The sequence below is a fragment of the Glossina fuscipes genome, unplaced genomic scaffold (genome assembly GCF_014805625.2).
Source record: "Glossina fuscipes isolate IAEA_lab_2018 unplaced genomic scaffold, Yale_Gfus_2 2, whole genome shotgun sequence".
NCBI classification, from domain to species: domain Eukaryota; kingdom Metazoa; phylum Arthropoda; class Insecta; order Diptera; family Glossinidae; genus Glossina; species Glossina fuscipes.
This window is the reverse complement of record NW_023998416.1, coordinates 19,792,145-19,933,445: the sequence shown is the minus strand read 5'-3', so window position 1 is coordinate 19,933,445 and position 141,301 is coordinate 19,792,145. Positions and strand designations below refer to the sequence as shown.

Here is a 141,301-nt window from a genome sequence, read left to right as displayed (position 1 = left end):
TAAAATTTCAGCTGCTTAACCATATTGTGGCCTTTTAAAACCTACCTTACACTCTCAATGCTAAGCAAAATAGAACATAAACCATTTCTTAAGCTTGTCTATGGAATCTTTCCTATGCGTCAATCAAGTCTCTTAAAGATGGAGCTTCAATTCTCAATCTCATATTATTATTCTTCGACGCTACCAACCGAAGGATAAGTAAAATTCTGAAATAATTAAAATTCGTTTCTTCTTTTAAACCCTATCTGCACACTTAAATTAAGAATCTATGCAGGAAATAGAAGTCTTGCGCAGCCAGATAATACCGGGTTAAACAACCATCGTTATACCGGCTGGAAATCTCAAACTGATTTATACCTGCTCGTAGCGTAAAGCGAACGAACATATAACATTTTTTATATAAACTGAACCTTGTATTCAGTAAAGTCCTTTGTGAATGGTAGACAGGCCGACCGAAAAAGTCTCCGCACTGAATTTTCATATGGTTCTGGAAAATCTGTTGCGTTAAGTTTTAAATCAACATCAGCTTGATATTGCTTGTTCTTGATTGTTGCTCCTTTCAGTTGACTAATCGGAATCGTTTTTGAACTAAGTTTTCATAAGGCACTTCTTTTTCTTCATTTCAAATTTTTATACGTAGTTTTAGATCAATACTTGCTCTATATATTGTGAACAAATGTTTTTACGAACTGTAAACAATGAGGGATAGATAGATCACTTTTTAAACTATATATCTTTCAAAGAAAACATGTACAAAGACGGACATACGAGCAAAAGGACATGGTTAAATCAAAGTCGAGTCCAATGCTGATCGAGAAGAAAAAAACTGGCCAAACACACAGCAGAACAGGGCTAAATTCACTCAGAATGTCATATTTATCGAGAATGTATGTTCTTTATAGTGATCGCGACATCTCCCAAAGCAGCCCACAGATTGACGAATGGACAGATAAAATCATATGGCTGAGCCGAATAAAAATTTCACGTTGATAAAAATAGATGTGCTTTACAGCAGCAATGGTTTTTTAAGAACTTGCATCAGCAATCTAGACGGACAGACAGGAGGACATGATTGAATCAAATCAGAATCCCATCTAAAGCGACAAGAAATATCCCGCATGACGTTTTTAGATAGATTTTTATACTACATAGATGAGTATATAAACTCCGGGCGAACGCGATAACATTTCCAAGCAGAGGTGTAAATAATATTTTTTCAAAAGATTCGTACATGTTCAAAACGAATATTCTCGTTCACTTTTTTCTTCTTGAGTTGCGTCTAATCATAACTCTCTAGTAAGATGTAAAAATATGCCTTTCGTATTTCTTTCCCTTCTCTCTCTCTCTCTCGTAAAAAAGTTAAGTACATAAAATATTGTACTTAAACCGGAAGCTACATAAGATATTATGGATATAAAAGACAACAATCTGTATTCTTGTTATGACACCCGTCACCGAAAGATGAGGGATACATCCATTTTGTCAAAACGTTTGCAACGGCCAAAAGAAGGCTTCGGACAACCTACAAAGTACATACATTCTTGATCGGCATCAAATTCTGAATCGATTTAAAGATGTCCGTCTGTCCGAATAAGCCTTTCCGCAGCTATTGACTTCAAACTCGGCAGAAATATTGGAAGTTCTTTCACGCAGGTTAGTATTGAAGGTGGGCCAAATCGTTCCAACGACACGCTTTCAGTACCAGGTAAACTGAGAACGCTTTTGTTTTTCAAAAGAAATAATAAATTTGGTTTTTGCTGCTACTCATAAACTGCAGTAGATAAACGGCAAAATTGGCATCGGCCTACCCGATGTTATAGTGTGCCATGATTTCATTATTTTTCCAATACTACGCACAAGCAAACTTCCTAAACCCCATAAAGTATAAAAGTTTTTGACAAATTTCACATTTGAAATGCGCCAAAGCACGTCCGTCCATGCAGTAGTCCGCATCTGTGTAAACATTCTCCCGTTCGCTAAAATAAAGATATCGCCTAAAATATTGCAAAAGAATTTGAAAATGACCCAAACTCTTTGCAGGACACGCCTATATAAATGGTGAATACTTTCGCTTTCCCTCTCTCTTGCTCGTTGCTCTACAACTACAACAGATATACGATATAAATTTCCCCACAAATTATTCTACAAAATAGGACGAGAGTGATGGGTATAAAAAATTCGGTCACAGCCGAATACGATTTTGTTACTTGTTGTTCTTTCAATTTTATATCAGCTTTAGTATGCCGACGGAATAGTTAACAGAAAACGTTTCGATATCACTGTTGTCAAGTCCCGCAAACCACGCAGAAAAAAATATCTTGTGTGTGTGATGTTGCCCAGTAGAGGGCTACATTTCTGAAAATTTCATTTTTTATCACTATCCTCGTTACACTTTGAACATGGAACGAAAGCAGTCTATTTGCGCAAAGTCGAAACGGCAACCTAAACCTTATGCGTCGTCAAGGGCGATCCATGCCGTAAACAAAATTCTAAATCAGAAATGTTTACAATCGAATATCTGTCAAAGCTATCACTTAGCATACATCATTCAATTAACTGTTTCGAGTTACATATATATATATATAACTTTTTCAGGATGTTTTTCATTTTAATTTTACTTAGTTTTTGCTGTGCATTTATGCATAGACTCAACAAATACACAAAAAAAAAGTATATTTCTCGTAAGCGAAAGACCATTTAACACATAGGGTCAATTGATACTTTCAATTATAATAGTAATTAAAAAAAAAAATACAAAAACAAAACATTCACAAATATAAATTTTTATGATTGAAAGGATCCGCATTAGCGGATTTAAAAAGTATTGTTATTCTTTTAAGTTGTGAAAGCTAAATTACAACAGATGAACGAAACCCATCTACGTTTGACTCGATCAAGCCATCCAAAGTGCAATCAAAATTTACTTAGGAGGTGCTTGGCTTTCAATATCACCTACTTACTACTATGTTCATACTTATCAACTGGGCAAATACGCCGAGATAGCTCAACATTCCATTGTATATTAAGTTTCTTGAAATGAAGTTATTAGGTAAAGAAAAAATTTCATGGCGTTTTTTCACTGAAATTCAGATGCATTTGCCCACATTTTAAATAAACTCTACCCTAACAAATATGTGGCATTACCATATTTGGCAAACAATTACGTCGGAAATTTCGGGGCGAAAAACTGAACCAAGAGATAAACTTGAAACCTTAAAGAAACCTTCTTCGGCGAAGAAAAAACCAAATAGTGATCAGATGGGCCAAGGTAGCCGGCAATGCATTACAACTTTCTCCCGCTTTTTGTCGAGTCATTAAACGTCTGTGTGATCTGCCATTCCTGGATCGTTCCTGCAATTTTGAATGCTTTGCTTCGATTAAGAGCTTCAGTCGCATCAGCTGTTAGCAGTGAAGAGTCGTTATAATCGCTTGGCCAGTCAACTTTCCGTCCCCCCGAAGGTAAAGTAGCATCATAAGGGGCGTTAGTTCGGGCTATGTCACCGGTTGTGCAGTTTCTTCTACGTTTTTTGGCTCATTACTGTTGCTCTGTACAATAGGTCCATTGCTTTTCGTAGATAGAAATTCGGTCCATAAAATCATCCAGTGCTATTAATAAGCGAACTGCCCGTTGAGCATAAAAATACTTGCACTAAGATCAGATTCCAAAAATTATTCTGCTTCGATCGACGTAATAAATGGTGAGTCTATCTTAAATCGTTCTGGGCGTTACATATGTTCCCAGAGATTCGTCGTACACACAAGCGGCGTAGGATACAAAAACATTTTCGTCTGTTGAATGAATGGGGAAAATTTGAATGGGATGGGAGCGTACTTGAACTCGTTACCATATAAGCATTCTTATAAAAAATAAGTCTTCACAGGGCGACGGAGGTCTAGTTTTTGGAATTTTATGATAGAACAAAAAAAAAAAAAGAGATAAATAAGTTGCTTGAGAGGAAAACTCATTTCACAGGTTGGGCCCTCTTCCAATATAAGACATCTTGCGGAGAGTAAGCCCTTACATGATAATTTTTGGCATTTCATGACGAAGCTTGCTGAAGACTTGTATCGAATGAGATGGGAAAGGGTATTCGATTCTGGATTTTTCTCCAAGTTTCCTCGTGTTTATCAACTGAAAATAATAGACTCGGCAAATTTAAGAAAACGCTTACAAGTGACTACCATCTGTTACGGGTCACTTGTAATTATTCGTATTAACGATTTATATGATTGTGTTGATGATATTTCATGTTTATTATGATTTTGAATTTAAAGTATAGCATACAAGTAGCATGACACATGATTCGACTTAAGCCACTGCCATATAATATATTGTTTTTCTTTTCTTTTTTTTTTTTAGTATTTATTTATTTAATGTAAGAAATTTCAGTTTAAGCGAAAACTTTTTGCATATGAAGCGTTTATTTTGCAAGTAGAGCAAATGCCACTTTTGAAAACTTGATAGAATCGCTTTTCGATCGACAGGTAAATAATATTATATCAAATAATTCGAAATCAGAATAAAGAATGCAATGAAAGAAGAAAACATTATTCCATCTATCCGTCTATTCCTAACGGAAGGTTCAGTGTGACCGTATCTGATTGCACACATTTTTATATATATGCGTTTATTTACCGCTATTCTATATTGGTTACGGCTCTCAAGAATCAAAATTTTAATCAGGCGAGGCTAGATTTGTAATCCCAAACTTAATACGGATATGCACTCTTCATAAGATGTCCCCCATATTTCCTGAGCACTGAAAGTAAAATGGAAAAATTATATCTTAATGACTCGTTTTACTTGTATACAACTCTTACATAAGCTTACATGCAAAAGTAATATGAGAAATATTTGCAAATAATTACACCCTGAAATACTAATAATAAACGGTATGTTAGGAATGTACGAACGTATGCAATATCGCAAGTGACTCCAGATAGACCCATAACTTAAACACTCTCTGCTACGCATTATTGTGCCTAACCTACAGCTGGCACTTTACGACGTGTTTACATTGGTGTGTTTCGATGCAACATCGTATGCTTTTCGAAATGAATTCTATTTTATTAAGTGCTTAACACATTAACTAAACGCTTTAGTGCATTTAATGCTCGACCTTGCCCAACTGTACCTAGTTTCTTTAAACGGCTAATGCTTAAGAAATTTAGCGCGCAAATGTAGATATATAACCTCTTTAAAACGTCTACGTTTTCATTTTAATTAAAGAGAACATAAACACACAATAAGAGCTTTGAAGCGAATTGTACTTGTTATTAATGTTTGACTTGTAGGGCGTTTATGAAGCACTTTTAAAAAACGCATAAGAATCGGATAAAAGCTTTGAGGCACATATTATCTACTTATCATCCAAAGTTGTTTTACGCATTACGCACTTCGTGTCCATTACTCGTTAAAGGTGCAAGAAACCATAACATCGCTTATGATAATCAATTCAATGCCAATACTTGCTGCAGATCATGACTTGTTGTTGATAGTTGAAATTTTCAAATCTGTAGACATTTCCACAATAACTCATCAACGCCCATGCGTGTCGTATCTTCATCCAAAATTCATTCAATTCTTTTATCGTAATTGATGTGAATGCTGGAGAAAATCGGTAAAGACATAACAATCATCCTTTGTTATACGAAGAGAAGAGTGTTTGGCCATATTAGAAAAACAAGTATATATATATACGTAGGAAAATCAGTCATAACGGACATCAAGTTTCCTCACAATTATTGTATATTTGTGGGGTCTTTGAAAATATAAAAAAAAGAAAAATCCGCCTTATCGACAGACGGACAAATGCATAAAGTGAATATACTTATTAAAAATGTATAAACTATTGCGAGTCCTTAGAGTCCTTTTTAACTTTTGATTAGAAGATAACACTATTGTTGCTTGGTCTTAGCTTCTTTCTACCTGTGGGCATTTATTATTATTAATAATAATGATTATTATTAAGAATAAAGTCTAAAATCACAAGCATCTAAGGCTGTCGGCTTTATTGATAACTCTGCCGCACTTGAGATTTGAACCCACGACAATTGAGTTGTTAGTCGATACTCTTTGCCTACTCGCCCACTCAGGTGGACATGTGGACATTTAAGTTGAAATTTTGTTAGCAAAACAATATCAACGAAAACTAGTATCTCTCCATTTGACACTGTAAACATATTGCCTAATAATAATTAATAATATCGAATAACCGGTTTTTTAATGAAATATACAAGCAACGGATATCTAAATGCAGTCGGTTCTCCTTTATTTATGAAAGCAATTACATTGTAATGAAATAATTGTTTGCCTATTGCTCTATCATCTATCATCTAATATTCTAGTCCGATTATTTATTTGTTTATGTATCTTCCAACTGCAATAGAAGGATTGTACGACCAAAAAGTTCTTACATTACATGAATTCTTGTTCATACACATGCATAATAACAAAAGAACTTATGCTTAAAACTAAATACTGAGAGAAATTATTAAATTCATTAAAAAATTAAAAAGAATGCAATAAAAAACAACAACAACAACAACAACAAATGTAGAGAAAAACAAAATATATAAACAAATAAGTAAAAAATTAAAAAATTAAGCTAAATATAAGGATTATACATAGAAACAAGTAAGAAAATTACATTCGGTCATGACCGAATCTTTTATACCCATCATCATCGACCAAAGAACAAAGAAAATAACTACATTTTCATACTCTAGAATGTTGAGTGGGCGTGGCTGATTTTTTCTATTTTCAGTATAAAAGTGGTAATATATATAATATACGTTTGGGATTTTATGAGTAACAAGCCAAAAACACGGAAAGCAAAAATGCTTTGTATAGACATGTATGCGTCATAGTCATTTTCACAGTCTTTTGCAAATTTATAGGCGATATCATCATTCTTGCGAACGGGAGAATGTTTACCACATGCTATATATATTCAGAATTTGATGTTGATCAAGAATATATATACTTTCGGGGATGTTTGAAACTATCTTCTATGATGAGTATAAAAGTAACTTTAATGACAATAATATAACCAATGAAATGTGTATATGGATAATAAAAAGTAATTAATATATCTGAGAAGAAGAAACAAAATATACATTTGTAATAGGTTGACGGTAAAGTTCTGTCGTATTTTACTATCTGCGGGTTAATTTTACTTCTCAAGCGATGGCAACCAGATCGAATGCTTAATATGGGTTCTTATTATTTAGCGAACCTCTCGCATGCAATATAAGAATGCTATTTTTAATACCTTTCACCATTTACTTACAAAGTAAATGAAGAATGCATAAAGTGGAGTGGATAAAGAGCATTTAAGACATTAAATTTGGTATGAGTTCCAAAAAGGAAGCAACGCACAAGTAGTTGGTTGTAAAAACTTAAGTAACACTTTGGAGGATGAGGTTCGGACTTGCCAAAGACCCTACTGCCGCAATGTGAGCCGTTTTAATTCGTCGAATCACATGCGTAGGTATGCCGTTCACCATAACAAATCTTGGAGAGAAGATCGTATCGTATCATATCGTATTAATAGAATCATAGGATTTATGAGAAGTTTTATTATGTATTATATATATATAATTGTGGGTATATATAATTTGTGCGTCACATCGCACAATAGTTGAAGTGATACATGGCGCCCAGTTAACTTGGACGGCGTATTAAACATCTTCCCTTATTAATTTGACAATAAATACCATATTCAGTAGGTCACGTCGTTTCTCCAGAGAGGGAAGATCAATGAATTTTACTCATGTGGGGGTAAAATTAACTGCCCATCCATTTTAGACCGCTCAACGGAAAAAGCAAGAACGTACGTTGAAGGGATTAAAGAAGATTAGCCCGTAAGCAGGAACTTTACGTTTCATATATCTTTACGCGCGAGAAGATCAGAGAAATGAAAAGAATAAAAAGCTTCTTCTAAACGTATCAGTTATGAGAAATTGTGCAAATTTGATGCCCTATCTTCCTCACGACAACACTTCTTCAAAATTCTTCGTACCGTTAAGTGGGATTGACTCTTATACTCTCAATGTTTATGCCTCCCTCCGCATTCATATTACGTATTAGTTCAGAAGGAAAAGTAACGATTCCAGAGCTTGACGTTTTCTTGCCTGGTTATTCAAAGCTGTTTTTATATATATAATAAGTAACTCTCACTACTCACGCTGATTAATACCCTATATACTTTAAGGAGTCTTTCGGCTCACACCGCTACAAGGCATTCATTCACACAAGAATTATTCCAAGCCCAGCTTTTATTTTCGGGATAAAGAGAAAACAAAATCTGGTCCGTTCACCTGAAGACAATTTACACAGCTCTCACCTACTTGGGAACTCCTTCTTCTAAACTTTATTAATTTCAAAAACAAATTTCAATACTTAGCGAAACCTTTAACGCGCACTTCTCAAATGCAACTAATTTGATATTTGAAAGATTTCTGTCATTTAAAATAATTTTAAACATAATTAATAATCCACGCCATGCACGGGTTTCTCATAACAGTCAAAAGTCTTAAAGTCAGTTTAACTTATATTGCTGAACTCTCTATATGATTGACGACTATCTTTATAATTAAAATGAATTTTTATTTTTCGTTTTTTTTTTTTTTTTTTTTTTATTTTATTAGTCAATTAATCATACCATTTTTTTTTTGCATTTTTTTTTTTTTGCAAAATCAAAAGATCAAAAATGAAGGCGTTCCAATTTAACTTAGCGTACAAATGTCCGTTACATTACTGCGGTAATGTGGTGAATGATAAAAAAGTAAGCAAACAAAAGACTCAAGAGCGATAGGCTCCGACGGGTCTGTGAATGTCGTCAGTGCTTTCTCAGTAAAAAACCACAGTCATAGTCGACTTCTTGAATCATACATTCGGGCTGATCTAATGGGATGTGATGGAATAATGTCTTTCGCAAAGAGGCTGTTGCGTCCACTTTACCTGATGTTTAGAAAACACATTGGAAAGAACGTTTGCAACCTAAGGAAAGCTTTCAGCTCTACATTCGGGTAAAGTTGGAGTAATTTTTCAAGAATCAAACTCGTGTTCATGTGAAAAAGATTTGCGCGCCTTCTCTGCAACTTAGTTGTGAAGAAGCAATTATTCGATAAGGTTTAGTTTTCTCCACCAGACAGGCGAGTAAAGCCATCCAACTTTGCGTTCGCATCTTACTCGTCTGCCATGTTTTCGTGAAAGGGACAAATCACAAGTTATTTTCACCTTATGATCACAACTGAATCTTTTTGTTACGGCCTTTTTATGTCGACCTGTTACTTAGATATTTAGACTAAAATATTCTTGCGGGCATATCGTACCTATGGTCAAACGTAATCAGTGTCCATCAGATTTATTTAAAATTGTACATGATGGGCGGACGAACGGACGGACGTAGAAATTGGCGAAGTTAGGTCCATTCAAAAATTTTTACGTAATCAGTATAAGTTTATTTAACGCTGTTTGTTGGGTAAAAAGAATAATAATCAAATTCCAATATTTGAAGGTGAAACTGCTTTACGACGAGATCAAAGCAACAATCTTCGATCTGTTAGACTTTGCGACAGATGTACTGTTCACTCTAATTGATGCAATTACTTTCCTATGACGAATAGGTTTTTGATTACAAGCGGTAGACGAAACTTGCTAACTTTTTATAGCTGGAAAGATCGACGCAATGATTATATACCAGAATAATTTAACTACTTAACTGTGTCGATCCCTTTAGCTCGCTGGAGCTTTATACTTGTACATTCCTTACACACTATATATGTGTGAAATCAAATTAGGTTGTAATGAAATGACTTGACAAAATGACAGAAATATTTTCTAAAATATGCTATAATGGCAAACACACACTCATAATGGTAAATTTTCATGAGGAAATCAGACATGGATATATGGACGGATCATAGCGTGTATAATTCGCTCAAAGATGTATGGCAAGATGTATGGATTCAATTGGAAGCCCTTCCCTCGTATACTCCTTACGAGCAGTATATGTGTAAGATGAAGCCCTCTCCTAGGTATTTTCACCGTTTACGTATGAAACGCAACCTTTTAAGAAACTTAAGATAAATGACGTAGGAAATCTTGAATACCAAGCAACGTGAATTAATTCGCGATTTTTAAACTAAATCCAATTTGAAATTAATCCCACAATTTTTTCAAATTTTAAAAATTTCCTAAATGGACAAGGAGAGACAACTGGACGGACAACGCACTACATATCACAAGCAAATCACAAAAGCATCTGTAAAATATGTCATCTCTCGCCTTAATCGTCGGCATGCGAACGGTTGAGAAATCTCTCATCTGAAAGATTAATTTCCTGATAGTTCAACTGATAATTTGAAAGAATTAATGAATTACATTTTCTGTTGATTGATTAATTACTTACATCTTTGATATGATGCGCTAGTTAGTCTCTGTATAATTTTTCTTTTATTATTTATATTTTTTTATTTTTTCCATTTAAGAAAGGTTTTGAAATTCCAATGCAATAAATTTTAATTTACTTGTATTACGTATTAACTAAAAGATATTTCTTTTTTGTTTTGTTTTTTTTTTTCCTTTTCTTACACTTTAGTAATTCTCATGCATTTATTCGATTTTATTTCAAGTGGTTTTACACACTATTTTCAAATTGTAACTTTTATCTATTTCCCGGCTTTGTTTCAAACCCAACGCTAAATCGTATCAATCAATCAATCAAACAAAAGAATAACAGCAAGCACCTTAAGAGAAACTTGTTGACTATCTAACGGCATTTCTAAGCGTATAGGACATTAAACCGTTTTGTCGAGCAGCTTAAAAACGACTGTTCTCACAATTCCAAATGAACGAATCGAAGAAGAAGTCACCAATTTTTAGAGTAATGCAGCAAAAAATAAATAACAATAAACAAATCGCTTACTTTACGTACATAAGTGTAAGTAAAATAAAATGATATGAGTTTCTTTTTTTTCGAGAGTTTAATGTAAAGTAGAGAAAAAAAATCCATCATGTAAATCATACATGATACACTTAGACGACAAACGCCAACTAATACTAAGTGATCTCATCTAATTAGTAAATTGCAAGTAATGAGAGCAAAGAACCAAAAAAATAAAATTGAGAACAAGTATCCCATAGAACACACATTCACGCCTCTAAGTATAATAACTAAGAGAATATAAAATTACTAAATTATTTGATTATTAATTAAGAGCAAGAATTTTGAATTATATGAGCACACGAACACCACCAGCAACGAGTGATAGTTCTGATAGTTCTGTTGCGTTGAGAATATTATAAAATATTTCTTCAGTTTTTGTTTATTTAATAAAAACACCCAGAAAAAATTCCGTAGGCAATCATTTTTTAAGCTACAGAGAGAATTGCGAGGGCCGTACATTAAGAACTTACTCGAGTAAGTAAGAAGTTCTGTTGACTTTCTTGTAGCTTGACTTTCTTATTTATGTTAAGGGCAAGAATCCATCCGAGAGATATCAGCTTTTGTGTTTTTTATTTGATTCTAAAAACTAATAAAGAAATAACCAAATTTTACTTATTCACTTATCTTATTTTGGAAATGGGATGAGTCCTCCGTCTATTAGATGAATTCTTGCTTGCAAAGTAATGCTGTAAGGAAAAAAAAAGTTAATTAAAAAGCCACTGTTGGCTTTCACTTCAAGCGTTTGCCGTAAAAATGGGAAAGTTTCCTCCGAACTACGGATGGTGTATCTATTCAGTTGTTGAAATATATTATATCAATATTAGATATGGCGTAGCTTTGATATGCGCTTAAGTGAAATGCAAGAGCTCTAAACTAGAGCAAAACAAGCAAGACGGGAAAATGCAAATAGGGAAAAGGGAAACGAAGAGCCTCAACATTCTCTACAGACCTTGAGTGACCGATTATCAACAGATCGCGAATAATTAAGTTAAGCAATTTATAGCCCCGTATTGTCGTATTTTTTAAGGCATCTCTGTTTTTACGCGTTTTACTCAGAAGTAAAAAAATTCACCCGGAATTCACTCAAGTCCGCTATTATTCGATGCTATTCTCCCATTTAGAATACTGTCACTTAACTTAAAAAGGCGATAGCCATTATCGTAAAGAGTTACACACACCTCGGTGTACAATATATTTTTACTGCGAGCACTTACTATAATTTTAAAAAGGCCCTCGTATAAACTAAAAAATATAAAATAAGTATAAGGTATTTGTAAATTACAGAGGCATACGTACGTTCGTACACAGGCATTTTCTTTTATTACTACAGAACCAAATTTAAATCACTGATTGACATACATATTTCGTAATTTGATTCTTAGCAAGGGGAGCAAGGGGGCAACGCGTAAACTTATCAATGTAGATAACTTTTAAAAATCTTTTCTTCTCTAAACTATGCGTATGTTCTTACAATGAAACCTATGTAAATGTACAATGTGTAAAATTTCCAGTGCAATTCATCGCCTAACTGAGTCTTAATCATATCTTATCGCTATTGCGTGTCAATGTTTTTGGGTTCTTAATTAGATTATTTTGGATTATTTCGGTATAAACCGAAAAACGCAACTTCACTTTCTCTTACAATATATATTTCGTAATATATTTTAAGGAGTTCATCAACTAATTCAATTAAAAAATTTCCCTGTTTTTGTTTTTGCTCTTTATATAAGTATATGGACATTACATATTTGTTTTTATAATTTTCAATATAATCTCTTCATTAATTATGAAATTGTTATGCTTCTTATTATACTATAGATTTTATGAGCAATAAATGAATCAATTAAACAAAGTATTGTGGCTTCCGCATAGTTATGCCATGGTCAGCTAATGCTGGCGTCAAATCCTCGATAGCCAAGGTGTATTTCCGGTCTTTATTAGCTTTTTTATCCTAGAAAAAATCAAAAGTAATTATTATAAACAATTTAAAAAAATAAGTCGAGTTTTAACGCTCATAAAAAAAATGGTTTTCTCAAAAAACTAGATGAAATTGTTCCAAAACTCATGGTGCTGTTAAAGTAGTTATTGTACTTTTTGCATGGATCAACCCAAACGTTATTACAAAAAAAAAAACTGCATAGATGCCTAAAGTTATCTTTGTCTAATAGCAACTTGATTGTATTAAAAAAAATAGTAGGAAAATGCAAAAGATGCTTAAATGTGAGTAGCTGTACACTAAACTAAACTGTTGAACGTTTAATATCTTACCTTATTTGAGCCATGACTCCCAGAATGTTGACTTATGTTGCGGGTCTTGCAGTGCTGTAGCGCATCATTTGCAATATCCGAAATAAATTTCTGAGCCGTTACAGATATAATACGAACAATGCGGGGATCTACTTCTTCAAATCCTGCCATGTTTAAATAACGGGATGTTAAAGCATCTGGGATCGTCGGAGAATAATCTTCGAGATGTTCCAGCAAATCACCGAGAGAATCGCCTGAAGGCGGCGGCTCTAAGTCTGGACAATTCGGCGAGGGTATATTTTCTTCATTACTTACAACCATAATTTAACTACGTTTGCCACAATATTATTTATATTAAAAAATGTTACAGTTCAAGCAAATATTGTTTTATTCTTTTCTTCTTCTTCTTGAAAGATATTCAACGAAAAAGAGGTGATTAGCTGGCTCATATTAAAAAAGCTCAATGCGAACAAGAAGTAGTTTGGGTAAAGCTTAATACAGTGAAAACACAATTAACGCATGCAAAATATTTCTTATCTACGAATTTTACTCCAGCAATGCAATGCAAGCTATGTGTTCAACTATATACAAACAGATACATCAAGACATAAATACATAAATACATGCATTCATTCATGGAATTAGATATTAATTGTGTATTAAATAGAAAAAAACAGAAAATCTTAATACTTAGGAACATTTCCCTCGAGTGTATTACTTACATGTCGTTATTTCTTGGCAGCTGGTTCATAAAAGAAGAAGAGGAGCTGGGAATTAAGAGTTTTTATTATTAGTATTGTAATAAAAATAAATAATAATAATAAATTATAATTGTTAATATAAAAACGATTAGATAATTGGAAAAACATGATCGGAACAAATTTTGGTATCTACCGCCCGAATACAACCAATACAACAAGTCAACAAAGTCAACAAACTCAACAACAAGAGGTAAACTATTAGCAAATAATTAGTCGCAATTTTCTTTTTCTTATAAACGCCTATTTAAAGACCACCCAGTTAAGCGATTTCATCTTACAATTAGAGGATTATATACCAACCGTTCCAGATGCCGTCACAGCGTTTTATTTGAACTCAGCTGGCTTCGAATCTAGTGATCCTCGAATTGTTAGATTGATATCGGTGGCTACGCAAAAGTTTATTTCCGATGTGGCGAACGATGCTTTACAAAATTGCAAAACTAGGACTAGCAATCAGAACGGTCCTATTAAGGTTGCATAAAAAATCTGACGTAATCAAAAATTGAAATTGACAAATACATGCATTTCAGGGACCCAAAATGAACAAGGAACGGAAATATACGATGACTATGGAAGATTTAGCCCCAGCTTTAGCCGATTATGGAGTAACAGTACGCAAAGCTCAATATTTTCCCTGAACTGTATATTTTTATTTTGTATATTCAAACTTCTCGAGATTAAATTCTATTTAAGAACTTAACGTCATAATTGGAGTTTATTTATTAATAGTAATACAAAAATTCTCTAGTTACTAGTTACTGGCAGATGAAAAAACGTTTAAGAGAACGCTTTGTACCTCCTGATACATGAAAAGCTAAAATAGCGGATGCTACAGTCAAACAGTAGTTGATAATTAATGACGCGCTGTATAACTCCTGAGCATTTAGCAGAGTGGTTAGGGAGACAACCATATGCGTAATGATTACATAGGCTATGTGCATGTAGTTATTCGTGTCGAATGCGTTATAAAATATTACACTCCAAAAAGTGTGCAACAAACATATAGAGAGTGCCTGTGCAGAGGAGACTAAAAAAAACACTTCAGATCCGCCTTTTAAGCCAAGTGTTGCTGGACCCCACTAAAAGTCAAGAAAATAAGGAATTATTACAAAAACAATTCTATCGTCTAATCCACTCACCATATCTGCCAAAACATTAACCAAAGCAAACATTGCTGATATAATACCAAAACCGAAGCCGCTAACATAAGCCAATATGTGCTTGTTTTCAATGACGCGTGTATCTTCAGCGACCACCTGCAATCCTTGCTCAGTACGTCTTAAAATTCGATAAATAATATAACGAAAACCTTCTTGGAATAACACTGAGAAAACAACACCAAACGCTAAAAATTTCCTTAAAGGCACTATTGCGTACCATACGATTGATGAAGCAAGCAACGAAACCAGCCAAAAGAAAGCAGCAACTATCAAGATTATAATGCGAATAGGATCATTAGCGATTGTAAAAATGAATAATGCCAAGGGAGGACCAAATGCGATCATAGAACAGCCAAAAAATTCTGGCATAGTCATCGTGGTAACAGGCTAAACTCGCTTCTGAATAGCTTATATTTTCTTCTTTTTTTTTTTGGTTGTTAAGTTAAGATTAAAGTTTTATAATAATAAAATAAACTTGTTTTTGCTCTTATACGAATAACATTTCTAACATATAAAAAAAACAAACACCCACCGAATCAGCTGATTGCACAACATATGATTTGTTAGTTTAGGGAATACGTAAATTCAAAGAAACAATTGTCAAAAGTAAATGTAGGGTTTTGAGATCACTACATCACTGCAACAATTCGCATGAAAAAATCAAAAAAACCAAAAGACCGACTGTTTGGAAGAAATAGAAAATTTTTGTAAAAATTTCAATAAATTGTCATAGAATCTGCTAAAAAGTAGTCATCATGCTCCAATGTGAAACTATAAAAGAGGACGAACTTCCCTCAAATACATTAGAGCATTTCGTCGAATTGGAGCAAGTATTGCAAATGATTGACTCGATTCCCACATATTTTACCGCTAATGAAGCCACTGATGCCCCAAAATTTGAAAAGGATTTCGAAAAGTATACCGAAGTTTTATCACGGTAAGTGGAGAAATGAAATGGAATCGTATTTTATTCTCTATGTTTGCATGTTGGCGCAGGTATCAAGAGCAGCCTCATTTATTAGACCCACATATGGAGAAATTGCTAGGGCGTTTGCTAAACAAAATCCGTGACCGATCCCAAACAGAAGCAGTAATGCACGCAGCTTTTAAATATTTATATATAATATGCAAAGTACGAACTTACAAAATATTGGTTAAGTTTTTACCCCACGAGTTAAACGATCTTGACTTTGCTTTGGACACGTTGGAACAACAAGATCCTATTGCTTTTAAAAACTGGGAAACACGTTACGTATTACTGCTATGGTTGTCCATTTTGGTATTGAATCCTTTTCATATGTCTCGCCTAGATGCCTACACTACTCAAAATAATGGCGAAGGTAATGCACAATTCATTGCGAACAGCAAAGGGCAGCAAAAAACAAAAATGGAACGCATTTACGATTTGTGTAAAACATTTACATCCTCAAATGATACATGCAGTAACATATCAGCATTCCTTGCTGCCAAATTTTTTGTAAGAGTTGATATTAAAGATTTATATTTAGAAAGTTTCTTGGATTGGGTAATCAGTCAACATCAGGCTAATACGGTGGATTGCAAATTTGGACAGTTACAGGCGGTGGCAGCAATTTTAAAACATGGCAAACGTGAGGATTTACTTCCCTATGCCGACAAACTTCTGCAGTGGATTATAAACTGTCAATACAAAGATGGTTCAGATTTTCTCAAGTACAAAAGTTATATGAAAATTGTGCAACGTATAGGATTGGTATATTTAAAACCACGCGTAGCTAACTGGCGGTATAAGCGCGGCACACGTTCATTAGCCATGAATCTCAATCAGGTAGAATCTTCTATCGGTCAAAACACAATAGGAGATTCTCAGGATATCATCGAGGAGCATAGCTCTGAAGAAGAAATTTTAGTTCCTGATGCCATAGAAGAAGTTGTTGAAGAATTACTTCAGGGTCTGCGCAGTGGAGGAAGTGAAATACGTTGGTCGGCTGCCAAAGGCCTGGGCCGTGTGGCTAATCGGCTTTCCAAAGAGCTAGCTGATGACATTATTGGTTCTGTTATAGATATTTTAAGTCCATTGGAACCACATGAAGCCTGGCATGGAGCCTGTTTGGCTTTAGCCGAATTGGCGAAACGTGGCCTTTTGTTGCCTTATCGTTTGCAAGAGCTCGTTCCGTTACTAATGAAAGCTTTGTTCTATGATGAGATGAAAGGTCATATGTCAGTCGGACAACACATACGAGATGCAGCTTGTTATATGTGCTGGGCCTTCGCCAGAGCCTACAATTCTGATGATTTGCAACCTTTTGTTAGTCAAATTTCAGCTGGGCTCCTAATTGTAGCTGTATTTGATCGTGAAATCAATTGTCGGAGGGCAGCTTCGGCTGCTTTTCAAGAAAGTGTGGGCCGTTTGGGCAACTTTCCATACGGTATTGAAATATCCACTACTACTGACTTCTATTCAGTAGGTTGGCGCCAAAATTCTTTTCTAAACATTAGCGATTTTATAGCGCAATTCGAAGAATACCGCAAACCTTTAATAGATCATTTAGTGGAACGAAAAATAAATCATTGGGATATTATTATAAGAGAACTATCAGCGAAGGCTTTGCATAGGCTTACACACCATGCTCCAGAATACATGGCCACCGTAGTTATGGATCAACTGTTTTCAAAAACTGATTCTATTGATATTAACACACGTCATGGTAGCGTTTTGGCATTGGGAGAAATCATCTTAGTATTAAGTAAAATGGATGCTGAAAAATTATCAAAAGAGGGAGCGAGTAACGCGTACTTGTCGAATCAAGCAATAACTAATCTAAACGAACTTATTTTGAAGTTCCTACAAAGGGATCTCTTTCGCGGCATGAGCGGTGAACTGATGAAGCAATGTTGCACAGACTTCATTAAAAACTGCAGCCTGGCCAATATTGAAGTTACCACGGAGTGCTTGGGTAAGTTCCATAGTATGTACCTATCGAATATTTTATTAATCGTATTCGTACCGCAGATTCATGGCAGATGGTAATAGATAAGTGTCTTATAAATAAGACAGCTCCGACTCGAGAATCAGCTACAGAGGCGTTTGCTCAGCTATGCAGAGCGTTCTATGACACACCACAAAGGGCGGAAACAAACGATGAGATAATTAAATTCTATTTGAAGGGAGTAGAAAATACATTAGAGGAACATATACGAATGGGTTATACAGGTGCTTTAGGGGCGTTGCCATATTTTATGATTTCTCCTCACATCGATGCATTAGTAGACAGCCTAACGCAACACGCCTTAACTCCACTCCAAATTATAATTGAAGGCGGACAATTTAGAAAAGAATTCGAAATGACGCATAATTCTACGCAAAATTGGAGCGAAGCACGCCGTGATAGCGTTAAAGCGTTAAGTAAACTAGTGGAGACTGTGGGTTTTAATAAAGACTCCAAAGGTAAAAACGTTGCGCGACATCCTAATAACCATTATAAATTTATGGTACAATTTTCTTTATAGTAAGCTTTGCCAATACTAGATATTTTAACAAGGTGTTGGATTGCTTTCTAAAAGCATTGGGTGAATATACCTTAGATAATCGCGGAGATATTGGCGCTTGGGTCAGAGAAGCGGCAATGAATGGTATTTGAAAAATCTATTAGCTTTAATTTAATTTTAATTTAATTTCTTTCCTTAAGCCATTTATCAGTTGTTAAAGCAATGTCCCATGGAATTACTGCGAGCTGATTATGTACATGAGGTTGTAGTGAGTTTGATGCAACAGGCCGTGGAGAAAATTGATCGCACGCGTGGTTTGGCGGGACGCATACTTTGTCAGTTGATTCATTTGCAGCCAGAAATACCGCATATACGTCACCATCAACGGTTGAAAGAAACGTTTCCCGACGATGCGAATACAGTTTTGTGGTTGTTCGCGGATCACACATTTCCCATGTTTTGCTCCCTTTTGGATCTTACCGATTATTCGCAACGCCTTTTATTGGGCTTAAGTGCCAGTATAGGTCAACTAACGGAATCTTTAATTAAATATTCTTCGGCTGCCTTCTTTCAATTTCTTCGCCATAACCCTAATGAAATACCGCGTCTTTGTCATGAGATGATCGAAAATTTTGAGAAAAACTTACTCAACGAAAGGGTAACATATCCTATGTTAAACTTTTTCGACACTGTTATAAGCTCAGGTGATTTGAAAATCTAACCCTAATATGATATTCTATTTGATAAACGTTTCATATACGTTTTGTAGGTACCATTAACTCGGCATTGCTTGATGAGTCCTCAACATTCGCCGACGATTTATATCGTTTACTCAACTTAGAAATTAAAGGCTTTAAAAAGCTTTATAAGATTGTTTCCAGTATTAATGTTTTTTGTCAGTTGGTTCAAGTGCCTCATCTATGTAAGAAAGTGCTCTCAAAATTGTCGGTATTCCTCGGTTTAACTCACGTGCACATACGTAAGACAACGGCTACCAAGTTATATGAAGCATTAGCTTTGCATGGGGAAGTCTGTAACATACCTGAAGAAAATATGGAAGCGGTATTGAATTTGTTGTCAGAAACCGACTGGGGTTTACCGCTATTGGAGGTGAGGCCGATACGTAATGAATTGTGCAAATTAATGGATATTAAGCCACCCCAGTCAGCAGCATTAAGTCCGCGTCTTACCCATTAGAAATCATTTCACAGATTTTATGATTTTTCTGTTGGAATAAACCTTGCATTTTCTACTTCGCAGAAATTTGCACATTCCATACAATTTGTTACTTTTGGTGGCTCTACAAATACAACATGATCAATACATTCAATAAAAATGGATGTTTGCAAATTTGCTTTTGTTCAGACAATAAACATACAAGTATTTTTTTCCTTCAAAATGAGGAATTTGACAGCAACAAAACAATGCGCGTCTAATGTATTCATGTTTCATTATTCGAAAATAATTTTAAATTGATAACTACTCGGAATTTAAAAGTCTTCTGGTTTCTTTTCTTTCTCTTTTATTAATTTACAATTAATGTAATTTTTTGACGTAAAACTACTACCACTAAATATGTCCGATTATGTTGTTTACTTTCTTTTTTTTTTTTTTTTTTGATGTGACATAATTTGTTTTACTAATTTTTTTAGAAGCTTTTTATCGACTTATTTAAGACATTCTTTTTAAAATGTGTTAACGATGAATATAGGGGAAGTTAAGAGATAGCAGAGGATGAAAAAGATGTACATATATATGCATATATATATGTATATATATATATGTACATATCAATGAAATAAAATTTACATAAATACACTTAAAATTAGCGTTTGTTTTTATAAATTAAGAGTAATCAATAAAGGTAATAATTATTGTAATAAAAATTAAAGTGCCTGCGGATAAAAATACACATCATGGGCAGTCATAATTATTTTCATGTAGCGTAATAATTAATTTAATAGTTCAGCATAAAAGAAGATAAGATTTTAACGGAATAAGCGAGTAAATGTTTTCAAGGCCACGGTCACGGATTTCGGAGCAGTAGCTCTATAATTTTAAAAAATTAAGATATTGCATTTGTTTTCCCGTTTTGTAATGGACTGTCAATGCACTTACCTCATGACCGTATTGCAAAATTCATCTAATTGCAGCTGGGTGGCGGTTACGTAGCCTCCTGAATTTTTCCTTGGCAAAGCATCCAGAGCCGTCTTAAGATATGATTCCATCTGTTCGCTGGTCACAACAGCCTTGAGTTCTGTCAAAACTTCTGCTACATCAGGCAACATATACGAGTGCAAACAAAATACTGAGGCGTGTACAAGATTCATAACTAGGGCTTCTCCATTTTGTTGAGCGATTTCCGCCACCAATGGCTTGCATTCTGACAAGCGATAATTATTACTGCGTCCCCATTTTAGAAGATTGCAAAAAAATTTCATGACCGAAGAATTCGCTTCACGATGATCTAAAGTGCAGGCAAGCAATGCGCATTGAAATATGGGCGTAACCAGTGCACTTTGTAGGAAGGGTAACGGACAACAATCTATGAAACGCGAACACAAGCGAAAAAAGTCGTCCACAGTGTCTGGATTGTTTTTTAAACCATTCTCTACTTGCAACATTTTAAACGTGGGCTCAATAAACGCCTTTAGCATTGCCAAGAGCCCGTTTATGCATTCGTCAACTTTGGCAAATTCATCTACAAATACTGAGCCCAAATACAGAAAGCAACTATGATGATGTAAAGTGTACAAGCAAACCATTTGGTTAATTAAAGGCTCTACCAACAATGACGCTTGTTTTCGTACCATACGCACACTGTAGCGTATTAGGCGGCAAGTGCGCTCCATCACTCTTACGTCCGTTTGATATTTATCCATTATTTGGGAAATCAAAGGCCAAGCCTCATTCAGAATCTGTAAGGTGGGATGCATTTCGTCGGTGCTGACATCAGGATTAGTATGGCGTATAACAGCACAGGCTCTATCCACCCAATAAGCGGGATCTGTCCGCTCACCCTTGCAAACTACAGCGACAGGCCCACTTTTCACTAGCTCCGCTAAAGGTTCTAATTGAAATCTTATTATCTCGCGCATAGCCGTATCTAATTGATTTCTAGGCAGACGCGATAATATGAGCGAAATGCCTTTCAATAATCCTATCGCCAAGTCATTGTTGATTTCGAAACTATCTAAACTTCCAGCTATGTTCACCAGTCCAAAAATGTGACACGTCATTTTTTGCCGGCAGGACGAACAAATTGAGGTCAAAGCAATGGCGGCAGCGGCAGCCAAACCATTTTTCTGCTGCAAGGAGCACAATAAAAAATCTAGTACGGCTTGCAGCGTCTCCGGATGATTTTCAATCCAATCGCATAATTCGCCAAGCAACATAATCGAAGTATAGCGCACGGCTATATGAGTCTTATCTGTAAGATTAAGTATAGCTTCCACAACTTTGGGAATAATTTCGTTTTCATCTCTGAAAAAAAAAATAAAAAAAAGGATAGATGAATCAAAAAACCTGACTTACGAGAATTATAAAGAAAATGTTTAATATTTACGGTATAATATTTTTGGCTACATTTTGCATGATAAACAATGCCGATTCTGTTGACTCCCACGTGGTCCCTGGCGACTGCAATAGCAAAAACATTTGTTTAAAACACGCTCCCGAACCCACAATAAATGCAACATCCTTTATTAGATCGGAAACCTTTCGACGAAAGTCCTGCAAAATGCAAATAGATCAAATTTCCTTCCAACACTTTTGCGAAAAAGGAATTGCAACAACTCACACTAAAACTATCGTTTTCATCTAGTAGACCTTCCTGATCGGACTCCATTTGCGCTAAACGATATAAAGCACCCAATAAACGCTCTATATGAGGCTTAAAATGCGCTGTTAGTGTATCATTATTCCGTTGAAATAACTCCTCGCTAAGACTGTACCATAAGTTGAACGTTATCTCAGCCACCTCATAATCGAAATGCCCTACACAAATTAACACTAAATCCAGACCTTTTATTGAATAATGCGGCATATCATCACTTTGAAGCATTTCGAAGAAGAACGCTTCGCACAGTACAGTAAATATACGGCAATAATTCATCGTCTTATCTATGTCCTCGGTACCCACACTAGTATGATAGGCTGGCTCCAGCATGCAAATGCAATTGAATATTTGCAATTTAAACTGAGGATCTAAGCTTGTGCTGAGCAAGGCGCACATACATTCGGTAGCGGTATCGTGTAATTTGCGCGAAGTGCTTTCCATGCTTAGCAATTTGAAGACTTGTTGCGTTAGCGGATTTTGTGCTGATTGCTGCAGACGTATGGCGTGTATAGCCACCCAGGTACTGTAGCAACGTAGGGTCGCATTTAATATTTTCTCTTGATTAGTTTCGCTTACATGCATGCACATGCAAAGATATTCCATTACTTTTGGAGCGGCTGCTTCCAACTGCAAATGTACCTCTTCACGTCGGTTCGCTCCCAAACGCAAATACCGCGAATCCATTTCTTCCGGTATTAATGTAAGAATTTCTAAAAGCGGCCACATCGACTGCGGCTGCGGTGATAACATATCTAGTAAATCTAAAATGGGCTGCTTCCACGACGCCATCAATAAAGATAAATCAGCCAAAGCCAAGCATAATTGTGTTACTATTATATTGTCGGTGTCAATGGTTATTTGTCCTATATGAGTTATCAAAGAGTCACGTAACGATTCATGCGAGGAGGGCGGCAATTCATTAAATGAATTTTGAATTTTATTACGCATTGTCTGAGCAGCGAAATAACATGAATGCAAGTCCCGTTTTTGTTGCAGCAGTTCATCGGCTATAGTCCATGAGTAAATCTAAAAAGAGACGAATTAATTCTTCCTGATAGAAAGACACTGCAAAACCTTACAGATTTCTGAAATTCTTCTAGCCATTTACTAGCTTTTTCCTTTTCTCTGGGATTGGTATTGTGAAAAAGCGTACATATCCCTTGATATACCAAATCAGTGGTTGGTGCCACTTCCATCATCATTTGATTTATTAAACAAATCCACTCTTGGTCAAATTCACGATATTTTTTGCATCAATTTTTTTGCATAAACACCGAAAAATAATTTAGTTGCCTTCTGGAAGTTATCGCTGTTCTTATGTTTTTACATCGTGCTGCCACCTGCAAACAAACCGGATGAATAATTTTAAAGATTGCTAAAATCGCAAATACCGTATACAATTAATTTGTGAAAGAAAGCATTTTGCTTTGAACGTTTTCCGCGTTCAAATGAAAGAAAATGCAAATTGGATCGCACTTTCAATTTAACACCTCATTTTTCAATTTAAAAAAGAAAAGTCATAAAACGAATCCTGGATATAAACATTTTAGATATACACATTATATCTTTGCTGTACCTTTGATTTAATTTGATCTAAGCAAACTATTTTTTGATATCACAACACTCGTTACGCATGGATTATACCATAAATAGCATCGTCTATAAGGATTAGGTCACCGTTTAAGTAAATAAGAATGTTTATCCTGATTATTACTATATATATTATATAGATTAATCAAATTCTAGGACTAAAAATTGGGACACGCACCAGAAACCAAGACCACCAGCTCTAAATTATTATTATTATTTATGTGATCTCTTTCAACATTTTATCAGAATTTTTTTCTTAAATTTTAGTTCTTTAATTGGCGCCTTTTTTGCTTTCTAGCGTAAAATGATGTTCGTGACCATTGAAGCTGTAAAATGAGAATGTTGGAACGTCTACACCGACTAATATGTTCTATATTTATTGTTCCCTTACGATTTCCTTGCGGAAGTTCGAATAAAGCAAACCTTACCTGGGGATTGTTTCGCGACACTGTGTTCGTTCATAGTATTTAAAGAACGAAACGTTGAAACTGGAAAATAGATGTAATAGTTGTATTGTTACTCGCGTCAAAGCAAGGTGCACTACTCTCATCATGTCTAGTGTCATCTCCCTGTGGTTGGTATAAAAACATCATCGCTCCTAAGCAACTCTTGGAAAAGGTAAGTAATACTTATGTAAAATTTGCAAGTGGTAACTGTAGGAACTAAGCACTTCGTTATTTTATGCTTTCTGTCAGCTCGAATTGGGTGTCATTTGATTTAAGAATTTGGTTTTTTTATCGAAAAATAATTTTTTTATTCTGTTTCTTGAGTTTTATGATTGGAATAAGGATATGAAGCTTTAAAAGATTTTATTTTCTCGCTATTCTAAATGTTAACTTGCGCTTTTCAGGCGTTATGTAATGTTTTATCATTATTATTATTATTATAAATTTAGCCAGAGAATAAATTCTAAGACTAAAGTCTTAAAGCACTAGCATCTAGGGCTATCGGCTTTTTATTAATGTTTTAAAAATATATAAAGAGACTGTTTTCTTTTCTTATTTATTGCAAAGTTACTTCGATTTTAAATTGTTTCAAATATAGAGAAAATGAAGAAAGAGGTTTTACGTAAATCTTTTTAGAACAAATAATTAACTGACATGGAGAAAGTATCAGAAAAAAATGTAGGCCTTTTAAGAATTCAAGAGAGAAGAAAGATTGTCTCTCTTCAATTATGAATGTAAAAGAAACATATTTCAATATCCATTAGAGGGCAAATACAAAAAGGAAGATTTAATGTGGTTTATAAAGGGGATAAGCAATAATTGCGACAACACAACGAAATATGCGAAATTCATATACATAATTTATACTCTTGCACACCACACTTCTTAGCAGTGAAGCGTGTTAGAAATCTAGACATATTATGAATTCTTCTTTTGCCAAAAAAGGAAAGATAAGAAAAGATATCAAACTCCATTTGCCCATTTAAAGCCTGCCTGCTGGCAACATCTGTACCCGACAGGACAATTGCCGTTCAGCAAGAATCGATTTCAAAAGTTCGACGTACACTTTATAATTAAATGCCACATTGTTCAATATTCTTCCCTACTAAATGGCTTCCATATTCCTTTTTTTTTTTTTTTATCTTAAAGAAGTAAAATGTAACGTATATCGATAGGGCAGTGGGAGGTGCATTTTAGCTGCCTTTGAAAGCATCGTTATCAGAATATACCTTTGGAGGCATGATTATCGATAGATTTGAATGCTTGGAATGAAGGATGATTAATAATCCAAATTATATTTTTGTACAAGCCGTTTTCGTCTCAACTAAATCAAGATTAAAACGGATTTGCTATTATCATGATTCCCTGCAACCTTTCGTTTCTAAATTTTGCACTTTAATGAATATTTTCTTTTATAAAAATAATACATAGAATCAAATGTTCATGCGCTTATTTTTCAGAGATAGCTCTCTTGTATTTTTTCCGCTTAATAAGAATTCATAATTAAAGTAAACATTTTGCATTAAGATTTTTAATTTTAATGGCTTCGGTTTCGCTTTTCTTTTTTTCTTTATCTTCAAATTATTGCCAGTAACTTAACCAAAGAAAATCTCATATTACAATCGATGTCGTACTTTTAATACATATAAATATTCACCAGGTATTCTTCGTTCAATCAATTTTTCGCTTTTAAAACCGAGCTTTGTCAGTGCTTGCATCACTTCTTCTGGTTTATTTTCTTTTAATAGCAGGAGATACAATACTCCTCGTGGTGATAAAATTTCCGGCAATTTCACCAATAAAGTATCAATGATTCGTCTGCCATGCTTACCGCCCGCCCAGGAATGCACTAATTTGCTTTTAGCATCTCGGATTTCCTCGTCTGCCGTAACAACATAGGGAGGATTGAATAGCAGCAAATCTATTAAATTGCAACGCACATTATCTACTAGATTACCGCATATACATTCCACCTCCACACCATTACGCTGGGCTGTACGCTTTGTCGCGCATGCTGCATAGCGATTGATATCTACAGCTAAGCACAATGTGCTGGAGGACAAGCGCTTTGATAAAGCTGTAATAATTATTCCACTACCTGGGCCAATCTCTAAGCATAAATTAGGGTTTAGTTCTTGTTCTATAAACTTTAGATCAATTTCTAGAGCATCTAATAGCAAAAAAGAATCTTGTGAGGGTTCATAGATATTTTCATAATCCGTATCTGACAAATGATCGATATATGGTGTTTCCATTATTTTCGAATTTTGCTTAGGGAATACTTGTATTTATAGCTGAATTTAGCAGAGCTTGTCGTTTTCTCTGCTCCTTCTCAATAAGCTTATGCAGACCAGTTAATCGCTCTTGGCTGGTGGTTAAAATGTTAGAAATCACTGTAACTTTGTGTTTGACGTTTATTAGTTCTTTGACTTTGTTAGAAAATTCAGGTATATTTTGCTGTGCTTTTTCAATTTCCCGCAACTGCACTGATAGTGCTTCTAACTGAGCTTTCAATTCCAACTGAGCGACTCTTGTGCCTTGTATTCTTTCATCCAGTTTCTCCACTACAGGTTTAAATAAATTTATCAATCCTTCGGCTAAAATATCTCGAGTTTGATTGTTGCAAAAGTTTTCCGTATTCTCGTCCAATGAAGTCACTGTACTATCAGAATCTTTATCCATTATTTTTTCCTTTTTTTTTCTGTAATATAAAGTTGACATGGATTAGGAACTAAACAAAATCCATTATTTTGTTTTTCTTCGTCTTGAATATTCAGCACGTCAACAACAGATGATTCGCCCAGCGTTGCAAAAAGAAAAGTTACAGTGTGAAGGCAAATTTTTTGTCTGCTTTTTTAAATAGACTTGACAATTCATTTACGTAAACGGATGACATTTTTGTTACTTGTAACCATTTTCATATGTCGCACGTAATGCACTTAAATTTTTCTTACAAAATTTAACCCAAATTTCACAGTTATTTACAGAAGATATACATTTTTTTTTTATGTGAGTGTTTGGATAAAATACTGAAAAATAATAGGGGGTAATATGAAAGCAGTGTCGGCGACAAAAAACAATGGTCAACGGTCCAAAATTCAGCTCTCGATCGTTAGATTATTTAAATTTAAGTTAGGCGAGTTAAAAAAACAAAAAACTACTAAAGAATCAGTTATGATTTGAGACCTAAGTATATTGCAGAATAGGTGAATATTGCATTAATTTTGTATAAATGATCACCACATCCGCTGTGAATAAACATTAATTTGTTGATGAGGCATATGACATTACGACAAAGATTGAAAACACTGAACCATGGTCTAACGTTTATATGCGGACCTAGATTATATAAATGACGGCCGAAAGCTGCGGTGTTCAAAAGCTTCAAAAGCTTTTATGCCAAAAGATATTAAAGGTCGATCACCGGTATACGATGACTTGCAAGATGCAATTTTGTCAGCAATAATTCTATCATGAACGTCCATATGACTGGTTCTAGTTGTGGAGAACGATTATAGGGCTAACAAAATCGACTTACTGTCTCAAACAATTAGAAATTTTTTCTGCTTTTGCATTGCTGCAAGACGAATGGCTTCCAGAATTGCAAAGCACTCGGCTGTGCTGTGGTGCTGTTAGGATCGTTTGAAAAATTCCCCCCAATGTTAATGACAGGGAACCAAAAAACTCGGCCAACGACTTCAAATTTGCATCCGTCTGTGGAGACGGGAGAGAAAAGTTTTCCTTTGGCACTAACTGGCAGAAGTTTGATTGCAGGTTGAGAAATGCGGGATTCATAAGGAAAGTCGCGAAACCGAATTTTTTTTCATAATTCAAACGAATCTGTAGAAGTATTGAATAGCTGTCTCTCAAGTGATAATTTAATACCTCAATGGCAAATGTCAAATTTGGCCCTTGAAATATCAAAGGAATTTCCTTCGGAAAAAGCGGTATGGGTGTCAAATGGAAGACATACAACTTGCTATTTGCGATTCCTTATACATGTAAGTTTGCATTCACTGTTCAAGAAAATTAAAACGATTATCAATTATCCTTCTTCAGTTCATATTTACACAATTTTTATTAGCCGTCTTGCTCGATTGTACCCTACGTTTAAAGAAATGAAAGCCGCTGTAAGTATCTGAAATTTAAATCAATTTTTACCCGAATTGCGAAGATATAAGTTCATTTCTTTTGTATACTTACCGTCCGATAACAATCAAGATTTCTTTAATCAGAATCTTAATCGTTCGATAAAAAGTTAACTATGTAGGATGATTAAAAAGTCATCACAAAGAAACACCATAAAGGTACTCTCTTTTAATATCATATAGAAGAGATCTTCACCCGATCGTATATTAATTTTGATGTTAATCGTTAACGTAGCGCATGCTTGAAAAAACTTGTGCCAAGAAGACATAGTTTCTTTCACTTAAGAAAACTATAGGAATGGGAATTCTAATGGCTAAACACTGGATAACTGAAATTGGACTTGCTCGCAAATGTTGAACACATGACGGTTTAGTTTGCCCAAATGAGATTACAACACCCGAAGCAATTCAAAAACTTTCAGATAGTATTTTGGGCAACATAAAGAAAGTAATGAGACGCATTGAAAGGCATGGGTTTGTAAAGACGACTTCAATTGTATAACGAAAGTTTAGTTGCCAAAAAATGTTCTATTTTTTACACAAATAACAACAAGCAGGGCCTTTTATATTTTTATACTACTAACAACAAACTCGGGCCCTTATATTTTTATTGTACTAAACACAAGTCGCGAGACTGCTGTTTGTTAGTCTGCTGACTCAAATGTAATGGACCTAAACACTTCTTAAACACAAAGAGAAACTTAAATGAACTACGACGAAAGAGAATTTTATGGGATATTCGTTTCAGAAGCAGTGAAATATGAATTCTTATTAAAATTTTCCTTCTCCGTATATTAAATACTAATTATTAACAAATGAACTTACTTACAGTCTCGTGAAACTAGAACGGCAAATATTCTTGCTAATATTATTATTCAAAAATTTGTAAGCACTGACTAGGGAATGGATAACGACAAATACAAGAGTTTATCGAGGAGGATAAGTAAGTTTTTCTTATAAGTTTTCTGAAAAAGAATTCTAACTTTTAATAAAACTATCTCTTTACAGGAATAAATTAAATCTACAAATGGACTTTAAATTGAACAAAGAATATATACGAATTTGTGCTGAAGGTATAGAAAATTTATCCTAAACGAACCCGTTACGCCTTCAAAGCAAGCAATTTTACGACATCGGATATGCAGTTATTTTCTTATTATTTGTATCGATTCACCTAAAATAACAGCCCTGTGCTTGTGGTATATCAACTAGAGTTTAGTGTTAATGAAAATCCAACGAAATGGAACGTTAAGTTTAATATTTTTTAATTTTTTAAGGGGCAACTATAGCAGTGTAAAAAACGGGGCTTTTTGACATATCGTTCATCTCAATACCATCCAATTTAGCCCAGAAAGAGCTACGGAGTACATTTAAGCAGGTGACAATCGTCTGAGAACTTTCTGGCGATTATCGCTAAATGCTTTCCCTCAATTACGTCAAACCTGGCGACAATAATATTGATGTCGCTTAGACCAAATTGCACAGATCTCCTATTTAGAACTGAGTTTGGAGCTGCAAAAGGAAAATATAACCTGCTGTTGGAAAATAAATTAATCATTTAAAAACTTAAAAGAATTAAAAGAGAAAATAGAGTGTGTCTGAAATTGCATTTATAAAAGATAAAGAAAAAAAATTAAGCAAAGGCAAGTACAACAACTTCACACCTAGCAACAATTCTGCATAATTTTCTGCTCATTTCATTTGCGTGCGTTTTATTATTTACTATATGTAATTTGTTTATACAAAATAAACGACAATTTGGCTCTCATTCTTTACATTTCTTACAGTTCTTAGTGCACTGCATTTGAGGGAAATTTGAGGGAAAGTATACGAAAGCTGGCGACGATGGTAACTGATTTGTGACTGTTGGCGATAATCAATTGTCTTCTAAAAAACCAGTTACTAATCACGGCGATGGTCGCCTGCACTAGGATGCTTTGATAGTCCAATTGTATACATATATATAACCTACAACATTCGCACAATTCGTAACAGAACGGATCTTCGAAACCTAACATTGGCGTATATGATCACCTTGTAGGGAGAAATAAATTGCAATTTCCAGAGATCTGCTCAGGCGATCAAAGAGTCCTCATAGCTACAATAAATTAACTTCCATGGAAAGAAAGCAAGAATCATCAGGTAAAGTCCACCGCAATTTTACTATGTTACTCAACAGCACGTTTATGATCGAAAGATTTGGCATCCGAGAGTGAGAAAAATGCATACTTTTCGATTGCTACATACCTTCTAGTCGCAACTATCTTGTTTGCTTACTAATGTGTTAGTGAGTGCATTTGAAAGACAGGAAACAATTTAGCACATAAGTGCATAGTTGAATAGGTTTTAAACTTACTTTATTGCTTTTTTCTTTATATATGTGTGTATATGAAGTAATATATATAGATGTATATATATATTTATATAGGTATTTATGTAAAAATATACAAACTTTGCAATTAAGATATTTATTTCGATAACATAACATTCCTTATATGTATGTTAGTTGTGCCTATGAGAATCATGCATGATGTAAGTAACATAAATACTTTTTCTCTGTCGATCGCTTATGGGGCGACGCTTACTTATGATTTAATTTCATATACAAATTTCGTAGAATTTATTCAACATTTTATAATGGACTCAATGCATTTGTTGCGTAGCAGATTTCATTCAAGTTTGTTGTTAAGGTTGAATTTCTGAATTTCAATGAGATGAAGTTTGAATTGAAAGTCTTGTCACACTGCTTACTTTTAAAAGAATAAAGCGTTTTCTCAGTTTGGCAACTTCTTTCTTAATTCTTAAAATAATAATATTCTTATTTATAATAATAATCTTCTAAGTTATTTGCCTTAAATTGGTTGTAAACTTTTTCTTATTTTTTTTTTTAATCATACATTAGTTTCAATAAATACAATATTTTCGGTAAAATAAATCAATGCGAAATTCCACTAATACTGTCGTAATTCTGAATAATAAGGTTTATGTACTTTTTTCTTTTCGTTTTTTATTTTTCATTTCATTATTTGAGAGAAAAACTTACCGCATTCATTTATCTAAAACATAAAAAAAAAAGAAAAATTAATAAATAAATAAATAGTACTCAATTTCGTTATGTGGTGGAAATTGATGCATGTTTTGTATGAATTAGCATTTTCTTCCTATATTACAATGATTACAACGTAGTCGCCAATCGACTACAGGAGAGTTTCAGTGTGTTTGTTTTGTTGTTGTTTTCTTTTCCTTTTTTGTTTGTAATAGAATAGTAAAAAATAAAGTTTGAGAAAAAAGAAATCAATGAACATTGATTTGGTTTATTTTTAATTTTTTATTTAAATACTTATTCTCTTTTCCGTTTTTTTTTTTTTTGGGTTTTTTTTTTTTTTTTTTTTTTTTTTTTTTTTTGTATATATTTCATTTTATTCATATTCATTTATTTTTTCCTTTTATATCTATTAACGTCTAATGCTTAATTAATGGTTTGTGGTATTTTTTTTTTTTTTTAATTTTTTCTTTCACTTTTTCATCGTATATTTAAATTATACATAACTTTTTATTTTAAATATGGTATATAAAAAAATGACTTAAACGTACATGGAGCAAAAAGGAAAAACTATCGGGGGGTTTGTGTATAGATGTTTTTTTTTTGCCATCAAGAAATTTCATACGTTGTAAAAAATATATTTCATACAATTATAGGTTGGCAAGAAAGTAATTTCGGTTTTTTTTTTTTTTTTTTTTATAAAAGAATTTATTTCTTCTATATAAAAAACAAATTCAATGGTAACTGATGATATTTTCATTAGTTCTAAGATTGAACAGAACGTTTCATTTTTATCATAATAAATCATCTTTTTAAACGAAAAAAATATACAAACTGGGAATTTCTTGTATGTAATCTCTGTTATAAAATCAACGCCACAAACTTTTTGAGTCTGACGGGTCATTGCGGAAGTAATTTAAAATTTAAAAAAACTATATAAAGTATTCAAATTGACCCTCAACTATACAGTCACAAACAAGAATGTTTATAACCCTTAAAATAATGATGGCTGGTGACGAAACCAATGTTTAAAAAAATGAAATGATAACACTGACAGAAGAAGTTCTTTAAAAACGTTTATATATGCATACCGAAAATACCTTTTTGTCAACTCAGTAAAAAGTAAACTTTTACAGTTATGTTATATATAAATTCTAACGTAAATTATACAAATTTAAAATGATTTGTTTGTATTTTTTTCGGCTTTTAGTTTTTTTTTTTTTCTTTTTTTTTTTTTAATTAATATTAATTAAGAGGGGTTACTTTTTGACTAAGCGATATTATTATTACGCTTGATCGTCAGAACCTGAACCGTCATCGTTCTCATCGTCGTCATCTATAAAAGATATGATATTACATAATATTTGTATTTAAAAAATGCCTTTATTTTAATAATACAAAAAAAAAAAAACCTACCTTCACATTCTTCTATATCGTCCTCTTCACCTTCATAAGGTATATCGTACTCGTCACTTTCGATATCACTTTCACCTTCATTAACATCATCTTCTAGTATTTCGTCACCATCGGAATCGACATCGACCGCCTTTGTTTCTTTTTTAGCCTTCTTTGACTCTAAATGTTTAGCCTAAAAATGAAATAAAAACAAATTCATTGAACTTTTAGTTATTCTTTTCGTTGAAAATTCAAAAGTTTCCTCTACCCTCGAAGGAATAAATATGTAAACCAATAACCATTGAATTTTTATAAATCAAAACCTAACGACTTTAAAAGTCATGCATGCAAAACAACAAACAACAATAACAATAATAACGGTCGTGAGATATAAAATGGTAATAACAAAGCACAGCTGCTATATATATATATACATATATATATATATAATGTTTTTCTGCCAAACTGTACTGTACTTGCTCTACACTGTTGGTGGATTTTATATTCAATCTTTTATAGTAGACAACAAAAGGCGCAAACGATTACATGCAGACAAGAGCTAGTAAAGTATAGTTAAGCGCCCCCTATTGATATATTTACAAGGGTGAAGACACACATTACTTAAGAACCAGCAGTAAGCCTATCTCCCGTCATTATTATCGAGCGAATCCCTCTACTATGTCCTACTGTACTTACTTTTACCAAGCACATATCAACGATAAACAAGAAAATACAAAGAATAACAATAACAAAAGGTAATAGGAAATATATAGGACGTCACTTAAGAAAAAAATAAATAAAAATAAATAAATAAATAAATAAAAAAAAGCCGGTTATATACTATCTTTACTTCATATAAGCATGCAGCAGCACGGACTAACTCAACGCTCGCCAATCATTCATAAAATGTATATATGTATAAACAAGCAAGCAACATTAACACCGTTTGCTTTGCTATCTTTATTCGACATTCTCTGCATTCTCCTCTTTGTGGTACATTGAACGCGGACTAGTACATGGCATACACGTATGTATAAAGCAAGGTGATTCGTTTTTAAGTAAATAGGTTAAAAAGAGATGGATGTACATATATGTTTATGTTGTATGCATGCATGTATATAATAGTTTTATTTTTGTTTGCTTTTTTCCCGTCAGTTTGTTTCTCGTGCTTTACACACATTCTCTTCAAATGATACAAGTGTTTTTCTCACAATCTCTATGCATGTATTAGTAAATGTAGCCTTGCGTAAGTAAGTTTATATATACTAAGCATATATAAATTAAAATTTTCTCTACGTTTCATTATAAACGCAATTAATTGTGTGCGAAAATAAAAGTAAAAAAATAATAGAAAGAAAAAAAAAAAAACAGATAATCATAGATATAACAACGATTCAAAGGTAGAGAGCTCAAAATGAGTGGCCTCTAACAACACAGTCACAGCAAGTTTGGGACTGTAAATATGAGCGCGAGTTTTTGTTTCTTTCTTTTAAAGAGGGGGAAAAAGAAAGAAAAAAAAAAAACGAGAACCAAGATTAAATAGAAAAAGTATTTTCTAGATTAAAAAAATTCTCTATTAAATATAAATTTAATGCATTATTATCGTAAAATTTAAGAAACGACGAAACGATCGCTGAACCGGCCGGCAGCGTTTTTTTTCACGACATCTATGCCGTACAGCTACCTCTCAAGTATATGTCAACTTGTATTAGAAAAATGCAAAGCGAATAGCAAGCAGCAGCAATTCATTTGTATGTACGCAATGAAAGAGAAGTGGTAAATCGCATCGCAATGAATGAATTTATTAGCACAAACACACACAGAGAATTGTTTGTGCAATTCATCGCACAAATGCTCAAATTGTTTTTGCGTTTGCATGTTTGTAACGGGCCAGTATATCTCACGACATGTAATAAATAAATGTTAAAACAAAACGTGTATATGTGTTTGGGGATTTATGTCATTATTGCACTACATATTACATTTGTAATTGTGTTCCCCCATACGTTAATAATTCTTCTGCGCTGCTTGCTGCTCCCAATACTATTAAACACAAATTATGAATAATAATATATTCGATTACCTATAGATAGTTAGAATGGAATGAATTAAGTTTTTTCAAGCTACATATATACACATAATATGTGCCTATGTTAATGTAATTTTTAAGAAAATTACAAATTTTTTTTGGAAATGCTTGTGAGTAGGTATGAGCGCTACACAACAATAACAAAAATGATAGGAGACAAGAAAGGGATAAAATGCGCGCGCTTAGTGTGCTCATGCGATAAGACCTGTCTCGCCTGTCTCGTCATACCTCCTCTCCCTCTGGCAAACTGAATTTGATTATTCCCCACCATTTCTACCCATTATTTCCTAATTAAAAATGTACTATGTGTATCTGCCAATAATGCACTACAAACAAGCCAGGGTAGAAGTATAGACGAAATTAAGTATTTATTGATTAGGTTGGTTTTCTCCTCCTTCGTGTGTCTCGCTACCTTCTTAGCGAGAATGATTTGGTCCTAAAACCTTAAAAATTCAATGTTTTGCGCCACTAACTACTGTTTAAACTGATACAGGAGGGAAACGTGTTACTTACTTCAGCTGGCCGTTTCGTGCCTTTCACATGTTCTTTAGCGGGAGCGACATCTGTGTCATCTTCCTCATCTGCGGCGTCGGTGTCCTTTGACGCTGTACCGTTGTCGCTTACCACTGCTGCTGATTTGCTGTCTTCTACGGCAGGTTTTGTTTTGAGATCCTCTTTAACTGCGTCGGCTGCTACTTTCTCGACGGTAGCTACGTCGCCGTTGTTTTGTTTTTCCGTGGCTGCAGACATTTTTGACTGTATTTCGTTTATATTTTGTAAATTTATTTTATTAATAAAATTATTAAGTAATCTTTGTAATTTTTCCTTATATAACAACTATATGCTTATAAATATGTAATTTTCTTCACGCGCGTTATGAAGCGTATGTTTTCTTTTTTTATTTTTGTTTTGCAAAAGAAAAAAATTTACAATGCAGCAGCAGATTATTTATTTATTTATTTATTTATTTTTTTGTTAATTATAATTTTCCTATAGAGTAGAAAAGCTCCCTTCTTTCACTAATAACCGTACTCAACGAACGACACAGACACACTGTTTAAGTTGAACGGTTAGCGGTGTGTATTTAAGTTTTAAGATATTTTTTCCAATTTATGGTTGTATATGGGTGTACGGGGTAACGATGAATAAACTACTATTACGACGACGACGATGACGACGACGACGACAACGACACCACACACTTCTTGCCTCTTTATCCCTCTAACGTTTACCGCACAAGCAGGCAGTACTCTATCGCTTATAAATGCTCGTCGCTGCCTCTGTTTCAGTTAGTTGTGCAGCAGTCGAGTGTATTATAAATGTACTCATGAAATGCTATAACGTGTAGTTAGTTGTTTTTGCTTTTCTCCTATAACAATAATGCGACCACTAACGCAGGCGGTAGATTGCTTGAGTATATTCTCAGGCAAAAACACACACAATCTGTTTCAGACAAATGTTTTACTTTAGTTAGAGAATAAATATGCAGTGGATACGATGCATGTGTTTGTGTAAAAATAGCAAAAATTATGTTTAGCTTTCTTAAACTACCACCGAGATGTGTACCCGTTGAACGTTCGCTTTAGACTGAAGGCGTCTTTTTCAATGCATCGGCGATGTTGATGGTAACAAATTGATGGGAATTCTTCTTGAATTAAAGGCTGTTACAAATTTTTGCAATTTATGGATCTACTATTATTTTAATTAAACGTATTATTATATCATTGGAAAGATAAATATCTATATTTAATTTCGATATAAATTTTAATTAAATTTGAATAAGTGAAAATTTAAAAATGCCTCAGCAAGAGGGTTTCTTGAGTAATTCCATACAAATGCTGCTTGGGTTTCATGAGTACAGTTAACAACTACTGTAATCTGTCCAATGGTTGGCGGTAAATTTGAAAATTGTAGTGACGCGCTACATTATGAAAAGGAAGGTGGTTGGTTATATGTTGATTTTTCATACATTTGGACTCATGTCCAGGATAAATAATATGTTTATAAGTAATTTTGTAGATTAAAGCTAGAGCTGGCCGGCTGTTAATTTCAATGGTTGTTTTGTCGATTGGCTTACATCAAGCACGTGGTGGTAATGGCTTAATGCACATATACATATCTTATGTTATTTTTTAAATTGGAATTTTCTAACTTTTTATGTTACAACAAACAAATCTCTAATACAATTTAATCGCTTAATCCTTTTCAATGGCACAAATAAACTCATTGTCTTGTCGAAATGTTTTTATTTGCAAATTTCAACTGAGTTTTCAAAGAAAACATCCTGTACAAAATCAAAAGCTACATGTTCTTCTATTTTTATCGCTATGCCGTTTGGACGTTACGTAGGTGCTTATAAAGTCGGCTCCTATTTAGATTTTATAATATGAGTACTATACACGTATATAGCCGCGCACTGACATTTAACCAAGTCAAAATGTTGGGATGTTCATTATCAAATTTTACTAATCGGAGCAGGGGGACTCTAACACCGCATAAGACTGTAAAGAGCTTTATTTTGATAAGCTGTTGCACTAGTTTGATTTGTAATCATTTTAGCAGGTATAGCAAGACTGTTCGGTGAGTACGAATACGTTTATTGTTACTGCTGTCTGTTTGTATTGATACCTTTGTTCTTACTAAGTGTCGCTAAAATGTACTTTTTACACGGCTTGCTTGTTCGATTCTTACTGGAATTCTCTTAACTATATGCTCACGTCGAAGATATCATACGTATACGTACATTTTGTCATACAGACAACTCTCAGTTTCTACCTATGTGCTTGTGTATAATGATAATTGCTTCGTGTAGAATACCTTTTTTATATTAAATATGTTCACCTAAGAAACTTAGTCATTAACTTTTAAAAACACAAATATTCATGACCATATGTATGTACGCAAATACAGGGGGGTTCTTAGAAGTACAGTAGCTTGAAAATACAATAAAAAGCAGAGTTTCTCAAGTCATTTTGACCCCTTGCGGTCCGAATTATACGGATAGATCCAATACTACGAAGAGCTTTACAGAAATTTATTCTTTTTTTCATTCGATTTAAGCACATTTGTCCGTCTGTCCATCTAATGTTATGATGTGTGCTATATATTTTGGGGGTCCCTCCCGAACAATGTAACGGCATGTTATTTTTGGTATTTTAATCAAAGCGATTTAGAATATTTATTTATCGGCCTTGTACGACTATATACAGTTTTAATTTGTTTTATATATGAAAATTTTCATGAGAATAACTAGTCATATGCTAGATATGTACGCATACATTTCAAATTTCTCTACATTCGATTTCATGTTAAGAGATATAGGAATTTTAATTAATAGAGAAAGATAGACATAGGCATGTCGATTCAAAATACTATAGCCGCGTTGACTCAATAGGCTTTAGAAGGAAAAATGTAATTTTTTTTTTTATGCAATCTCATTTAACTTAGCTACACTGAAATAGCGAATTAAGTGTTAAGATTCAAATGTTTTTGTCAATAACCATTTTCTGAATACACCAGATCTAGCCAGACCTTAATGTAGGCCGACGTCTCCTTGGAATCGCCGTCGCATCAGCGTCAAACTGATTTAAATAGCTTGGTTACTTGGTGCTCGTTATATTTTATGAAATGAAAAGAAAAAAATGCAAGAAGCTTTCTTCCTTAGGAAGGAAGTCATTCAATACTGAGTATTTCATTGATTCACACAAGATGCAAAGCGTTGATTCGTTCATCGATTTCGGGGTATTCGATTCGATAAAAGATCTTTAAGTAAAGCTAGGTCCACGCAGGCTTTCATTAGGACGTGGCCCGAAGAGTTGAAGGATCCTTACATTACAAAAAAGCTATATATGTGTTTAGTTAGACAAATACTTGCATATGCCTATTTTGTGTGGCCTCTGGGAATTCGGGTTGGGACCCGCTTCTCTCTTTACCTCCTTATGAAAATAGGTTGCTTCTGTTACCCTTACCATCACTTGAGAAACGTAGATTTATTCTTGGTGTCTCCTTCCTAATTAAGTTAATTAATCTATCGATTCGTCCATATTAGTTGAGGTGATAACCTTCAATGTCCCTAACCGCTTCTCTGACCACTTTATATTCAGTTTAATGAGTCAATGTAAGTATAATTGTGAGCTGCTTAAACCGTTTAGAGTCGTTTGCAGAAACCCAAATGATGTCTACCACTAATCTTAATATCGGTCTCTTTAAAATCTATCAAAACAATTTTGCTTAATACGCGCTATTTGCCTATGTCGTATTTGAACTAACTTTTAATCTTAACGACTCATTATGATTCGAAAATTAATTGATGTTGATTATTGTAGCGGTTGCCAAGCTTTTTACATGTTTGCGATGGCTTAGGGGTTCACTTGCAATTTGGTTCTGTATTGGTTGTGGGTGTTCTCCAATGCTGGTTGCGCATATGCTTATTATCGTCTTTTTTTCTCCTTCTTATTTATTTAAACATTAATTATTATTTATTATTATTTTCTTTTCTTTTTACTTCTACTTATATACTTTATACTAGTTTTTAATATTAATTAGTATAAGATTTATTCTTAAGAGTCAATTGAATTTGGTTATTAATTTATTTTAGCTGAGTTTCATGTGTAAATAAATAAATAAATAAATAAATACACATTCAATTGCAAACATATTACATACATTAGATTGCAAAACAAGTGGATTCATATCTCTTATAAATACATTTTTTTTAACGGCAAATCACTTCTGCATAGTGCGGATTAATAATAGTTTGCTAGATAATGCTTTAGATACCGATATTTTATTTGTTTCTAGGGGGTTCTTCAGACGCGCGTGCATCTCCAACAATGATTTTTGTAAAAGCCCACTTTATAGTTTTTTTTTTTTTTAAAAACTTTTCTTTTGAAGCAGAAACAATCAAAGTCTCACCTATACTAAAGCAGCCAGCATTTCTTGGCAGAGCAAAGCACATGCATGATTTTAGAGACTATCTGTTGGCCTTTGTTTCTTTCCTTCACTATCAAGTTCACATTTCTTCCATTCGTGAAACAGGACTACAAAATATCGAAAAAAATACAAGCGGTGCTGGTCTAAAGCAGTATAAAGTACGACAACAGAAGTGCAGGCGGTATAGGCTTAAAAACCCACTTTACTATGAAGAACAATATGTTGTCTTTCATATAAGTATTGTATGTATAAAATATCGTCTTTTATCTTTCTCGCTCTTTTTATTACAAAATATTGATATTACGTGCAAGACGTATTGGGAACCTCTGCATCTCAGTAATGCTTAAAAAATTTATATATGTATTCTTATTAAATTTGAAATCCAAGGTATTATAAATAGCTTTATAGAAAATGTGACGTGTATTATAAGTTTGGCAGAAAATAAAGTAGGTTATGTTGTCAGATATATATATTAAATTTTGATCTTCAATTTTCCAAGCGGCACAACAAAAATAAGTCTGCTGCCGATTTTTGCGTGAGTGTAATCGATTGGTTGACCGATAAATTTGACATGGTCGTTAAACCAGAGCCTGTGGGATGTATTAAAATAGTGAAGCGTTACTAAAAGTCGCCTAGTATGACGATAGCTACCTATGTTCGTAAATACGTGTATACTTTTAATTCGCATTGAATTGATTTTTAACATGTAAGATTGCGGTGTTCGGTGGTAAATGCCTTTGACAAATACGTGGTCAAAGTGTGTATTAAATTTTCACTTACTTAAGGAAAAAGGCTTGTCAATATGAAGGATTGCTTGGGCCTAAGTTAGGAGCCCCATTTCCTATCCATAAATCTTTCCTGCAAAGAATTTTCCGGACATTTTAATTTAAGGAATGATATGTTTTTATCGATCTTATGCATTTTGTTAGTATCTATAAGTAAGCATTCATACCTATGATTTTCCGGATGCAGAACCTGCAATAAATTGAAACATCAACTTGAAAATGCTTTGGTTCTTACCCTTAATTTTAGTTAATAGATGTTTTAAATATGCAGAAGCGCTCAGATAAAAATTCATTAAAGACCTCTACGCTTGCTTAAGTGTGTGTATGTGTGCGTGTATACGCGTGTATTAATTTCGTTTATTTACAAAGCACTTACTTCTGCTACACATGTACAGTTGTTCTGCACTATTTATAAAAGAAAAAAACATATAGCGTCAGTCTTAATCCATCAAAAATGGTCATCTAAGATTCTCTCTCAATTGAGTGCAAATTTTCTAACTACCTATGTTCTACTCTTGCCTTTTTAGCTTATTTTTTCGTACAGTTTCAGGCAGAGTATGTTGGCTGATATTTTCTGTTAAAAGAAAAACGGACATTTTCCGTTCAAAAAATGGCCATTTTCTGTTAAAATTTGCAATGCGTTAAAAAACGGCCCATTTTCTCTTAAAACGGTTAGTCTGTTAAAAAACCTTCCAAAAAGTCTGCTAAATTAAAGATGTAAACAAAAGAAATAAGAAGAAGACAAATAAACAAAAAGAAGAAGAGAAAAGTACAGAAGTAAAAAAAGCAGTCTCAATTAAATTTTTGTTTTATTGCATCTCGCGTTTAGTGCGTTGATTGTTGAAATTTTTTTAAACCGTTGAAGAAAGAATAAAATGAAGAATATCAGACATTAACTAAGGCTTGACCTAGACTCCAATAAGTGAAGATTCTAATGTATTAAGCGAATCGATTGCTGGGATTTTCTCTATCAATTTTGAACCGAAATATCAATTTGGGAAACAACAAATACTTACTTCTTCATTATTGTAGGCTTATGTGGATAGCGGCGTGAAAACTTACGTCTCCTTTTTTCTTACTCTTACAAATGCAAACAGCAATAGGAAGTAAAAGCAATGTATTTATAAGCCCATAAACCATTAATGAACAAACCAAGCGACGTTAGCCAAGGAATATTTTATGGTTTGCTTTCGAGAGCAAAGTAATCATCATTTTCATATCGGCTATTTCCTTAAGTTAGCATCTTAAAGTCTCGTGCCAAAAGTCAGCCATAATTAATTCTGTTTGAAGTATTCATTGAATTCAAAAATGTAGAAGGAAAGGAAAGAATTGCTGACAGCCGAAGCAACTAATAGCAATAGTAGCTTGTAAATTGTAAATTAAAGTAGTAATAATAATATTAGTAAGAATCTCATAGTGGGATTGTTAAGTAGCACTAGTAAATTTATAAGAGCAGAGATGGGCGTGTTAAAACGGGCGAATTTTTACAAAACTCATAATGGCATGAGATAGACTCACTTTTTATTATATCAATTTATTGAAGGTTTTCTGTTCATCTAATGTCCGCCTTCATATTTTCGTGTTCCACCTACACGTCTTAATTTTTGGAGATATTTTGATAAAATTTTGTTTTAAACAAAGGACAAGGACTATTAATGACGGATTCAATCGGACGGAATTGCTTCGTAGTTTGACGTATCCCTACAAAAATTGGGGAAAAATAAACATGGATCTATATTGCCTATATTTAGGAAGGGTCAAAGAACTTTTTATTCTTTTCGCATTTCGTTATTAAAAAATAAAGTAAAATAAAAATTAGGCCATTGTTGCCATGTCTCTTCTTCATTCCTCAAGTTCTTACTGGAAATAAGAGTGAACATACTACGTCTTACGATTGGTCAATGGTAAGTTCAAGACCGGTCATCGTTAATATTTTGAAAATCATGGACTATTATTCGGACTATCATAGATCAATAATGTTTACATAAATTCAAAGGCAATTTAATAAATAGCAACCGGTTTCAATAAGGGTAAGTCAGTCTACATAAATAAGGCGATCAGAATTGTTTAATAAAAGTGGGGACACGCTTGAGTGAACAGGCAACAATATTTTCTTTTAAGAGATTCAGCGCTGACTCCAAGTATTCATATTTTATTTTAAAAACAAACCTGACAAGATCTAAATTTCGGGATCATCCTTTAAACTCACTCATTTCCCATTTCCTTGTGATCACAGAAAAAAGGCTAGAAAACCCCAGAAAAAAAAAATATATATATAGAAAGGCCACAACAAAAAGGAAGTAATTTTGTCATCTTAATTATAATAAAATTTCTATTGCTTGCGCTTATCTATGAGAAAATAGACTGCAAGGAGGGCTAACGACAGCTACTTTCCTAATTCATTACCTATTAGATCGAAGTGAACAAGAGGCGGGTCAATAGTCACTGTAAGGTTAGAGCGAGTTCAAAACGAGCAAAACGCGTTTTACATTTGACGTGAAGCTCTTAATTAATAAAATATTTTCTTTTTTCCGATAGCTTGCCAGTCAATTTTATTCCATAGCGCGACGCACGATTAGGTTCTAAACTGACGAAGCCTCAGCGAAAAAACTATGCAAGTGTATAACTCAACTGAAAGTCGTTAATAATCATCATACGTATTTTTCGCACTAAACAAGGCATCCATCGACATTTCGCTTTTTCCATGGACACATAATTTCGCCTCTTCATTAAAGACAATCCATTCTCTTTGTTCGTAGTAACGCAAACTGTGCAGTGCTTTTAATCAAGTACACATTCAAAATAAATCTCTCCCAATACCATACGACTTTTTGAAAATTAAAGGAATTAGATTCACTAAAACTTCATATTTAGCGAGCAGCTTAATCATACAAAGAGCCAAATGATAGAAATGAACGTTTTAAGTGGCAGGTGTAAGAAGATGCGGTCTAATTTTGCAAAAAAAAAGTGTTTGTTGCTGCTTTGTCATATTGCTGCTGATTCATTGATGTACTCACTATTTTAGATTGTCATAATGTGTAGTTTCGCATTTCATAAAATCTCGTCCCATGCCAGCTCTCCTCTCTCTATCTGTACTCTCTAACATACGTGAGATGCCAATAGTTTTCTTTCTATCGGATTTTATTGTTTTTCGTCCCACGCTTCGACATTTTCTATATTCCTTTTCGTCGACGATTTTTTCGTGAAGCTTTTCATCACATTTTTGCAGAGAATTTGAGAAACAAAGTATGAAAAATGTTTTGTTATAGTTCCACTTGGTTTCAAAACTTGTTGTTGTGTTTACACACAATACGTTTAGTGTAATAACATTGAGAAGAATTTTAATAGTAATTTGTAGTTGTTTGCGCGCTCTTCTTTGAATCCGAGTATCGCTGAAATCGTTTTGTTAGTTTACTACAATAAGCGGAAGCGTACAAATTTACATGCGCATGTACGTGTATTTAAAAGCGTTTTTTATAAGACAAAGTTAATCTCATTTGCCGTAAACACATTCATATGTTCATAGCTACAGTTGCTTTAATCTTGTCGAACGAGAAAACTCTTACTAACATTGCCTACAGGTTGATAATCAAAAATTTGATCGCTAATGTTATGTTTTGATCAGTTTTCTGCAAAACGTTTTTACATTTAACATTGTGACGCGTCATTTTCTTATACAAACTTCGTGCATGCGTCGATAGAACTGTACTTCCAAAGCAGCAGTTTTTTCATTATGTTTTCCTGGTATTTATTCTCGTTACTATCATTTTCGGATGGTAAACCCTTAATTGTTATCTACATTAAAAACCTAGAAGTTTCAAAATTCCGAAATTTCATATAGCATTGTTGGCGCATTTTTGATGGTCAACTGTACATAGTAGATTTATCTAAACGTACGCAATATCTAAAGCGTGTATAGAGTTTTGTATTTTTAACGTTTTCGAGTCTCTCGTTTTTTTGCATTTCCTTGCTCTCTCCTCCGTTCTTTTTCTATTTGAATGCACACGGAATTCAAACACGTTTGAAATGAAATGTATGCACAATAGATATTACAATTACTCTGAATAGGCTTTCTCTCTCCTTCTTGTTGTCTATGCAATCGGTGGTTAAAAGAGAATAGAAGAGAGAAAAGAGTGACGCAAAAATGCATGCAACGGAAAAACCATTAGTTGCTTATATATGGAATTAAAATATCGCTTTTCATGTCCAATATACCAAAATGAGAAGAATGAGGTGTCAGATGATCACTTCGTTGAAAATTTTCTTGTACATACACACAAGTTATGACTTTTTTATAATGTAAAAATGCTTAGACATGAATACTTATAAGTATTATTCCTTTCACAACTTAAACGCACATAAGAGATTTTTATTTCTATATTGGTTTTGTTAATAATAATTTTTTTAATTCGTTTTGTTTTAAATAAATGCAAAATAATAAACATCAGTGACTTCATAAAATATAAATATTCTTGATTAGCGTATAACACATACACGCAGGGAAGAAATCGCAACCATGTCGTGAAATTTCTATCACTCTCGCAAACTCTTACTTAAGTTTAGTAAACTTATTCTCCCTTTTTGTTTGCTTTTTAATCTAACGTAAACAAAAATAATAACAGACATATTAAAATAATTTTAAGCTTTTTTTGTTTTGGAGCATTGCCAATATTTGAAAATCGTCCTAATAATTAGAAATATTATTAGCTTTCATTTTCCTCTTTCTTCCATTCTTTCTACTAGCTGTAACTATGTAATGTATGTATGTAAGCTACCGTTGTACTTAAAAAAAGAGCAATACTTGTTTTAAGATAGAGTTTCTTCCCTCTTCTTTTCTCTTAGATTTGTTTTGGATGTCATATTATTAAACGCAGAAAATTATATTTGCAAATACCCTTCCTTTTTAAAAGTGCATTTGGGTTGGCTGGAAAGCAATTTGAATATTTAAATAAATTTACGAGAAAACCGCTTTAGCCGATATAATTTGAATTAATCTTTATATACAGGCGTCTTCGCTTAACATTATTAATTGGTGCCGTGTTATATGAAACTTTTTGAATTTTTTATTTAGATTAAAACATCGTATAGAAGAACATGTAGTCTAAATCGGCTCCTCTTTGAACTGCAATTAGAACGCGCTTGTTCTGCGACACAAAATCCAAGTAAGGTTGGTGTGGATGTCGTACACAAGGTACATATGAATAATAAGAATAAAATTTATTTAAATGTTCGTTAACAAATAACAATTTTTTTTTTCTTGTTGTTTTTAGTACCTAATCGTATCAAATATCGAAATAAATGTGTACTAATGATACAAAGTTATGAAGGGATATCGAAGATCAATAAAATACGGCATAATGCTCAGAAAACCGTAGAAATAGCCGCCGGCTTAAAGAAAGGCCGTGAAGATATAATCGAGAAAGTGAACGATATCAACCGACAAATCGATGAAACCATAAATCAAATAAAGGTATAGCTGTATATATATATAGAAATAAGGAATTTGTCCATGCCATTAATTTGCAATACTTCCTTTATGTAATTAATTAGAAAAATTCAAAAATAACAACAAGAGAAATGATTTTCCTTTTATATAATATTTGTATAAATAATAATTTTCCTTGTATCCCTTTTCGTTTTTTTTTCGATCGATTCATCACATAGATCTCAAAAAACAAACGAGCGCAGTAGCAGGCTTTGGGCAAACAAAAATATGATTTATCCAAATGGGAATATTCAGAATTACGTGATGCAATTAATACATCTTGTGATATTGAATTGTTGGAGGTTAATTTTCACTTCATTGCATTATCTTTAAATAAAAGATAAAAATAAAATATTAGACTTGCCGCCAAGAGTTTCATCGCCGCCTTAAGGTTTATCACGCCTGAAAAGTTAAGAATCGTAAACGTACTACTATGGAAGAGAATAGCTTCTAAAGCACCGCCAACCTAAGCAAGAAATCACTACTGCCCAACATCGTTATTTCCGTATACCTTTTATGCTCGCTAATGCTCCCGAAAACAGCAAGTTAATGTTATCTCGAAAAAAAAAGTTGACGTACCAACTTCTTCTCTTCTTCTTTTTCATAGCTAAACGTGGTTTATGGTACGCTCATTTCGATGGTCAAATTTTATCCGTTCTCTTTTGGTTAAAAATTGGAAACAACTTCATTAAAAGTACTTACAGGTTTCATTCTGTTTCTTCTGCTAAGAATGAAATATTTTTTTTTAGATCTTGAATACAAATTTTACGACCACAAACGGTTTTTCCAATTTTTTCACAAAACTCGTTAAAGCAAACCTATAAAAATGAATATGGATATACAACATAAATAGGTTGAACTCTAGTATGTTCTTGATCACCACCATGCAAGCAAAATTTAAAATTTAGATCAATATCGGAATTTCATAGATAACTTTACGGCTCTCTCTACCCTTTATGTCTTTATACCCGACATGATTTGTTGTGTAGATTGTATTAATTTTGTGCGAATGTATGTATCTTCTATTATGCCGAAAAATGCAGAATAATTATTTGCATTGGTTTCAGCATATTTGTCGGTCTGAGGTCTGTCCATGTAGTGCCTACTGATCCATCCTATCGTCTTCACTTGAAAAAAGATCTTGTATGGAAAAATAGAAAATTTTTAACAGCTTTCAGCAAAAACCAGTAGGAAATAATAGATGCGAAAGCTAAAAATAAAATGCAAGTGAGGAAAAAACAATGTATTAACAGTCGTAAGCGCTATTATTTTTGTCGTAAGCGCTATTATTTTTATTTAACAACAAAAAACAACAAAAAACAAAACAAAAAAAATTGAAACTAAACTAAATACATATTCAAATTTGAAAATTAATTCAATAATTAAAAGTAATTCAAGTCAAGAAACTAAACCATGGGTAATTGTGTCAGCAGGATGAGTTACATATAAGACGAGTTTGATGTTTGAAATTATATATGGTTTGAGACATACACGTAAAAATTGCGTCTAAGCTAACATATAATATACATCGAAAAAATTCTACCATGTTGCATTAACCCCTTTTTCGCTTTTAATTAAAACCATGTTTGATACTTTGAACTAATCTAGACAATGCTTGCATATGGTATAGAAATTAAATCAAAGGCACGAAAGATTCGTTGCATGTTCTTGCATTGATATATTTTAACGTTAAGCTATATATATATGTTGAAATAGTTTCATATACCATAAATTTTAATTACCATTAATTTTTTGAAATTTGCTAAAGCAAATCTTGCGGTTCTTCCACGTTCATTATTTTACGTTTTTTTGATTTGTGTCCAGAATCCCCCTGGTTTTATATGCTTCAACTTAAAGCTGAAGAGAAAAAGCATCTTAAATATAATAAAAACCATGTATCCGATAAGAATAGACGCTTTGTTTCAATTCCATTTGTAGTAACATTGCACATTTGATTCTCAACAATTGGCTTCATTCATAATTACCGGCCTTGATTATTATACAGTCTTTTTGATACCCAAATTTTTTTTATTATTTGAGCTTGCTCTTATATTTTGGATGTGGTATCATACAAAATAATAAAAATGTATAAATTTATATAATGTAAAACTCAAATTTTTAAAATAACTTCGGAATATGGAAAACTCTTCTTTATTTTTTATGCTTCCTATTTCTTTTCTTAATAAAATACGGTTCATGTGGTTTTATTTGTTTATCTACCGAAGAAAGAAATTATTATTTTTTTTTGAAAATAGGGTAAAATGTAATTATCATTTTTTTTTAAAAATAGGGTAAAATCGAATTATCGAAGCCTGGTAGAAGAGTTGCAAAACTGGTCAAGCCCCAAAAATTCTATGTCTACATATTTATTCCAGTTAATATGGAAAGCTAATAAGCGGACAAAGTTTTTATACGGGAAAAAATTGCTAATCATACTTGTTCAAATTTAAAGTCAAGTAAAATAAATTGGGTTTATTTCTTCTTGTGCATTGTTTTCTTTTTGTTTTATTTGTATGAGTTATGCAAAACCATATGATTTGTTAATTCCCATAAAGCTTTGTAAAAAGTCGACACAGTTGAAACTCGAGCACGAAAATGGGAATAACGCCTCATTGTGTCAGCCACTTAGTTGTTTTACTACCTTATACAAGTACTCGAATCTCTACGAAAATATAATTCCCATAATCTAGCAACAACCTCGTCTGCTTTATTGTTCTTTCCTTCTTTTCTATTTTTTCTTTGGGAAAAGAAAATCGTCAAAATGGTATGTGCTTGTAAGTCGAGGTATAAAATTTTAATCGCGACACATCGTGTAATTTACAGAGAACTAGAAAAAGAAAATTGTTATTAGATTACTTACCGAGTAATAAATTTTAATGAACCACTAAAATTTCTTGTTGAAAGTTCCTAAGAGTAAAGTGACGGAAATTTACTAGGAAGATTATTATGTATTTTATATCGCAATATGGATTTTGGAGTGAGATTTATGCTCGTTTTTTGCCTATCTCCTGTAGGTAAACGTGCCGAAACAGCGTCGCACCTTCTGCAAAAAGTGTAAGTGTCACAAGTTGCATAAAGTAACCCAATATAAGAAGTCGAAAGAGCGAAAAAGCGCACAGGGTAGACGTCGTTATGATAGAAAACAACAGGGCTTCGGTGGTCAAACAAAACCCATCTTCCGGAAAAAGGTAAGGCTTAACGCAATGGAAAAGACGATGTAGCACATGAATGTAGAATCAAAATGCTGGGTTATTAAGCTTTTTGGCGGGATAAGGATGTGCAATAGTAAATATTATCAAGTTTTTAAGGCTTCAGTTTAAAGTATTCTTTTTTTAACCTTTATTTACAGCCTAAAAATTTGAACAAATTTCTTAGTTCATTTCTCATTCGTTAATCGAATTTTTTGCTTCCATTTTAGGCTAAAACTACTAAAAAGATTGTCTTGCGTATGGAATGCACAGAATGCAAATACCGCAAACAAACTCCATTAAAGCGTTGTAAACATTTCGAATTGGGTGGCGATAAAAAACGAAAAGGACAAATGATTCAATTCTAAATTTGGTTATAAGACCTCTTTTTTTACCGCTTCTAAACGTAGTTCGTCATGTTAGTTGTAAAAATTGTAATAATTTTTGCGAAAAGGTATAAGAAAAATATAAGTGAACACACAAAATGTTACAAAAAAAGAATGGTTTTTATTAGGAATTCAATATATAAATATGGAAACGATTGAAATTTTAATGTTTTGTGGCTGCATTACTAGCTTATTATGTCTGTGTTTGATGTTATGCTGGTGTTCGGATTGCTGCAAAGTAAGTTAAAGTGAATAGGTCGTTTTCGGGCTTGAGTAATTCCTTTACTTACTCTAATATGTTTGGGTCTAATCCTTCTGCTTGCATTTTTATTTTAACAGCTTGAGTCGGTACTCCTACTTGCACCATTTTAAAGTATTTCTTAAATAGTTCATGATCACATGCCTTGACGCCTTGATGGCCTTGCTCTTTTTCCTCCTCTTCTTTTTCGAAGGGCATTTCTTTGCTAGACGATTCCAATTCATTCTCTAATTTTTCAGTGGCAGGTATTTCGCTACCTTTAAATTCCTCATCCGGTATAGAAGCCAACTAAAACTGAAGTCAGACCGGTGATATTAAGTGAAAGTTATTGTTGCATACCTTTGCTTCTAAAATTATTAAAGCAGCTTCCACTTTTTGTAATTTACGTTCCAATTCAATAAATTTGGTCTCACATTTTACCACAAATTCGTTAAGAAAACTACAAGAACTTATGAGAAAATTGTTTACAAAGGCCAAGATCCGTTTCTGATGTAAAGGGGGCAACTAAAGTGCAAAATAAGAAGGATAATGAAGAAAATGTGAAAATACGCAATTCCAGAATTGTATACAAACTTGAGTTTTATCCACATTTTGTATTAAAATTTCAGAAGCATCCATAAATTCAATTTCTTCGTTTTTTTACAATGGTATTGAAATAAAATTAACCTTTGTTTGTCTGTTTGCGTTTAAATGAAAACAGCTGTTCAAGTGGAAATGTAAAGTTCGCAATATATTGCGGTGTAGCCAACTTTTAGCAGAATATTTTAACAATAGTTGCCTATGCGAGATTCTTCTTGATACTTATAAATATATTCCGTTTTTGCTTTTGTGGTAGTATTTTATTATTAAGTTTATTTTTTTGCAGTTACAGCTTATGTTGTAAAATAATTATTACAAAGATTTGCAAAAAACGTACAAATATCCTAATTGGGATACATTAACTAAGATTCGTCGTAAAAAAAAAGAAAGTTGTGTTTAATAAAAAGATTTATTCGTACGGTCATTTTCTCCAAAAACTTGCGGTTAATTAAAATAAACCAATTTACAAAAACATAGAAAATCGTATGATTAGTCATAAAAATGAAAAATGTTACCTTTGTTTAGCTAAAATTCTACAATGGTCTAAAATTAAAAAGGAATTAGGAGTCTTTGCCGTTCTTCGTAAACGGGAGTGGTCCATCAATTTTTTTCCTTTTTCCGATATTTGCAACATCCATAGAAAGTGTTAACCGGAAATAACGTACATTATAATAATTGCATGCAAGTACGTTAAAATTAATATTTCAGAATTAGCAGTCTGCTAATTAAACGTGTTTTCTTAAAGTAAATTTGGAGCGCAACACCGATCAAATTTACGAAATTAAAAAATGAACTAAATTATCAAATTTTTCGATTTTAATTTCAAATTAATATTTTTTTAAATTTTGTTATGTGCGTTTTTCGTGCAGTGCGTGCTGCCATGATTCGGAGATCCCGCATATCTTCTTGCGAGTTGCCTGATGATCCCGAAGACTTAGATAGCCCCGAAGCTATTGAAGCTGGTTCCTTAACCATAGAAAATGACGAAAGTAAACCTGTACAAAATGGTATATTTCCTTTGATAATTACGTTTCGAATTTATTTTTTATTATATATTTATTTCCAGAGTTGTGGGAACGTTCTCCGTTTTACAATTTATATGCCTTACCTAACGATGGATCGGCGGTATTACGATTTGAAATCTTAACAGCCCGAATGATGCCACCAAATGGTGAAGATTTAAAAGTGAAACGTTATGTCGTTTATGATTTAACGGTACGTTTGGATTCAAAATTCGCAGCGGATTCTCGACCGGCTGTTATAAAAAGACGTTACACAGATTTCCGTGAATTGTATATTAAACTTAGGCGTGATCATCATGTTCTCATGTCTAGGGTAGATTTTCCAAATAAAGTTTTAATGGGTAACTTTTCTGCTACCCTTATAGCTGAACGTGGAGCTTCCTTTGAAGCATTTCTGAATTATATTGTTAATAATGAGACTCTAAAGCAATCTCCAGAATTTTTACACTTTTTGCAAAATAACGAATTAACTAAGGCCTGTCAATTAATGGATGAACGCAACGATAGCTGTGTGCCGATATTGGAAAATAGTTTCCTCTTATTAAATAAAATATTTATGGATCGTTCAAAGCCAGTTTTGTTGCTATTATGTCGTCTTGTTGCTGCTTGTACAAGCTGTACACCAATGCCTCACGAATCTGCAGAAAGATGGGCTGCCTTAGCCTTAAGCCGTTATGAGACTTTAAGCGATATTGATCTACTGCCCTTGTATATACCTTTGCTGAACACATGCGCTCATTTGTGGTGAGTTGTAGTCTCTTTATTTGCAAAATTAATTCTAACGTAGGAAATTATTGCTTAGGTGGCAACAGGGACATGATCAAAAACCTATAACTGATCGCTTAACGGATATGTCCAAAAAAGGCATAAGTATTAACAATGTCCCTAATCTAATCCAGGCTATACATAAATTGGATCCTCGTTCGGAAACTATTTAAGAAACAATTATATATAAAATAGACTTAAGGAATAAAAGTGCAATTTCTAAACGGTATATATATTGACATTTACTATTTGATATCGAATATTTGAACAGATATTGAATGCTTTTTTTACATGAATTTTTTTTTTTAATTTATTATGGAATTATATCTGCATTTTGTTTTGTTTGTTAAGTACATGTACTCAGACGATTTTATTTTTAGAAATATAAAAATAATTTAGAAAAATTAACTATGCGTTTATTATTACATTAAATATTATGGAGTAAAAAATGAATTGGTATTTATGCTGCTTGAATTTAAACCCAAGAAACTAGAAGTATCTCTTTGGGTAGCCACAGCTGCACGTTGGTAACGTGCTATGTGGTCTAAAGAGTGCGGGAGTATAGGACGGACGCTGTGTATTTCTAATAAAGTTAAATTATCCAATTTGGCATATGTTCCCTCACCTTTAATGAAAGCATCAATTGAAGTACGTAACTTTGATTCTCGAATATCGAAAATATCTTTAATTACAGTACGTAGCTCTTCGCAACGTGGCACATCGTCTGGAGCAGTACTCATTATTAATTGCGCTTCAATCATGTAATGTTCACTCGGCATTTTCGTAAAGTACCTACATCACAAGAAAAAAAGAAAATACTTTAGAACCGAATATTTGTGCTTCTTTTGTAAAATTACTTAGATATCTTCTCGGCTTCCTTAATTTCTTCCAACAACTGTATATCCATCCACTCCGGCGGCACAATTCTACATTTCTGATGTTTTCTTAGATGTATGGCTAGCCACAAGGGCACATGAACTGGCATTCCGGCACGAAATGGGCCAACACTACCCGATATTAAATGCAAAGGTTCAAATGAAAAATTTGGTATAACACCTATTAAAGAGTTTTCACCAATAAATTCTATTACACAAGGTTCCATTTTAAATTTTATCTTTAGGGCAGGTCTTGGATCTAAACTTGATTTAAGAAAAACAGACTTTCGTATATGTGCCAAGATTTGCAAAACATGTAAACATTAAATAGTATTTACTTAAGAGTTTTATTAAGTAATTAGCTAAAAACAGCTGTTTATTTCCACGCAATCCACTAAATTTAAATTCACATTTGTAACACAAACCTGTTGAAATGCGGAACGGAATATGATAGCATATTCACGATTGCAGCTTTCCTACTTAGAACCCCTTAATATTCTTAGTTCCCGTTTTTTGCTTTATTATCTAGTTACCGTACAGAAAAATTTATAAATATTTAATTGCGTTACCATTATTCAATAAATTTTATTCAATAGTTTGTATTACAAAAGATAAAACATTATAAAAATGGAGAAGTTATCTTTAACACTGCGACTGCCTTAGCTTCTCGTTGGCTAGAAGTATTGCATTTGGAAATATTAACGCTTTCTACCTTCGACATTCTAAAATCAGCTTCAGAACAGAATATCAATTCAATATATTACTTTATTGAAACTACTAGGCTCAATATCTCATGTACATTTATATAAATTAGAGCCGATAGCCTGTGTTGCTAGTGCTAAATGTCTCTTTTTAGTTTAAGAATTTATTTCATTTATCTAAAATTATAATAATAATAATAATATTTTTAACACTCTGAATAATTAGTTGATCTATTACATAACTCTGCTTTCCTTATTGCTTTACTAGCATGCTATATATTACCTTTCGTCGTCCCACGCCGGACAATTGCCATTTTTTGCCATTCCATTGTTGACGCATACATTTTTTGGGGACTTTGCGGTTTCCCCTTTTGGGAAAGAAAAACAATAATCGATCATAATTAGTCTTTCTTCCATATTTAAAATATTGAAAAAAATTTTCATGTGAATTTCATGTATATCGCATTGGGATATGTTTGAGAACAGGTAGCTCTGTTCGTGCATTCTTTCACATTTGTTGTTGATGTTGTTTAGCAGGAGGTTGTTGAACACGTAAGGGGAGTTTAGTGAAAGACAAATGGAATAAACATACACATATGTTTTTATATGAAAGAAAAAGATAAATAATAACATACGTATGTAAACAAAACAAATAATATACTATAGTGCAGATGTCAGTTGCATTGGTTACTTGTTCAATGAAAGCTCAATTCACCATCTGTCGCATTTCTGACACTATCAACAAGACATTGAGGTCAAAATGGTTTTTGCCGTCCCATATTTTTTTTAGAACTGCTTTCACTATATGGGAATAATCGTACAAAAGCCGGATGCAATGTGTGCTGCCGTCTGCTTGCTTTCTATCGTATACGTTGTTTTCAAATATTCGGATATGCTGTATGTTTGCGCGATTTCGGCCGCAGACGACAGCTCTCACGTCCAGCCCCATCTCTTCAGCCGCTTTGATGTTTTCTTCCAAAACCGGTCCCATTTTTGCTTTACTTGTTGTGCGGGGATAACTGTTCAGCACTACGTTGAAGGGAGTGAGAAGACTACGTGCATTCTGAGTGGTTTTATTAAATTTTTAGAGACCTGGCGTTCGATTTTCGCATATTTTTGAATATTTGGTGTTAATTCTTAAATATATTCGTAAAAGTGGTGATTTGAATAAGTTTGCAATCTTTTATATAATTGTATGAAAAAAGAGGATTTATCTTCCCTTAAACGCATTCTGAATAGTTTTATTAAATTTTTAGAGACCTGGCGTTCGATTTTCGCATATTTTGGAATATTTGGTATTAATTCTTCTCCGCTAGATGTATAGTGTCTTGATCAATATGCTTTTTTGATTTTATTGCACACTTTTTGCGGTTAAATAACCAAACCGTAGCGCAAATGTGTATAAAGCAAGTGCTAAAAGTCTTGTTGATTTATCATGAGCTTTTTTAATATTAACACTCGTTGATTTTCAATTTATAAACAACCATTTGGTTGCGTCTCGGTTTATTTTCAATTTATAAATAAACTATTTGGTTGCGTCTCGTTTCACGCTTAATTTACAAACAACCATTTGGTTTCGTGAAAACTAAGCCTTCACTTATAAACAATATTTGCGCACAACAGAGCTCTAGACAACGTCATGTAATCGCAGACAGCTAATGTAAATCCATTTACACCAGATAGTAAGTTTATCGTCTTTATTGCAGAATTTTAAAATATAAAATAGTAACATAGATTGATTTGCTATTTTCATGCCAGTTCATTTTTGTTCGAAGTTGAGAAGAGAGGAGTGATATAATAGCTTACGTGAAAATAACAAACTGGAATATAAATAGACTACTAAAACGAAGTTGTTAATCCGCTGTACCGTGCAAACACAAAAATTCGAAATCTTTAAAATATCTTTTAGCTTCAAAGCTTCAATGTTACGACATTCGTAACCGTTTCTAAATCAAACCAAAATAAACCTAATTCAGTAAAGGAAAAATAAGAATATTGTGTATAGTAGTAAAACGCTAATGTATTTCTGTTGAGTTTGTTATTTTCACTTCTATGGAATATTTAGTTTTATTGTATAATTAAGTGGGGTTTGCAAGAATCGCTTAAAATTTTTGTAAAAAGTTTATGAAGAATTGTGTTTAGCTTTAAGGAATGTTATGGAGTCTAAAAGTTCTAACGAAGCAGAAGCATCTGTAATAGCAAATAACAAAATTCATTTTAGCAAAGAAGTCAAGCATGTTATCGACAAGGTAAGCGTAAGGCAAGAATTACTTATAAATTGTTTAAATTTCACAAAATCTCCCTTTTTCGTTTTTAGGTTCTTAAATCGGATGACCCCATGGATGCACCCGATTTTAATTGCGTTGATTATATCAATCAATTATTTCCGAATGAGCAATCTTTGGTCACTATAGATGAAACAATACAACGTATGCAGTGTGAAGTGTCTTTGATTGATGATAATATCCGTTCAGTGGTTAGGGGACAAACAAATACTGGTCAAGATGGCCAACTAGCTTTGTGTGAAGCGCAAAAAGTTATTAGCACTTTGTACGAGCACATTATTGACGTTAAAACGCGTGCTGAACGTACCGAAGAAATGGTGAAAGAAATTACAAGGGACATTAAACAATTAGACTGCGCTAAAAGAAATCTTACCTCAGCTATAACTACTTTAAATCACTTACATATGTTGGTAGGTGGTATAGAGAGTTTGGAAATTCTAATTGAAAAGCGTTTGTATGGGGAAATTTTAAATCCTTTGCAAGCGATCACAGAAGTGAATCAGCATTTTCAACAGTATTCTGACATCGAGGAGATTAAGAATTTATCACAAAGTGTCGATAAGATACAAATAAGTTTGGCTCACCAGATAACTGAGGATTTTAAGGAAGCCTTCTCAGTAAAAAAAAGTAACAACCATCCGCGTTTGGGTTTTAATCAGTTGGGCGACGCCTGTAAAGTAATTTCTGTCTTAGATCCTAAAGTTAAAAAAGACTTGTTAAAGTGGTTCATCGCTCAGCAGTTAGAGGAATACATACATTTGTTTCATGAGAATCAAGACATAGCCTGGCTAGATAAAATTGATAAACGTTACGCTTGGTTAAAAAGACATTTATTAGATTTCGAAGATAAGTTTGGTGCTGTTTTCCCTTTAGATTGGGAAGTTTCTGAACGAATAACAGTTGAATTTTGTCGCCTAACTCGTGAGCAATTATCGCAAATCATGAGCAAACGAGTAAATGAAATAGACGTGCGTCTGTTATTGTTTGCAATTAATAAGACGCAGGCTTTTGAGCAATTGCTTTCAAAGAGATTCACAGGTGTGACTCTGGGCATCAATAATGACAATCAGAACACATCTTCCTTTACGTCAGGTGATGGGCAATTAATAAATTCGGCTTTTTTGGTTTTTCATGATCAAATAGGAAGTTGTTTTAAAACTCATTTAGACATTTATATACGCAGTATTGACCGCAATTTGGCTGAGTTAATAGAGAAGTTCGTCGAACAGGCTAAAGAGCCATTTAAAGCGGCAGAAGCTAAAAGTACAGTGTACCCGAGGTAGGAGAGGGGTTTTATTATACGCCTTAACCACGATTTTTAAATTAGTTAATTTTTTTGGATTTTACAGTTCAGCCGATTTATTTGTTTTTTATAAAAAGTGTATGGTTCAGTGTAATCAATTAAGTAACGAACAGCCCATGTACGAATTGGCTCTCGTATTTAAAAAATATTTACGGGAATACGCCAGCAAGGTACTGGAGTTTAGCATACCGAAGCTACTAACTACATCAACATCCATCGGTAAGTTATTTTTTACTTATAATTATTTTTATACCCCATACGAAAGAATGTGGTTTATGTTAATTTTTTCAAAATCCCGAAAGCTGCTTCATAGACTTCATAAAGCATATATATTATTAATCAGTATAACGTGTTGAATGGATTTAAGTGTTTCTGGCTGTTGGCCTCTCTGTCTGTCTGTGTAATGTCTGCGGCGAACATTCTTGCTAAACCGGTCAAAAGCGTACACTTGCAGTACATGAAAATATAAGGCGAGAATAACTTGTTATTCAACAAACATTTGCATATTCTATTGTAAGACAAGGCTGGTGAATATAAAAAATTCGGCTATAGACGGATGCATTTTTCCTGATTGTTTATTTTTATCATCTGCTTGTATATTAATTTGTTTTATTATTTATGTCCATTTGGCTTCACGTTTATTCTCCGTGCCGTATGCGCTACATGGAGTATTTGAATGAATTGCTTCGATTCCTTGTTTTACCTTTCATTCGTTATAATCCATTATGCTTAATTGATTTCTTATTTCATTTCATTGCTTCATATTGATTCATATTTGGTGTATGGGATAACACTTTATTTATATCTTAAAAATGCAAGAAAAAATCGTTTGAAAAATGATACCTTTTGCTAGGCAAAAGCATGTCTTTGCTAACTCGAGATATGCAAAATCTTTCCACTGCTGCAGGCCAAGTAATACACAACTTTCTAAAAGAAGGTGATGCCCAAAGATTTTCTAAAGGTGATCTAATTCGTATATGTTGTGTCCTTACTACTGCTGAGTACTGTTTAGAAACAGTACAGCAATTGGAAGATAAGCTTAAGGAAAAAGTTGCCGCCGCTTATGTTAATAAAATCGATATGTCCGAGGAGAAAGATGTCTTTCATCGGTAAGCGTTATTTCGAAATTTGCATAAAAATGTTTGTAAAGATTCCCTTTGTGCAATATGTGTTATGTCTATTCACAGAATTATTTCTAACTGTATACAACTTTTGGTCCAAGATCTGGAAACGGGTTGCGAAAGCTTTTTACAGGCCATGTCGAAAGTTCAATGGCAAAGTATTAGCAATGTCGGCGATCAGAGTTCTTTTATAACCGGTATGTGTGCAAACTTTAAGCAGACTGTGCCCGTAATACGCGATAATTTGGCGTCGTCCCGGAAATATTTTACTCAATTTTGTCATAAATTTGTTAATGTTTTTATACCAAAATACATTAACGTTTTATACAAATGTAAATTAACTTTGTCCGATGGCTGTAATAACGTTTTGGGCTGCGAGCAGCTATTGCTTGATACGCATAGTTTGAAAACGGCACTATTGGATTTGCCAAGTATTGGCTCAAGCGTAAATCGAAAAGCTCCGACTTCCTATACTAAAGTGGTTGTTAAGGATATGACACGAGCAGAAATGATTATCAAGGTTGTTATGACACCGGTTCAACCGTCTGCTCATTTTACACAGCAGGTCTTGAAATTATTGCCTGATATCACCATAGCCGAATATCAGAAAATTTTAGACATGAAAGCAGTTAAACGAGTAGATCAGTTGCAACTAATAGATCTATTCAAACGTACTGCCTCGACAGCCGCTGCGGCTGGGTTGAGCGATAACACTGATTCGATATCTACGGATGCTGACCAGCAAAATTCTACGGCAAATGCGCTAGACTCTACCAACGATAACATTAATATTATGGCTGATGCAACGAGCACTGAAATTTCTACCTATCAAACGAACCTAGCGGTCAATGCTACGTCTACACCTAAGCGAGCTTTTATCTTTAGTGTTGGCAATTTTACTGGTGCTAATAGCAGTGCAGGGGATAAAAATGCCGATAACTCCTCTCAATCTAGTGGCGACCGAGGACGTATACGCAAATTGGAAAATCTCTTGAAAAAACGATTACCTTAAATACTCGGTTCGCTTTTGTTTTGCTTTGCAAGAAAAAATCCCAAATGGGGAAATATAAAACATTCCATAAAAAAACAATGATGTGACTTAAATATAAGAAATATTGATTGTCTGTGGATGAGAAGAATGGTATTTGCGTAATAATAGACTTAATTTTATGATAAAAAATGGCATTTTTGTTGTTGGGAGCTGAAGAGTGTATTATTTGGAATTTCAATAAATCCGTAACCTACGCGTAATTATTCCATGCTCAGTTTTCCGAATAAAGGTAGCGGGGAGGTAAGATAATGTGTTACGTATCAGGGAATGGGACGGATGGGTTCAGTCGATTTGTTTTTGTACATGAGCCGATTTCAGATGATTTATGGATTGGTAGGAACTGTGACGTGGCTCAATTCAATTTTACCATAAACAAGTTTGTTGCTATGCTGTCGCAAGTTCTTTTTTTCTTTCTATTATTTATGATATTTTTACTCTGAGAATATAGGAGCCAAGCAAAGTGTTACTTCCAGCACATGACTTTTACCGCCGAGCCATTAATGTCAAAAGATCCTTTATTTGTGAGCAAGATTCACTTTGTATAACTGATTATATTTGCAAATTTTTGCTTTTACCAGGAAACAAAACTGCGACTAATTTGTTAAATCTCTCCCAAAATGCTGTAAATATTGTATGAATCTTAATCCCCGGAAATTTGCTTTGAAAGCTAACCATACCCAGTTCATGCAGTTTTAAGACATTGTTTACTCTAGTAGCATACAAATAAAATAAACAAGTCAGTGGCTTTCTTCTCATACGTGCTTATCATAGCATATTACGATAAGTCACTTAAGTTCAAAGAATGGGAAAAGGTAAAACCACTATAGTGGGGGACGGCTCTCCTTATACCACTCTTTAATTATCCATACAACAATAAGTTATAAGTAAGTGATAAGGCGTTATTTGGGTAAGGATCGAAAGACTGGTTTTATATGAACCATCTTCAATATAAAAAGATAAATAAATGTAACTTTTCTAATTATACCAATATTAGCCATATTCTTAGGTGTTCTTTCTCTTATCAAAAATGAAACTCCTTTAGATTTTTCAAAATGAAATTTACTTTATATCAAAATTCATATTTTACTTAGATAATTATGTGGATTAGTTGAATAATTCTTATTTTAATTTTTTTACGATGTCAACTCTCGATGCGACGCATAAGATAAGTTATAAAAGAGATTTTCCGAGAAAAGAGAAAAAAATCTAATATAAACTAAAGTTTTTCTAGACTATGACTATTGTATTCACTTATATAAATATATGCAAGTTAAGTAATATTACAAGAAAAAACAAAAATTGAATAATATTAAAAATGTTTTTGAAGGCCAAATTTTTATTTTCGAATTTTTTTCCTTAAAAGCCTAAAAATATGAGTTATTAATTTCATTTATTTTAAAAATTGGAAAAAAGAATCAACTTGAAAGAAAACAAAAGACTTAAGGCACAAACCTAATAATGTTTGTGCGTAAGCAAAAAAAAAAACAAGAAAAAAAAAATTGGGACATAATTCTTTCTTTTATAATTTCATTAACTTTGGTTTAATTCCAGCATTTCATTCAAACCGCGTAGAGTTTAAAATTATTTAGATTTTCATTTAATCTTAATTAAAACTATCCATTTAAACTAACAATTAAAATACGTATAAAATTGCTTAGGTAATACAAAGATAGAAACTAAATTATATGACTACAATGTGTGTGAGTGTTGTTAACATTTTTCTTTTTTCCTCATCTTATACAAAAAAAAAAAAAAAAAAAAAGAAGGGAGCTTTCGCCTGAAAAGTAACATTCGAGGTTACTTCAGAGAAGCACCTAATGATATTGGTGTCTAACTTGACAATCCATGACAATCTGCACTCGATAATTCTAAACTATATACAAAGTATTTCTTAAAATAAAATAAAAAAAAGAAAATAAGAACAATATTCACTCTCTTCAACTTAAATACACAGTATTTATAAAAATAGAGCTCAAATGCTAAACGTAGAAAATTCATATTTATATTGAATATATTTTTCTAAGAAAATAATTAAAAAGATACATTAAACTGCAACAATTTTGCTGGGATCGACTTTGACCCTCAAGAAGACAGTATCGTCCTTGATAAAGGGACGTCTATGGAGCATTTCGTGGGATATAAAACGAGGGAAGCCGAAACCCAGTTGATCTGGTTCGTTTGAAGGACGTTGAAAATTCTCCCAGGTCGGATCGGGTACGAAAGATTCGGCTACACCGCCCTGGCCTGTTTGGCAGCCCTGTTCGAAAAGGGTGAACGTAATGGAGTGAGAAAAAGGCCATTTCAGCAAAGCATCATATTCTCCAGGTAAGACCTTTATATACACGGAGACGTGGGTACTTTCTCCGGGTCCATTGCCGTTTAAAAACATTGAAGCCTGCAATTTGTAACCGTATTGAGAGGTATAAAACGGAGGGGATACTAATTCAAGGCCATCTTTGCCCTTAGCTTCTGACATTTTAACCGACCAATCAGTTATTTTCCACAATAAAGTTCCCGTGTAATTAATGGATAATTTCGATACAGCACTCTTTAGCATTTGTATTTGTTGCCCTTGTCTGGCTGACAAGGCCACCATTAGTGACAAATGTGCTGCCGCATTGGCCTCCAAATGAGATTCCAAGAGTTGTCGCGGTCCTTTGAAACGACAACCGGCTTCTTTAAAGGTACAAGCCACAGCCAACGATTTGCATTCGTCTCGTAAATGAGCATCCATATCGGCCCGTGGTATCGGCCCTATGTCGCAACGTTGTGGACACACTATGGTAACTCGAGGGCATTGATTGACATGTAAAGCCAATGTGTCCGCCGAAAATTCACGATTGCAATGCAAGCAACGTCTTAGTCTTTTAGCGCAATCCTTGGATTTATGCACAGTCATGCGTCCGCGTAGAACTCGTTGTCCGCACTTGGCCTCGCAGTATATCGGCTCCTGACCACAAGTTCCATTGTGTTCTTCTAGTCCAGCTCCAGAAAACTCACTTTGACAAAATTCACACTTTGTGCGACGCATAGTGCAAGTGTACTGCAAATGATCAGTCATCATGATGCGAGGAATTTGTGCACCGCATTTATTAGGGCACTGTGTTGCGTCATACTTACAAACGTTCAAATGGCCCTGAAAGTAGTGTAAGGAAACAGAAAGTTTTCAATAGGATAAGAAGCTAATCAAAAGATTTTCAAATCGTATAACATTTTAAGAAGCAATTCAACCCTTTCAGAATGTCGACTTTGAATACTTTCAAAATGAAAGCTTGTCAATCAAGCCTATGAAATCCGATTTCGTAGATTTTACGTGAGTGCACAAGTTCTTGGCTTTTTCCACCCATATTCCTTGCATTTCTTGCATTTTACTATATACAGACATTTATATGACCCTATTAAGCCAAATATTTATCGGTCCGCTCGATAACTGTTTATCATTTTTCTGGTCAAACTGGTCACCGAAGAACTTCTGAAGACTTATTTTCAATTGAGGCGGAAGAAAGTTCTACATAGAGTTCTATGCCGCTTTGTCATCGCGTTGATTGACAGTAAAGAGCGACTGGACTGGTGAGGTCACGTTTTGATACATAATTCCCTTGCCTTTAATCCTGTCAAATACAATGCATAGTTTCACGTGGCTGTCTTGCACAGCCGTTCGCGCATTATTGTCCTACGTAAAAAGCGGAGATTCGCAGACGAAAATTCTACCCAATAGGTTTTTCAGGTGGCATCCAAATACCGGGCTTATTCTTGTATCCAGCCGTTAGCAAATGATTAACAATTCGTTTTCGGTCAATGTTTGATGCCGCAGAGACGTTAGCAAATGAAATGCGTCGGAAGAATTTTATCAATTTTATCAAAGATTGATCCAAGACAGTGTAGCCCGTTTTTACCTACGAAATATGTGCTGGTTGTGGTAAAAAGTCTTTATCATTAACACTAACAACCTGCTCATAAGTTTCCCAAGGATTATTTTATTCTTTATCACTAACACTAACAGCTTACCCACAAGTTTCCCAAGGATTATTTTATTCTTTATCACTAACACTAACAACTTACTCACAAGTTTCCCAACGATTAACATTAAGAAAGTTGGGTCATTTTCAAAACGCATTCCATATTTTTCTTCTTCTTAGAAGCTATTCAGCGAGTCAACACAGCACTTATTTTGAACTTAACCAACAAAGTTCATAACTATTGTTTTTAATTATTGTGTCGACGGCAACTTTTCACAGGTGCTTTAGCATAACTTGACAGTGGCTGGGTTATTAAAACCACACGTTTCTAAAAGCATCTCGATTGAGAAAAAATTCGTAAAAATTTTGCAATTACCTAATATCTAGTCGGCTTTATTTTTCGATCATTGAGTGCCTATGTTCACTTGGCGTTATACAGTTATTCATATCGTTTTATAATTTTTCATTTAACGAAAGTGCGACTTAAATGAAGACGAAGGAAAAGGACGTATAGACGAGCAGACAAACTAAAATCGATTCAGAAAGTTGTTCTTAATAAAAGCGGACACTATCTCAAGCCCCTCTAGGTGCTTATATACATCGTCAAAAACTTATATATATATTTTGAACCACAAACGGTCTAGGGTATGCAAAGACTGTCCACTTACTTTTAGTTTTCGTAATTCATCCGACCAAGCGCAGCCTTGCTTGTGATGAATACAAAATACTAATGAACCCATAATCGCTTGCTTCGGATCTGGACCTGGATAGATCTAAAAAGGAAAGAGAGAAAGAAGAGTTTAAATGCAATTTTGATTCAAAATTTTCAACTTTATATTTATTTCACATATATTTCATATTACGTTACGGCGTATGATATGAATTGGGTTTGTCTGCCCTTTTTTATAATATAAACGATTCCGGTATGAGAGCCAGAACAGAGTAATCAGATGAGTCTCTGCAATTTTTCGTTAAATTCAAATTTAAATTCCAGTTAAATAACAAAAATGGCACATGAGTCCACTTCATCTAACACAGACGAGTAAATAGATGAACGTCTGGCACCTTGCTCACGAAACGAAGGTAAGGAAAAAATACCTCCCCCCTATATTCTTTATTTATTTTATAATTTGCTTGGGTCCATTTAGACTCCGATCGATTTAACTTTATCTCGATTTGCTTATAAAACAAAGCAATTTGCTAAAATATATTCCTCTTAATAATATTCATGCTTTCTTTAACTATAAAAAAAAGCATAATTGTAGAAAAATTTTAAATGAATACAAAAACGAATGATTTGCTGGAAGAGTGTAGGCGCGTTTATCGCCGGAAATGATTTTGTAATCAATTAGTACACGCCTAACGGTTAATGACATTAAAAGACTTTCACAATACTAAAGAAGTTGATATTTTTTCAATTCTATTTTTTTTTTTTTTTGCTTTTTATGGACATTTTTTTTCTTTTTCTTTATACCCATCACCGAAGGATGAGGGGTATGTTCGTTTCGTCAGAACGTTTGCAACGCTTAGAAGGAACCATTGGTGAGTCCACAAAGTATATATATATTCTTAATCATAATCAGATACTAAATCGATTTAAGGATGTCCGTCTGTCCATCTGTTCTAAACGTTCTCATGACCGCAAAAATGAAGCTAAAGTCTTCAAATTTGACAGAAACAGTGAAAGTTCATGCACGCAGGTTGGAATTAAAAATGGGCAAAATCGGTCGAAGGATACGTCCATAACAACACGCAAACTGAGAACACCTCTATTTTCCAAAGGGAATGAAAAATTGTGTTTTTTGCTCATTTTGCTCATAAATTATAGCAAATAACTGTACAAAAATTTCAACTCATATTTGGGTACAAAAAAAAGTGGAAAAAATTGAACACGCCTTTCCAATATTATATAAAAATTCTTGGCCAGTTTCAAATTTGGAATACACTTAAACATGTCCGCCTGTTCGTCTGTCCATCTGTCCGTTTACGTAACTTTATAGTATTTTTGGTAAACATTCTCTCGTTAGCGAAAATGAAAAGAATTCGGAATTGACCTAAACTTTTCCAAGGACACGCCTACAACATCCACATGCCACTGCCACTTTTATTTGAACTTAGAAGAAATCAACTGCTCCGACTCTACATTATAGAGCGTGAGAATTTTGTTGTTTCACTTCTTTTCTCTCTTTTTGGGATAGACCGTGTAGAGTGTAAAAGATTCGGTCCCGACCGAATTTATTTTTCTTACTTGTTTTTTTTTACTCTTAACCATTATTTAAAATGGGGGGAGACATTGTGTATGTAATAATATATTACTTACTGCTGTAACAAAGATAAATATTTTCTTATCTTTTCACTAGACTAACACAAAAGACTTAATTACTAGCGGTTGGCTGATGGGGTTTGTTTGGTTACTTTGGCAGGCTGTTGAAACCAGCCTTTGATTGTTATTCTCATCTGTTCAACTCGCAGTCAAATGCTTTATGCATTACATGCATTTCTTGTTTTTGTTCAGCTTCACATCCGGTTTGATTAAAAAAAATTATTGCAATTTGTTTTTTTTCCTTTATGCTTCTGCCCAGCGACCCTTCGACATAAAATAACATTTATCTACGCTGAACGCTGAGCGCTGAGCGCTAAACTAAGCTTTAACGTTCTGGTAGACTGTTTGTTGTGCGTGTACTGATAATGTTTCCTTTATTTATTCATCATTTTTATTATTATTATTATTATTATTTTTTTGTTGTTGACATCTTTATTAATCATTAACTAGTTCTTGAGCTTTGTTTTCTTCCATTTTTCCTAAAAAAAAAAAGAAAGCAAATTTCTCAGGAAGCGGGAGTTCATTAAACAAAAGTGTCACATCACACTTGATTTTTGGACTCAACATATAATCAACAGCAAGAATAACGACAACTAAGTAATTGACGGCGTCTGAGTTATATAAAAATTCACTGCCGAGACCTTTAAGACCTTTGTGTTAAGTACCAAAATTCATCTTAATGTAGAGAAGATGGTGGAAATCTTCTGTTGAAGAGCTTTTCGCTGATTTGATTTTCGCCAGTTACTGTATACAAGACTTATCTAATGATGCTCGCTTTTGGCCTATGCCCGGGTATTATATATGTGTGGGAATACTAGTAGGCGTTGGTACGATAAGATGATAGCCACGGCAGAGGGGAGGTTGCATTCAAAGCAGGGTAATGGAGGCGAGCGCAATAGTTCTAATGGGAGAAATGCAAATCCTGCTGCCATCGATGCGGCTTTACAATCAGCACCTAATGAATATAGACTGATGGCATTGATGATTGATGAATAATCGCAAATAAAATTCTTACGAAAGAAGATTTTAGTTAATTAATTACCGACCGATAAAATCGTCGATTATATTTTTCTTTGTTATATATAGATATTTTGGATCTTTTTTATCGCAGGGTTTATTATGCAACACATATTACCTGATAAATTATGCTGACCAAATGTACATGGTGTTGAGTCTTATGTCACCCCTTTCTTTACTTGTACTTGTACTTGTTTGCACAACTTCTTTATTATTCGAAAAAGTAGATGCATGAAGAAAGACTTTTGCATGATGAAGGAAAACTCAATACATCAAATGTCATTTGCAAAAGAATATGAATTCAAAAGGAGGTGTGGAGCAATAGTGCTACCTGGTACAATAAATTTCACAATGTGTGCAATCACATATAGGTTGACACAATATATATATATATATATATATATGTTTTTTATACAAATGAGTTAATTCATTTGTGCGCTTGAAACAAAAAAAGGGAATTTCTTAAAAACGTTAACAAAAAAAAATATGTGCTTCGAGTTTTTAAGGCATATATAGATTTTGTATACGATTGCTAACGTTTCTGCTGTTGTCACTATCTGAATATAAACCTTTGGACGCCGGATTGCAGACACAAGTACGTTACGTAGAAAAGCCTTTGGCTTAGTCGTTGGGAAAAGAAATTTGTTAATATCGTTGATATGGATGGTATGTCCATAACATGAAAAAACGTTCCAGAATTGGTCTTTAGAAGTCTTTATATTGATTCATAAGGTTCATCAAGAAGATTTTTAGCAAACGTAGAATTAGTCGTTCGCGTAAGTAAACGTAAAAGAAGGTGTCTCAAAAGTGCAATGGAGACGTTTGCCGCAACATGTAATGGAAAGAGGGTTTGATTTGAGCTAATGTTCGCCTCATAAGCGCAGCGATCTCTTAACAGATATCTTCACTAAATAATTCCCCAAACACACTGCGTGTTCCTTTCTTTTTCTGGAAAACAATTATTTATGCGGAAAAAGTGTCGCAAAAACATTCCGCGTAAGCGCTTGCGGTAATTTACATAAACTTCTTTAGCGTGATTTTCTCTTTTGGCGAAAAATTCAAATAGGCGATTACCAGACGTAGCAATCAATGGCCTAGGGTTGGCCGGCGATGATTTTGAACTCGCGACTATTAAATTGTAATGCCGTCCTCTTCTTCAGTTCGCAACGCATAAAGTATATGCAAAGTAATTCTGTCTCGGATAAATGCAGCAAAACGACCTTTTACGGGCATAGCACATGCGGAGAAAGAGAACAAAGGGATGTTTAATGATCCTCGAATTGGGAAGAGCAAGCATAGAAATTTATTACAATGAAAAGACTGTCTACAGCAACTAACAAAACTTTAAATGCAATTTTCTCCTTTAAACCCCGAAGCGTATAACTCTAATTTTTTCTTTAATTTTTTTTATAAGATTTTTTTCCATCACGTTTAATTTGACAGTCTAAAGACAAATGCGTGAAACATGTTCGATGCATTCATTAATTAAAAGGCTTGTTTTTTTATTGATAAAAGATTTCCCTTTGTTTGATTGTACATTTAAAATATTTTGCTTATACCTCAGGCCATAGGAGTATGTAAATTAAATGATTATTGCTTTTTTTTTTTTTTTTTTTTTTAATTCAACCTTGCGACAGTTACTCTCTCCTTGAAGGTGTCTCGTGAGAGTCACTCCGACGTTGCCATTTTTTAATATTCTTTCAAATATAATTCTTTTTTCTTCATACATGAAGATATGATGTTTTTTTTTTTGGTTTGTTGCGACTAAATGGACAAGAGCGATATAGACGTCCACCCAAAAAAAATTCAGCAACACTCTTAAAGGAAACAAAGTTGTCCTTGCTGTCCAGCTCATAAACCAATATACATATAGAATATAGTACAATATAGTACAGAGTAATTCAGTAAAACTGGATCAATTGTTTTGAATTTGTTTTATGGGGTTCGGTGCAGTCAAAGGTCTGTGCACAACAAATTCACAATTTCTCGCATTGCATTGAAGGAGGACGCACTGCATTAACGAAATTCAGCCACATGTATGCGAAATGGTTATGGAAAACTTTGATAAACCAGTGTGCCACACATAATCCTGTGCTATGTGCATTATTATGATTCAATAAGAAAAATTTACAATTAAGAAAAAGATTTCGATTTTTCTATTTATTTGCAAATTTTCAAATACTACCTTTTCTCACATACACTTAGTAACCGCTTTGAAAATAGTCATTCCATTGCTTTTCCTTTCATTCAGAAATAAAAACTTTGTCAAAAAGGTATCCTTGTTAAGGCTTATCGATCTCAAAAGCGCAGAAATGTATTAATTATCTGAAAAAAATGTTATGAAAAAAGACTTAACTGGTTCTTTATAAATTTTTTTTTTTTTTGCGCTTTGAAAGATTAAAGAGCTAATAATGCGCGCTTTTAGAAAGTCATGGAGCAAAGGAAAAGTTTATTTACATTTACAAGTCGTGAAGAGTTTCCAAGATTTAAGGGTTAAACAAGTTAATTAAAGGAAAAATCAGTCTTTTTTTTTTTTTTTTTTTTTTTTTTTTTAAATCTCATTCACGTTCCGATTATATCGTAAAAGAATAACAAACATTATGCTATATCTAGCATTAGTATCAAGTTGTACATCATATAATAAAAAAAAGTAGTAAAAGAACCGGGGAATCTTTACTTTTAATAGTCATTTTAGGAATTTCAATGTACACATGTACATACAAGTGACTAAAATATTAAAGCAAAGAGTTTATTAGGTCTTTCAAAGAATTTGAAAAGGCAAGCAAACCATCGCAGATGTGGTACAATGAAGTCGTTAATGTGTGTTTCCTTTTATTTAAATCTTCGCATGGGTCGTTTACTTTAACATGCTATAAAAATTAATTTTATCTAATCATAATATTTAAAATTAAAAAGAAGCTTCAACTTCATATACATCTCCTTTTATTTATGTGGTAATAATATTCTTTCATTTATTTATTTATTTTTCTTTTTTTTCTTCAATTCTTTCAAAGGGCATATGTTTCTCAAGAATGTATTCTAAAAATGAAATTGAAAAACAAAAACAAGAAAGAAACAACTATATTGATTTTTATAAAGATACATAAATAAAAGCACAACAATCTATGCCGCGTATAACAAATTGACTCTTAGCATGGGTCGCCCCACCCCCTTCGTATCATTTATCTAAAGTGTATAGATTTCAGCACCACTTTGGAGTGCAAGCAAGTGTCTGGTTTCTGAAGTTTGTGATGCTTATGCTAATCAAGAAGGGGAAGTCGAAGACATTGTGTAAATTAAGAAATTTCTTCATTGTTTCATTATCTTATTTTCTACTTTCCTGGGTTTTTTACGACAAATATAAAAATGGTCTAGCAATGTGTGCGTGAATTTTTTTAACTCTTCCTTTAAACTATCATTTATATTTTATTATTATTTACCTCTAAACTTTTCCAAGACAAAGTATTTTATCTCTTCATACTTACGTAAAGAGGATAGATAGCATACAAGTTTGTCAGCGTGTTTGTAATAGTCGATTTAGCATATGTTTTGAAATTTTAAAAATATATTAAGATGGACTTGCTTAGGATTCCGTTGTAAGACGGCAGGTAGCAAAATGGCTCTGGCGTTTTCAATTGAAAAGAAGTGAAAAACAAGTAAGAACATTATAGCAGGGTAAGGCCGACCCTCAAATACCCTATATCACATTGTCTTACACAATTTTTATTTTTACAAAAATTATATCTATTCGAGGGGTTTCAAAATTTGCCACGGCCAGTCCAAAGTTTTCGTAGCAATTTAGAATGACTAAATATTACTACTTAGCAACTTTTGCTAAGAAATTTTGAAAAATGCAATTTTTTTCCAAACAACGACTTTTCAAAATAGGACGTTATATGGGGATTGGTTGGAAAAGTGGACCGGTCCAAACGACTTTCAATAGCGTTCGTCCTTGGATCAAAACACGTCACGAAATATTGCAATAATTGCTGTAGCTTGAACACAAATTAACATGAGTAGAAATCAGAGAGGCAGACAGGCTTAGATCAATTAAGATTATGAATCTGAATCGATCGATATAATAAAAAGATGGCCTATGTAAGCGTGTTACATACGACCTTACTAACTTGATATACACTTGAAAACCCTACTCCACTTGTGGAGTAAAACACTCTCGAAGACATTAGTTTTGCTTCTGCCTATTTACTCCCACAGTGTTCGTTTCAGTACATATAAGACTTTTTCTTCGATCTTTTGCGAAAGTCAAATTTTTTATCCAAAATTTTGCTGGCTTTCCTAAAAGACGTAATATATGTATTAAAAATATATCCCTGCAAACGAGTGATTGTTCTTGTATAAACCATTTCCGGTGCTTCCTTCATGTCATTGTCTTTTCACTTTTCAAATATATTACCTACATATTGGAAAAAGACTTAGGATAGCCAGTCTTGCTTCTTGCAAAACTGAATAATCATGCCCAGAAAGTACTACTACTACTGCTGATTGACTTCCACCTCTTTACACTTTCATATACATTGAGCGACACCTTGTAAGCAACCGCAGGTTGTATCACGTCAATATTAATGTCTAAGCTGTCTAAGTCTAAAATGTCGGGAGAAGTGTATCCATCAGTTCAATAAACTTCAATACACGGAATTTATCAATTGTTTTGAAAGAGATTTCAATATTTAAGAACAAGTGCGATCAACTTATAAATAGGTCCTTGAACAAGTTCAACTTCGATCTGCAAAAATATATATTAAACCTTCGAAAAGATGGTTCTAAACAAAGATTCGATTGTGACCAACTAAGTGACGTGTGTATTTGCAATTAGTAAAATTTTTCACAATTTTTTTTTATATGTACCCTACAGTAACTAGACGTATGTAGGCAACACTCAGAAAATTGGCCGAACTTATTTTCAAAGCATGTTTGCCCTTATGCCTACTTGATGACTGTACTTTTACTTTTGATGGCAACACTCATCTTATGAAGCCTGATTTTGAAAAAGTAAACTGTCTTTGCAGAAAGTAAGGTTCCATACAGCTGCAAGATTTAATTTGATGATGAAACTGGTTATAAATGCAGCAATTTGATATAAATTTTATTCTAATGGGATCATACCGCATGGGTCTATGTTTTAGATGCCTTTCGTAAAAGGCTTTTCGATAAAAGCAACCCCTTGTATGTGGCAACAAGATGTAATTTTTGAAATAAAATGGCAAGGGTATGCGTAGACTCTTGCTAAGCAATGTAGTGTAGGGTATTTAAAATAATCGGCCTTGTTAGCCAATTTTAATTTGTTATATATATGCGTAGCAAACAGATTCGCTCCAAAGTCAACACAAATATTGTTATTTTAATCTACGTATTGGGACTTGTTCACATGATCTCCTATTATTTCTACGATGCTTGTTATTAACCTGATATCTGTATTTTAAAATAATGACAACAAGCATATCCGGTGCTCGATTATAAACAGCTGATCGTCTATTATGAGCAAAATGTAAAAGTTTTGTGTACATATTGCGGATAAACAATATACAACCTGTGTGTGTTTTACAAAGTGCAGAGCTGTTTCGTGTTCCACTCTCTTGTCAGGAGAAAACAGGTTTAATTGTTCGTAATTGTTATGAAGAGTAGCCCTCTGCCTGCCTATCTCACTCTCTCTATCTCTTGCATTCTATGGGTAGTAGTGGAAGACGCATAAAAAACAGGTTTTAAATTAATAAGCAGCTGATTCGACGCAACATACATATGCATATATTAAGCGTGTTTCATTGTAAACACGCAACTATTTCTGTCTCAAATCGGGGGCATTCGCTAAGTTTGTCATAGGAAATGTAATCTTAGGCATGAAGACAATAAGAAGTTAAGTTAAGTCATGAAAAAACTATAAATCAGGAAAATGTTGGTTTGAAAATAAAAAGAGCGAGAGCGCGATGGAGAGAAACAATAGAAGACAGAGCAAGACTTGTAACTTCGCTGAATTGCTTTGCTTTTTTATGGTAAAAATTGGATAACACTTCATAAAGAGGAATTAATTTTTTGCCCTATAATCTCCTTGATTTACGCGTATTAAGTTCAGTGCTTACAATCAAGATAAAATCATTTATCAAAAACTATATATTGCACTTATGTACAAGTTACGAAAAATAGCTTACAAGTTGATATTTTGCTCCTCAGTTGAATCTTGGTTCAGCTTGTGGCGTATCTTCTTTGCTTAGCCCCATTTGCCATTAGTCATTTGGGTTAATGGATTGGTTTAGGCTAGATTAGGATGCATCATTAATTGCATAAGGGCTAATGGATTGATTTAGATTATACTTTTCGATTATTTTTCGACTTTGGGACATGGCTATCCTGAGTATATATATGTAGGAATGAATTAGAATCATCTTCATCATCAATGGTAATTTCTAGGATTTTCAATTTTTTAACGACATAATATTACGCTAATTATGTTCAGGAGACGGTACAAATAAATTGCAAATCATATTTAACCCACTGGGGACGAGGTGCATGTCTACAATACATTTCCTAGGCAAGGGGAGGGCTTGCATTATCGTGACAATTGTCAGTCGCTATGCAAAAAGTAATAGTGCGAAATAAAAAATAACTGAACAGTGTGTGAACATCAAATTTGGTATAGACTTTAGTTCACTTTCCAAAATAGACGAGCCAACGTCAAGAGTATCAGGAACCGAAATTGTGTACATAAAGCAAAACCACAATTCCGCTCTTGGGGATGTTCTTGGTAGAAATGCATAGTCTATTGTAAGTTAAGATATAGTATTACCATGTGGCCATGAAATTGTGGTGGATTTTTTCAAATTTAACTAAGAAAGATGAAATCATGTGATGAAATAAAGTTTCTGGCAAAAAAAATGTAGCTTTTTATAGTACATCGTTGGCCAAAATTCTGTCGATCGTAGCGTTTCATCTACGTCAAAAAGAAGTACTTCAAATATCGCTCATTATATAATAAAAGGCTTGTGATTTTTTGAAAATAAAAATTGAACACATTTTTCTCTTAACCATTGGCTAAAAAATCGGCTAAAGACCGCCAAAGAAAAGGACCCTAAGTCGCTTCTCTTACAATATATTACCCTTTCTTATGAATGATTGCTCAATAAATTCATGGGATTATATGCAGATAATGCAACTACTGACGATGGATAATGCCGACCTTCATTTCGATCCTTAGTTTTCAAGTTATAATTTTTTTAATTTCGCTACTTTTGTTTTTGTAAAACAATGGAAAAACCTAAGGTCGGCGGTATCGGCTAAACTGGACAGCTGTGGATTATGAACCTGTTATAATGAGCAGAAGGCAGTTTGTAACTAACGATAAATTATACATTATCCTCTCTCGATGTAAGCTTGCTTTCGAATAATATGGTCAAATAAGGATCGAGTGTACACGATATAGCGAACCATCAATCGGGTACTGAGTTTCGTGTTTAGCGTTACTAAAACATCAGTAATCTTGTAAAGTAGTGGTCGCACAATTCGTTCGAAGGTACCATCCAAAAATCATATGGATTTCAGTCAACCAGTAATAGTCAACCGACATCTATATGCCATCCTACGTATTTATTGAGTGTATATCTCGAATATATATTAATGGTTTAATATATTGTAAGTAATATTATGATGGGTGAATTTTTAACATTTGACCAAATCAAGCGAAAAAAGCAGTTAGTTTTATGAGAAGCAGCGTAAAAGCGATTAAATAATTCATAGTTAAAACAATAGAAAGCAATAGAAATAAACCAAGCAACACTGAACAATGCTATTGCGAAGCTAAAATTTGAAGACAATGTAATGAAATGTAAATTGAAAGAAAGCGCTACACAAATTTGGTCATCTCGAAAGAGGTACTTACGAAAAAAAAAAAAGTTATTAAATTTTAGTTTTTTAATATAAAGTTTTTATTAGCGACTTGAGTCGCGGAAAAAGTCGGCTTTTTTCAAGTACATAAACAATTCAAGCGCTTATAAAATCTTTTGAATATCATTCATAAAAAAAAGCGTGAAAAAATATACAAAGCTATATTATTATCTTTTATTATTAATAATAAAAAAATGCAAACAAAATTCACTTTCATGCTAAGTTATGCTTTAAACTTTATAAAAACAATTGTTCTTAAATGTTTAAATAATTGAAGCAAAAAAAACAAAAGACAAAAAACATATAATTAACAATCAAAAGTGAAAAATGTTTTTTTCCCAAAACTGCTTCTATGTTTTATGGGCTAACTCTATCTCGAATTCCGGAACACATAAATCGCCAAGGCAAAATTTTCATTTAAAAAAATTAAAAGGTTACAGCTGGCGGCTAATAGATACCTTACACTACTTTATCCAATAAAATTTTTCGCTGGCCTTTGCTATGAAATATTAAAATTATATCCTTTTACCTACGTACTGCAATTTTAAGTGAATAAATTCGCATATCCGATCATTGTTGCGTATTAAGCCGTGGAAAGCCTTACATGCGTACCAATCGCCGAAGCAAACTGTATATGTTTTTGATCAGCATCAAATCCTACACCTAAACCGATTTGAGTGTGTCCGTCTGTGCGTATGTGTGGTAAACAATGTCCTGGTCGCAAAAATGCTCCAATCGACTTCAAATTTGGCTCAAAGTTTGGAAGTGCTTGCCTGCAGGTTGGTATTGAAATTGAGCCAAATTGGTAGAAGCACGCGATCACAGTGCAGCAACATAACCTGAAACCATCTTTTTTCCCAAAATTAAGGAAAGTGTTTTCTTGCTCGCTATTTATAAACCATATAACTAATACAACGATAAAAATTGACATTCACCAGCATCAGCCCAATCGTTTTTTCTTAAAAGGAAAGTCATCTTAAAAATGGTCCCCTCCAATCTATTTCCAAAAGACGTTGGACGAAACCGAACGACTTTTCTCGCCTCTTTATTTGTATGTGAACTTTGTGTGATATTGATTGTTGTATACGCTGTTTATTAATTTCGATTAAGTATAATTTGGGACATTGCGTTTTCGTTTTTTTTCATCTGTTACGCACAACTAACTGTTACCATGCATTTCACATAACTCACCCATTATAAATTCTTCCGTAAAACTGATTTCTCTGACATTCCTATACCAACTGAATTATTTAAAGTATGATTTCTCCGACAGCACATATATTGACGTGGAACGAAAGTTCTAATTCTCAGTTTCTTGCGGTGTGATCGACTTCTTTGAGATAAAACAAAACACGGGTGGCAACATATGTCGACGTAAGATAATAATGGTTTAGCATAAAACGCATAGATGGATATCGGACTGGCAGAGGAGTTTATATCGTTGTAGAAAATGATTGTGAATCATCGGTAGAATAAAAGGTGGTAGATAGCACCTCAAGTTCTTCTGAATATTGCTTACGTCCGCACCTATTGAATATGTTCTTACCACAACAAAATAGAAACATTAAGTTAAGGGAATATTCTCTGCGTAGTGAACACACTGGTGTCTACTGGTGACTAAAAGAATTTTTATAAAAATTATGATTCCAATTATTGCTATTTATATACCCATGCCTGTATACTCTTTATCACACTCTTTCGCGTTGTAGTTTATTTCCTTTATTCGTTGGTGGATGAGAAATTTAAATATAAAAGAAGAGAGAGATCAGAGCGTATTTATTTTATAATAAAAGTAAACCCTACAGAGTTGTAATAGTTAGTTATTTGCCTAAACAATGCTGACAGATAAGAAATATTTACTAATATTTACTAAGCTCCTGGTTTAAATTTCTGCCATTTATATTAGATCGGACGAGAAAAATCTGTCGTATCTTAAATAAATTTGAAGATATTTCATGTGTTCCTGAGGACTCTTACGTTGGATGCAGAGTTGCTTTGCAATTGCAAAATGATTAGACGTGAGAGCGAGTCTCTAGGTATGGACAGCAAAATGTCATTGTCGTTCAGACCAACGATCCTGTTTGGGACTGAAATTTCTAGAACGAAATTTTGTAAATAACCTTTGGCAGATTCGAGATGCAAGTATTTATTTACTGTCCCAACATGTCACATAAGTTTTCAAGAGCAACTGGTATGTTGCGGTCTTTCTCGAACTAATAACAAATGCAATGCCTTCAATACAGACTTTATCCATCCCGTTTTATTCACTCTGCACTCCGAACATAACTATTGAAAAGAGTCATCTCAAGTCCAACGAGAAGTTCGCTGAACATGCCTGCCATGCAATCGCAAATAAAATTATCTACGCGTAGTGAAATACGGCAGAACTTTCCCGCGAGCCTATTATATATGCCGCCGTGCATATACATTTCACGCGGTCGTGGTAGAATGATTTCAAGCGTTACAAATTAGCGCACTGTTATCGTTTAGAACAAAGGCTAGTGAAAGACTTATCTCAAACCAGAAATAAGTTTCAGAACATATTTCGCTGCCAAGTCCATTATTATTTGAATACTTCATGTACGGGCAACGCATGCATGGCTTCCTATCTAAATTACTTTTTCGCAAGCAAAAGTTTGCAAGGTTCAAATTAAATCGTTAGCCTTTTTATGGGTCATTTCTAGTAAGTGTTAATGCTTTTCCTCGTTTATACGGTTACGAACGAAGCTTTGTTTCGATAAATCACCTATGAAAGTATGAAAATGCTGTGAGTGTGTGTTGCACAAAAACTTGTCATCGCATAAAAACACTCTATAAATAATAGTGAAAGAGATTGGCACTGCGATGCTAGAAAACGGCTTAAGAGGAGTTAGTTCTTAAAGTTTTACTATCGAGTTACGAACTTGGTTCGATTGTTTTCTCAGCTACTCAAACATAAATCATTTAATTGATATGTTGCTGTAACAACGACCTTTACGAATAGCATAGACCATAAGCAGCAGCATACACATCCCCATCCATGCATTCGTTCGTACTACACTACTACTACTACTACTATTACTGCTACGACTGTTTTCTTATTTAGTTTAGTTTTTCTCAAGCTTTTCAACAATGGCCTCCAATCTTTTTACTAAAAAACTTATTTTTATAAAAAAAAAAAGCAGCGACTTGAGTTAAGTCTAACTTCTTGCTACGCTTTCCATGCAATCTTGCTTTTGCTGCTGCTGCTGCTGCTACTGCTGTTGTTGTTGCTATTATTAATGTTGTTTTTTGTGTTGTTGCCTTGTGTTAAACATTAACTTTGTATGCAGTGTTTTTTTTTGTTTAATATTTACTTACATAAGTAAGTATTCTCTTATGTTCGCTCAAGTATTGTTAAGCAGGTGAAATATATGTATACACAACAATGGTAACGATGCCAACGATGGCAGCTGCTGCTGGCAATACACATTTATTTATATAAAAGCATTTAACAGTTAGTTCGTGTCAGTTAATTGTAAGGTCTTAATAAGTTTTATATGCAGGTATGTCTGTCTAATAGGCCATCGCCATATAAATATGTGTATAAATGTATTCTGGTCCATATAATTTTTGTTTTTGCTTTTGGTTTTTTGTTTTATTTGGTTAGAAGGCAAGCATATTAAGAGCAGATGCAGCAGTTATTTCTAATTGCAGGCATCGCTTGCTTGCTTGCACCAAGACTATCGATTTATTTTACCATAAATGAGTGAGAAGTGCATTTACGCAAATCTCACTTCATTATACCCTACATTACTGGTGACATAGGGTATACTAAGTTTGTGTAAATGCACGCAACACGCAGATGGATTTGAGATAGATGCACCTTTTATTGTATCATTTTCTGAATCGTTCTAAACTTGCCAGTCTTTTTATCCGTCCGTCTTGTTTTCAACTTATAGGCCGCAATTTTTGAAATATTTTAATGAAATTTTGTATTTGAAATATTGTAGGGAACAAAAAAAATTTAAATAAGTGACATTGCTTTGATGTTTTCTTATACGTACGTATTGCCGAAGGAGAACAGTGTGTTTATTTTATCGAGATGTTTGCGACACTTAGAGGGAAGGTTTCGACGACCCATAATGTACTATGAGGAGCCAAAGCCTTCCCTCCTTTTGTCCTCACAGGATCTCTCTCTCTCTGAGGGGGGAGTGTTAGGCTTTAGTTACGTTAAGAATAGGGTTAAGTAAACTACTAAACGGACGACGGGAAATAACGTTTCCGATTGGGATGTGGCAAGGTTGCTAAAAGGTAACCTTTACGGGAGTCATAAAACAGGTGGCTCCAAATGGTCCGTGTCGAGGGACAGACGAGAGTATACTCTGAACTGGCAAAGTGTTTGGACCATTTGTCGAACCTCGCTATAAATTTATAATTACATGGTGAACGCTTTGAATTGACTAAAACGAGTGCGCATTGATATGGAATGTAATAAGCGTGCAACTTCAATCAATCTACGGTTCATGAAATGCTTTCGAATTGTAAAAAAATTTAACATTTATTGATGAATTGTAAGCGAAAAATAAGAATCAATGAAAACTTCTGAGAAATCAAACTATTCTTTAAACATTCAAAGAAAGCATAAAATTTTTGTGAGTCAGAGCCTGGTGCCGCTGAGCATACCCCAGTACCAGGCAATGGTCAAAAGCCCTCACAGTATCCTATATATCGTTGATCGGTGTCAAAGTCTGTAGCAGTTTAAGCATGTCCATCTGTAGGGCTGCGTAACATCTGTGATATATATTTCCCTGGCCGCAAAAACAAATATATCGGCTTCAAATTCGGAGTGGAAGATGACGCATGTACGTGAAAATGGGCAATAACGGCCAACTCGGGTACTCTTACAGTGCACTGTCTTCAGAAGTAAAAAAGAAAAAAATTGGTATTTTGCTCACCACTCATAGAGTGCAACAATAAATATTTGTATATTTTTGTGTAACGTAAGGGTGATGAGTCGAAAAGATTCGACCACAGCCGAATATACTGAATCTACTGATTTTGTTTTTCGCCGCCCTTCGCTTAGTTTAACCGGTGCTGAACTAGTACAGAAAGTTAATTATGTTATTTTCTAGAAATGTTAAATTTTATTATTTTATTATTATTTTTATGAAAACATATCTATTGCTTGTTTTAAACTTTATTTCCCCATTTCGGTGACATTCGACACTTTGTTCAAAGGTTACTACTACCTTCTGATTGTTTATGTAATTCATGGAATATATCAAAATTTTAATTGTTTTAATTTAAAAAATTTGTTTAAACAATCGTTCTAAGAGTGAATGTTAACGAAGGTTATCTACCCTCGGTTAAGTAGCCTCGCGACCTTAGCTATTTATAAAATATTTTGTGAATTGTGAGTGCGCCGAAGTGTGCTGATTGGGATCATTTTTCATTAAACCTGTACACAGGCATTGATAAGTACATGTATCAAGTTCAATTGAATTATGCTCTGGTTTACCTCACGTATTAATTATAATATTTTGCAAATTTATTCTACGTTGAGCCGTTGCAGGCGTTTCATGCCGATTTTCAAAATTGATCCGTTGATATAAAGTAAATAAGTGATTGTTTCCTTTTTTCTATAACAATCACTCGTACAACTGTCAGCAAAAGGTGACGGATGGTTGGACCGATGATTAAATCGATTCTGAAGTTGAGTTTGTTGAGTGGTTTTTTAAGTTTTTAAAAAAATGTGTGGTCACCTTTCAATGGTAGATAGTCACCAATTGACGGACGGACATTCAGACCAATGTAATTAAATCGATTCCACATTTGGTCAAAACTATGCAAAAATGGTGGACCTTTTAGCGCGCTTTTCAGTTCTGTGAAAGTTCTAATGAAGAATGACGGACAGATGGACGGGCAATTAGGCCAATTTGGTTAAAACGGTTTCGAAATTGGTTAAGCATATGGTTAAGTTATGGATACTTTGATGTTTCAGTTTTTTTTTTTTTTTTAATTTCTAAAACTTCCATTGAAAGATGGCGAGAAGAAACTGCCGTCTAACACGTTTTTGAATGGAAATGGATGGACCGTCGGACGAATGCCTAATCCTAAAGCGTTTCTAAAACGCATAACAAACAGTTGTAAGTTATAGATCCTTTCAAGTATGTTTTTTTTTTTATATTCTACAACCATCGCGACAAGATCCACACATACCCCACCTTGGACGGTGAGTGCAAATATTATATTTTGCATCTCTTTCAAAAGACAATAAAAATTAATAATTTTAATAAAAAGAAAAAAAAAAAGGAAAAAATTTGAAAAAACAAAGTTTGTTTAAAGTAAATGGCGTCAAAGTCTCTTTAAATTCTGGGTACGCGTAAGGACAGCGTAGAAATCTTCAGCGGAATACTGTTTTATTCAATTCGTTGAAAGTAATTAATGTTCAGAATTTATTGAAGATAGAAAGGGCAGTAAAATTTAGTGATTGGAATTATGGTTATTTGCAACAAAGGCGGAAATGTTTTTTGTACGCAAATGCATGCGTTCATGCATACAGACAATCTTATTATATGAATATAACAAACGGAATAGAAGTAACGAAGGATGGGTGTGTTTGAAATTTAACAGAGAATAAAGCAAACGAAACAATAAAGCGAGGTAGAAAAATTAATATTGTTTTTAATTTTCTTATAATAGCTTAACTTCTTACTTTTATCGTTTTTCATTTTCTAATAAATTTTATGGAAATTGTCTACAGTTAGGCTGTGTCGTGCTCTTTCCTTTAGGGAAGTAAAAATTAAATTTAAGCGCACACGTCTTCAGGCGAATATCTCTTTTTTTCATTATAAGAATCCGCGTCAATGTACACTCAAACAATTCATTAATCAATCAATATAAAAGCAATCCATGCATCAGGTACTGATGGAAACTTCACAACAATTGTAAAGCTTTCCCGGCCACGGGAAACGTTGCATAGAAGTATGCTTGTAGACTGCTTTTCCAGAAAATCGCGCTGCCATGAAAGCCTATATTATGATCGAGTTAAGCCTCTTCAGGTGCTTTCATATCTTGACTTTGCCGGGCTGATATTCCTCTTTAGACATTTAAAATGTGCAGAAAAAGAGTGGACTTACGACGAATCATCGCAAAGCATTACAATCCGTCATATCATCAATGACGGAATTCAAGCGATTGAGAATAAACTGCTCTGCACAGAGGAACAGCTCGCGAAGAACTGACCCATAATAATAGAGGTTCCCCCTCCTCCCCTCCTGATGATCCTCATCACTGGGGAATTAGATTTGATAGTTGGCGACAATTAAGGGAAGAAAGACAACGGCAGTGACGAAAGTCTAGACTGAAGGAAAAGACGAAAGAAAGCCTACAAAAAAACAAATCACTCAACTAAAGTTATATGTACCGATATGCTATCGCATATATAACTTTTTGTTGTGTTAATAGACTTGTTTCTCTTTTCGGTGACATTCTTCATTGGAAACAACGAGTTACGTAAAATAGATGAACTACCCCAACTAACCAAGCAATTGCTGATTACTACCACAAGGTGATGTAATGAAGACGTCATAAATTGCAATCCAACTTATTTTCTTTATCATGTTAAAGCGCTACAGCTGGGCAGAGCCAGCGATGAATTGTTCTAAAACGTTTGAGCTTAGTGCGGTTGTTTACTTGATTTCGTCAGAAAAGATCAAAATTTAGGTTTTATGGCTGTGCGAAGGTCTATTTTTTATAAGATCAATTATAGGGAAAGAAATTCAAAAGACGCTTGTCCCTTCCATCTACATTTTCGATATATATTTAACCTGACGCAATGTTGTTTTCTGACAATTTTTGACGAGAAAAACTAAAACGTAAAATTTTCCCTCAAATAATTAACGTATTTTTGAAAATACGGCTCATAGTCATTGCTCGCAAGAGTAATCTCTGACCCCATCCATGTGTAATAGATTTTGCTCTTGGGCAGCGTTAAAAAAAAGTACGCTTTTATTAATTAAAAATAAAAAAAGGTAGAAAGACATAAGATGAATAGACAGACAGACAGATAAGCAGACAGATAGCCAGACAAACACATTTAAATGCATTCATAAAATGATTTTGATTCGCATGGTATAAGCAAAAGTAGGTGTGTAGGTGTTGCGTACATCCGCCCAAATTTAATAGGCTCTCGCATCGTAAGTGAATGAAATGAAATAAAAATTGTCTTAATCCGGAATTATTGTAATTGTCAGGCGTATCTAGTTTGAATACTTTCTCGTTCTCATATTGTTTGGCTGCCTTCCACTTTTCTATAGATGGGACAAATATTTTTTGTTAGCTTTTCTTTCTATACCTTCTCTAACAAATATTTTAAAAACTCATAAAATCATCCAACGCGTACATGATAGAGATTTTCGTGCATTCGAACGTTTGCATCTACAGCGTTTATGAATTCATTTATGTGCGCATATGAAATATTACACCACAACAACCATCGACGTTGTCTATCGCGTACAATGGATACATGAATGTTTTGCTTCTTTTTTTTGTTTTTATGCGCTACTTCTCGAGTTTCGCTGTAGTGGCAAGTGTAGCAAGTAACTATGTGGAGAGGGTATGTATACGTGTGCGCGTGTGTGTGCGTGTATCTGTGCTTGAAGTACTATTCAAAATCATGCATGTGTTTGGAATTTTAGTTTAATGTTAATTTTTCTCGAATTAATTTTTTTTCTTTTTTCAACACAACATGTGTGCATGTGTGTCTACATATGGTTCTCATGGCAATTATGTAGACATCGGTATGAAATTGTGTATGCCTTTCGAAAGGTAGTCGGGTGTTTTTTTTCTTTCCCTTCTGTTGAGATTTTTCTCGGTCATTGATTTTACATTAGTTTATGAATTTTAGATTTTATTTTTTATTTATTTATTATTCCTTTTTTTTGTTTATACATTTTCAAGTATAAGTTTGAAGTTAGTTTTTGGTTGGTTGGTTGGTTGTGTTTATGGAATTTTAGAGAAATTTTTTACATTTTTTTTTTTTTTTTTTTTTTATTAAGAAATTTTCTGCATTTTATTATCACTTTTCCTTTGGCTTTCAATTAAGTGGCATTCCTTAGCCTCGATTTTTCTGCTGATGATGTGTTTGTACGATGTGTTGCTGTTAAAGACTGTCTACTAGGTTTGCAACAGTGACTGAGCGTAAAGCTGGTTTTTTTTTCCATTTTTTTTTTCTTTTTTTTTTGTTTTGTAGAAAAGGTTTGCGTTGGCTTTTTGAAAAGAATGTGGAATGAACGGAATAGTGGTATGGTGCACACAAACATACATATATATATATATATATATACATACAAACAGTAGTTGCATTATGTACTACATAAGAGCGGCTTGTTAAACCTGATTTCTATTTTGTCCTCCTGAAAAATGCCACTTCTTCGCTGCTTTTGTTGTCATTGTTGTTGCTGTTGTATCTACGCCTTGTGAACGACAAAAAGTATTTAACGAAAAGTCATTTCGTTTGTAACCCCCCAACCACACACCACACATAATATTACATAATTTGCTGTCGGCTTTTAACTTTTAACATTTTCAAACTGGTCATGTGGTCTCTTTACCGAATGCCTCTGATTACTTTGTTGGCATTCCCAAGAAAAATAATGACAAGTGTAACATTATGGGTGAAAATTCTTGTCCACACTTATTTTAATTTTATTTTATGTGATTTTTTTCTTTTTTCGAAAAAACATGTGTATTTTTTTAATGTTTTGCTTATTCTAATGCTGCTGCTGCTGCATGCAATGCCTGCCCCTTGCATATGTTTTTCATTCTTGCCTTATTCATGATATTCTTTTTCTGATATTTTTGTATTTTTCGAAAGATTTTTATGGTTGAAAAAACTCGTAACACATCCTGTTTTTGTTTATAAAAAAAAAAAAAAAAAAAAAAAAAAATCATCATACAAACACACATGTATTCTATATATAATGCGTATATAAAAAATGTCATCAGATGCTCTCTTTCTCTCCCGTCGCATAGACGGAAGTATTTGTTTTAACAAAGTATGTAAACATTATGAACATCCTGTTGTAAGAATGTTCTCACACTTTACTAAAAAACAAAACAAGAAGAAAGAAAATCAATCTCAACTTAATAACAGCAGCACCAGCAGCAGCAGCAACAACATCAACATCACAACACCAGTACATATGCCATCAATATGTGTTCGCAAAAAGAATACATTTCAGCGGCTCGCAAACCTTAATTACAGATAGATTTCTTTTCTTATTATTTCTCTACGGATTAAAATTAGATTTTGCCAGTAATGCTAAAGTTCACGTACCCATTAACTTTAAATATATATAGATGTGATTGGCTATTAAGCACTTTATAATTACAGCAACAAATTAACTGACCGACTCAAGGTTAGTAGTTGTGAACAAAAATCGAAGTACAAACCATTTTTCCGTTTACGTACATCGTACACAATAATTAAACTTTGAAATGTTATGCATACTTGCCCCAGCTCCAGAAGCTAACTTATTATTTTATTATAACTTATTTAACTCAAAAGTACGTACATTAACATATCTTTGATCCTTCATCATGTGTGTCATACACATCGAGGCTTTTTATTAGCTTGCAATTCCAAGTCGAATTACTTGTAGATAGTGTCAGTGTAGTCAGTAAAATTGTATCCACGTCATAGCAGAATAATTTCTAGTTGCTTTGGGGCTTTCTTTCACTACCTACCACTTCCTGTAAATGTCTCAAACGAAGTATATACAGTTATGAGTATACGAATAACCCGCACTACACTATTGGGCAAAACCCAAAGACTTATTTGAACATAGAAAAAAAAAAATTAAAATATATTTTATATTTTGAACTATAGTTGAACTATAGTTAAAACTATATATATATATATATAGCAAATGATGACAAAGTTACAAAAAATTTTTGGACAAAAAAAAGCTCTTCAGTCTCGTTAACTCATTTGGAAGTTTTACTAAGAGTGAAAGTCGATGGAGGACTAATCTTCCACTTTTCAAGAGAAAGGAATTTATGGCCTCCTAACATCAAATTGAAATAAATCTAATCTAGATAATCAATGCTACGAAAAAGGCTGAAAGCTAATTGAAACCCTCGCTTCCAGTGCCAAGGCCATTGTTTGCAAAAGTAAAATTGGGTGACATTTGTCCTTTAGATTATTCACAAGCGGAGCAAAAGATGGGTTTGTCTTAACCATTCCACATAAATTGGTAACAAGGCGCCTACAACGATCAGAGAGAAGTATCTTCTGTTTTCGCCTTTTTTTTTTTTAATATGATCAATGTCGCCTATTTGTGTAACACTGCGACTATCAGGAAGACATTAGCAAAGAGAAACATATATAGAGGTGTATAGGCCAAGGCTTAAGGAATTTGTACCCCATCAGAAAACGTTATGCGTTTATTGACTTAGCACTCATTTTAGCTACGGCCAAAAATAAACTCTATCCCAGAACTTTTTCTAGGAAAGAGCGTTATGCAGCAATGAGACAAAACATTTCATTTGGACCGGATGCGTCGAAAAAGTCAGCTGCCTAATGTAAAGTATGCTCAGAAAGTCACTTAACAGGGCATTGCTTCGACCAGTTTTCCTCGCGTCATTTATAATTTCCAGGACTGACGTATAGATCTCATCTTAAAAAAAAATGCACATTATTTTTAAAATAATAGTATTAGCTAACAGGTGACGCCTGTCAGAATGTTAATGAAGCTATATGTGATACCAGCTAACCTGGTCTCTGCTAACAATTGAAAGTTTGAGAATTTTAAAAACTTTGCTTATGCGCTCAACTCCTGAGCTGCTATGTAATTTATTTTATTGATTGCATCATCTACGGCTTTGCTAATAAAATATTTTTTAAACAATTTTTGAAAAATGTTCCCATCATTACGACAACTTGCAAAAAGAATGCGATACGAAATTTCTCAAAAAATACATATTCTATACAAGCATTATGTGATTGAAACGTTTTTCATAATTTTAATTGCTTGGAGAGCACTTCATCTGCGTTGACTCGAAAATTGTGTGAAAAAAACGAAACAAATAAATTAATCAAAATCAGGTAAGGAAATTACATTCGATCGTGATCGAATCTTCTATATCCATCATGATCAAGAGTGTCTTTATATATATATATTGCGTAGAGCCTATGAAGGTCACCGTTTGACGTTGCAAACCTTTTGATAGATTGAATACACTACGCATCCTTTCGGTGATGGGTATAAGCGAAAACAGAAAAAATATCTTTCATAAAGTTTAGTAAATATATGATAAGTTACCGTTTTTTTAGGACAAAGGCGGATGGATGGACATTTAAAAATGTTTGCATAAGTTTCTATTATTTGCTCAGCTGCATCTAAAAAGCCTATCATAGTTAAATAAATGCTTGACGTTGCGGCATTTACTTTTCTTTCTGCCTTCTTATGGGTCTTCGGGCTTTAGCGTTAGAGAACAGATTGCTTGAAGTGCGTGAGCAAACGGAATACTCTTCACTTTAGGCATATGTTTTAAAACACAAAAGTCTTATGTTAATAATGTTTAGCGTTCGCATCTCGACGTTTGTAAGCCAAGTGTAATGTAATATTGACAAGAGCTTTTCGATAGATATCTTTGATAGGTTTTAAACTATTGACGAGCACAGTACATTTGTCCTTCATTTTAAACTGTTTTTGAAAATTTTGCAAAAAAAACCAGTCACCAATTCACAAAATTCGACTTCATTTTTGTTCGAATATAGAAAGTAGCTTCGATTTTAATATCCGCTGTTACGTGATTATGTGTGTGTGTATATGTGTCTTCTTTTTTGTAATAGTTCATAGATAAAAACTGAATAAATAAAAATGTTTTTTTTGCTAATAGGCCCAGCACGCTTCGACTGTGGCACTCTGGTTTAGAATATAACGAATAGTCGCCAGTGGACGTCACAAAATACTTTGATCTGGAGTGTGCTGCAGTCCCCATTGGAATGCAAACATCGCTGTGCATAATCTGCAGAAGATCTTTGATGCGTTGCTCATCTCGCTTTGCGGAAGTATGTCGTGTTTGTTTTGCATTTTTTGAACAGTTTTCAATAGATCGGACTTCCATTCAATTCTGTGCAGTTCAAAGACTAACAACGGAATTGCAAAAACTCGGATTGAAAGCATCGGAGCAATGACTCATGTTTATTTGTTATAAGCGAAATAGAAAAATAATGCTTATTATCATTTATGTGTGGCATTAAACGAGAGTGCGGAAGTAAAGAAATTTTTTTTTGGGGTACATAAAAGGGGAATGGGCCAGACCTATAAACAATAAGATCTAGTTCATAGAGAAAAATTGAATAAATAACAACTTATGTTGTTCTTCTAATAATTATGTTAAACAAAAAAAAAAAAAAAAAAAATGAAAGATGAAAATTAAACTTATGTGCCTGTCAGTTTTATTAGGACTAGAAGTGAGATGAGGACTAGCAAATAAGGCGCGCATTTTTTTTTAATTCTTAAAGGATGGAGAAGATGGTTAGTGCATTTGATTTAACAAAATAAATAAATAAAATACAATTTTGATACCCGCGACTGTAACGTGGGTGTATACTCATCTAACACCCAGAAGGGAGCTTCAGAGGCCCTATAAACTATATATATTCTTGGTCAGCGTGAAATCCTGAGTTGTTTTAGCTATGTCTGTCCGTTTGTGCGGTGTTTGTTGTTGGCACTCTCCTGGTCGCAAAAATGCAGATAGGAAGTTTTTGCATGCAGGTTGGTCTTGAAAACAAGTCAAGCCAAATTGATCAGAGCATGAGTTCCTAGTGGCGCATATACTGAACGCAACTCCGTTTTCCTTAACAAAAATTTGTTTCTTTTTGCTCGTTACTCAGAAATTATAAAAGTTGGGAGGTTGAAATTTTCCACGTTTACTTTGCGAAACACTCTACTCCTTACGTGCAATATTGGAAAACGCAACCCATACCGACACAAAGTTACGGGTAATTAAATTTAGTTTTTTTTTCACTTTTTTGACGTTTAATGCTTATTTATCACAAGGCAAACAAAATCGAATGTTTAAAACTACGTTGTATACTCCTCAAGTGAAGATATATCATCTGCTTAAAAATGGGTTAATCCTAAAATGAATTTGATAGACATCGCGACCTGCTGGATTAGTTTTTTCTTAATAATACCAGCGATGTGGGTATCATAAATAAAAGAACTTGGAGAGTAGAATGCGAAAAACATAGTGGTGGGTATGCGAGATTCGGACCCCTCCGAAAATTACTTTCCTACTTGTTTGTAATATATTTTTTAGGCCTGAGTATCCGAGTGAGCAAAGCATCGCGACTAATATATCTCAGTGGTCGTGGATTCAAATGTGAAGGGCCCCAGCGTTTTCAATAAATCCGATAGTCTTAGATGCCAGTGCTTTGAGGGGTTAGTCTTCGAATTTTTTTCTATGGCTAAAGTAATTATAATAATAATAATATTTTTATATTTTCTGTAAGTAAATTATTAAGCGATAATAATGAATCCTTAATAACTTTTCATGTGAAATAATTTCCTCCCTGCTTGGCGTGAACCAACTTCATCATATTCGAATGCTGAATCCATCGTATTTAGTTCATAGTCGTATTTGTAGGGCACTTTTGGTCACATTCGTACTTAGATCGAATTCAAAAAATTTGTCTCTTTTTTGAGCCCTCCATCATCAAACTTAAAACTTCCTGAGCATTTATCTCAGGACCAACACAGCTTACAAACTCGAAGAACGCCTTGAATGTCATTTTGAATTTTAAACAATTTTCATTGTCAGACTTATTTTCGTAAAATTAAATGAATCACTTTTAATTCATTAAAAATTTTCTTCTAAATGAATATCAAATGACTTTCATTACAAAGTGCGTTTTTCCTATAAAAATAGAATAATTGAAGGCAAAGCTTGACATTTTTGGAAGCTGAACCTGAAACAAATACCAATAATGAAGTAATTGCAAACATTTTTTTTTTCGATTTACATGATTTCATGAGGAACCAATCTTTTACTGTGTGAAGACGACATTCAAGGCGTTCTTCGAGTTTATAAGCTGTCTTGGTCCAAATTAACTTTTACTCTTCACTAAATGACTTGATTTGTTTGGTAATGACAAACATTTGTTTTTTTTTCGATTTACACGATCTTCTTCTACTGTGTAACAATGGATGGTGGATAGTGTAGCTTCAAATTTTAGTTTTTTGAGCTGTGTCCAGGTTCTCAGGGATTCGAAGACGTGACTATTGGCCGGATTTTCATAGACGATCTAATGCTTGAAATATGGTCTGTAAGCCTAGTTTACGTATGTAGGTTGCAATATTTGTTCCCCGTGAGAGTTCCCCAAGAATATGTAAGAATTCTACCAAAGAAATATGATCTTTGAAACTTTATGCTTACAGTGAAGACGAATGCTTCACTTTTTTCATTATAATTGTAATAATACCGAGTATTTTATACGCGGCCTTTGGTTAAACTGCCTGCCTATTTTGTCCTTAACTCCTTCTCATACCTCCGCCTGTATAACACATGTTTTTCAATTCTATCGTCAATGAATATACTATCGTATGGCCAGAGATGGTGGATTAAAAAAAGAAAAGAATTTTAACAAAAGCTAAGCAATTAAAGTGAAGTATTTAAGAAAAATAAAAAACTTTTTTTTGGAAAAAAAATTACTTACAATTTGTTCCAATTCGGTTATAGGCATCTTATTGTTGCCATTAGTATTATTATTGTTGGAATTTGTCGAAGCAGCCGAGGCTGTTGAGACAGTGGACGAGGATGATCTTGAGGTAGCACAGTTGGTAGTTTTATTCCTGGGTGGAGTTGGAGGTGGCAGAAGACTAGTGTTTGTATTCAAATTTGAGCAATCTTTTGAATTACGATTGGGTGACAGACGTGACGGAAAACTCAAAGTTTTCGTCCACTGAGCCAAACTACGCACCATTTTATTTGTTTGTTGTTGTTTTTTTTTTTTAATAAAAAAATATATATGTATTTTTATATTTTTAAAAATATAAAAAATATTTGTACAGTTACAAATTTTTTTAGCAAATTTTTCTTCGTCACTTTATCACTTTGTTTTATTTTATGAAATTATTTAAAGTTCTTGAGAAATATTATTGCTTCTTATATATATATATATATTTTTTTTATTATTAACATTATTAACTTTTTAATTTTATATTTACTATCTTTTTCCATTAACCGCACTCGCTTCTAAAATGATGATCCGTCCATGGCGCTTTTTAAGCAACTAATTTCATAAACTTGTGAAACTTAAACTTCTTTAGATTTTAGAGCAAAAAATTTTCAAATTGTATATGAGACCAACACCATCATCGTAGCTGTTACAATGAATGGTTTGCTATATGGGGATCACACACTATAAAATCCACCACCAACATAGTTAACATAAATATCGATAAGTAAGTGCTTAGTTAGTAGCTGTGTGGATGAAACAAATATATTGATAAGAATGCATTTTGAAAAGAGGAAAGAGAGCATTAAAGTCAGGATTGTTCCGATAGAGAGAAAAAAATGAAAGCAACAAAACAAGAAAAAAATAAATAAATAAACAGAGAGAAAAGATTGTGTGCAAATAATATGTAATGTGCAAGTGTGGTGACTGAGAGAGTTTATTAAAGGGAGAAGATAAATAATGTTTAGGTTAATGGAGAGAAATAATATGTTTTGTATAAATGTGGAGACTGAGAGAGTTTATTAAAGGGAGAAGATAAATAATGTTTAGGTTAATGGAGAGAAATAATATGCTTTGCATAAGTATGGACACTGAGAGAGTTTATTAAAGGGAGAAGAAAAATAATGTTTAGGTTACAGAGAGTTTTCTTTGTACTTTCGTCTAACGGTGTTTCGTCTTTTCTTTTTTTCTTTGATTTGAGCCCAGAGTGTGAGAGAGAAACATTAACAAAATTTCTTCGAAATTGTTGTATTTAACAAAAAAAAAAAAAAAATAAATAAATAAATGTTCAACAGAAATATCTAAATGTAGCACATACGACACATACGATACGCATTTGCTTATTAGTTTTATGATATCGCTAAAATGGAAATTTTGAAAGCTTTTCCTTCTTCGCCATAAACACCCAAACTAAGAACAACTATATTGTTAGCACTCAATCAAGCAGCCTACTTTCTTATGTCCACCTAGCGACCGCTAAGCGACATTTTTTGTACGTATCTACATAAGTAAAAAAAAAAAAAAAGAGAAAAAAAAGGAGAAAATATGTTGTGTTGTTGAAAGAATCCGGCTTGCGATGAACGGCCTTGTGAAGGTTAGCTGCACATTCAAACGACTTTACACGAAAATGCTGCGAAATAAGAAACAATCTATACAAAGCCTTAAGATGATGAAAACATAAATAAATAAAACAACAGCAGCATATGTCTTTATGCTGCAGAAAAAAAGGTAAATAAAAGAAAGAGAGAAATAAAAGCAGCGATGTCGGTAGCGAAAGCAGCGAAAGCAAGTTGAATTTTAACTTGTTTATGTTTCTTGTTAGCTTCAAAAACACGTCTTTTTCTTTCGTTTCGTTTGTTGCTTGTCTCCTTTCCTTTCAATTATTTTTTTTTTATAGAGCATAAAAGCGCACCCGGCAAGCAGCAGGCAAAAAAAAAAAACAGTCAATCAGCGAGCAGCTGATGTTTCGCAGTTAAATTGTAAAATATTTCATTATAATAGTAACGACTTTGTTACGATGGAATAGTTTCTTGATAGTTTCTTTAGGGAAAGAAGAAAAGGAAGAAACTTAATATTGAAAATCACTTACAAATGATTTCAAAGCAATTTTGGATAATAGAAATGCAGTTACTGATAATACATTAAAGGGATGATTATCAATTTCTAGCTCAGACACTACCATATGTTTTTTTGTAATATATATGAAGGGGCCAAAAACTGTACTGATCGTTCCCGCTCGCTGCCATATTCAGAGCCTTGTCAAAAGTTTCCCTATTCTTCCTTTTTCTTCTTCTTATATAGAATGTGTAATTACAGGATAATTTTCCAAGGTTCTTCTCTTCTTAACCAAGCAAAGTACGAGTATTTTACCCTATTAAACTTATCGAGCTCGATTTTGCTTTGACTTCAGGAATGGGAGTTGTCTCTGGACGACTAGCGAGCGCAGGCTAAGCATAAAAAAGTAAGACATTTTTTTCGAGTGTGCTTGTGATCATAGACAGATAATTGGGACATATTTCACCGTAAGAAAAGATTTGTTAAAAAGCGTACATAGTATTATTATTATTATAATCAATAAATTCCTATACTAAAGTGAAATGGGACTAATAGCAACTAAGACTACATAAAAAAAAAAGTAAAGACAGTATAAGGAGAAATGGCCCATGATTGCCACCTCGTTACTCATAAAATAAGGCTTGATATGCGGAAAAGTGATCCTATCCAAAGCAATTGCAATAGCGTTCGTCCTTAAGCGAGAACATGTGGATGTAGGAAATTTCGTCAAAATATTTTAAAAGCTGTGACGTGCATTTTGAACACGACAAAACAAGATGCACAGACAGACAGATAACCTTAAAAGTAGACAAGATTCAGAAAGTGATGCTCAATCGATCTGCAGCACAAGTGGTGCAGGGCATAAAAGAAAGAAACAAAAGGAGAAATACTCAACATTGTTAGTTTAGTCATTTGAATAATGCTCAATATTTCACTTATATCACGTTTAGGAAATACAGTTGAAGTGCCCATAAGCATGCTCTTTCTTTCTTTTTTGTTTGCAGTGTAATTTAAAGTACGGATATAGAATATATGAATATACCAAATAAGGGAACAACATCGCGGCGTCTGCACATTAAGTGAATTGCATTATACTAAGTATGTGTCACTTTGAACAATTAACTTTCACCATTTGTCTGAAGAAAGGATTAATCATTGCAGACCTTCTGGCAAGTTAGCCTTTTGATCTACAAACTTGCAGAAGAATTCAAATTCGGAATGCACCTAACCACCTAAGCAAGTTCGTCTGTTCATCTGTCCACCTGTCTTCATTTGCAAAAATGAAGACGTCGCCTACAAGCTTGCAGAAAAATTTGAAAATGGCATACAAAATCCACGCGTCTATATAACAAAAAACGGTGAACACTTTTGCTTTCCCTCTTTCTTTCTCGTTGGTAACAAACTACAACAGATCAACGATATAAGTTTCGAGAAAAGTATTCTATAAAATTCGGATAACGATGATGGGTAAAAGAAATTCAATCACAACAGAATATAATTTTCTTATTTGCTTTTTTTTATTTATTTTAGGGTTCAGTTGTAATGGGTAAAAATGCCCGACGTTTCCTAGATTGTACGCTTATGATGATCTAATTATTTATTTATTTATTTGTTTGTTTTTTTTACATTTTTATAAACAAACAATTGTCTAATTATTATTTGTTAATGTATTTAAAAAAAAAAGAAAAAGAAAAAAGGAAAATATATAAGTGAAAGTTTTCATTTCGCGTTCATCTCGGTGAAGTTACGGTATAATGAACACTGAGAATTTGATTAAAGCTGTCGAGAGGCAACGCACTCAGCTTGTATTATAATGAAAATTGAATAGTTGTGTGTGCATCGCAATTGTGTGTACAAAATGCCGACACATTTCAAATTTAATTTACTTTAATTTGATTTAAATTTCAATGTTATTTATTTACTACTAATAAATATTTCGATATATTTTTTATTGAAAAAAGTAAAAATTTCCCAGACCGTCTCGCTATACATGGAAATTGAGGTTTTGGCGCGTTTGCTTCCTTTTTTTTCTTTTTCTTACTTTCTTTCGCTTTTAGCAGATGCGAAAATGTTAAATGAATGGTTAAGTAGAGACGAGCATCGTGCTTGTACGTATGCAAGTACGTATGTGTGTAAGAAAAGAAGAGTTTTGTGGATTGTACTGAACTTTTGCTCTTCAGACGATTAGTTGCGGTTTCCACATTGCTTCGGTTTCCATAACATTTATTAAACCGTTGCTTTAATAGGGTGAGAAAATTTTATTTCCCAATTTGTTTTCTTTTCTCCTTTTTTTTTTTTTCTCTTTTATTTGCATTTTGATAAATTTTCTTAATTTTAATTTCGTATCACAGTAAACCTGCGTTTCTGTTTTTTTTTTTGATATTTCCTTCTAATTCTCTATACACTGTTTAAAATGAAATATTTTATGTACACACTGACGTGTATGAAGACAGGTTTCTTTGTCAGAAAAATCCAGCATTTACATACCATTCCAATGACTAATCTCAGTTCATAATGGCACCGAGCATTTGTGGCTGGCTGTTCGCTTATTGTAATAAATGAATGCTAATCTTGGTCACTTTTCAGTTTAGCTTACTAACCAACCGTTACCTCGCTTGAAATATTAGTCACGTTTGAAATATTTTAAGCAAATTTAATTTTTTTTCTTTTTTTCTGTTTAACAACATTGATCTCTCTAGTGCTGTTTGTTTAAGATTTGTTGTTAGATCTAAGTATATATGTATATATGTATGTATGTTTGTGTGAATGTGCATTTTGTCAAACAATTCTAATTGACATTTCTGGTCCAGCCAACCTGCGCTAACTGTGCTTGTGCTCGCATCTGACACATTGTATAGATATAAGAGTTAACCTACTGAGTCAAGTCAGTTGTTCAGTTTTTGAGATATGAAAATTATCAACACCTGTCGCGCATTTGCTTACGAGAAGCTTAATAAACGAATTTTAGCTTCCGTCCGATGCATTTGAATAAAGGGACATAATTTTTTTATGCCTTCGTCTGGCGCTAGCCTTCGCTGCACTCTAAACAAACTTTTCAAATAATTTGCGTTTAATTTAGAATGGCATTCACTGCTTTGGAGCAGAAGTTAGGAGCTTTGCTGACAATACAAGAATGCTTCGATTTCGTTGAGATGGAATCGCTTTTCCAAGAAATGTATTGAACTGATTTTTAACTCCAAGCTTTTTCTTCTTTGCCTTGTCTAGAGTTAAAATTGGGAGTCAATCGCTTTAAAATTGGGTAACCTAAGTGTTGGGGCCAACTCGATGAACATAGTTTCCAGAAAAACGAAACTAGTCGCAGCTTCTTTTGCACATAATTCCTACATACTTTCAGATTCATTTTCAGCTTAAGAGGAAAAGAAATTATGAAAATAAAAAATTTACGAGGTAGCATTCATTAATTTCAGGTGTAAAAATAATTTCTTACTTTGCTTTTTTGTGTTTTTTCATTAATAAAATCTCCTCTCTTCTAAGAAGTAGCAGCAGTCTAAAGGTAGCCAACAAAGTTAGCTAACCTTCTTAAAGAAATAAATCGAGCAATTAAACGTTTGAATTCGCCCACGAAAAACTCTCCTTTTTGGTTATTGTCGTCATTATTAGACAGGCAATAAGTCATCCATTGATAGCAGTTAGTTAGAGGAAACGAGTAAGGGAATTGCATTCGCCGCTGCTTGTATAGTTTATGCCCATCACCTTTACCTTAATAAGGGGTAAAGAAAAAAAGCTAAATAACTAAAAAACTAAAATAAAACTAATACTTAGTGGGCGTGGCTGATTTCTTTCATTTTTGTCGATTATACTTAGGAATTTTTATTATATGTCTTCTGCAGTTTACGGGTAATGACTAAAAAAAATCCAGAATGTTTTTACCTTATGTTATGCGGGTGGGCTGTTCCACTAATTTAGCCCATTTGCTACACCAGCGTGCATGCAAGAAATTTCAATGTTTTCGCTAAATTTACACGCACTATTTTCGCGCGAGAATTTTTACCATAGACATTACATAGACGGACAGACGGATAGGCGGGCGGACGGGCAGACATGCCCACATAGATTCATAACTTGATCCCGATCAAGAATATATGCACTTAATGGGTTCTCCGAGGATTCCCTCTGGGCTTAGCAAACGTTTTGCGTAAAGATAATGTGGTGGGCAAAGATAATGTGTAAGGAATAGAGCGAATGCGATAAGCACATCGCAGTACAGTGCTATCATCGCTTTTTGGGCGGCTTGTGGCTTGCGAAGCCGACTGCCGTCATGTTGAAAAAATGTCCCCTCGCTTATCGTCAGTTCCGAAATGAATATCCTTACATAAGCGACACTGAGATATGTGCATACATAAGCAGGCATTAAAGTTCGTGGTCATTGTATGTTCGTTACATTCTTATTCAATTACCTTTAATTTATTTTCATGCACGAAAGTACTGTTGAGGAATTCATAAACGTGTTAGAAAAAATTTTTTTTTATAAATTTTATCTAAAATACACACGAAGCAGACAAAGATTAGAATACAAGTTATAGAAGAATACGTTGACAAAAGAAGCGAGAACAATGGACTGAAGCTATTTATAAAAGGACTGAGGAGAAAAAGGAAAGACCTGAACATTTTGGGGTTAATTATAATTTCGCACCGACTAGACAAATATACACAGCTTATAAGCGACTTTGAATTTGGGTGACTAGTAACGCAGACTGTGTGATCATTGTTCAGCTTTCAGTTTAGGCAAATTCATATTTTATCATTTATCACATAGTTGTGGAGAAATTTTTGTTTTTCTCATTCAGGTAAATTTCAACTTTCCATCGATTAGTTGAACGCTTAGCTTATTTATGTTTGTAAAAATTAATCGAGAACTTCAATTCTTAATAGAATTCTCTTCTTTTAGGTTTGTTCAAAATTGTTTCAAACGCACAGGCGATTGAATACTAATTTGTAATAATATATGTGTGCATATGTGTATAGATAGATGTGATGCCGCAAATGGGATTGCAAAATTAGCATAACTTCATCCCACGACTGACACTTATTTACGGAGGTGTTTCTTAATTGTTAAAGACGTAAATACTTAAAAAATGCGCGCGTGACTCTGAAAAATTGGAGACGACACAACTAATAAGACGTGAATGAGTAAAATGAAATGAATAGTAAATAGTCGAACTTTTTAAAAAGTACAATTCTTTCAAGCATATTGTGTATGCCTATCTGTACATCTGTACAAATGTAACAAATAATAATAGTAACGATAATAATAATAATTGGAACAATAATTGTAACAACAACTAAGACGATTATATTCAGCTGTGACCGAATCTTCCATGTCCACTGTGTTTATCGAAAATAAAGATTTAAAAAAAAAAAAAAAAAAAAACAAGTAAGCAAGTTAAAATCGGTTGGGACCGAATCTTGTATGCGCATCACTGTTATTGTAAAAAAGACAAACGAACACAATCTTCATGCTCCGTAATATGGGGTGAGCGCAGCTGATTTCTTCTATTTTCAGTATAAAAGTTTTCGTCGTATGTGGCATGTGGGCTTTGTAGGCGTGTCCTTTAAAAAGTTCAGGTCAATGCCAAATTCTTTTTCAAATCTCACTCTCGCTAACGGGAGAAAGTTTACCATAAACACTACAAAGTTGCGCAAACAGACAAATGGACAGACGAACAGACGGACATGCTTAATTGTATTTCAAATTTGAAACTGGCCGAAAAATTTGCATACTTCATCGGATTTTTCAAGCCTGTTTCGGTGCGGCATTGAAAAAACAATTAAAGTTTGCTACACTACAATATTGGGTAGGTGTGGTCAATTTTTGCCATTTTTTTGCACAAAATGCTACAACTTCGCCTATTGAATATAAGTTCAAGTTTTTGTACATTTGTTTGTTGTAGTTTATGAGTAAAGAGCATAAAGCCAGTTTTTCATTCCTTTTGAAAAATAAAAGGTGTTCTCAGTTTACCTGATGGTGTGCCCGAGTCCTTCCATCGACTTAACCCATTTTCAATAGCAACCTGCGTGCAATATTTCTGCCAAATTTGCAGTCGATAATTTCTTTTTTGCGGCCAAGAGATTGTTTACAACAGACATTACACAGATGGACAGACGGACATGCTTAAATCGATTTATAATTCGATCGATACTCCGTGTAAATATATATTCCTCATCCTTCGGTGATGGGTGTAAAAACTAAACTCTCCCGTTTCTTTAAGACGCCGAAGGGAAGGCATGTTTTTGATCTTATACTGTGCAGGAGATATTTCAAAAAGTCAGTCGCGACAGTTTTTCTTTAATTTTATATATTAATTTTGAAAGGTAAAACGTTAAGACTTTTATACCGGTTTAAGCGTAGCTCTGGTGAAAGAAATTTTTAGCTTACAAAAATTTAAAATAGGTAACGATATGTAAAAAGAATTCAGTCAAATAGACGCAACAAACAGTTCTTGCTCGAGAGTAAATAAATCACAGAGATAATAATTGAAAATTCATGTAAATACTTAAGAATAAATTTGGTTTAGTTGGTTAGGTGCGTTGTGAATTTCTTTTTTTGATGTACGCAACACCCAGAAGAACTTGAGTTGTTAATGTACCGATCTATTCAGAAAATGATTCTATGCTCGTCTTTCTATCTGTCCGTCTGTCCGTCTTTTTTCTCGTGTGCAATTTTTGAAATATTTTGATAAAGTTAAATAAACTGACGCTTCTTTAGCTTTTGAATGAATCTTTAGCTGTTGAATGGTGTAGCACATTCATTGATGCGCCCTGTCCCTCCATAGTTTTTTTCAATTGTTTGTTTATATGCATATCCTTGTAATATTTATACATTTTAGTATTTCAAGGACAGATAGCACAGACTAATAATAAAGTCTGAGAACATATGTTTGCAGAAACTGAAGACCTTATCAGAGAGATAGGTAAGGAAACGATACAAATAATAATATTACCTAAAACATATTATGATAGATCCCAAGAAAGGAAATGATTTCATGTTAATATGGCTGCAATGCGGACAAAGAGCTAGTTAATGCCTAGAGATTGGGAAAAACGTTTACGAAAATTCCGCACCAGGAAATGACTATAAAAAACTGAAGTGGAAGCTGGAAGCAACAGGTAAGGCAAGTATAAATATCTCTCTAGGAGAATATAGAAGAGAAAGCTTATGCTGAAAGCATTGGGAAAATAAATTTTTGTGTTTTTAATGACTGCGTAATCAGATTACTGTGCAAGCAGGGTAGGATATGGAGGCATTTAAGGAACGACCGATTGTGCTATATAATGCCTAGAGGATCAAATAAACAAAGGAGAGTGTCAGCGAATTTAAAGAAGATATAATTTCTCTAATAAGCAAGGGCTGACCTCCAATCCCGCAATTCGTCAGTCATAACAACAAATTCAAAATACTACTGCTACTAAAACATCTTAAAACATTTTTCAATGCACATAGATTCTAAGCGACAATCAAAAAGAATATCATTATGATGTCATTCATTATCTTAGTGTGAAATCTACTTAGTCAAGTAGAACGAGATAATAGTTAGTGAAGAAAAAAATTAAGCAAAAACACCATAAAACAATCCCACATTAGATTTAGAGGAAAGAAGAGATTAAATAACTGTCACCCACACCATCCGAAAACTTTACATTTCAATTAAAATTTAAACACGATTAATATCAAATTAATCAACGAGCAATTATTGCAAAAAATTACAACTGAAGACAAAATAAACATCGTAGAACATCGTATCTACAGATTAGATGCCAAAGTTTTAGAACAAAAATCACCTTCAGATAACTCTTTCTTTTCCACTGATCGCCATCATTAAGATTTGTATTGTGAGTTGTTTAACGCTTGAATTTCAACAAGAAATTAAATAAACACTAAGATCATAGAATCTCAATCTTTCGAATAGCCGAATAACCCTTGTAAGGTAGTTGTCAACAAGATTTTTAAGATCTTATTATAATTTTATTGACATCAACATCAACATAAACATAAACGTATTCCTGTTTATCTCTATAAAAATTCTTTCATTAATTTAATAAATTCAAGAAGCATATAGAAATCTATATATATATATATATATATATATATATATGTATATGTATGCATGTATGTGTGCACATGTCTGATTTATTCAAACACGTTGCTGTAACCTAATAAAACTTTTTCATTTATTAGTTGTGTGTTTTGATTTTCATATAAAACTAGATGATGTGAACGAACGACCTCAACAAAGTCATTCAGGTTTAACTGAAAAGTTAACTTTTTGCAGCTTATGATGGGAATTGAAATCTTTCAACCAAACACATATGAATATAAATCAATAGAAAAACAAAAAAACGAATGTACCTTAACCAAGACGTGACTACGAAACAGGTTTTTGTGGGTGTGTTTTACACAAGTAACAACATAACAACATATGATATGATAGCAGTGTCAGGAGTACGAAGCTTTTTAAGGGACGGAGCGCGGGAGCGGTGAAAATTTTTCAGAAAATAATTTTTTTTTTTTTTTTGTTGGATTAACAGATAATTTGATGCTTTGAGCTTTCTAAAATATGTGGAAAGAAATTCTTTATTGGAAAGAAAGTTTTTTTCTGTCTTAGATCGGTTCAGAAAATTATTTTGACTTTATCGGTATTTAAAGTCTTTCTTTGTGTTGCATATATCCGCACAAACTTGATATACCGCATTATACCGCAAATGGTAGGTTGCAAATGTTTAGTAATTTCGCTCACACCACACATTCAGTTGTAACATAAAAAAAAAACTTTACTAACACATTTCTTACTCTATGCATTTTTATTGCAATTATCCAAACATCTTTGAAATCTCTCTGTGCAATTACTATGCACTGCGCTGTAGTTTAAATTAAAAATAAATATTCCGTATCTTTTTTATAAATTAAAAACAAATACAAACAAGTAAGCAAATTATATTTGATTGGGGCCGAACTTCGCATACCCACCATAATTAAAATCTTTAGCGACCCAAGCATTTGTTTCCGGTTATAGAAAAATGAATGGAATAAAATTTATATTTGACTACTTAGTAACAGCCGCGGCATGACGTTTGGCTTTTCGCTTTGTACTTCTCAAACCCTTTCATTTGATACCCATACAGACGGTATTTTTAAGAACAAATGTATCCAAGCATGTGATAGTGTGTAAATATATGTATTCTTCTTTTAAATGTTGATTTTAACACAAATAATATCGTATAAAATATGAGAAACGTTTTCATTAAATTCAAATTAAAAGTATTACTGATGTTGAATATATCTCATAGGTTTGACTTATAAAGGTTTTCAAGTCCACTGGTATACGTTCTAAGACTATTTAAGACAGAACAAGTTTCTCGTGTTTTAATAGCATTTAAGTATTTTCTAGGGGTAGATAGATAATGCAAGAATATTTAATGTGATGTATATATGATTAAAGGGAAACATAACACAAACAGGTCAGGGTTTCAGCCCGCTTTGAACAGTTCAAAATTTAGGAACGTCCAGTGCATAAACATTTGCCTCATAATCGTCTAAGCATGCGCTTCTTTTCTTTGATTAATTTCTCTTTCTTCTTATCTTGCAATTTTTTATCAACAGCATGCTTCTTAGAACTGGGTCTATCATCATGTTTTGTGTCGGCTGTTTTGGCCGCTTGCGCATGAATTTCGGTCATCATTTTTGCTCGCTGCGCATAGTCGTCATAACGTTCGAGCAATAGTTTACCAGCCTCTTCATTTAGGGCAGATTCAGCATTGGGTACAATTAGAAGGCATTTAATAGTCAATAAAATATGTTTTACGCCCAAATCAGGCTTCCAGTCCTTTTTTAAAGTGTCAACACAAATTTCACCACGACTAGCAACATTTGGATGAAAAATTTTTGTTAAGAAAAAGGCTTTTGGTGGAGATTGTGGATAGTCTTTGCCTAATGCTATTTTAACCCGAAAAATGCCGCCGACGTATGGTGTACCAACCGGTCCATCTACTGACGCCTGGATATCGGTGACATCGGCATCATTGATTTGAATCTTTATCCCTTCTAAAGGATGCTCGACCATGCTTTGAATTTCCTTCATCACTTGACGGATGGTTTGAGGTGACAAATTTTCCACATTGGAAATAGTGCTCATTTCTTCTTTCAATATCCGTGTCTGCGCAATATAAGAAAATTTTTTTATGGTTTTTTCCTTTCAACTGAAATATTTAAAGCGAAGCGTCTATGCCAATTACTTTTAGGATTTTACAGCTTCTAGTTTAATATATATTTTCTTTTTTTAAAAAGCTATAAACATTTATGACAGATAAGACAAAAGTTTTCATAAATACATAAATGAAAAATTTCTCCCAAATTGTGAAGTAAATTTTTTTAACATTTTTGAAGAAACATTAATTTGGAGAATAGAGAATACAATTTACTTGATAGTACTGCCGCTTATTAGGTCAGGTTTGCACAGTGTCCATTATATTTATTTTGGAATTAACACGAGCTTAGGTAAGATAGTATGTCTTCATTTGAGTAATCTACAAAATAATTTGAACTGTCTTTCTCGTTTATTCTATGATTAATAATTACATAAACTCAAAAAAGTAAAAGAAAGAAAATTCAATCGCTCTTAACAACTCCGCGTGGGCGTGGCCGATTTTCGAACATATGTAGTAGAGTTACCATAAAGCAAGAGTAGAAAATTTCATTCTTCTCTCTTTGATAATTTGTGGCTAAGCAGCAAAACCCTTCAAATTTTCGTTAGAGAGAAGGAATCGCGATCGCTTTACGTTTTGCTGCAGGTGGGTGTTCTTACGAATTTGGCCCATTTTCGATATCAATCTACTTGCAGAAACGTTTAATGTTTCTATAAAATTTGAAGTCGAAATTTCCTTTATTGCGGCCAGAAGATTGTCCACAACACACACTATATAGACGGACAGACATGGCTTAATCGATTCAGAATTTCACGCTGATCCAAAAACTTCCTAAAGCTTCTTTCGGGACGAGTTTTGTGCTATTTATCTGCGCATGGCTGTAAGGGAGGCTAAAAATTTAAAATCATTACATTTTGTTGTTGTACGGTTTTGGTTTTCATTTTCCTGTTTTCGCAACAAATTTCCCATTCCTAAGTCTGCAATCGTAATTTTGCTACAAATCAAGATTTTCGGGCGAAGGGCTCAGTCGGTCGATCTTATTCTTTCGTCAGCGGATCGAACAAATTCTCGCTCCGAAGCTTTATGTATTTGCTTCAAATTTTGCACGAATGTCTCTTTTAAATTGTAAATTCAAACTTTTTGTTCCAGCTCGTAGTTCTGATCACTTGTCCACCTATCTATTTCGATTTTCGCAATTTTAAGCATTTTAATAGCAATAGGGATCGAGTAGGGCTAAGTGGACAGGCGCAGACTTTTAACCTGATCAAGAATATATAAAAACAAAAAAAAAAATTGAATCAAAATTTTTGTTTTTCTTTTATGGTTATTTTCAGAATAGCGTATTCTCTCCATAAAAATCGGCAAAACGAGAAAACTGAATAAGATGATAATTATGATAACCTACAGCACTCGTGGTACAAGGGTATCTCAGGTTTATGCGGATGTACCACCAACATTAAGTCTTTCATTAAAGCGGTTGTTTCAAAGCCACCTTTGAACTTCCTTAAGCCTGTCTGTCCGTCCGTCCGTCCGTCCGTCCATTTGATGGCAATACATGTCTTAATTACCCGTTGAAATTTTTGACGAAAATTGCTACAGAGACTTGTCTTGTCGCAAGGGCGAGTTTAATTAAAAATGCTTTGGATAGCACTACCTTTTCGACTACTCCCCATATAAAACTTTATTTTGAACAGTCGTGATTTAAATAACCATGTTAAGCGAAGTGTGGCATACAGGGTATTTAATGGTGGGCGCTATGTTTTTTTTTGCTTTTCTTTTAATTATCCGGTTACAAATTATTTAAAAAAGTTTCGATGTAAATTGCTGCTCCATGGTTGCATTCTTATGAAGGTCATAATCACTTAAGATTGGCTTTATTACATCTTCCCCTTTAATTTTAGCAAAAATGGTCTTTCTTTTTTGTTAACCTTGGATATGACGCGAATCCATGAAGCCTATTAAATATTTCGGAAGAATTCACAATACAATTACACTGACAACTTGAAACTTGTCGATAATAAGATTTTATTAAAACTTTAGTTTAAATTTGTGCTATTTATTTGTCCTTGGCTGTATATAATTAATGAGGTTAGTTACAATTCCTCCCAAGTGTTGGAAAAGTAAGGAGCAAACTAATTCACTTTCATTCTTCGCTAGTGAATATAAAAACCAAAAAGAAAATTAAATTCGGTCAGGACTGAATCTTTTACGCCCGTCACCGTTCACCCCAAAAAAGGCAATAGAAGTGAAAGAGCAAAGAAGAAAATTGTCATGCTCCAGAATATGGAGTGGGCGCAGTTGATTTCTTCTATTTTCAAAATAAAAGTTTTTGCGGTAGAGGCAGTTGGGCGTTGTAGGCGTGTAATTTGAAAAGTTTAGATCAAATTTTTAGGCGATATTTTCATTTTCGACAATGGAAAAAAGTTTTCCACAAATACTAGGAAGTTTCGCAAACGGCCAGATGGACAGGCGAACAGGTGGGCGCGCTTAAATCAATTTAGAATTTGATGCTGATCAAGAATACGTATGCTTTGTGGGGTCTACGATGCTTCCTTCGTTGCGTTGCAAACGTTTTCATAAAACGAATATATCCCTCATCCGTTGGTGATGGGTGTAATAAAATTTAAGGGGAGAGAGATGAAAGCGCGCATTTGGCTTAAGAGCAGACCTTCCGACGAACTCAATTCAATTTCTTTGTTTCTATTTATGAAACTGTTTTTATAACAATAGTTTTACCAAAATTTCCTAAAATTTTTAAAGGTGTTATCGGAACCGATTTACTTGCATTCATTTTTGTTTTTCCCTTATCGTTATTGTTTAGTGTTTAGAATACTTTGCTTTTTTATTTATCAAAAATGTTTTGCTTTTATTTATTTATTTTTTTCTTTTTGTTTATTTTGGTATTCACTTAAACGATTTGTTGTTTCTTTCATTATTACTGTTATTATTATCGCATTTCACGGGTTTTCTGTTGTTTTGTTTTTTCTCCATTTTTTAACGCACACGTTTTTTATTCGTTTGTTATCTGAAGGCTTTTTTTTCGATGAGCGCATGCACTTCGCATACATTTTGTTTACTGTTATGTCTGGTTTTGAATTTTCAGTTCATATCCACAGAGGCTACGCAAGTGCAAATATATTAGCTCTATTATCACGCTTGTAATACTTCCTCCAGCCATAGTGTTTGACACTTGGTTTAAGTAAGCGATTTAATATTTTCTAATATTTTCTAAGTTATCAGACAGATTAACTTAATATAGATGTGTATAGCTAAGAACACATGAAGAAGAATCTCCTGCCATGAGGATTTACAAAAGATTTCGGTTTATTATAAAACCTTATTTAAAATATTTCAAAAAAGAAAAGTTGAATATGTTTGAGTAACCGAGCAACAAACAAGTTTCGATAATAAAAACCGCCCTCGAGATATGAAGCTTCTAGAAAGAGAGGCAAAGTACTTCACCCAAAAGAAAAAGAAAAATAATTTTACTAACAAAAGGGTTTCCTTTTTGTTAATATGACACAATCAAGAATCGCTCAGGGGATGGCCCCCTATATAAAGGCCAGGGAAGACAGGGACAAGAGAAAGACATCGAGGAGAAGTACCTATAGCCTGCTTTGCTACGCCTTCACCGACCGAGCTGTGAGCATAGCAAGTGATTTCTACCACGCCAGGGATTTGATCCCGAGAACACTGACTTGGTGGTCACAACTCGCACGTTTTTGGCTACTCCTGTGGTTAAAAGTAAAATCATAATTCTTACCGGTTGGGTATATGCCCAATAGCCTTGGTGCACGCCCCGATCACCGTGTTACAAATGTAGGGGAACATCCCCTGAGTGATTGATCATATTAAAGCAAAATAAAGAAGAAAAATGGGTTTGTCTTGTACCTTCTAGCCTCTTTTATCAATTCAAATAGGGCGATGCTGCGAGGCGCAGTATATATGCAAGGAAGGAATGTAGCGCGGGTAAGTATGAAAATATTCGGTTTAACTTGATCTAATTGTTGTTTGTTTCTTTCCGCTTTCGAAATCTCTTTTATTAAACCCATTGTACGTTTATATTAATGCATGCATACGTACCTACGCCCGTACATACATAAGCGGGTGCATACAATTGCATTGTAGGTCACAATTGTATTTATTATAATTTATTTATTTATTTCTTTCTTTCTTTTTTTGCTTTCAAGAGTATTTTTACCGTTCGCATATTTGTTCTAAGCCACTGCTACTTGAAATTAAAAAAGAATTAACAACGAAAATGTTACGATAAAGAAACGTTTGGTTTTCATATTATTTACATAAAATTTTCAAAAAACGAAATAAAAAGTATTTTAAAATAATTTTCAAAAATTAAACTCAAAGAGATTAATTCAAAGAGCAGAAAAATGTTATGAGAATAGTAAACAATTCAATGTTCATGTTGTTCAAGGAGCTCTTGAGAATTTTGAAAACATATTTCAAAACATATTTCAAATTGAATTTGAATTATTAAATAGTTATTGTTATTATGAAAAGCGGGCAAGTGAGTGCGAACAGTGCTAAGTATGTCGAGAACATCCGACAGAAAGACATGCAACATTTTCGGCTGAACAGTGTGTCACTTTCGAACGGAATAAATTGGGAGCGAACTGTTAGTGGCCCTAAGAAAATGTCAGTTCTAACCCATCATTTCGTTTGGTTGCTAATGAAAGACCAATGGGAGAAGAGTACACTTTCAAAGCCGGAGCGGGTATATAACTTGAAGAGAAGAGTCTTTCTTCGTCTTATCATTCAAAATTAGGAAAAGGAATCAGATGTGTGCACGCTTCGAAACTCTTCCACATTTTTTTCTTATACAAATGAATGGAAATTTCGGATTTTCAAGAGTATTGAACCTAATAATACTGAGATTAATTTCCATCGACATTGATTTGTAATTTGTTTAACTTCAACCTTATCGAGGGCGTCAATTTCAACTTTCGAACTTCAAATAAATGCTTAGAGAGCAAATATTATTCCAGAAATTTCTCATGAACCTTATTCATATAGAAAAGAAAAATTTAAATATTTCAGGAATTTTCGATGACTTTCATTCACGTAAAGACACCCTTATAAATACATTCATTCAATTCTTTTTCTCACCTGGTCTAGTTTCGACATATCGTTGACGCACTGTTTTAATAAGTCATTTTGATTCACTTCATTAGAGGAAAGAAAAAACATACGAGAATCAATCGGTTGTGATCGAATTTTCCACACGCGTCGTCCTTATCGTAAAAAGGATAAAATAATCTATAGCATTAAGCGGTCGTAACGTAAGCGTGGGAAACCCGTTCTTTGCTGCTTTTGAATACAAAAGCGTTTTTAGTTTAAATTACACTGTAGATATGTCGTTTGCCCATTCGACTTGGCTCATTTTCACGTTTAATCTGCCTATAGGAACTTAGAATGTTGTTGCCAAACTTGCAGATGGAGAGACATCTGAGAGACCGGGAGAATGCTTAATGCAGACAGGCGGACAGGTGGACCGACGAAGAAGCAAGCCAGTGCTTGATCTTCGTCAAGGATATAAACACTTTAAAGAACTTCCATAGTTTTCTCCCTAGCGAGTGTTGCAAACGTTTTGACAAACTGAGTACATCCTTGAATTTAGTTGATGGATGTAAAGACATCTGCAAAAATAACATCTTTCGAAAATTTCTGTCATGAACATACGTGCATCTAATTGAAAAGTAAAAGAAAAAAGGAACAACAAAAAAAAAACAATGTAATGTCATGTATGGCTCGTTTTTAGCAACAATTATCCTCCTTGTGGTAATAGTTTCCTTTGAAGAATATTACCTTTGCTTTTGCTAGATTTCTTCAACGACGATATACTGGTACGGGTTGGAATGGTATGAATAGTAAAACGAAAGCAGATGGCACACCCAAATTCTTATATACCTTAGAATACAGCCATGAACACATATATAGCACACATCTTATCGTGACAATAAATAGCGATTTCATATAAAAATTTTATATACAAAACAAAACAAAAACAATATTGCAAAGAACTTGTTTTTAGCCCAACCTTTTGAACTCGAAATTCAAAGAGTTTTCTGTTTTCCATTACAGGCAGGTCTCCCACGAATTATATTTATTTAAGCTTTATAAGGGAAGTGTGAACAATTTATTTGCCATTGGCTGTATGCGTATTCAACCTGCATATAATATGATTTATGTAAGATGACTCTTTATGTCAGAAGGCTCGAGACTGCGTTGTATGCCTTGATCTTTAAGGGGCAATAAAACGCATATGTAATGGCTTGAAAGCTTTTAAATTTAATAACGCAGCTTAAGTGTAAGATATGCCACAATCTTTAATAACAATTCATGCACATATGTATGCATAGTATGCATAATAGTTGTACGTATCCTAGAAATTGAGCAGCTGATGTAAACATTTTATCAATATTTTTGCATTTTATTGAGGTCATTACCCCCTACAATTAGACGAATACCTATGGCTAAGAGGAGAATTTCTTTCATATAGAAGCATAGCCAGAGGTAGAGGCAGCATATATATATAAAATGCGTATTCATCTGTATTCAAAACCGTAGCAGCTGTGTTCTTCTATTATTAAAAATTTTCATTATATTTTTCAAATGCCATATAGACACACAAGCAGGCGCACACAGGTATTGAATTCAATTAATATAAAACGGGCTGCCTATTGAAAGATTCGCTTCGTTGTCACGAGAAAGCAATGCGATGCGTTAGGGTTAGGGTTGTGTATCTTAGCCTAGTATCGGATTTCTTTGAAAAGGGAATCAATTCTTCGTCAAAATTTCTGTAATCATTGCATTGAGCGGAAAAAATGGAGACAAGCCTTTTATTAGGTTTACGAAGAAATATTGTTTTTTTTTTTGAAACTCAACAATTGTAGACTGTCGCTCGTACCATAGTACGCATAGTACGTTTGCTCTTCTTATCGTTCGCTTGTCATGCAAAAAGACGCCTAAATGCCTAAAAGTGTCTATTAAAACCGCTTGAAAACATTTATTATCGTCTGCTGTTAGCATTTTATCAATGTCAGTGTAATTTCGACTGAAGCATAAATGAATCGTGTATGCGTCAGCTTATCCACAGCTACTTCAATATAATTTATCAAATGAAATGAAAATTTTTTTATCACTTAATGACCTAATAATCGTTATTACAATTAATGTTTATTTATTCATGTCACTGCATGTAGACAATACCTCCTTTTTTTTTTTTAAATTCGAATAATTATCAAATTAGTGGATGAAGTACTGGAAGATAAAAGTTGAAAATGTTTTTACAAAATCATATTGTTTATGATAATATATCATCATCAACATTGAAATTGTTGTTTTTCTGTTAAAAAATTAAACAAACACACATGTAAACGGCGTTAGAAAGTACGTTAAGCAGATCTCGTTCGCAAAACAACAATGTTGTAATGCGATAGAGGAAGACTGATAGGGGCATCGTCGTTAAGCGTGAACCATTTAACAGGGAGCAAAGTAATAGCATTGCCTCTACACGTAATGATTTCAATAGTCAGGGTAAACACGAACTCGGAGATTCGATTTTCTTTACGCTCTAAGTTAAGAGAAACACTAGGAATAATCTGTCCCCATATATTTTGCACGACTCAGACTCCTTTGACCGCAAGAAGTGTGAGGAAGGAGCGATTACGATGTGTATTTGAATTTCGAATGCTTTCACTGAGAGGAATTTTATTCATAGGCGATTGCCTTTTAATGATTTTTCGATTTCTTCGTCACATCTGGAAGGCCGCAATCGTGTTTTGATACTGTAGACCACTTTTAAACAACGAAAGTGCGATCGCGTTCGCCTTAGACGTCTTAGTCGTTGCGCAGATCTAATATCGTCTTTGAAGGAAGAAGTATCCGAAAGGGCTATTTAAGATTTATATGGAAATTCAGAAACGTTGCTGATAGAAAATTTCCCGTAACACATGCAGGCGAAATATAGACATGACTACAGATACCTTCTTCTGGGCGGTCTTTTCTTTTGGCGGCATAGAAATCGAAATCGGGTTTCTCACAGTATCTTCGGACTTGCTAGAGAGGTTCAGGGCAATCAGAGACACCTAACATACACCGGAGCATTTCGCGAGGAAGTCCTTTTTAAATGTTTTGCATAAGCCAGCTTCCCGTGGCTTAGAAAAAATAGCCGAGTTGCGTATAAATGTAGAGTCCTTTCAATGAAACGAAATTTACAAAGGAATTTTCTTTTCAGGGTTTCTTGTTTTCTTTCTCCTCCTTTTGAATTTCCAAAGCCATTCCAGAGCCATCGAAGTTGATGTGAAATGCTCACAAAAACGATCTGATTCCATTTACTTTCAACCGGGTTTGTTCTTAATTGAAATGCGTCAGTGTATGAGATGTCATCAAAATATATTGTGACTTGCGATCTGTCGACTGGGAACGATAACAGACGGACGGATATCTGACAACCCTTACATTTGATTGAGATTTAAATCGTTTTTAGACACCATTCTGAGACGATTAATATCGAACAAGGCCAGATATGTCTACTTGAAGTCGTTCTGGATATTGGTTATATCCGCATAAGCGTTCAGTGCAACATATGTAGTGAAGTACGAGACGATAAAAGCAGTGCGGTCAAGTAATAGTTCAAATTTCTTTCTATGAGATTCTCTGACTATTTTGGCCATTTTGACTTATGCATCATCTTATCGTCTATTCCTTATAGAGTCAATTATTTTTTAAATTCCTCTTTAGTATTATTATAGCGATGAATTTTTTGAAAACACATGACAGCAAGACTTTATTTATTGTATCTACTTTTTCATTTCATTTAATATTATTTTCTTCTCTTCTTCTTTTCTGTCTACCGCAATCTCTATGCATTATTTAATATCAATTTCATAATAGATAAATTCCATCGCGTGTGTTTATAATAAGTGCTCGAGTTTAAAACCACATATAAAATCTTCAAATGACTGGAACAGTTTTGTTTTCATATTTATTACCATAGAATGGGTTATGCCGTTTCTATCGTCCAGCTTGCAACAGCCAGAAATATGTTTAGAACGATACAGACTTTGATAAAGTCGAGCTATGTCTGTTTGTCTTTCGTATTTGCAAAAGAGTGAATTAAAGTACGTCTGCCCGTAGTTCTTTTGGAATCTGACAAGGCCATTATAAGAGGCATTTTTGTAAATCCTGACCTTTACCTAGCAATACATGTTCAATAAGGATCCGTATAAATTAAACTAAGTCTATCTACCGGTAAAGAAAATTATAATTCAATTGAGTTAAATTCTGTGCATCCCTCTGTACGTTCTTTAGAAACTGGCGAAACGATTACATAATATGCTTTGAAAATTGCCGAGCTTTGCATCTCAACATATATACGTATGTACATGTTTAATAAGAGATATATAGAGTTGACAGTGTCTGTCCGTCCATACGTCCTTTGGGTGCTTTCAAAGTAACAAAAGTGTGTAAATATGTTTAACCACAGCTAAACTTTGAAGAAATTAAAAATGTGCCGGCCTGTCTACGCCTGTCTGTAGAATCAGACAAAGCCAATATAAAGACTACTTCGAAAAGTGCCGATTTTTACACAAGCGTCACGTACTGGGTTTGAGAAGACACATGTAGAGTTGGCGATGTCTTTTGTCCGTACGTATGGTAAGCGATGAGTTTTACAACAACATATATTTACATATGCACATATACACATACAAATGTATTTAAGAAGAGTCCAACTGCAAGTAAGTTAAACTACATTTGTCTATCTATACGCGCTTTCGAATAAACCGGAGCCGATTTCACAAGTTACTGTGTTATGTAAGTCAAAGTGCTGCTTCGTATAAAGGATATCGGACTACAGTTGTAAACACGAAACAAGCTATCCAAGCGATCTAGAGATTTAGTGCAACAAATACCGCTTTACTTACAAAAGCCATCTTTACATATTCGCCATAGATTGTCGGGTACACCGGAAGGCGTATAGAATTTTCTTTCTTTGTGGCGTTGCCCGCCACCACCATCATCAACGTGAGATAATAACATTTTCAAAAGTAAACAACAGCAAATAAAACAAAAGCCTTATTAACGCTTAAAAAGTTCTAAGATTAGATTACCACCTAAAGTACACGCACGCCGACTGCATTTACTACAAACTGCATATTCTCATATCTATTACTATATTATTATTATTTAATCTTTAATTTTATTGCTGGCCATGTTCGCTTTGTAGTTATATTTTAACTCGTTTTGTGTTTCGCTGGCATTGTTCGTTCTACTACTACTACTACTACTACTACTACTACTACGACACCATGCCATAGGCACACATAAGTAAATAAATGTTTTATTGTAATCTGTTAAGTTACATCTACGATATGTACGAACGAACGGCTGGAACTACAGTCTTAACTATTATTTCTATTGAATGGTTGAGTTAGTTGTGTTTTTCTTCTTGTTTTTATCTATTTATATATTTTTTTTTTTTTGCTTTAGACATCTTAACGCGTTAGGTTTCAATTACACATCGTTCATGGTAGACATTTATATGCTAGCTTTGCGGTTTTATGGTAAAGGAAAAGAGAAACAAGAAAGTCGTAGCTCTCTAAACACTGGCAAAAGCATGAATTGACAAAGTATGGAAGGACAAGTTTTAGTTTGTGGTCATTATTTTAATGCTGGTTATTAGTTCCTCTTCTTCTTGTTCTTCTTTTCCATTTTTTAAAAGTTTAATGATCTAACATGTAAAGGGATTCAACGCTTCGAAGTTCTTTAGTTTTCTTTTTTCGAAATTCTTCCTTACTTTTGTTACGTTACGTTTTTATACCCTACATTTAGTTGCGATAAAGGGTATATTAGGTTTGCTTGGCTGCATGTAACACTCAGGAGCACTTGACTTAAACGATCATACCGATCTATTTAGAACCATTTTATAAATCGATTTAACCTTGTCTGTCCATCTGCCCGCCCGCCCAGTACTTTCGTATTAAATCTACAAGTAGTAATTATTCAGGCCTTATTATGTGAAAAAATATTGCAATTATCAGAATTTCCTAACAGTATTTTGACATTTGAGTATTAAGACATAAGAATTTTAGGTCGGATTGTCTAGTTTTCTGAACTCACTACCATGTAACCGTTCTTACGCAAACTGAATCTCTTTATATGGTCAAAAGAGGTTATTTTCAATATTCCTTGGTGAAAATTGATTCGTAATAATAACATAACATAAAAATTAATCTTGGCAAATTTTGACCAAGTAGATCTACTTTTTGAACATTACTGTACATAAAGACACTCATGAAATGTTAAGCCCTCACTTCACTCACCAGCAAGATTTAATTTTTCATAGTTAATGATGAAAATTTGGCCATAACAGAAATTCGATATAAAAATTGATTGGACGAAATTTGAACCGTATGGTTATATTTTTTGGACGCCATTCCATATTAGAATTCCGATGAATAGTAAGCCCTTTAACAAAAAAGTTTAATTTTTAATATTTTATGACGAAAATTGGTCCATAGTAACAATGTAATGTAAAAATCGAGCATAGGGAATTTGGATCGCAAAGGTCTAGATTTTTATAACGTTGTCATGAAGTAAAGTGTAATTTTGTGTGTTTATTGTCACTAAAATGAATGAATGACGAATGATACATGTTAGGCGAAGGGTTATAGTGCATCGAACGAGCGGCGTAGCCCGACTACAATGTTCTTCTTTGTTTTTATTTTTTTTTTATTTTGATGATTTCGAAATCGTTACAAATGAAACAAAAAATGAAATATATGTGTATGTGCGTGTATTTTATGTGTATGTGCATTTTGATTAGGATTGCAATTTTCGCCTTTTTGTTCATTTTCTTTCGATCGATTATATTTTTGCAACGAGTAAATGTTCTTAATTTTGTGCCAACTTTCGAGCCAACTCTGCCAGAAATGTTTTGAAGGATTTATGCGCAGAATTTAAACTTTCTACCTCAGTCTTTTTGACGTTGGGGCAATGCAAACGTCGAAGCCTTAATTTTGAATATTTCGGTGTAGCAAAGAGTATAAGATAATTGTCCCCAAGTGGCAATTATTTCTGCAAAGTCTAACAAGTGCGACTTTGTCGCCTTACAAGTGTTTGTTATTCATGAGAGCCCCTTTATATGGTTGAGTCTAACTAAAAGACCTAATTGATTCGAATTTTATATTCAATATCATCATATTTGGTAAAAAAACGATATTGTGGTTAAACTTAACGGACTTAAACATGCTAGTGAGCTAATAAATTTTTTTTTTTTCATATTGGGCATAGCCAGCCGCTCAGGGCATGTCTCCTAAAAGGGCAGCATGGTATTGTTGCGATAGCAAGTGGGGAAAGAAAAAGACGGTTGCCGCACCCTAGCGGGTCGTTAAGTGTTATGCCTAACGCTTACTAGTCGGCTACGGGCAAGTATAATCAAATCGTATTCAGATTTGTGTCGACTTGGCAAGCGTGACCGTTAGCTATTCGGCAAAATGTTTAAATAATTTTTACCTCAACTATGAATGATATAAAATATTTGTATAAAATATGAAAATGATTTGTGTAATATATCAAGGAGTCGTCTTCGCCTTTATTTTACTTACCTCTTCATACATATTTTCAATGGTTTCTGCTGGTACTGTAGTGCCAGCTATGGAACGTCGAAACATTTCACTAAATTAGTAAAAAAAGGAAAAAGAAAAACAGAAAACAAAAGAAAAAAAACGAATTTTTATTAATATTTAATAAAAAAATGAGAAAAAAAAATTAATGCCACGAACATCTCCTTTTGTACAGAAAAGGTTAGAAATCATAAAAAAATCCAAATCAGTGTTAAACTGAAATTTATACGCGAGCAAAAATAAGTAAACACACATAACACGAAACCTCGGCAAAATATTTACCTTAAACGATGACAGGGTGTAGGTGCTGCTGCCGTTTGTGCTGCGGCTAAGTTTGTCCTTGAATCCGTTGCTGTTAGATTTATATTAGAACTACAACGGATTGGTGGCGATGTTTTCAATGCTGTTGTTGCTGCCGTGACAGTAGCAGTATGCTGGTGTAGTTTAGTTGTACGACCGCTTGTGGGCAAAGGTGGTACCGGTTTTTGTTGATTATACGATATTGTCGAGGTTGACATTTTGTTGAAGAAAAAAAATAAAACAAAACAAACAAACAAACCAACAAAATATTTTCCGAAAACTTTTAATATACGTAATTACACATATATATTATACGTTGGGTAAAGTGTATTAGTAAGTAAGCGCGCGCGCGCGCGTTTTTAAAAACGCTTTTGAACGCTAAAATGAACCAAATAAGGCGGTGTTTGCGTTTTAAAAATTGCAAATCAGTTTCATCGAAAATATTGTTCGTGTGGGTTTTTCTAGCATTGATTTCTTGATACCTGGCAAAGTTGTGTTCAATTTATTATATTAATATTTATAAGACGAACACAGTCCAAGACAACATACCACAAGCACTTTAAATTCGTTTTACTTAATATGGCAAAAGCCATAAATAATTGAGTTTTGAAAACAACACATGAAATATTTTAAAAAACAATCTTTTCCTCTAACTTTTTTTTTTTCAATCCATAATTTTTTTAGGGCATTTCATGAATTTTAATGTATTTTTCTTCTAGTTTCTTGCCAATATTTAATTATTATTATTATTACTATTTTTGTTTTTTATATATTTATTTTTAAATTTATTGATCAGATTTTTAAGCCTTTTAAGGAGTAATTATTATAAAATGAGAAAATAATAAAAAAAAAAAAAAAAAAAATTCAAAACTTTATTTGATATAAATTTATATTTTAATTTTTTCAAAAGCTACTTTTTTTAAACTCATTTTATTTTTCCTTTTTTTATTTTTATTTTTTAATTTTGCTTTTAATGCTTATATTAGTTAATTATTAAATGATGACAACAATGATGATGATGATGATGTAATGCTTTATTGCATACAATGCTTCTTCTTGGTTTGAAAGATGTTTAACAACTGATTTATGTTTAACACTGTAATGTCATCTTAAACGTATTAACAACAACAACAACAATAGTAATAACAACAAGAGGCAAAAACATTAACGAAACCTCTCTCTATTGCGTTCATCTTCCTTTCAGTAATCAATAGAACTAATATACGTTCATCGTAACTGAGATTGATTGCTAATCACACCGGTAGACGTCAGCACTTGGCAAGTGGACAATTAGTTCTACACGTCATAGTCGCTACAGGAAGCCGTTGTCATAAAAAAAAAACTAAAAAAAAATAACTAAAAAAACAGCAAAAACAACAAGAACAATATTAACAACAAATCATGTGCATAACCGTCCGCTTTCGGTTTAAAACATTGCAAACAAGCAAGTAAGCAGCGCATATATAGTAAGCTTAACATACTCAAGTAATTTTATACAATATGTTGTGGTTGTTGCTGTTATTGGTGCTGTTGCTATTGCTTATTATTATTATATGCTGTTGTTGGTGTCTTCTGCTATAGTCACAGTCACATATGTGTCGGGTTTACTCTATGCTTTTTTTTTTTATTTCACTTTCTGCAGTTGAGCATATGCTGCGTGTGTGTGTGTATGTGTATATATATATATATATATATATATATATATATGTTTATTATATATATGTTTATATAATTTTATTATTATTGTTGTGTTTGTTTTGTTTGCTGCTTTTTATTTCATCTTCATGATAGTTTTAACTTTTCTCTTGTTGTCAATTGCGCGTGTCTGTCTGTCTGTCTGTCTATCTGTCTGCTTTGTATATTCGCATGTTTTGCTTTGTGTCTTCATTCTCCTTAAAACGAAAACAGATCGTATGTCCTTTTACGAATATTTATACATATATTGTTGTTAATGATCCATGTGTGTATGCGTTTTCCCTAATGATATTTATCGCAGCAGCAAAACAGAAGTTCCCAGCGACATTTCTATCGGCTCTATTGCATTTTGTTAAAATTGACATGTTATGGCTCAATTTTTAATTCGTTGTAGGCTTACCCTATGATGATAAGTATTGTCTTCCACCAAACGAAGAATTTTGTACAGTTCTTGCTTATCGCTCTTATTAATACTAGACCTAGTAGGAGAGTTCTTGCAAACATTTAATTCTGCATTAGTTTCAGTTCTTGAAGCAAAGCAAAATTTCCTTGTTCTTTTTTTTTTACTTTCCATAGAGCTTAGCTTGACAGTTACTTGTGTTCACTGGATGAAGTCTTCCTAGGATTCCCACTTATCGCTGTTGTCAGCACTAAATCTCCCGAAGGTGCACAAATTAAAAGTTTTAAAGAAGCCTTAAATACCCATAATTGATTTGTTGCCAATGTTTTGTTTTAATTTATCGGATTGGAATGATTCATACTCTATGCACTTCCAAAGCACTCAAATTTGATGACTATTTTGTAGGAAAATGGTTAAAGTCACAAAACTTGACATAAAGAGTTAAAGTGCTGCGAAAGCATTTCCGCATTAATGGGGACGATTGGAGGAGAAGATAAACTAGATCCACATCAATGTGCCTTAATATTCGTTAGATAAGATAATGCCTTTCAATGCCTTGTTATTAGGATGAAAATTCGACATAAAAGAGCTGAGATCGTGAGACCCCAAGAAAGCTTAACAAATTACTATTCGACTCCGTGAGAACCCGAAACGAAAAAACTAAATAAATTGCTGACTTGTTTACCGCGAGCCCGAAGGTCTTCAAGTTTGGCTCATTCTGCATTTCCTTATAGTCATTGCATAAAAAAAGTGCAGAAAAATGCTTTTTTGCTTTGGAAATGCGTGCCTTTAACTTATAATGAACTTATATTAGTGTCACTAGTCACCAGTTGGCTTAAGGAAAAGAAAGGGAGATGAAGAGACTTTATGAATGGAAAGGTAACCCCTTTAAAACGCATATTGTAATGTGTTCACGTAAAGCGAAACACTTGTTTTTAATACGACAACCCTATAAACAGTGGTACTCTTAAGTTTGGCATAAGATGGATTTCTTGTCTTCCTTGCGGTTAGATGGAAAGGACTTTACAGGAATAAAAGAAATCTCTCCAACAATCAAGTCCTAAAACAGAACTAAATAGATTTCTCTTAGCGCTCGAATATACAATATTTCATGTCTTGGAATAGCCAGATGCACTAGCGCGACTGTTCGTCCATTAATGATGCTAACCGGCACCGCCAGAATAATTTGTTTGAAGAAAGATATTCACAGCGGTTCCTCATGTTCTTCCATTTGCATCGAATATATTCGAACGCTACTCCCTATTTCCTCTTCTTTGCTAACCATCATCAAGCTTAAAAGTTTGGGAGAAATTTCTCAAGTGCTTATGGCAGAAAAAAAAAAATTCTTGGCTTATGTAAGTAATGCAATAATGCCCTCTGTGTCAGCCTTGACAAACCTCTTTGATTAAGAATTGGATTCGTTTAGTGTTTTTCAGCAATATTTCAAAGCTGGCATCTGCTATGCCTGTTAAGGCCGGCATAAGTCGCACTGGTGCAATAAGTTCAATAACACTTCTTTTTCTTCTGGCAGAACTCTGCCCGAGAAATGTTAATTTCATCAAAGTAATAAAATCATCAAAAATTTGCTTCAGATTTGCAACAATTGTCGGCTGAACAACACGCCGATCCATCCGATTAATCGATACTTGTGTTCTATGTTGTTTACCTGTAGAGTAGAGAGTCTATGTATGTTTCGCTTGTAGCTGGATATATGTATCTCAAGTTGTTATAAATCGCAATTTATAGATAAGGAACAGTACGTGAAGCTTCTGTACGCAGTAAAATACAATGAAAACTTATTGTTGCGTTCGTTTTTATTTCTCTTGCATTACTTTGATGGTGATTACGTTAAGCTTCTTTTGCCTTTGCTTTTGCGATTTTTTGTTTGCGAAGAATAAGGGAAGCGTTCCTCTAGATGCATGATTTCCTTAAGCATAATTGTGGTTCTTCTTATGTATCGCATACATAAAAACATCTGCGAAATGAAAATCACTTGTTATGCTAGTACGTCATGTTGCCTCGTCAAACATATTTTAATGTAATTTAAATTGAAAGCAATCTGTTTAGAAAGCAAGCCTTACGAGTTGGTTAACACATACGCATGCCCGTAAGCGCACGCAAACACACACGCACGCATGCAAGCCAGCAGGTCTAGGTCAGTTGCAAAAGAATTTCAGATCATTAAAATTTTTAGCAATTTCCTGTTATTAAATTATCTCTTGAATGTGAAATTATTATAAGGTTTCGATTTTATTGTTATTAAGCGGATAATCGCTACAAAATATCAAATGTCATAGCTTTTTAATAACTACAAGATTTTGCTTTTTAAGAAAAACAAAAAAAAAAAAACCGAAAAAAAGATTTTTTTTATTTTAAACTTCCGTTTCCATTTTGCGGTCAACAGCGCCAGGACATAGAAGCTGTCGAAAAAAAAAAAAAAAAAAAACACAAAAACCAAGAAAATTGCCATTTATGTCATCTGATATGTATTCTAAATTAGTTCGACTTGACTGCGGCAATGATTTTTGTTGATAATCACAAGACCGTAAATAATTACTTGTGCTGGGAGGTCAGACCTTAAAGCTTTCAAGAAAGTGAATCATTTGTTACATCTTACGCAATTTACTTAAGGCAAATAAGATTTCGTTGCCGCCGCTTCCCAAAAAAGAGGATTGCTACGAGTAACGTGAGATGGAAATAGTTTGGCTACCGAAGCTACTAAATAATTTTTTTCTTCGCCATGATATTTCAAAGTGCTTCGTAAGTGCGTTTCTGTTGTAGCTGTGCTTGCGGTGGAAATCGCGGAAAGAGCGTTGTGCTCTTTGCTCGATTTTGTATTGCAAAAAAGTACTGAACTCATATCAAAGCGAAAGTTTTACATCGCCTTTACCTTCACCTTCTGATAAGAGGACCGGTTCATACAATATTTCGTCATTTCTTATGCTGATGCACTTTCGTTCACTTTGTTATAGCAACAACTAGCCGTAGGTGAATGCTGCCCAGATCTTACACACGATGAATATGAATTTTACCGAATTTAGTGAAGTCTGAAGTCACAAGCGCTGGCCTATAAAAGCCACTTGTAACTTTTCTCAGATTAAGTTCGCGAGCCAACGACGTACAGCTTCTGCTCTTTTTTTATTTACCGACCGTTCAGGGACATTCTCTATATATATACAAACGCGGTAGTCGCGAACGACAACAAATAGAGGGAGGAGGCAAGAAGGAGTAGCGTTCATGTGCGCTTGAAACTGGAAACGCCTAGAACAGCAGAAAAGTTTACTGCAAAGAAATCCTTCCAATAGATGGCAATGCGTTTAAAGAGCAAGCAGTCCACTCCACAATAAGTGTGCAGTTTTGGAAAGAGTAAGAGAGACAAGTATTTGCTTAACGGGCAAATCTCTTTCATATCTGGAGCTTGCCGTAGATAAATAGAGCACAGCCTGCGTTACGCCGATGTTCAAAAGTGTGAAGGTTTTTAGACACACTTTCGTTGCCCATAAGTGCCTGTGCCTTCGTGGTGGCGAGGCATGAGGCAAATTCTAAGCGCTCGCATTCATGTGCAAAATGTTCTTTTACCTTGACCGGGCCTTGATGTGGTAAATGACGCGGACAGCGGCTGCAATGAATAACTAAGCATTTGACCGCTTCTTTCGCCGCTTTTGAAGGCAATTTCTCTCAAATGGAAGTTATTTTGTATCCTTACGTTCGGAATATCATTTTACACAAAAATTTACGGATAACGGAACGTCGCGCACAATTAATTCAATAGTTCTATTAAAAGAGGAAGATCGTTGTCTGGCTGTACTGGTGGTGAGAGCAAATAAGTTCAACGATCGTTTAACTTACGTTAGGGAACCACGAAGCTTGACTTTACTCCGATTAGAAGCTCACCGCGCTAAAATTTAATCATTTAATGGCTGCACGTAGAGTTTGCTCGTCCAGTAGACCCGAATACCAGTACATTTTCAATGTTGTATGACTCGTACAATTTTTGTTGTTATCTTTCTTTTATTTTTTTTTTTTTTTTTTTGCTGTAATGATTACATTATACATGGATTTGATTGCATATTTACATACAAAAATTGCAAACTATATCAGTGTTTATGCGCATGTTTGTTTATGTGTATGTATGTGGTGAGTGAGTGAGTGAGTGTGCTTTAAACATTTATTTACGCTTAAATTTTCAACACGCACTTATTGCAGTCAGCGTTTGCTTTTGTTCTTTTCATCATAAGGAAAAAAAAAAAAAAAATTCCTTACACTGCTTAACATGGCGGACATTCAGACATCAAAAGAATGTGTACTCTCGCGTTCTCTGACTGTGTGCATTGATTTGCTTTATGGCTTAGCTGGAAACGAAGACGAACTAATATTGTTATGACGTTTGCAACATATCCGTAAGAAGCCCTTAGAAGTCAATAAAATATTTTTAGCTCAGAGAATCTTCTCGACGAAAATATTTCGCCAGATTTTTCAGATGCTTCATTCAGCAGGCACTTCCCAAGGGAAGTAATTTGCAGCAGCTTTTTCCATTCCCCTAATACACTACTGCAATCAGTGGATTCCATTGGATTTTTAATAAATCTTGTAAGTAGGCATCGATTTTGGTCCTCTAGACCAAAAAGGCATATGAAAAAACGTGTCGTAGCTTAAACTCTTCCTTTTACATTTTGTTTCCCCCCCCCCCCCCCCCCTCCCTCCGTTCGATGTTGGGTATCATAGATTCGTATTCGGATATGATAGGACATATGCGGTCGTCTTTCTCTTATTAATGAATACATTCACGTTTTGCACACTTGAGACTTTAAAGTTAAAGTCAGTTGCTTGTATGCATGTTCAAATCGCTACATATGTGGTATCTCCACCAGAATGTCTGCTCCAACTGATCCATGAAATGCAACCAACCATAGGAAAATTTCTTGTCTCAACCGTTTGCGCTGCTTTTTCATGGCAATTGCTTCACTTGAGCTTAGACTTTTTATTAAAAAAAGAAAGAAGCAAAGAAAAATTAAAAATTTATATATGAATGGAATCCAGTATCGTTATTATTATTATTATGTGCCTTATGCCTCAGTGTGCATTCGTTTCTTCTTTTTTCAAAGCTTTTAAGCATTATGATCAATTCATTCATAGATTAAAGTAAAATGCATAAGGCGAACATTTAGCGATACAATATTATAAACAATTCTTGGAATTGGAAAATTTTCCACTAATTTGTCTTGAACGCATATATGGCGGCTGGCTGTATATCTGATAAAAAAATATAATAATTTTGCTACGCATGACTTTATGCATAAATAAAATGTGTCAGCTACCAGACAATTTTTAAACGGAAAACTTGGAAAAATTTCATAAAATTTTTTATTGTTAAAAATGATAATTTTAAAAATATAAAATAAAAAAATTGATTTGAAAATTTTTAAGCTATAGTCAAGTCATTAGTATAGTACAACCATATAGAGGGCGGTGGTAATTCAATATCAGTTTCTTCGTCGACTAAACCGTTGCCGTCTAGAGTTTCATGTAACAGCAATTCACCGGGACAGTCGCCCTGTAAATGATATGCAAATATATGTTAAAAGGAGGAAGAATCACGATTAAGGATGAAAATGGTTCATGTAATACAATTGCAAGTTACAAACTTTATTTCGCCTTACAAACAAACAACATAATAGATAAGATTTTGTGTTCTGACTACAGAATGTCGCTCAGCATAAATCTTCTTGCTGCAAATCCAAATTTATTTCCAAAAATCTTCGTTTGAGCAATATTTAGAAAGAGATCAGATTGATACGAACCAGAATATGTTATCCAAAGTTTACAATGCACTTTGCATGAAATGATGTCGCTGAAAAGGTCAGCCATCTCCTAATCGCATTAATGACTCTTTAGCTATTTGCAGAATACTTCTGTACGGTCACAGAAGCCCTTTAACTTAGGCGTAACTACACGTAAACTTAAATGCCTACTAAAGCGCATTTGTCTATAGAGCTTTACTCAAAACGATACCTTCGTCCAGAAGTCCTCTGAAGAACTCGAAGAGAAAAACAGAAGATTTTAATGCCTCAAGAAAGTTATATTACGCCGCCTTAGAGGGGTGCGCCGCTCTGTGCATTTCTCAAAAAATCAAATTTTTTTTGTTTACTCAAATTATTTCTTAAATAGTCATGAATGACCTAAAGAGACAATTGTGGGCGTGGCAACATCTTAAAAATTTGATTTGTTCGATGAAATTGAACCGTTTTATTCAAATACGAGTCAAGCGTGTACAGATATGTTTTTCAAATCTCCTACATATTTCACTAGATATAGGGATATAGAATAAATGATTTTCACTTTTTCAATGTTGGATCAGTCATAAAATTTGCAGCAGAGCCCTTTCAAGGTTATAGCGCTAGTGTCGCCATTTTTAAATATATCTTAGAAATATTTTACTTTTTTTATGCTTAAATATACGCCTACTAACCTCCCCGAATTTTATTGTTCAATTACTTTCTATTCCGTCCAAAAGAAAAGTTGACAAAAACTCCATTTTTCGTTGTGTTTTTCGTCTACTATGTCCTTCAAGCCTTCTTCCTTTAATTCGGACAGGATGACAGCTCTCATAGAGTCCTGCGGACAGACACTACTGTACTACTGCTACTTAAATGCGCAGATGTTTGAGCTCGCTTACAACAAAAACCCATTATAAGACACTTATCCTGTATTTGCTTAGTTGTAATCTCGTTCCGGACAAGCATTAATAATAGCGCTTAAAACTTTTTCTTTTCCTTTCCCTTTGTTAATAGAACCATTAGAGCTACAACTCTGATCCGTGCTGCAAATACTGATTATAGGACACGAATTACAATAAATACAATAATAGATAAGCAGTCAAAGGTTCTCTCTCATGTCATGTTCTCTGTCAAATGCTCTCAGACTTCCAAGCCTGAAGTGCCTTAATATAGGCTACGCCAGGAGATGAGCAACATATTTCCTTACACAGAAACCTACTAAAGCTATCTATTAGCCGACTTCCTGCATTTAAAGAGGATCATGAAATTACGCCCGTTGATTATTTCAAGGCGAAAACGCAACTCTGTGTCCCTTAACATTTTCTGTATTTGCTTGCTTTCTCTCGGTGCGACCATTATTTAGTCCTGGAAACTATATGGACCAGAAATGAAGAGTTTTTTAATAATTTCACGCAGGACGTAAAGCGGCCAAGTGATTTCGAATATCAATGTTACTAGAAATTGGACGCAAAGTATTTTCCTTCTTCTTGTAATTTAAGAAGTTTTTCGCTACAGATTTTCCCGATATACTATATGCAATACTTTACCAATCGAAGTCCAGCAAAACAAAACTTTCGGAAAAAGAATGGACACAATGTAATTTGAAAGCTTACTTGAAGAATACTTGACGTTTGCATACTTGAAGCTTATCTCTACTAGCGGTCTTCTCTTCAAATAAACGCTACGTAACGGGAAAACTGTTCATTAGCTTCATTCTTCTTCTAATTCCTTTCTAATATGTGTTTCCACCTTTCTCTATAACGTGCATACTTACACCATATGAAAATTTTCGCCATAAATAACTGCCCGCATGGGAATTGTAGAGTTCGGAATATTTCCGTTGGATATCGTAGATTGTGTCCTCATCACAAACTTTCATGGCGGTGGTGGTGCCCGTCAACGTGTTAATGATACGTAGCCGCCTTTCTTTTCTCGTCAAACGACCGATATGATAAAAAGAGTCTTGACTCCAAAGTTTACCGGTAGTCTTACAATGCTCGCTAACAGCCGCCTCCAATATGGGCGGAAACAATACACGCGGCTTGCCAGTGACCGGAGAGATTTCGGTTTTTGGCAAATTATTATAAAGAAAAAAATGCGATATATCTTTGCCGCCAAAGCTTAGAAGTAAGTCAAGATTCTGCAAAGAAAAAACAAAGTAAAGGTCGACAATTTTTGCCTACGAAAACTAACTTTATTCCAGGAGTCGTATCGGTCCTTTAGCATAGGCGTCAGATTGAAGATATTGTCATGTATAATAATCCAAAAGTCATCCTTTTTATTGTGCAGGCAAATCTCATCAAACAAATAATATCTCATTTTATTACGTAATAGCCAAAGATCAAATTTTTCTTTTTCTTAATAAAAAGTTATTCAACGACAATCGAATTTTCTAGGGTTTCCTTGCATGCGGAAAATCGTACAAATAAATTTGTAATTTATTACGTTATGAATTAACAAATTATCGATTTTTTTGCTGTTGTTGTTGTTGCTGTTGTTATTGCTATTGTTATTTATGAATTACATATACAAACAAAAGACTTAGGCAGTAAACCTGTTCAGCTTAAGCTGGTTTATTGCTTAACTCTTTGAATTGCTTCTCCTTCTTCTTGTGTCTGCAACAGGCATGCAGATGTTCGTACTCTTTTTCTTTTTGCTTGCATCAATCGAAGCTGTCTTGCTTAAAGTTCACTTGTTTCATATCCCGATCTTATACCTTTCTGCATATATACACGGATACATATCTGTTTCTAAAATGGTAATAATACATATTTGCATGTCTGTGTGTTTGTGTGTGTGCAAGCGCACATGAATATCTCTTAATGTTTCGTGTGAAGGGAGTGGCCGTGGGAATCGCACTTTGTTAACGGTCAGCACTAAACATGCGCTTAAGAAATCAAAACATCTTTTTTTCAATACAAATTTCCCATAACTCCGTCGCGCATATACATTTAAGCAAGCTTGTGCATGCACAATTTAGTAAATGACTCATCTCTTTAGGTTACAATAAAACAGGTTGTTGCTAAAATAAACGCCTTTTGCGTTCTTCTCGTGCACGTATAACGAAGGGATAAAGTTATATTAATTTTTAAATTTCACTTGTAACATCCGGACAACCGCATCAAAAGTATATTGCGGCATGCTTGCACCGCATAGATGCAAGTCTCTGATTCAGTCTCTTATCGATTGCTGATATCTTTGAGATGATATTCGGTAGCCATAGAGTCTGACAATGGATGCGAATGATTCAAGAAATCATTGTCCATGAAAAACTTTGAAAAATGCACAATGGCACATAGATCCGTGGCTTGATACGAATAATTTTAAGAGCAGAATGCAAGTACTTTTAACCAGCGAGCAGCGAGGCGTCTTTCACTGATGAAAAATTCCGTTACTATTTTGCAGTCAATTTTATTCATAATTCCTAATCGACTATTCCTAATTCCCAATTCCTAATTCCTAATGTATATTATTCGTAATTCCTAATCGACTATTCCTAATTCCAAATTCTAATTTCCAACTTTTAATTCCTAATTCATAAGTTCTAATTTTTATAAGAAGTAACTCATAATTCCCAATTTGTAACATATAATTCACATTTCATGGCTCTGGTAATTTCATAATTCATACTTACCTTTTCATAATTCTTAACTCATGATTCTTGTAATTCATAATTTAAAATTCATGGTCCACAGTTTCATCTTCCACTTTTAATTCATTATTCTCAATTTCTAGTTCATATAAATCATAAGGCGTAATTCATACTTCCCACAACTTAATAACTCATAACTAATAGTTCATCATTTTACTTTCTACTCATAACTTGTAATTTACAATTTGTTTATAATTCATAAATCCTAATTCTTATAATTCACAATTCATAATTTTATAGTTTCTAATTTCCAATGCATAGTTCGTGATTCACAATTTCTAAAAAGTATATTTCATAATTGCAAATTTTGATAATTCGTAATTCATTGATCACAATTCATTATTGCAAAATTTATAATATGTAATTCATATACCATAATTCGTACATCCAAATTCATAACTTTCACAATTCGTAAAAATTAGTCCCTAATTCCTACAATACACACTTCATAATTCCTAATTCATAATTTCATTCATAAATAATTCATTCATAAATTCATAGTTCTTAATGCGTAGAATAGAATTCGTAATTACTAATTCCTTATTTGTAATAATCAAGTAATAAAAAATCGGGTTTTCCATTTATAAAATTTTATTCGATCACCGATTACCTCCGACGCAATTATAGCCTTTCTAGTCATTGTGTTGTTAATGTTAACTTGTTCACGTTACCTGTTCGTTGGCAATAACTTTTGCCGTCGTTTATTTGCTTTGAAAAAAATTCGAACAGTCGGAGATATTATTATGCTTAACAAATATGCGGTATGTTAAGTTTACCAAATGATTGACCCCAGCAACTACCACTCATTCTTCGACCTACAAGAAACTCTAAAGCAGCCATTCCATTCAACATTTTTTATTTCATATCAACAAATATTAAATATGTTACGTTACGTTACCGCAACACAAGTAACAGCGCAACATTCACGTCTACCTTATGTAAAAAGATATTTCTTAATTTTTGAATGAAATTTATGAGGAAAAAAAAGGAGCGACGAAGAAGAAGGATATCAAAATATTCGGTTGTAACCTTTCCTTTTTTAAATGTGAGTTTGAAGTTTTGTTCTTCTCACCTTCTTCTTCGCAGGAGATGTTTTGCGGTTCTATTATACTGAAATTATAAATTCTTTACACGTTGCCGTGCCATGCACATGCACGACAATTACAGGTAATAACTTTTACAAGCTGACTGCCCGACATTAAAGAACGCACTGTTATCGTTATGCTTTCCATTGATGCAAGAAAACAGTTAAACATCGCCTAGGGCATAGGGTTGTCCAGATATGTGTGATCGCTGATATAAAGATAAAGCATAATTAGGTTAAAGACAAAGTTTCGCTACCCGTCCTAGCAGATAGTGAAAGTGAAGGTGAAAATGAATCGCAGCATCTCGTAAGTGAATCCATGTTATAATTACCTTGTAAAGCTGGGCAGTGTGTAATCATAAGTAATAACGAGGATGAGATTTACAGCCACATTGTGGCATTGTGATCGCTCATTAGTCATAGCAGCAGCAACAATGCGTTTTCTTGCCAAAGTTTTTGTGACTTTGGGTCAATTTTGATATTTCCGGACCGCAAGCGTTAGAATAAAAATGTTTATGACGTGTGGCGTCTCTGTGAGGCTCCCATAGTCGCTTTAAAACGAACCTTTGTCTCCGATCACCTGAAACCAACGCATTATGGATGTGAAATATTCTGTTATATATGGGCGCATCAGTTCATTGACCGGAACTTGTTTTAAGCAAGTTTTAAGAAATACATCTCTCTTAGGCTATAGCTAAACGTGATGCGAAAGGCATTGCTTTCGATCACAGCAATACGAGATCACATGGTTGACGAAAACTTTGAGAGCTGGGCTAAGAAGCTTTAATGCATCCACTATCTTGCCCGAATTTTATCCCGTCCGACTAGCGTTTGTTCCATTCTCTGCTGACTCCCGTTAAGGGTGCAAAGTCGGCTTCAAAGTATGCCCGTAAAAATTATTTGATTTGAGTTTTTGCCCACAAATCCTAGACAATCTGCAGTAATGGCATAATCCCATATCAGATATGTAGCTATTGATGACTTTGGCACATGTTAAGTTTAATAAACTTTACTTAATAAATATAATAAATGAATAAAAATAATAAATATATATAAAACATATTTAAATAAATGATGAAAATAATAGAAAAAACAGATCAATAGAAACATTACGAATTTTTTCCTTGACGCAATATTAAATTTAATTTTAATTATTTATGATATTTTTATGATTTAAATGATATCCGTTAAAGCCGTCAATTAATTAAAACGAAATAGAGAAAGACGTGCTATTGTCAAGAGAAACGCAATCTAAAAATATATTTTCCAACTTGCTGAGGTATTTTTTATAGGCTGCAATAAGATAACTCTTGTCAGGCTTTCTTTCCGTTTTCCGATTGAAAGAAAAAATGCGCCTGAACACGCAAGCTTTGGAATGTTTGTAAAATAAGATTTACTTAGCGCTTTTCTCAGCGCTTTCAATTCGTCATGGTATGCGTGAAAGAAATGCCTGAGAACTCTTACAGAGAAATCATTTATACAGAGACGGAAGTCTAAGCCAATAAACAAGCGAACGCCATAAACATTGTTTAGTTAACAGCAGAGACTTGACTTTGCGCTTAACTCTAAACAAATATTTCAAAATCTAAATATTTTATTTACTTGTTTATTAATTTGGAGAGCGCCATAAATTTTTACAAGATTTCTGAAAATTTAATTAATTAATTTTTGTTTTAATATACATATTTATAAGTAGGAAACAAGAGGTCCGCAGTTTTATGTGAAGGTCATTTATATACTTTTTTGAATAACAAAATTTTACGCAAAGGAAGTCGTATCACTCGCTACTCCGTGACCCTACTAATGTTAGGAGGTATACATATATTATAATAAGGTTGTGCTTATGCTTGTAATTAATGAATGAATAATTTATAATCTTCTTTTTGTCGCCTATCATGAGCTGAGTCAGCTCAGCGATATAGAAAGAGAGATTGAGAGAAAGAGAGAGAGAGAGAGAGAGAGAGAGAGAGAGAGAGAGAGAAAGATAGAGAGTGAGGGAGAGGAAGAGAGTAGAAGTGCATGCTTTAAAAGTGTAAACATATTTGGGTAAGATTGGACCCACCTGGCAGGGTAATACTGTTTCTTTTCTTTTTATAAGCGAGCAATTGGTTACGGAATTTACTCTGAAAATGCCGTGAGAAAAGGCAAAGAGGGAGCGTTGACCTTGAACGCCCCAAGAGGCATCTGTCCCAGAGAGGGTAGTAGGGCGTTTAAAGGACAAGCAGTTCCGATCGACTACCGTTCCATATACCGGCATTTGCAAAACAAATGGAAAAACTGCAGATAGTGTTTTATTTTACCTTCGTCGCAAGCCTGATTTCGAATTTAAACAAAGGTCTGAAGGTCATTAAGAATTTCAAAATATATATATTTACTAAGGAAGTTGTTGAAAAAAAGAAATATATTTTGTGCATATATTTTGATTGCATTTGGAGCTAAGAACTTAAGGTGCAGCTTAATATTAAAGAGTCTTTTTTCATACGTTCAGTCTTTGCTTCCGTTTTGTGTCTTGTGTTTAACTTTAATGAAAGCCTATTTGTTTTGTCATTCGTTGGGTTTCAAAAGTCGGAAGTTTTCTAAAGAGTGTCGTAAGAAGCAAATTTTCGATCTGAGTTGAGCCCGCCGTTTGCTGGAGCTAACAACGTACATAATTTCCAAGCATTGAATGATCAGTTATGCGAGCTCGTTACGGTACATTTAACAAAACTCTTTTTCTATTATACTTCTACCCTTCAAGTAATGATATCCGGGGTTCTCATAATTGGAGATCGACTGCTATACAGCAAACCAAAGAAGACGGAATTTACCGACCGATCAATGGCGTCTCTATTACTTACGACTTATTACGTATTATTCTGTTTACTTTTATTGTTACCTATAGCTCGCGATTTAATTTTATCGAAATCATGTCAGGGTCGTTTCGTTGTCTAGGCCCTGGATAGTAGATACTTTAATGCACGGAGAGTGTTATGTCACACAACTATTGAGACCCCTCAAGTTAATGGGTATTCAAAATTCGTCTTATGATAATTAGACCGTTGCCCTTGCATTTTTATTTAAATTCATAAAATAAAAGCCTAAAATTAACACTATTTGTGTCTTTTCCAATTAATATTTATTTTTCCCAATGTTTGATTAATATAATGAAGACTTTAGCGTTTTTCTTTTCTGTATGCTGTCGTAGTTAGTTATTGGCATTAATGCATGGACTATCCCTTATTAAGAATGCACATAGCCGTGTCCGCAACGGTGTGACCGTAGACGTGACTTCTTATCGATAAGTGCTGTTGGATGGGTAAAGAATATTACAGAGTTTACTTGCATTATAAAATTTTATTCACAACACAAACAACAACAACAATAAAATGCATATATGGAAATCATTAAGAAAAAGGAAGAAAAAAAAGAAATAAATTTGAGCGGAACCAAACTACGAAATGATATAAACGAGCAGAGTGACCAAGAACAAAACCATTTACACAGTTTAAAAACGAAAGAAACACAAAAATAACAAAGGCATACGAAATAAATAAGTAAGTAATGCGTAGATAATTTAGGTAAATTTGTTATTTTAAATGTGATTGAATTCAAATCGATTCTTAGCTTAAAACTATTTGAAGCTTGAGTTCAAATATGGAAGATTGGTGGTTGAATTCGAGCAACTAACTCGAGGTAAGACGCTTTCACTGTGTTTCTAGTGTAACTTAGTTGTACGCTGCTCGTTGTTGCTTTATGTAAAATATGTTTTATTTATATGTTCATATGGCCAAAGAAAAAGTTCGTGGCGTTTCTCCTCCATAGATATTCATTTAGTTATTTATTTCCTTTATTTACTTATATATGAAACTCAACTAAAACAAATTGACAGTCGAGTTGAATTGACTTTTAAAGTAAATCTTTTTTTTATTAATTAATATTAAATCCTAGTATAAGTATAATAAAACAAATAAGAAGGAAACAAAAGAAAAAAAGAATATACACAGCTAGCATAGAGCCACACTCACAACCAGTGCTTGAAAGGCACCACACAACAGAGGCATATCCTTAGTTTTACGTAACATTGGTCACAGCCAACCCTATTGAGCGTGTAAAAGGCGACAATCCATAAATAAATGAAATTGCGTTTGATTTTCTAATTCAATCGAATGTAATTACGCTTCGAACAGGAACGAAAATTCTAAAAACATTCGCTATATTTTGGAACGCGGCTTCGATCAGAACGTCAACACTTCGCAGCCTTATATAGTGATAACTGAATGGAGTTTTTGCTCAGTAAAGCGTTTCCTTTACTATATTAAACAGCAAATGATGCACCGGTTCATAAAGTGAACGAAAATCTTCAAAAGACCTTCGTCTTATGACATTACTCTGTAACTAAACCGATTTGAGCGATTTGCGTAAGGCTGGATGCAAAAAATGTCGATACAGGAACAAACATCTGCAAATTGCTGCTCAAGCAAAAGGAAAGGAAATCGAGCCAGCAATACAAAGTGGGTCGTGCGTGAGGAAACTGGCCATCCAACATAGATGAACCAGCGGAAACGGGAAAGAGCACATAACGCTGTCTTTAGTGTTTGGTGCAACCCAAAGATGGTCATATGATCGATTACATTCGTTACTTTTAACAAATACAGCGGACGGTAAGAAAAGAGGTCGCTATTAGTCAATAGTAAAGGCGTCGTTTTCCTTCAGAACACCACACTATACACTTTTTTAATAAAAGAGAGGAGCTTGACCTCAATTCATTGCTCTTATAGAACGGAGCTTATCTCGTCCAACTATCAGAACCCTTTTAATCGTATAAAATTGATTTCAAAATTATCCCAGTTTCGCCCAGAATTCCCGGAAGTTCTATAACGATGGCATGAAGGGTTTATCATAAAAATGGCGTAAGATTATCGATTAGCTTTACTAAAGTTCACTGAACAGATAGGAAAAATGTAAATGAATTTTAGTGCAAAACTTCACAAAGTCATTTTTCAATTTATATACATATATAGACATACTATGTATGTGTTAAATATACGCTATACCATATATATATATTCCACAATTACTTAAATAAATGACTTCCACAAACGGTGAAATGGTTCTCAAATGATTGTTTAATTCTGGGAATAGCTGCCTGTGTACGAACGAATGTATGATTAAGCGCATTGCATTTGACAAAGTTACATATTCATGCTAATTAAATTGCGAACAAACATGCAAATGTTTTTCTCCTTCTTTCTTTTTTTTCATTATTCATTGCATAAAAAGAGCTAAGACCAGCAAGAAAATTTGTCCCGTGGAAGCTTTTGTTATTTTCGTTTTGTTTTTTTTGTTTTTTTTTTTCGTTTCCTCGCCATGAACTTTAACACAACATTCCTGAAAGTCGCTCATGTATGAACGGTTACAATGTATAGTAGTGTCTGCGTGTCGTAGTTTTTTTCCGCTATAAATATAAAATTTATTTAGCTAACATAATGTTGCTCTAATGTGCGTGTAATCCATTTATGTACAGCGGAGGAAATTGAAAAGAAATGTTTTAATAAAACGAAAAAATATTTTTGTTGTCTTTTCACTACACAATGGGATAATAAATATTGCGAGAAGCCGTCCATGTGGTCAATACCATCTTAGAATCGCTGCCGGAATATAATTTTTTGTCAATCCTTTTTCCCCCAAAAGCGTACTTGTGGTGGTTTACCTATGCGCACCTATATTCTCTCCTGGCAGCTGTTTGCTTCAGTTACTTAACTCAATTACTGTTTAATACGTTAAAATAGCCCAAGTAGTAGACGTGCATTGAACCAGAACAAGCTGTTATTCCGGTTGCAGTGCGACAAAGTGATTAACTAACTTATTGGCGTGGCATTTTTCGCGTTGCCCTTTTCCTTTGTCCGATTTTTACATGGCACACACGAGGACGTTGTGCTACGTATGTGGCTACACATACAGGACTGACTTCGGATTAGATCGCCAGATCGCCCACTGATACACATTTATATTAATAGCAGTAAGTGTATCATCACAACGACTCGATCCAAGAATCAAAGAATCGAAAGTTCCTGCCCGTTCTTACTGGACCTAATTGATACGAACAGAATGTATCCTATATAAAGTACTTGAGAAAGAACTCGCTTAAGGAATATAACCTTTAGTGATGTGAGAAGAAAGACCGCTTCTCCATTGTTGACTTTTAAAACTCGCTAGGCTCTTTGACAAATAAGTAGAAAAGAATTGCAGATAAAAAAAATAAAAGTGTATCAATTTTTATTATCCATCTATAGTCGAAAGTAGATTTCTGAATGAGCTCAGCCACTTGTATCTTGTCCTTTTTTTTAGACGCTTTACAATATATTTTTTTATTTGAACTCGCACTTTATAACTTACCCAAAGAAAATGCTTTTTCTCCATATCCATCTCTAATTTTTTCTCCATTTCTAACCCTGTACCTATGCCGGACGTGGAGGTATCCATAAAAGCTCAACTCAACCTAACGAAAAAGCAGTTCCAGGTAATGTAATTAAATGTCGTAGCTTTACTAATCGGCCGTAGGTCCATAAGAGGAAAAGAAAAGATTTGATTCAAGGGATAGATATCGATATCGGTAGATAAAAGCAGATGACGGAAATGGAGATAGAAATAAAGCAGACATGCAGTTAAAGACAGATATAGAAAGCTTAATTACACGGGGGGCTTCTTCCCGCAATTGGTTAAAATAAGAGACAGTTACCACAATAATAGAAATTTACTCTTCAACACAGATGACGATATTAAAGAACCCAAGAATACAGCAGGGATAAGGCTCAAGGCTCCATCCTAGGTCCCTTCCTGTGGAATCTCATGTATGACGGCCTGCTCAGCATGAGGTTTCTAAGAGGAGCGAGACGGACAGGCTATGTGGATGACATCGCCCTGATTGTGCAGCAACCTTCGACTCCGCTGATAGAGATCGCAGCAAACGATACCTTAAGCCGAATAAGTACGTGGCTACCTAAGTCCAAATTAACGCTTTCCATGGGGAAAAGTGTACTGATAATAGAAGAGTGTTCCAAGTGCCGAAACTCGAGGTTACTAGAGGCACAGCATTGAACTCAGTTCCAATTTAGGATATCTTGTAACGCAATTCGATACGAAATTTACTTTTGCCAAACATATTAAAGGAATTGCGGATACGTCGCACCTTGAACCTTGAAGTAGTTCAAAGGCAGCAGGAATATTATCCATCGGGCTTTTGCTTAAGGAGCAACTATGCATCCGCAAAGAAAAAGGCGGAAGAAGGTAATACAGCTATCCGACGGAGTATTTTAAAGGAATGGTAACAGCGGTGGATCTACACACTCATCGGAAATTTTAGACAATGGCTGGTGGGGCGACATCACGGAGAAGTCAATTCTTTCCTAATATCTAAATAAGATCCAATTAAATATTTCCTTTTGATATATATAAAGATGGAAACACAATCCTTGTTAACATAAATTAGAAAGAAAAAAAAAAACGAGCAAACAAGAGAATAACTTCGAGTGAATAACACGGTTGAATTCCTCTTCTACTATAAATTTGCATGTAACCATATGCCACATGTTAAGTCTATGAAGCAGACAAAGTACGAAAAGTATAAAAGCAAACGGATACAACGATTCCATAAATGCATTAAACTCGCTCTGGTGGTGGCATAGCGGGCATGCGGCGTGGCATGCCATGGCTAAAAACTTGTTCTATCAAAGCAGTGACAGTGATCTTGTAAAGCGATCGTGTTGCTGCATATTGAAATTGGTTTAAAAAAAACTTAGGGAGGAGATAACAAACAACGAAACAATAGAAGGTATTCCGCAGTTGCACTACGAAAACAAATTTTTTAAAGCAAGTATTTTCCTGTTTCTTCTTCTACTGCATTCTGTCGAGCAGTTATGCTTGAAGGATTTCCATTTATATAATAATTATGCAAAAAAACATTTTTTTTTTTTTTTTAAATATTTAAACATCTAGTCAACTAATAGTGTACGGGAGCATTAACTTGTTGTAGAGGTTTCTACATCAATAAGAACAACAGAGAAAAAAGTATATATACTCGCTTTACAACGAATCTCGCTTAGATTGCACTCAACGCCCAACATACTTTAGTTCACACCGTGTCATCGGAAAGCGATGGGGGACTTTCAAAGCAATTTGAAGTTTTTAAAAATGATGATGTAAATTAGGATTAGGCTGTCGTCAACTCGTTCCGTTCCTAATGAACGCACATTTAAGCTGAACACTCATAAACACTCCTCCCTTTCTCTATAGTCCTTTTAAAGTCTTATCGCGCTTGCACGCAGATAGGACTAGGAAAAAAAAAAAACAATTATTCGCGAACTGTCAGGCGTTCATTCTATCTATCATCGCTTTGGGTCTTGATTGATTGATTACTTCTTTCACACAGAAATAATAGCGAGTGCCCTGTCTGTTGCTGTTTACGGAGAAATACTCTTCTTCGTTTTCATGCATATAGTTTGATTCATCCATTTCAGCGAAGCTGTTACCTATGCAATATTAAATTTAATATACCTCTTTAAAAATCTTAAGTAACCTTTGCTTGCTTACTTAGAAAAATATAATTTATATTCAAAATAATTCCACTTCAATTTGTGTTCAAGTCATTGCTTTCAAGTTGATATCACTCCCTCTCCAGGTGCTATTGGCACGCGTTTATACAATAGCAGGCGGCGGAAAACTATGAGTAAAAAAAACTTTCGTATTCTTTGCGAGAGGGTGTTAAGCCAAGTGCAACAACCATAACTTTAGTGATATAAAAAGCATAAACAAGTTTTTCGCTTAAGTCTTTCATTTAAGCTAAAAAAAAAATAAATAAATAAATAAGTAAATAAAACAAAATAATATCTTGTTCGTATCGTTCGGCAAATAATTGATGGTACAGGAATAATTTATGGTACTGGCGCCAAGATATATTTTATGTATATCCCAAATGGCCCGAGGACGGCAAAGATCCCTGCAGTTACCTTAAAGATCAGAGAGTCTATCTAAACTATATTACTTCAGTTCAGGTTCAAGCGCTGTTTGCTCAGCTTTTCCGATTAAGCAAAGTAGATCGTATCATTTTAGAGACAACTTTAGGCAATTTATTCCCGACCCTGATTTTGTAAACGCGGTGGACAGATATTGTGTTCGACTGTACTAAAAATTGATTCCATTTACAATTGCTTTTCATGGAAATGGTCAACCGACCAGTTAGCTTTGTAGAAATGCAGGGATAAATGCATAAAAATCGCTCACTTCCCAATGTGAATACATACAAGGACTCATTAGGAGCTTTGAAAAGAAACAGATTAAAGCTACCAAATACCTTACACCTCTGCGGCTTATATAACTTTTAACTTATTATTGTGTATAGCATATGGTCATAGCATATGACAAACTAGACCTGCTTGCCCTAACTTTTCGCGAAACCACTAATGTGGGCAGTGGACTGAGAATTAACACTCTGTGCCATATAAAGATTTATTGTTGTAACCTCGTCGTCAACGCCGTAATAAATTTGTGCAGATGATTTTAAAATAAGCTCATCTTGTCAGAATCTCTTTTTGAATCAATTTCACGGAAATATTATCACCGTGACCTTGATTTTCCAGCTTGACTCTAGCGCCGTTTCCTAGTTCATCTTCTGAACAATATTCGCTCGATTGGTCGTTCGTATACATAATCGCATCTCCCAAAGTGGTTCTGGTAGTCAGAAACTGTTATTTAACATACTTTGAAAAATTCAAAAACCGAAAGAAAAAATATTTTGCTGAATGTGTAACTCTCCTGTAATTGAACATATTGACATGAAACTCTGCATTGATATCGAAGACTAGTGCTACTAACTCAAAAGAAAAAAATGATTTCATATATTCCCGCTTCTCACGAAATTTAAATCACAAAATTCAACTTATTACTTATCCATAATATTACGCGTCAAGGGATATATTCCTTGAACATAGGAATAGAAAACAAAGAAAAAAAACCTAAACCGTAATAATAATCGAAAATCGTCGGCTTTTCGTCATCATCCAATCATTCCATAGTTCGTGTGCCTATTACCGGTTGACATCTGCTTCCAATGCTTCCTAAACTCTGCAGATAGTTTTGTTTAACTTATTCTTCAAAGTTCTACTATTTCTAGATCCACGGATGTACATTGCATGGTTTGAAAACATGCCTTATACCGTCCAAATATGAAAGCATTTTCGTTCTCACGATGACTTATAGGCAAAAGTAGAAAATTGCTGCTTTGCTTTAGATAAACTTTGTCCTAAGTCTCATCGTGCAGTCAGTCCATCCATTGTTAACAGTTATTATATATATTTAAAGCTTTCAGTTGTTTATTTTTACTATATATATATATGTAATGAGTCTTATTACTAAGGGTTGCAACATTTTCTGCTCATTCAAACGTCACTCAATTTTGAAATATTTCCAAGGCATGCATACGTGTAGTGCAGCCGTGCAGTAGGTTTGAAAATATTTACAAAAAGAAAAATCCTTGATCTGCTTTGCACAAAGACTCCTTTGCACGGGAATCAAAAAAAGGGAAAAAAACCGCAAAAGAAGCTCACAATAATTACAACCATAAAATGTACAACAACTGCTTTTGGGTGAAGGCAGCTGCTTTAGTTATTTACTTCCTTCTCTTTAAAAGGCAGTTCAAAGGTGCGTTTGTTTGTTTGTTCACCCATATGTAAACGCATGCATACCAGCTTGATATTCATTCATGTGGTTGAAAGCAGGCATAATATTAATTTAGCGTCCAATGTGTACATAACTATCCAATTAAACCGCAAGACAGGACATATTTTTGAAAGGATACAAAGACGATACAAAAAGAGAAAACAAAAAAAAGCCAAAGTTAACCAAAGATGTAAAGTTTTATTAATTTTTAAAAAAAAAATTTCATTACTTTTCAACTCAGTCGTTTACTGACTGCATCGAGAGTACGTTGCAGTTGCTGTAGATTTTTAAACGACCTTGCAATGCCATTATTATGATAGTTGTTGTTATAAAATTTATTGTGCTGTCGTTATGTGTTACGACGATATCTGTAACGTGAGGTTTAGGGGTTTGGCTTTTCAAGTTTTTCGTCTTTTACTTTTTTGTTCGTTTATCTGGCACACAATTGCATTATTTATCCAAAGTGAAATGTCCGCATTGTGTATTATAATCCACTACTCGACCACATCAACATCTGCATATCTCTGCATATAACGAATGTAACGGAGTACGTAGGCATGCAATGAACCTGTTCCACTCATTATTCATTGGATTGTTGTTTTTTTATTTTTATTTTATTTTTTTTTTCTATTGCAACACAACTTTTCAACAAACATCCCAGCACAATACGATTATCGAGAGATAGTCTTAGATAAATGCAAAAGTTCGTGGATTTTTTTCCCAACAGATGGCTTTACAGTTGCGTAACTTTGATAATATTACACATTGCTATATAAAATTATTTATTAAAGCGATTTCGAAAATTGACAAGTCATGAATAACTGAAAAAAAAGTCACTTCAGTTGAAAGTAACAGCGTTTCGAAATAAAACGATAAAGCTTGCTATTCTCTACGAAATCCCTTCGACAAAGGCGATGATGCGTCACTCGCAGTATTCATGATGAGGATGAACGCGAATGCCTTCCGCCTTATTCGCTCTGGATATTTCAATGCTAAAGAAGCCCAACTCTCTTCTCGAACAAATAGTGATAAGGTCAGTGCAAATATTGATATCCGCTCGTATAGATTATAAGGATCTTGGCTATTATTGGTACGTGTATACATGCCGACCATCTAAGATGGTGCAAATCCGCAATGCCACTTTTACTCATTAGGGAGGAAATTATTTAAAAAATTATCACGATCTCTCCGATGTTGGGAACGTAAGAAAAAGAGTTGTATTGACCCGTACCTATACAACGCTGTGAAGTTAAAGAAGTGTATTCTTGTGTGGAAATGTTTTTCAAAAATAAGAGAAAACACTTTCTAAAGACATCAGTTAGTGTATTAGAGAAGTGATAATTCAACCCGGATAACTCCCTTATTGGCTTGTGTCTTCTTAGCAGAGATTTATTTGAGGCAATTGTATCTTTCCGAAATATCTTAAGCAAATTTTTTTCACAAATCCGTTTCTCTTCTTGTTCTTCTTCTTCTTCTAAAATTCGCCAAATTAACAACAACATACGATTAACTATGCTAATTTTTCTCACTTTTTTTCCTGCTATAATTTTTTGCTAGGAATTTGAAAATTGTTTTATTGATTAGATGAAAGCATTGTATGCACAATCACTGCATATAGACAAAAGGGAAGGCACGCAAATAATTTGCTCTCTATGGAAACTCGTCTATGCGAACGAACATAGAAGACTAGCAAATCCCTTTTCACATGTGTGTGCGTTGATGGGTCAAATTCCGAAAATTGCCTTTCCCCTATTCAAACACCTATAAATGGCAATCGTGAAACTATGCCAGATGCAGTAAACAATTTCGACCAAGAAGCGCTTATTAGAAAGCTACTATGATTCAAGGGGAGCAAATTAAAACTTACAACAAAAAAAATTAAAAATAGATGGGTGCAAAGCCTGGAAAATGAAAAGAAATTAATAAATAAATAAAATATATATGAAATAATCTATTTTTGTTACTTCTGCATGTCTCTTCTTACTGAGGATAGCAGCAAGCTAAGCAAGCTTATACAGCAGCTATATACTCCGCGCAAGCGCAATTATGTTCACTGAAAT

General features: G+C 33.9%; 18 protein-coding genes and 1 long non-coding RNA gene across 22 annotated transcripts in view; 6 read left to right on the top strand and 13 right to left on the bottom strand.

Moving 5' to 3' along the window:
* Window positions 1-10,523, bottom strand: part of LOC119633336 (protein peste) — a 21,696-nt gene extending 11,173 nt beyond the window's left edge. Inside the window, exons 1-2 of one of the 2 annotated variants that reach the window (XM_038026840.1) lie at window positions 10,419-10,523; window positions 4,637-4,760 (exon numbers count right to left, since the gene is read on the bottom strand). The gene's annotated coding sequence lies outside the window, so the exon portion shown is untranslated. The remainder of the gene's footprint in view (window positions 1-4,636; window positions 4,761-10,418) is intronic. The other variant, XM_038026839.1, reaches the window with a different exon arrangement.
* A 1,808-nt stretch (window positions 10,524-12,331) lies between these two features.
* Window positions 12,332-13,607, bottom strand: LOC119633851 (transcription initiation factor TFIID subunit 10). Its single transcript, XM_038027634.1, has 2 exons — window positions 13,224-13,607; window positions 12,332-12,906 (listed from the first exon to the last, which is right to left on the bottom strand). Exons 1-2 carry the CDS (start codon window positions 13,521-13,523, stop codon window positions 12,799-12,801), a joined length of 408 nt encoding a protein of 135 aa, XP_037883562.1. The 5' UTR covers window positions 13,524-13,607; the 3' UTR covers window positions 12,332-12,798.
* A 390-nt stretch (window positions 13,608-13,997) lies between these two features.
* LOC119633524 (transcription initiation factor TFIID subunit 10b) lies at window positions 13,998-14,685 on the top strand. Its single transcript, XM_038027120.1, has 3 exons — window positions 13,998-14,153; window positions 14,214-14,435; window positions 14,494-14,685. The coding sequence occupies exons 1-3, from the start codon at window positions 14,070-14,072 to the stop codon at window positions 14,599-14,601; spliced, it is 414 nt and encodes a 137-aa protein (XP_037883048.1). The 5' UTR covers window positions 13,998-14,069; the 3' UTR covers window positions 14,602-14,685.
* On the bottom strand, window positions 14,648-15,648 carry LOC119633523 (gamma-secretase subunit Aph-1). The gene is made up of 2 exons (XM_038027118.1): window positions 15,103-15,648; window positions 14,648-15,042 (listed from the first exon to the last, which is right to left on the bottom strand). The coding sequence occupies exons 1-2, from the start codon at window positions 15,496-15,498 to the stop codon at window positions 14,719-14,721; spliced, it is 720 nt and encodes a 239-aa protein (XP_037883046.1). The 5' UTR covers window positions 15,499-15,648; the 3' UTR covers window positions 14,648-14,718.
* A 171-nt stretch (window positions 15,649-15,819) lies between these two features.
* On the top strand, window positions 15,820-20,390 carry LOC119633356 (tubulin-specific chaperone D). The gene is made up of 6 exons (XM_038026877.1): window positions 15,820-16,060; window positions 16,120-18,059; window positions 18,116-18,550; window positions 18,613-18,735; window positions 18,792-19,295; window positions 19,361-20,390. Exons 1-6 carry the CDS (start codon window positions 15,879-15,881, stop codon window positions 19,786-19,788), a joined length of 3,612 nt encoding a protein of 1,203 aa, XP_037882805.1. The 5' UTR covers window positions 15,820-15,878; the 3' UTR covers window positions 19,789-20,390.
* A 31-nt stretch (window positions 20,391-20,421) lies between these two features.
* On the bottom strand, window positions 20,422-23,727 carry LOC119633355 (transportin-3). Its single transcript, XM_038026876.1, has 5 exons — window positions 23,509-23,727; window positions 22,391-23,455; window positions 22,157-22,323; window positions 20,710-22,074; window positions 20,422-20,640 (listed from the first exon to the last, which is right to left on the bottom strand). The coding sequence occupies exons 1-5, from the start codon at window positions 23,629-23,631 to the stop codon at window positions 20,580-20,582; spliced, it is 2,781 nt and encodes a 926-aa protein (XP_037882804.1). The 5' UTR covers window positions 23,632-23,727; the 3' UTR covers window positions 20,422-20,579.
* A 2,300-nt stretch (window positions 23,728-26,027) lies between these two features.
* LOC119633652 (methyltransferase N6AMT1) lies at window positions 26,028-26,745 on the bottom strand. The gene has a single exon (XM_038027311.1). It carries the CDS (start codon window positions 26,718-26,720, stop codon window positions 26,082-26,084), a length of 639 nt encoding a protein of 212 aa, XP_037883239.1. The 5' UTR covers window positions 26,721-26,745; the 3' UTR covers window positions 26,028-26,081.
* Window positions 26,725-27,270, bottom strand: LOC119633653 (SNAPIN protein homolog). Its single transcript, XM_038027312.1, has one exon. The coding sequence runs from the start codon at window positions 27,184-27,186 to the stop codon at window positions 26,737-26,739; it is 450 nt and encodes a 149-aa protein (XP_037883240.1). The 5' UTR covers window positions 27,187-27,270; the 3' UTR covers window positions 26,725-26,736.
* Window positions 27,271-32,334: 5,064 nt separating this feature from the next.
* LOC119633904 (bacchus) lies at window positions 32,335-35,967 on the bottom strand. Its single transcript, XM_038027719.1, has 3 exons — window positions 35,654-35,967; window positions 33,073-33,244; window positions 32,335-32,992 (listed from the first exon to the last, which is right to left on the bottom strand). The coding sequence occupies exons 1-3, from the start codon at window positions 35,888-35,890 to the stop codon at window positions 32,943-32,945; spliced, it is 459 nt and encodes a 152-aa protein (XP_037883647.1). The 5' UTR covers window positions 35,891-35,967; the 3' UTR covers window positions 32,335-32,942.
* A 7,913-nt stretch (window positions 35,968-43,880) lies between these two features.
* LOC119633832 lies at window positions 43,881-46,787 on the top strand. Of its 2 annotated transcripts, none has more exons than XR_005246895.1 (4): window positions 43,881-44,438; window positions 45,929-46,048; window positions 46,128-46,327; window positions 46,522-46,787. It is a non-coding gene; the product is annotated as an uncharacterized LOC119633832 (long non-coding RNA). The 2 variants fall into 2 exon arrangements; XR_005246894.1 differs by having other exon boundaries at window positions 43,881-44,601.
* A 2,189-nt stretch (window positions 46,788-48,976) lies between these two features.
* On the top strand, window positions 48,977-50,012 carry LOC119633700 (60S ribosomal protein L44). Its single transcript, XM_038027386.1, has 3 exons — window positions 48,977-49,106; window positions 49,357-49,530; window positions 49,761-50,012. Exons 1-3 carry the CDS (start codon window positions 49,104-49,106, stop codon window positions 49,896-49,898), a joined length of 315 nt encoding a protein of 104 aa, XP_037883314.1. The 5' UTR covers window positions 48,977-49,103; the 3' UTR covers window positions 49,899-50,012.
* Window positions 50,013-50,055: 43 nt separating this feature from the next.
* On the bottom strand, window positions 50,056-50,918 carry LOC119634080 (WASH complex subunit 3). 2 transcript variants are annotated; one of them, XM_038028013.1, is made up of 4 exons: window positions 50,749-50,918; window positions 50,515-50,679; window positions 50,207-50,463; window positions 50,056-50,147 (listed from the first exon to the last, which is right to left on the bottom strand). In XM_038028013.1, exons 1-4 carry the CDS (start codon window positions 50,791-50,793, stop codon window positions 50,102-50,104), a joined length of 513 nt encoding a protein of 170 aa, XP_037883941.1. In that variant the 5' UTR covers window positions 50,794-50,918; the 3' UTR covers window positions 50,056-50,101. The 2 variants fall into 2 exon arrangements, with proteins under 2 accessions (XP_037883941.1, XP_037883942.1); XM_038028014.1 differs by having other exon boundaries at window positions 50,745-50,788.
* A 154-nt stretch (window positions 50,919-51,072) lies between these two features.
* On the top strand, window positions 51,073-52,882 carry LOC119634078 (sorting nexin-21). Its single transcript, XM_038028011.1, has 4 exons — window positions 51,073-51,439; window positions 51,624-51,761; window positions 51,821-52,520; window positions 52,579-52,882. Coding segments are annotated over exons 1-4 (975 nt in total). The 5' UTR covers window positions 51,073-51,438; the 3' UTR covers window positions 52,715-52,882.
* Window positions 52,883-52,922: 40 nt separating this feature from the next.
* LOC119634079 (probable DNA replication complex GINS protein PSF2) lies at window positions 52,923-53,866 on the bottom strand. Its single transcript, XM_038028012.1, has 2 exons — window positions 53,399-53,866; window positions 52,923-53,333 (listed from the first exon to the last, which is right to left on the bottom strand). The coding sequence occupies exons 1-2, from the start codon at window positions 53,641-53,643 to the stop codon at window positions 52,976-52,978; spliced, it is 603 nt and encodes a 200-aa protein (XP_037883940.1). The 5' UTR covers window positions 53,644-53,866; the 3' UTR covers window positions 52,923-52,975.
* A 2,345-nt stretch (window positions 53,867-56,211) lies between these two features.
* Window positions 56,212-61,197, top strand: LOC119633920 (vacuolar protein sorting-associated protein 53 homolog). Its single transcript, XM_038027752.1, has 5 exons — window positions 56,212-56,366; window positions 56,435-57,681; window positions 57,752-57,924; window positions 58,559-58,814; window positions 58,893-61,197. The coding sequence occupies exons 1-5, from the start codon at window positions 56,274-56,276 to the stop codon at window positions 59,836-59,838; spliced, it is 2,715 nt and encodes a 904-aa protein (XP_037883680.1). The 5' UTR covers window positions 56,212-56,273; the 3' UTR covers window positions 59,839-61,197.
* A 50-nt stretch (window positions 61,198-61,247) lies between these two features.
* LOC119634248 (TNF receptor-associated factor 4-like) lies at window positions 61,248-91,094 on the bottom strand. The gene is made up of 3 exons (XM_038028314.1): window positions 90,761-91,094; window positions 64,505-64,609; window positions 61,248-63,013 (listed from the first exon to the last, which is right to left on the bottom strand). Exons 1-3 carry the CDS (start codon window positions 91,025-91,027, stop codon window positions 61,922-61,924), a joined length of 1,464 nt encoding a protein of 487 aa, XP_037884242.1. The 5' UTR covers window positions 91,028-91,094; the 3' UTR covers window positions 61,248-61,921.
* An 11,240-nt stretch (window positions 91,095-102,334) lies between these two features.
* Window positions 102,335-103,081, bottom strand: LOC119634249 (ubiquitin-conjugating enzyme E2 S-like). Its single transcript, XM_038028315.1, has one exon. The coding sequence runs from the start codon at window positions 102,985-102,987 to the stop codon at window positions 102,379-102,381; it is 609 nt and encodes a 202-aa protein (XP_037884243.1). The 5' UTR covers window positions 102,988-103,081; the 3' UTR covers window positions 102,335-102,378.
* Window positions 103,082-114,826: 11,745 nt separating this feature from the next.
* Window positions 114,827-116,623, bottom strand: LOC119634250. Its single transcript, XM_038028316.1, has 2 exons — window positions 115,924-116,623; window positions 114,827-115,693 (listed from the first exon to the last, which is right to left on the bottom strand). The coding sequence occupies exons 1-2, from the start codon at window positions 116,157-116,159 to the stop codon at window positions 115,591-115,593; spliced, it is 339 nt and encodes a 112-aa protein (XP_037884244.1). The 5' UTR covers window positions 116,160-116,623; the 3' UTR covers window positions 114,827-115,590.
* Window positions 116,624-123,458: 6,835 nt separating this feature from the next.
* LOC119634234 (cytochrome b5 domain-containing protein 1) lies at window positions 123,459-126,132 on the bottom strand. Its single transcript, XM_038028275.1, has 3 exons — window positions 126,007-126,132; window positions 125,588-125,953; window positions 123,459-123,590 (listed from the first exon to the last, which is right to left on the bottom strand). Exons 1-3 carry the CDS (start codon window positions 126,130-126,132, stop codon window positions 123,459-123,461), a joined length of 624 nt encoding a protein of 207 aa, XP_037884203.1.
* Window positions 126,133-141,301: the final 15,169 nt, after the last annotated feature.

What these genes read in the sequence shown, in the direction of transcription:
- LOC119634079 (XM_038028012.1), bottom strand. Translation starts at nt 53,643, where the DNA reads ATGGAACCTTGTGTAATAGAATTTATTGGTGAAAACTCTTTAATAGGT. An exon ending in GAAGCCGAGAAGATATCTAA is followed by an intron (nt 53,334 to 53,398) that starts GTAATTTTACAA and finishes CTTGTGATGTAG; the next exon opens with GTACTTTACGAAAATGCCGA.
- LOC119633851 (XM_038027634.1), bottom strand. Translation starts at nt 13,523, where the DNA reads ATGGTTGTAAGTAATGAAGAAAATATACCCTCGCCGAATTGTCCAGAC. An exon ending in GGAGTCATGGCTCAAATAAG is followed by an intron (nt 12,907 to 13,223) that starts GTAAGATATTAA and finishes GATTTTTTCTAG; the next exon opens with GATAAAAAAGCTAATAAAGA.
- LOC119633920 (XM_038027752.1), top strand. Translation starts at nt 56,274, where the DNA reads ATGGAGTCTAAAAGTTCTAACGAAGCAGAAGCATCTGTAATAGCAAAT. An exon ending in TCAAGCATGTTATCGACAAG is followed by an intron (nt 56,367 to 56,434) that starts GTAAGCGTAAGG and finishes TTTCGTTTTTAG; the next exon opens with GTTCTTAAATCGGATGACCC. An exon ending in GAGAAAGATGTCTTTCATCG is followed by an intron (nt 58,815 to 58,892) that starts GTAAGCGTTATT and finishes GTCTATTCACAG; the next exon opens with AATTATTTCTAACTGTATAC.
- LOC119634249 (XM_038028315.1), bottom strand. Translation starts at nt 102,987, where the DNA reads ATGAGCACTATTTCCAATGTGGAAAATTTGTCACCTCAAACCATCCGT.
- LOC119634078 (XM_038028011.1), top strand. An exon ending in AAGTAAACCTGTACAAAATG is followed by an intron (nt 51,762 to 51,820) that starts GTATATTTCCTT and finishes ATTTATTTCCAG; the next exon opens with AGTTGTGGGAACGTTCTCCG. An exon ending in AACACATGCGCTCATTTGTG is followed by an intron (nt 52,521 to 52,578) that starts GTGAGTTGTAGT and finishes ATTATTGCTTAG; the next exon opens with GTGGCAACAGGGACATGATC.
- LOC119633523 (XM_038027118.1), bottom strand. Translation starts at nt 15,498, where the DNA reads ATGACTATGCCAGAATTTTTTGGCTGTTCTATGATCGCATTTGGTCCT. An exon ending in TTAATGTTTTGGCAGATATG is followed by an intron (nt 15,043 to 15,102) that starts GTGAGTGGATTA and finishes CTTGACTTTTAG; the next exon opens with TGGGGTCCAGCAACACTTGG.
- LOC119634234 (XM_038028275.1), bottom strand. Translation starts at nt 126,132, where the DNA reads ATGAGATATTATTTGTTTGATGAGATTTGCCTGCACAATAAAAAGGAT. An exon ending in GATACGACTCCTGGAATAAA is followed by an intron (nt 125,954 to 126,006) that starts GTTAGTTTTCGT and finishes TTTTCTTTGCAG; the next exon opens with AATCTTGACTTACTTCTAAG. An exon ending in GGCGAAAATTTTCATATGGT is followed by an intron (nt 123,591 to 125,587) that starts GTAAGTATGCAC and finishes TATCATTTACAG; the next exon opens with GGCGACTGTCCCGGTGAATT.
- LOC119633904 (XM_038027719.1), bottom strand. Translation starts at nt 35,890, where the DNA reads ATGTCTGCAGCCACGGAAAAACAAAACAACGGCGACGTAGCTACCGTC. An exon ending in GCACGAAACGGCCAGCTGAA is followed by an intron (nt 33,245 to 35,653) that starts GTAAGTAACACG and finishes TTTCATTTTTAG; the next exon opens with GCTAAACATTTAGAGTCAAA. An exon ending in CGATATAGAAGAATGTGAAG is followed by an intron (nt 32,993 to 33,072) that starts GTAGGTTTTTTT and finishes TATCTTTTATAG; the next exon opens with ATGACGACGATGAGAACGAT.
- LOC119633652 (XM_038027311.1), bottom strand. Translation starts at nt 26,720, where the DNA reads ATGGAAACACCATATATCGATCATTTGTCAGATACGGATTATGAAAAT.
- LOC119633653 (XM_038027312.1), bottom strand. Translation starts at nt 27,186, where the DNA reads ATGTCAACTTTATATTACAGAAAAAAAAAGGAAAAAATAATGGATAAA.
- LOC119634248 (XM_038028314.1), bottom strand. Translation starts at nt 91,027, where the DNA reads ATGGTGCGTAGTTTGGCTCAGTGGACGAAAACTTTGAGTTTTCCGTCA. An exon ending in TAACCGAATTGGAACAAATT is followed by an intron (nt 64,610 to 90,760) that starts GTAAGTAATTTT and finishes TTTCCTTTTTAG; the next exon opens with ATCTATCCAGGTCCAGATCC. An exon ending in ATGAATTACGAAAACTAAAA is followed by an intron (nt 63,014 to 64,504) that starts GTAAGTGGACAG and finishes CACTACTTTCAG; the next exon opens with GGCCATTTGAACGTTTGTAA.
- LOC119634250 (XM_038028316.1), bottom strand. Translation starts at nt 116,159, where the DNA reads ATGTCAACCTCGACAATATCGTATAATCAACAAAAACCGGTACCACCT. An exon ending in ACACCCTGTCATCGTTTAAG is followed by an intron (nt 115,694 to 115,923) that starts GTAAATATTTTG and finishes TTACTAATTTAG; the next exon opens with TGAAATGTTTCGACGTTCCA.
- LOC119633355 (XM_038026876.1), bottom strand. Translation starts at nt 23,631, where the DNA reads ATGATGATGGAAGTGGCACCAACCACTGATTTGGTATATCAAGGGATA. An exon ending in ATGAAAACGATAGTTTTAGT is followed by an intron (nt 22,324 to 22,390) that starts GTGAGTTGTTGC and finishes TGCATTTTGCAG; the next exon opens with GACTTTCGTCGAAAGGTTTC. An exon ending in TTTTGCAATACGGTCATGAG is followed by an intron (nt 20,641 to 20,709) that starts GTAAGTGCATTG and finishes TTAAAATTATAG; the next exon opens with AGCTACTGCTCCGAAATCCG.
- LOC119633524 (XM_038027120.1), top strand. Translation starts at nt 14,070, where the DNA reads ATGATCGGAACAAATTTTGGTATCTACCGCCCGAATACAACCAATACA. An exon ending in AACAAACTCAACAACAAGAG is followed by an intron (nt 14,154 to 14,213) that starts GTAAACTATTAG and finishes GCCTATTTAAAG; the next exon opens with ACCACCCAGTTAAGCGATTT. An exon ending in ATCAGAACGGTCCTATTAAG is followed by an intron (nt 14,436 to 14,493) that starts GTTGCATAAAAA and finishes CATGCATTTCAG; the next exon opens with GGACCCAAAATGAACAAGGA.
- LOC119633356 (XM_038026877.1), top strand. Translation starts at nt 15,879, where the DNA reads ATGCTCCAATGTGAAACTATAAAAGAGGACGAACTTCCCTCAAATACA. An exon ending in TATACCGAAGTTTTATCACG is followed by an intron (nt 16,061 to 16,119) that starts GTAAGTGGAGAA and finishes ATGTTGGCGCAG; the next exon opens with GTATCAAGAGCAGCCTCATT. An exon ending in CGACACTGTTATAAGCTCAG is followed by an intron (nt 19,296 to 19,360) that starts GTGATTTGAAAA and finishes TACGTTTTGTAG; the next exon opens with GTACCATTAACTCGGCATTG.
- LOC119634080 (XM_038028013.1), bottom strand. Translation starts at nt 50,793, where the DNA reads ATGGATGCTTCTGAAATTTTAATACAAAATGTGGATAAAACTCAA. An exon ending in AAAATGTGGATAAAACTCAA is followed by an intron (nt 50,680 to 50,748) that starts GTTTGTATACAA and finishes TTTGCACTTTAG; the next exon opens with TTGCCCCCTTTACATCAGAA. An exon ending in TAATAATTTTAGAAGCAAAG is followed by an intron (nt 50,464 to 50,514) that starts GTATGCAACAAT and finishes CTTCAGTTTTAG; the next exon opens with TTGGCTTCTATACCGGATGA.
- LOC119633700 (XM_038027386.1), top strand. An exon ending in AACCCATCTTCCGGAAAAAG is followed by an intron (nt 49,531 to 49,760) that starts GTAAGGCTTAAC and finishes CTTCCATTTTAG; the next exon opens with GCTAAAACTACTAAAAAGAT.